This window comes from Scyliorhinus torazame, chromosome 2 (assembly GCF_047496885.1).
Source record: "Scyliorhinus torazame isolate Kashiwa2021f chromosome 2, sScyTor2.1, whole genome shotgun sequence".
Lineage (NCBI taxonomy): Eukaryota > Metazoa > Chordata > Chondrichthyes > Carcharhiniformes > Scyliorhinidae > Scyliorhinus > Scyliorhinus torazame.
The window spans coordinates 197830352-197974530 of NC_092708.1; the positions used below are offsets into that span (position 1 = coordinate 197830352).

General features: G+C 51.9%; 1 protein-coding gene and 1 non-coding gene across 2 annotated transcripts; one reads left to right on the forward strand and one right to left on the reverse strand.

Moving 5' to 3' along the window:
• The first annotated feature begins 36359 nt into the window (after positions 1 to 36359).
• LOC140394977 (carboxypeptidase O-like) lies at positions 36360 to 110823 on the forward strand. The gene is made up of 11 exons (XM_072482246.1): positions 36360 to 36489; positions 39072 to 39147; positions 54106 to 54230; positions 56340 to 56451; positions 56537 to 56638; positions 61695 to 61799; positions 63351 to 63461; positions 66511 to 66601; positions 89965 to 90167; positions 91221 to 91305; positions 110463 to 110823. The coding sequence occupies exons 1-11, from the start codon at positions 36401 to 36403 to the stop codon at positions 110732 to 110734; spliced, it is 1371 nt and encodes a 456-aa protein (XP_072338347.1). The 5' UTR covers positions 36360 to 36400; the 3' UTR covers positions 110735 to 110823.
• A 15206-nt stretch (positions 110824 to 126029) lies between these two features.
• On the reverse strand, positions 126030 to 126101 carry trnaa-cgc (transfer RNA alanine (anticodon CGC)). The gene has a single exon. It is a non-coding gene; the product is annotated as a tRNA-Ala (tRNA).
• Between the last annotated feature and the right edge of the window lie 18078 nt (positions 126102 to 144179).

Sequence of the window (144179 nt, forward strand, 5' to 3'; positions counted from 1 at the left end):
TTTCCACGAAGAAGTCTACGAACGGTTGCCACGAACCCGAACAGTGATCCTCTCAAAGCAAACTTGATTTTCTCCAAACAGAGAAAGCTATCCATGTCCAATAGCCAGGTCTCCGACTTTGGGGGCTTTGAGTCCCTCCAAGCTAATAGTATTCGTCTCCGGGCTACCAGGGAAGCAAAGGCCAGAATGTCTGCCTTTTTCATCTCCTGGATTCTTGGGTATTCCGACACCCTGAAAATCGCCACCTCTGGACTCAACGCCACCCTTGTTTTTAACACCATGGACATGACATCTGCAAACCCCTGCCAAAATCCCCTAAGCTTCGGACATGCTCAGAACATGTGGACATAATTCGCTGGTCCTCCCGCACATTTTGCGCACCTGTCTTCCACACCAAAGAATCTGCTCATTCGGGCCACTGTTAATTGAGCCCGATGAACGACCTTGAATTGTACCAGGCTGAGCCTGGCACATGTTGCGGATGGGTTAACTCTACTCAACGCGTCCGCCCATAGACCATCCTCTATCTCTCCTCCCAGCTTCTCCTCCCACTTGTGCTTCAGCTCCTCCGTCTGCATCTCCTCTGACCCCATAAGTTCCTTGTAAGTGTCATAGACGCTCCCTTCTCCTACCCACCCTCTGGAAACTACCTTTTCCTGAATCCCCCTTAGCGGTAGGAGCGGGAAGAGTGACACCTGTTTACGTAGGAAGTCCCGCACCTGTAGATACCTGAATTTGTTTCCTCTCGCCAACCCAAACTTCTCCTCCAGCACCCTCATACTCGGAAAGATCCCCTCTATAAACATATCCCCCATCCTCTCAATCCCTGCTCTCCGCTATATCCAGAACCCCCCCATCCATACTTCCCGGGGCAAACCGGAGATTATTACAGATTGGGGACCAGACCGGTGCTCCCTCTGCACCCACATGTCTCCTCCATTGCCCCCAGACACTCAGGGCCACCACCACCACTGGACTGGTGGAGTACCGTGCCGGCGGGAACGGCAGAGGCGCAGTTACCAACGCCCCCAGACTGGTGCCCTTGCATGAAGCCGCCTCCATGCGCACCCATGGCGACCCCTCCCCCACCACCCACTTCCTGATCGTGGCTATATTTGCCGCCCAGTAATAGTTACTACCATTTGGCAGCGCCAGCCCGCCCTCCCCCCGACTCCGCTCAAGCATTACCTTCCTTACCCGCGGGGTCTTGCCCGCCCAAACAAAGTCAGAGATCACTTTGTTGACGCGTTTAAAAAGGACCTATGGGGAGACACTGAAATACAAACAGGAATTTTAGGAGGACCGTCATCTTCGCCGTCTGCACCCTCCCAGCCAGTGACAACGGGAGCGCGTCCCATCTCTGAAAATCATCCTTCATTTGGTCTACTAGACGGGCCAGATTTAATTTATGCAGCCGGTCCCATTCCCGCGCCATTTGAATGCCTAGATACCTAAAGCTTCCCCCTACTAATCTAAACGGCAACTCCCCCAATCACTTCTCATGCCCCCTCGCCTGGACCACGAACATCTCACTTTTCCCCATATTTAGCCGATACCCCGAAAACCGGCCAAATTCCCCTAGAATCCTCATGATTTCTTCCAGCCCCTCAAATGGGTCCAATATATACAGAAGCAGGTCGTCTGCATAGAGCGAAACTCTGTGGTCCACCCCCCCGGACCAGCCCCTTTCAGCCCCTTGAGGCTCTCAGAGCAATTGCCAGCGGCTCTATAGCTAGCGCGAACAACAGTGGGCATCCCTGTCTCGCCCCCCGGTGCAGTCTAAAATAGTCCGATGTTGTTCTATTCGTCTGTACGCTTGCCACAGCCTGATACAGCAACCTGACCCAGTCAATAAAGCCCCGCTAAACCGGTCATAGTTAAACAGACTGAAAATGTAACTGAATATCGACCACCCATTTCCCAACCCCCCCGCCTTTCTAACTCGCCCCACTCTCTATACACAAACACACACACACACAGGCAAACAACACTAGGGGAAAGGGTTGTGGAAAGAGAAAGAATAATTATTAATAAAAACAAAGAGGTAAGGATCTCTGATGCATTTGGCTGACTTCCAGTTTTTCTGAATTTCAGGCTTTGCTTTCATAGAACATACAGTGCATAAGGAGGCCATTTGGCCCATCGAGTCTGCCCCGACCCACTTAAGCCCTCACTTCCACCCTATCCCTGTAACCCAATAACACTTCCTAACCTTTTTGGACACTAAGGGCAATTTATCATGGCCAATCCACCTAACCTGCACATCTTTGGATTGTGGGAGGGAACCGGAGCACCCGGAGGAAACCCACGCAGACACGGGGAGAACGTGCAGACTCCGTACAGATAGTGACCCAGCGGGGAATCAAACCTGTGACCCTGGCGCTGTGAAGCCACAGTGCTATCCACTTGTGCTACCTGTTATGGGCCAGGATTTAGAGAACCCCAAAGTGTATCATGGAGTTCACCTGACTCACAACTTTTAATAGATTGTGGAATTAGGAGCACACGGCCCACTCTACAGGTGTGGTACAGCAGAAATGGAAAAGTATTTTTTCAAGCAAAACAATGTTTATTCTATGAACTCAAGTTAATCTTTTCAAAACATACAGTGAACATCTTAGCAACCATTAATTCAAATACAATTCCCCAAGAATACAACACTTTTAACATCCATAAAAACCTTTAAAACACAAAGATCAGGTTTAAATTCACTATTGAGAGCAGTTATTAGTTTTAAATCATCAAAGGATTGATTTACAGTCTTTAGATTACAGAGAGAAGAACCAATACACCCTCTGGCTGTGACTGCAGCTATCCAGCTCGGAAAATGAAACTAAAACTCTCCCTGCAGCAAACAGCCTGAAACGAAAGTAAAAAGCTGACAGACAGCCGAGCTCCACCCACACTCTATCATCACTGATAAACACCCATTTCTTAAAGGTACATTTCTTAAAGACCCATTTCTTAAAGGTACTCTCACATGACATACCGTGCTGCCCTTTGGTACTTCTTCTTTCCAGGCTTGAGATGGGCTTCTCTATGAAGGTTGTCTATTTTCTCTGCAGGCTCAATATAATTGCAGGTTAGAGCAAAGGGTGTGCCAGGCACTCCTGCTTTCAGAACAACAGAGCAGTTCTTTGGCAAGCAGGACAGAGAGAGAGTTCCTTTCATTTCGAAGTCTAGACACTTCTGCCAAGTTCTCTCAGGAAGCATCACACAGGAAACAAGCATTTATATTTGTCAGGCAGAACAAGGCCACTGGCCAACCCACCTGTTGCCAGTTAACCAATCGAACCGAGTTCCTCCAAAGCTAGTTCCTAAGATCCACTTGGTGTGGAGGACACACCCACAGAGAGGGGCACACACACACACTGACACACCCACAGAGAGGGGCACACACACACACACTGACACACCCACAGAGAGGGGCACACACACACACTGACACACCCACAGAGAGGGGCACACACACACACACTGACACGCCCACAGAGAGGGGCACACGCACACACACTGACACACCCACAGAGAGGGGCACACACACACTGACACACCCACAGAGAGGGGCACACACACACACACTGACACGCCCACAGAGAGGGGCACACACACACACTGACACGCCCACAGAGAGGGGCACACACACACACACACTGACACACCCACAGAGAGCAGCACACACACACACACTGACACGCCCATAGAGAGAGGCACACACACGCTGACACACCCACAGAGAGAGGCACACACACACTGACATACCCACAGAGCGGGTCACACACACACACTGACACACCCATAGAGAGAGGCACACACACACCCACTGACACACCCACAGAGAGGGGCACACACACACACACCCACAGAGAGGGGCACACACACACTGACACACCCACAGAGAGAGGCACACACACACACACTGACACACCCACAGAGAGGGGCACACACACACACTGACACACCCACAGAGAGGGGCACACACACACACACTGACACACCCACAGAGAGAGGCACACACACACTGACACACCCACAGAGAGAGGCACACACACACACTGACACACCCACAGAGAGGGGCACACACACACACTGACACACCCACAGAGAGGCACACACACACACACACTGACACACCCACAGAGAGAGGCACACACACACTGACACACCCACAGAGAGAGGCACACACACACACACTGACACACCCACAGAGAGGGGCACACACACACACTGACACACCCACAGAGAGAGGCACACACACACACACTGACACACCCACAGAGAGGGGCACACACACACACTGACACACCCACAGAGAGGGGCACACACACACACTGACACACCCACAGAGAGAGGCACACACACACACACACACTGACACACCCACAGAGAGGGGCACACACACACACTGACACACCCACAGAGAGGGGCACACACACACACTGACACACCCACAGAGAGGGGCACACACACACACTGACACACCCACAGAGAGAGGCACACACACACACACTGACACACCCACAGAGAGGGGCACACACACACACACTGACACACCCACAGAGAGAGGCACACACACACACACACTGACACACCCACAGAGAGGGGCACACACACACACTGACACACCCACAGAGAGGGGCACACACACACACTGACACACCCACAGAGAGGGGCACACACACACACTGACACACCCACACAGAGGGGCACACACACACACTGACACACCCACAGAGAGAGGCACACCCACACACACGCTGACACACCCACAGAGAGGGGCACACACACACACACACTGACACACCCACAGAGAGGGGCACACACACATACTGACACACCCACACAGAGGGGCACACACACACACGTTGACACACCCACAGAGAGGGGCACACACACACACTGACACACCCACAGAGAGGGGCACACACACACACTAACACACCCACACAGAGGGGCACACAAACACGCTGACACACCCACAGAGAGGGGCACACACACACTGACACACCCATCGAGAGGGGCACACACACACACTGACACACCCACAGAGAGGGGCACACACACACACACTGACACACCCACACAGAGGGGCACACACACACACTGACACACCCACAGAGAGAGGCACACCCACACACACGCTGACACACCCACAGAGAGGGGCACACACACACACACTGACACACCCACAGAGAGGGGCACACACACATACTGACACACCCACACAGAGGGGCACACACACACACTGACACACCCACAGAGAGGGGCACACACACACTGACACACCCACTGAGAGGGGCACACACACACACACTGACACACCCACAGAGAGGGGCACACACACACTGACACACCCACAGAGAGGGGCACACACACACACACTGACACACCCACAGAGAGGGGCACACACACATACTGACACACCCACACAGAGGGGCACACACACACGCTGACACACCCACAGAGAGGGGCACACACACACTGACATACCCACAGAGCGGGTCACACACACACTGACACACCCATCGAGAGGGGCACACACACACACTGACACACCCACAGAGAGGGGCACACACACACACTGACACACCCACACAGAGGGGCACACACACACTGACACACCCACAGAGAGGGACACACACACACTGACACACCCATAGAGAGGAACACACACACGCTGACACACCCACAGAGAAGGGCACACACACACACTGACACACCCACAGAGAGGGGCACACACACACACACTGACACACCCACAGAGAGGGACACACACACACTGACACACCCACTGAGAGGGGATCACATACACAGAGAGGCGTACAGAGAGACACACAGAGCCAGACACAAGTAGTGACACACAAACACACAAAAAACACAGACATGCGCAGAGAGATGTGCAAAAAGAGAGGCAGATATGGATGGACAGAAAAAAGAGACAGAAAGACACATACACAAGAAGAGGTGCAGACACAGACAGCCACACACACAAGACTACAGACACACAAATAGACCGGCACACATATTGGCACATAAATGGTAAAACCCACACCGAGGGACAGGGAGAGGTGCACACAGACAGGCACACACACAGGTACACACAGAGTGGGACACACAGAGGGTGAAAGAGTGGTGAGAGTGCAGTTGTGTATCTGAACTTGAATGTGTAAGAGTGTGTGTGTATGGACATGCTTATGAGTGCGAGCTTTTTACATGTATGTTTGTGTATGTGATTATGAGAGTTTGTGCTCGAGAGTGAGGGAGTGAGAGTGAGTATGTGTGTGTGACAGTGAATGAGTGAGAATGACAAAGAATGAGAAATGTGAGTGTGTGTGGGTGAGAATGTGCATGTGGGGGTGTGAATGCCTGAGTGTGTGTGTGAGTGAAGATGAGAGTGTGCGAATATGAGCACTTGTCTGCATGCGTGAGTGAGAACATTAAGAGTGTCAGAGTGAGTGTGGGAGAATGAGACTGTACATGAGTCTGTGTGTGTGTCAGTATGTGTGTTTATGTGAGTGAGCGAATGTGAGTGCGTATAAGTCTGGATGGGATTGTTGGAATGTGAGTGTTGGAGTGCTTGCGGGAGTGTGTGTACGCGCACCTGAGAGTGCATGTGTTTGTGTGTATCTGGGAAGTGCTTGTGAGTGGTTTTTGATGGTGTATGTGTGTGTGTGAGTGTGCACGTGCCGGTGTGTATGTAACTATGAATATGTGAGTGAGTGAGAGCATAAGTGTGAGAGCTTGTATGAATGTGAGCACCAGAGTGTCCGTGTAAAACAAATGAGTTTGCGTGCGTGTGCACGAGTCAGTATTTGTGTGCATGTGTGCGTGAGTGTGTGTGAAAAAGTGTGAGAGTTCACGTGAGGTTGAGTGTGGATGGGAGAGCATGTGTGTAGAAGAATTTCTGTGTAAGAAAGTGTGTATTTGTGTCTGTGTGCGTGTATGAGTAAGAGTGAGGGTGTTGAGGGAGAGAGTTTGAAGTTGAGAGCATGCGACAGTGAGTGTGGGAGCGCATAGAATCCCTACAGTGCAGAAGAGGGCCACTCGGCCCATCAAGTCTGCACCGACCCATCCCACCTAGGCCCACCGCCCTGTCCCACCCCCGCAACCCCACCTAACCTCCACATCTTTGGACACTACGAGCAATTTTTAACATGCCCAATCCACCTAACCTGCATTAAAGTTACAACATTACCTCTTCTCAGTTGTCTCTTGAGTTGCCATCAGTGGAACAGCAGGATTTTATAAACTGTTTAAGCCTGTTCGACCTTTTAAAAGTCAATTAGTTTCACTATCCTCAGTTTTTTTGGACTGTCCAATGCACGTTGCCAAATATTGACATTTATAAATGTTTTCAGAAGTTTTTTATCTGCCTTTTATCAAAGCTCTTACAAATTCTTTCTGTGATTTCCCTTAAACACTGCTCACCTCTCTCTCTCCACATTGAACCTGTGGCTGTGTTCATGGTCCTATCATTTTGGAATAATGCTGCCATCCTCTTTGTGAATTCCTTCTGATTTCCCCTCGGCTTATGTAGTTGTATGAACCTGGCAGCAGAGGGTAGTGTTGTAACACTTTCATCACAAGACAGAGAACCAGGGGCTGGATTCTCCCAAAATGGGGCTATGGCCCCACACCGGCGTAAAAACGCTGGCATTGCACTCCCCAGTTTCCTGCAAAAAATAAAAGTCGATTCACCTTAGGTTTGAGGAGGAGAGACTGTGACCCTTTTTAAAATTCATTCACCCCCAGAGACAAGAAATCTCCCACGGCAGCAGCCTTCTGCTTCTGAAATGATTTTTCATTTGGTGCTAAATCAGTTCCTGCAATGATTTCCTCCCCCCTTCCCCCCCCTCCCCGATATTATCTTTCCCTTTAATTAAACACCCTGTCCAGTGTGGTAGTCACCACTGTTGTATTATATTGTATATACTGCACTGCATACAAGGGTATTACGGTAAGGCCCCTGTACTACAGGTATGGGGGTAGATCCCTGCCTGCTGGCTCCGCCCAGTAGGCAGAGTATAAATGTGTGTGCTCTCCGAGCTGCAGCCATTTCGGCAGCAGCTGCGGGAGGCCACACATCTCTGTGTAATAAAGCCTTGATTACTCTCTACTCTCGTCTCGTCGTAATTGATAGTGCATCAATTTATTACACAGAGATTTTCAAACGATGGATCTCCGCATCAAGCCGGATCGCCTGCAGCTGCATCCTCAAGCAGACAATGCCAGGTCGGCCTTCGCACATTGGCTAGCTTGCTTTGAAGCAACTACGGATCTGCGACAGACCCAATCCCAGAAGCACAGAAGCTCCAGATTCTGTACACGTGGCTGAGCTCCGATGTCTTTCCCCTCATCCAGGATGCGCCTACCTACGCAGCGGCCATGGCGCTACTGAAGGAGAACTACGCTCAGCAGACCAACAAAATCTACGCCAGGCACCTCCTGTCTGCGCGGCACCAACTCCCCGGTGAGTCTGTGGAAGATTTTTGGTGTGTCCTGCTCGCCCTGGTGAGAGACTGTGATTGCCAGGCCGTTTCGGCCGCTGAACATTCTAACCTGCTAATGAGAGACGCGTTCATTACGGGCATAGGGTCGGCCTACATCCGCCAGCGCCTCTTAGAAGGGACTACGCTTGACCTTGCGGCGACCAAGAAACTAGCGCTCTCGCTCACAGTCGCCTCACGCAATGTACAGTCGCATGCCCCCGACCGCACGGCCCACCCCTCCTGGGCCTCGTGAACCCTGCCAGTGGCCACCCCATCGTGGACCCCATCAGCGACTGCCCCCAGCCAACCCCACGTCTGCGCCGCGCGGCAGCCAACCAACCCCAGGGGACCCAAGTGCTACTTCTGCGGACAGACAAAACACCCCCGGCAGCGCTGCCCGGCGTGGAGTTCACTCTGCAAGGCCTGCGGCAAGAAAGGACATTTCGCTGCAGTGTGCCAGGCCCGCTCAATCGCCGCTATTGTTCCTGCGGCCAGTGGGCACCGCCAACTTCCTCGCCTCAGACCACGTGCAGTCCGTGGGCGCCACCATCTTGCTCCCCTCACAACATGTGCGGCCCGTACGTGCCGCCATCTTGCTTGCCTCGCAACCAATGGGCGGAGCCATCTTGCCTGCCCCAGGACACGTGCGGCCCGAGGGCGCCGCCATCTTGCCTGCCTCAGGACACGTGCGGCCTGTGGCCGCCGCCATCTTCCCCGCCTCAGGACCCCTGCCCGTTGGGCACCTCATCGGGCCGCTCATCGCCTGCAACCGCCGACGACCAGCCGCGTCTCGCCTCCGTCACGAACGACCAGTCCCGACCGCACAACCTCGCGACCGCGTCGACAAAGGTGAAGGTCGACAGGCATGAGACATCCTGCCTTCTGGACTCCGGGAGTACTGAGAGCTTCATCCACCCTGATACGGTAAGGCGCTGCTCCCTCGCGGTACACCCCATTAACCAAAGAATCTCCCTGGCCTCCGGATCCCACTCCGTGGCAATTCGGGGGTACTGCGTCGCCACCATCACCATCCAGGGCGTAGAGTTCAGCAGCTTCCGGCTCTACGTCCTCCCCAACCTCTGCACTGCCTTGCTACTCGGCCTGGACTTCCAGTGCAACCTCCAGAGCCTAACCCTAAAATTTGGCGGGCCCCTACCACCCCTTACTGTATGCGGCCTCACGACCCTTAAGGTCGACCCGCCTTCTCTGTTTGCAAACCTCACCCCGGATTGCAAACCCGTCGCCACCAGGAGCAGACAGTACAGTGCCCAGGACAGGACCTTCATCAGGTCTGAGGTCCAGCTGCGGGAAGGCATCATCGATGCCAGCAACAGCCCCAGGAGAGCCCAAGTGGTAGTGGTGAAAACGGGGGAGGAAAACAGGATGGCCTTTGACTACAGTCAGACCATCAATCGGTACATGCAGCTCGACACGTACACCCTCCCATGCTTATCCGATATGGTCAATCAGATTGCACAGTCCAGGTCTTCTCGACAGTGGACCTGAAATCTGCCTACCACCAGCTCCCCATTCGCAAGGTGAAACCCCCGTACACCGCGTTTGAAGCAGACGGCCGCCTTTACCATTTCCTTAGGGTTCCCTTCGGCGTCACTAACGGGGTCTCGGTCTTCCAACGGGAGATGGACCGAATGGTTCACCGGTACGGACTGCGGGCCACTTTCCCGTACCTGGATAACGTCACCATCTGCGGCCACGACCAGCAGGACCATGACGCTAACCTTTCCAAATTTCTCCACACCGCCAAACTCCTCAACCTAACCTACACCAAGGAGAAGTGTGTGTTGAGCATGAACTGATTAGCCATCCTTGGCTGTATGATTCAGAACGGAGTTCTAGGGCCCGACCCCGATCGCATGCGTCCCCTCATGGATCTCCCCCTTCCTCACTGCCCGAAGGCCCTCAAACGATGCCTGGGGTTCTTTTCTTACTACGGCCAGTGGGTCCTTAACTATGCGGACAAGGCCCGCCCACTCATCCACTCCACTGGTTTCCCACTGACGGCCGAAGCTCACCAGGCCTTCAACCATTGACGAGACGCTCCCCTTCCAAGTCGAGCGATGCATCAGACATCACTCTGGCCGCCACCCTCAACCAGGCAGGCAGACCCGTGGCATTCTTTTCCCGCACCCTACATGCCTCCGGGATTCAACAGTCCTCCGTCGAAAAGGAGGCCCAAGCTATTGTTGAAGCTGTGCGGCACTGGAGGCATTACCTGGCCGGCAGGAGATTCACTCTCCTCACAGACCAACGGTCGGTTGCCTTCATGTTTAACAACACACAGCGGGGTAAGATCAAAAATGATAAGATCTTGTGGTGGAGGATCGAGCTCTCCACCTTTAATTGCGAGATTTTGTATCGCCCCGGTAAGCTCAACGAGCCCCCCGAAGCCCTGTCCCGAGGTGCATGTGCCAGCGCACAAGTGGACCGACTCCGGACCCTGCATGACGGTCTCTGTCACCCAGGGGTCACCCGCTTTTATCACTTCATTAAGGCCCGCAATCTGCCCTAATCCAACGAGGAAGTCAGGGCTGTCACCAGAGACTGCCAGGTCTGGGTGGAGTGTAAACCGCACTTCTACCGGCCAGACTGAGCGCGCCTGGTGAAGGTCTCCCGCCCCTTTGAACGCCTCAGCATGGACTTCAAAGGGCCCCTCCCCTCCACCGACCGCAACGCGTATTTTCTCATTGTGGTCGACAAATATTCCAGATTCCCCTTCGCCATCCCATGCCCCGATATGACGTCTGCCACCATCATCAAAGCCCTCAACACCATCTTCGCTCTGTTCGGTTTCCCCGCCTATGCCCACAGCGACCGGGGATCCTCATTTATGAACGATGAGCTGCGCCAGTACTTGCACAACAAGGGTATCGCCTCGAGCAGGACGATCAGCTACAACCCCCGGGGAAACGGGCAAGTGAAGCGGGAGAATGGGACGGTCTGGAAGGCCGTCCAGCTGGCCCTACGGTCCAGAAATCTTCTGGCCTCCCGCTGGCAGGAGGTCCTCCCCAACGCACTGCACTCCATTCGGTCGCTCCTGTGCACGGCGACTAACGAAACCCCCCATGAACGTCTCTTTGCCTTCCCCAGGAAGTCCACCACTCCCAACGTGGCTGGCAGCTCCAGGACCCATTCTCCTCCGCAAGCACGAGCGGCTCCACAAGGTGGACCCGTTGGTTGAGAGGGTACAGCTACTCCATGCAAACCTGCAGTACGCCTACGTAGCATATCCCGACGGCCGCCAAGACACAGTCTCCCTCAGGGACCTGGCACCAGCTGGGTCCCCAAACCGCCCCCCCCACCTCTGCCCGGGCGCCACCCTCCCTTCCCCCAGCACACCCCACCACAGCCCCCACTCCAGGACAATCCGTCCTCCCCTTGGTCCCACCCGGGGATGAAGAGGATGTCGACACGCTCCCGGAGTCACTGACAACCGAGCCGATGCCTGATTCACCACCAGCACTGCGGCGCTCTCAACGACGGATCAAGGCGCCCGACCGTCTAAATTTGTAACCTTCTCTGAAATGTTAATGGCAACCTGCATGTAAATAATTTTCCACCACCCCTGCTGGACTCATTTTTAACAGGGGGTGAATGTGGTAGTCACCACTGTTGTATTATATTGTATATACTGCAGTGCATACGAGGGTATTACGGTAAGGCCCCTGTACTACAGGTACGGGGGTAGATCCCTGCCTGCTGGCTCCGCCCAGTAGGCGGAGTATAAATGTGTGTGCTCTCCGAACTGCAGCCATTTCGGCAGCAGCTGTAGGAGGCCACACATCACTGCGTAATAAAGCCTCGATTACTCTCTACTCTCGTCTCGTCGTAATTGATAGTGCATCATCCAGATTCAGTTTTAGATAATTCAAATTTAAATTCCCAGTGTGGGCTTTGAAACTCCAATTTACATGCTGACCCACGAGACAGCTTCACACCTTTTCGGATTGCCTGGTATCACATGTTATGTGTGTTACAATTCCTCTGCCACTTTCACCTGTCTGAAGATCTGGGTTGGCTCTTGGGCAACAGGGATTATGTGCTTCACCCGTGCCAATTTAACTGGTGTCTACCTTTCTAATCTTGTGTGTCCTAGATGGTGTCCTCGGCGGTACATTGGATGTGAGGAGGCCTGCTGCGCATCTCGCCCTGAAACCTGGGTCTCTTTGGGCTCCGTCAACTGGGCCCGGAAGGGCTTGGCAGTCTTCTGGGTGTCGCAGGTGGTGGGGTGCCATTTTCTTCTGCCCACTGCCCATCGGATGCTCCAGGAACAGGTAGGGAGGGGGTAATCAGAGACATTTCAGCATCTCCCCTGCGGGGGACCCCGGCATGGGCCCCATCATCTCCTCCTCCCTTGGGGTGCTCAATGGCCCCCAGGCTACTTCTTGGGTCAGACGTGAGCTGGATTGAGCTGTGGGGGTTCCCCCCACCACCTGGTGCTGCTAGTCCTGGAGGCCCACTCTCGTCTCGACCAGGGTCTCAATGCTCTTGGCCATGGAGCACAGGGATTGAGCCGCACCCCTCTGGTACTGAGCCTGACCCTCTGCGACTGTGCAGCATCACTCAGGGACTGGTTCAGGCTAGCCAATGCCAGGTCAATGCCCTCGATGCTCGCTGCAATGGCCCTTTCTGACTGGGCCAAGGTCCAGAGCACTCCTGCAATGTCCATGTGCCCCAGGTACATGGCTGCCTGTGACATGGCTGCCCTGTCCTGTGCCTCAGCCACTGCCCGCACAGAGTGTCCCAGGCCTTGGACACCTTGACCCATGGCCGATCCCTTCGCATCCAAGGTCTTCACTGTGGACACCACCCATGCGATATTGGCCCAGGTGGTAAACATGGTCGACAGCGCTTCCTGACCCTGCAGGTGGTTGGACTCCAACCGTACCTGCAGGTGCTGGATGGTTGCTGACATCCCCTCCTATGCTCACCGGCTCTACACCTGCATCTCCAGCATCGATGGGACCGTCCTTTACAGAAGCCCGAGACCCATCTGGATGACAGCTAGTCCCTTGGGTCGGGCCGCCCTGCCATCGTCCGTCCTCTCGGGGGTTCCTACCTCCACCTGCTGTAACACTGCATGTGTATGGTGCGCACCAGATAGTGTCGCAGGAGCCTCTTCACCAAAATGCCCAACCGAGGTGAGTGATTCTGGGATGGTGGAGGGTGTGGTTGACAGCTGTAATCAGAGGTCGGTGTCATCCCCGGACATGTGCCTCGGCGATTGCTCGCTCCTGAACCCCACCGACCAGGCCCATCACTCTCTGCTCGGCGATGGTGAGGATCCGCAGGTCTGATGGGCCCTCTCCGGTCTTCCCCCGCTCCCTGCGGTTGTGGACCGCCTTCTCCTGGGGGCCAAGCAATGCACTGTGTGTGACACTTGGATGAGGGCAGAGCAGGGGTTGTTCGACCAGTGGCCTGTGTGCGCAGGGAACCTGGCCATGGGGGTGGTATGGGTGTTGACATAAAAAATAAATAAATAACCTTTATTGTCACAAGTAGGCTTACATTACACTGCAATGAAGTTACTGTGAAAAGCCCCTAGTCGCCACATTCCGGCACCTGTTCGGGTAAACAGAGGGAGAATTCAGAATTCTCAGCTGGTCGGGGAATTGAACCTGCGCTGCTGGCCTTGTTCTGCATCACAAACCAGCTATCTAGCACACTGAGCTAAACCAGCCTTCCAGCACATGTGGTGCGGGGTGGGGCATAAATGGCCTGCCGACGGCTGGCAAATGATCGCCCTTTAGGCAGGGAGCGGGGCTGGATACTGGTTGGTGCCAGGGACATGTTGTGGTTGTGCCTCACCCTGGCAGGCCTGGGTTGCCCATCCTCACCCAGCACTGCGTACCCTCCGCCTGGTGGGGCCACATGGTTAGGGGGGTGGGGGGGTGGGGAGGGTTGATGGGTGTGGGGATTGTGGAACGGGGGTGATGCCAGGGGCACAGAGCTTGTGACTCTCGTTGGCCACCTTGAGGAGGTTGAGCAGCTTCATCCAGTGCTGATGACTGGCCCGAGTCTCTTACCCTAAGGCCTTTTGCGACCCAGCCTTGCCTGGCCTTCCGACTCAGGCCGGGCGGAATCCGAGTTGCGCAGCGCATCCCGGGGGCCCAGCGCGGAGGACAGCTCTGTCAAATTTAAGGAGGCCCTGTCCCCTTTTTGCAGCACCAGCTGCTGTGAACCAGGAGAATTAAAGTTCCAGTCAAGTTTAAAGGTCCTTGACAGGCCAGGGAGAAGGTAAGTATACAAGGTAAGGGAATAGAACTTGGTGGGGGTTGGGGAGTTGGGACAGGCCTCGGTTGTGGGTGAGGAGTGGGGTGGGGGTAGTGACAATGTGTCATGTCAGGTCTCGGATGAGGAGGGGGTTTGTCGGGTCAGGTCGGGCCTTGGAGTGGGGAAGGGGCTGTCGAGTTGGGTCGGGCCTGCGTGGTGGGATGGGAGTGAGAGTCGGTGTAGTCTCTTGGGGATGGTTGGGGAGTTGTTCTGTTGGGGCAGAAAATTTGGCAGAAGAGAAGAGACCCAAGGGGGGGGGGGGGGGTCAGAGGAGCTGGGGCAGGGTGAGTGGGGGAGGGGATTGGAGTTGGTCTGCGACTGTGCAATAGTTACCCAGAGGTTAGAAGAGGTTTTACTTCATCTAACTTTATGTGGGTAATTATTGGTGTCGCCGAGTTGGAACCGTCCAAATTATGCAAATTAAATCATATTTTCAGATGGTTCCCAGTGCAGGGGAAGTTTGCACGTCTGGGAAATTGCCGTGCAAGTCTTCCCTGTGATCCTCTGGGGGGGGGGGGGGGGCAGAATTTGGAGCGGGGGGGATTCCCAGCGCATATTGGGGTACACCCCCCCACCCCCTCCACCCCCCAAATCACCCCACACTCCTGTTTCCCTATATACTCATTGTTGCTGGCCTCAAACAGGTTCTGGAACAGGCCGACAAACTGCCCCCATGCAGTAAGGAAGCCTTCCTCAGACCCTCGGATGGCGTATTTGATATTCTCCAGGTGGAGGAATTCCAAAAGGTCAGCTAGCCAGTCTGCAGCTGTGGGTGGTGCCGATCGCCAGCCGAGCAGGATTCTCCGGCGTGTGATTAGGGAAGTGAAAGCGAGGGCGTTGGCCCCCTGCCCCATGTGTAGCTCTGGCTGCTCTGATACCCCGAAGATAGCTACTATTGGGCATGGCTTCACCCTCACCCCCACAACCTTGGACATTGCCTCGGAGAAGGCTGTCCAGAACCCAGCAAGCTTGGGGCAAGCCCAAAACATGTGGGTGTGGTTGGCCGGGCCCCTCTGGCACCGTTCACATTTGTCTTCCACCTCCGGGAAGAACTTACTCATTCGGGTTCTGGTCAGATGCGCTCTGTGCATCACTTTGAGCTGCATTAGGCTGAGCCTTGCGCAGGAGGAGGTGGAGTTGGCCCTGCTCGGTGCTTCGCTCCAGAGCCCCACCCCACTTCTGTCCCCAGTTCTTCCTCCCATTTCCATCTGGTCTCGTCCAGTGGTGTTCGGGCTCTGTCCAGTAGCTGTCCGTATATTTTCCCAGAGTCCCCCTTCTTTACTGTCTGTATTTATCAGGCCCTCTAATAGTGTGGTCTCCGGGCCCAGGTGGACCCTACTCTCTCTTTGCGGAGGAAGTGTTCTATCTGTAGGTGCATCGTTTCCTGTCCTGTCGGCAGTTCCCTTTGCTCCATCAGTTCGTTCAGCGTAGCTAGTCTGTTTCCTATGTAAAAGTCCCCGACCGTCAGTGTGCCCCCATCCCACCTCTATATTTTGAAGGTGGTATCTAGCATGGCTGGGGGGAATCTGTGGTTACCGCAGATGGGGGCCATGTGGGACATCTTAGTCAGCCTGAAGTATTGTCTTAGTTGGGGCCAAGTTTTCAGTGTAGAGGCTGCCACTGGGCTTGGTGTGTATCCTGTCGAGGGGGATGGAGTGGCTGCCTTCTGGCAGACCCACGATGCGGCCATTTTGCCGTCGGGACCTGTTCTCCTGGTCCTCGACCTTCCCCTTTAAGTTCCCCTGGGCCGCCACCAACCACCTCAGCTGCCAGAGCCACAATCCTGTCGCTCTGGGCCGTTGACACCTTTGCCAGGTCCAGGAATGTCTTTTCCTGGGCCTCCACCTTCCATCCCAGATCTTCTATCGTGCGCTGGAGGGTGGCCATCACCACCTCCTTCACTACCACCTGGAACTCCATTTTGATCGCTTCCTTCATGACGGGGAGTTCCTTTTTTAAGACGTTCTTCCATCTGTCCCCCTGTGTGGGGGACGGGGATGGAAACGTCACTGTCCCAACTGCTCCGTAGTTCGGGTCGTCGACCTTCCCCTCTCCTGGTTTGCCTGGGCCTCTGCCTCGCCTTGTGGGACCGCTGGTCCATCTGCCCCTTGCTCCTGCCCCTTTCACCCGTGAGGTACCCTCAATAATGATGCTTAGAGATTAAACAGTAAAGAAGGCTTTATTAGGCTAATAACTATGCTACAGATTTGGACGAGAGCTGACTGCTATACATGAGGCAGGCCTTTATGTATGGCTCCCAGATGGGCAGAGCCAGAGGCGGTGTCCCCAGGGTTCCAAGCCTGGTCTTAAAAGGGGACATCACCTTACATGATGATAAGGCAGTAACCGTTCATCACATTCACCCCCTGTTTAAAAAGGAGTCCGGCGGGGGTGAAGTGCCATCATAGGTCCATCCGTCTCGGCGGCCGGATTGTCCTCCTCGATCTCCTCAGTTCGGGCGGTGGTGCGGCGGACACGGACGTCCCGGTTGAGGGCACATCCGGGAGCACAGCGGTCGGAGCTTCAGTCCGGGTCGGGGCAGAGGAACTAGGCAGGGCCGGGGGTAGCGGTAGGAGCTCACCAACGGGTGGTAGGGCCGGAAGGGGGTGTGTTGTAGGGGGCGACGGGTCCTGCAGGGGAGCGGCGCGGGAAGGGGCGTCTGTGGTGGAGGATCCAGCGGGCACCAGATCCCGGAGGGAAACCGTATCTTGCCTGCCGTCGGAGTACTCCACGTAGGCGTAACTGGGGTTGGCGTGGAGCAGTCGGACATTTTCAACTAGGGGGTCCGTTTTATGGCTCCTCGCGTGCCTCCGGAGAAGAACAGGTCCCGGAGCCGTCAGCCAAGGTGGAAGCGAGACCCCGGAGGTAGACTTCCTGGGGAAGAGAAACAATCGCTCATGAGGGGTCTCATTTGTGGCCGTGCAGAGGAGTGACCTAATGGAGTGTAGGGCATTGGGTAGGACCTCCTGCCAGCGGGTGGTTGGGAGATTTCTCGACCGCAGGGCCAGAAGGACAGCCTTCCACACGGTCGCGTTCTCCCTCTCCACCTGCCCGTTTCCCCGTGGGTTATAGCTGGTCGTTCTGCTCGAGGCGATGCCTTTGCTGAGCAGATACTGACGCAGCTCATCGCTCATGAACGATGTACCCCGGTCGCTGTGGATATAAGCAGGGAAACCGAACAGGGTGAAGATGCTGTGCAGTGCCTTAATCACCGTGGCTGAGGTCATGTCGGTGCAGGGAATGGCGAATGGGAAACGGGAGAACTCATCGATCATGGTGAGGAAATAGGCATAACGGTTATTGGACGGGAGGGGCCCCTTGAAGTCCACGCTCAGTCGCTCAAAGGGGCCCGAGGCCTTCACGAGCCGAACCTTGTCTGGCCGATAGAAGTGCGGTTTGCACTCCGCACAGACCTGGCAGGCCCTGACCATGGCCTTGACCTCCTTGGTTGAGTAAGGTAGGTTGCGGGACTTGATGAAATGGACGAGCCGGGTAACCCCCGGGTGGCAGAGGTCATTGTGGATGGCTTGCAGGCGGTCCTCCTGCGCGTTGGCGCATGTGCCGCGGGACAGGGCATCTGGGGGCTCGTTGAGCTCCCCTGGACGATACTTGATATCGTACGAGTAGGTGGAGAGTTCGATCCTCCACCTCAAAATTTTATCGTTTTTTATTTTGCCCCGTTGCGTGTTATCGAACATATAGGCGACCGACCGTTGGTCGGTGACGAGGGTAAACCTCCTACCGGCGAGGTAGTGTCTCCAGCACCGCACAGCCTCCACAATGGCTTGTGCCTCCTTTTCGACTGCAGAGTGTCGAATCTCGGAGGCGGTGAGGGTTCGGGAGAAGAACGCTACTGGTCTGCCTCCTTGATTGAGGGTAGCAGCCAGGGCGATGTCTGATGCATCGCTCTCTACCTGGAAAGGGATGGTTTCGTCCACCGCGTGCATGGCGGCCTTGATGATGTCGGCCTTGATGCGGTTGAAGGCCAATTGAGCCTCAGCCGAGAGGGGAAAAGTGGTGGTCTTTAGGAGTGGGCGGGCTTTGTCCGCATACTTGGGGACACACTGGGCGTAATAGGAGAAAAGCCCCAAGCACCGTTTGAGGGCCTTGAGGCTGCGGGGAGAGGGAGTTCCTTAAGGGGGCGCATGCAGTCGGGGTCGGGACCTAGGACCCCGTCTTTCACGACATAGCCGAGGATGGCCAGCCGGGTGGTGTGGAAAACGCATTTTCCCTCGTTATAGGTCAGGTTAAGGGCTCGGGCGGTCTGGAGGAACTTCTTGAGGTTAGCGTCATGGTCCTGCTGATCATGGCCGCAGATGGTGACATTGTCCAAGTACGGGTATGTAGCCCGCAAACCGTACTGGTCCACCATTTGGTCCATCGCGCTTTGAAAGACGGAGACCCCATTTGTGACACCAAAGGGGACCCTGAGGAAGTGGAAGAGCCGGCCGGCTGCTTCGAAGGCAGTATAGAGGCGGTCTTTTGGTCGGATGGGGAGCTGGTGGTAGGCAGATTTGTGGTCGACCGTGGAAAAGACTCGGTATTGGGCGATCCGATTTACCATTTCCGCGATCCGAGGAAGGGGGTACGCATCGAGCTGCGTGAATCGGTTTATGGTCTGGCTATAATCCACGACCATCCGTTTCTTCTCCCCAGACCGGACTACCACCACTTGCGCTCTCCAAGGGCTGTTGCTAGCCTCGATGACCCCCTCTCCCAGTAACCGCTGGACCTCTGACTTGATAAAAGCCATATCTTGGGCACTGTAGCGCCGGCTCCTGGTGGCGACGGGCTTACAGTCGTGAGTGAGGTTAGCGAATAGCGAGGGGGGTGCGACTTTCAGTGTCGCAAGGCAGCACACCGTGAGGGGGGGGCAAGGGTCCGCCGAACTTCAGTGTCAGGCTTCGGTGGCTGCACTGGAAATCCAGTCCGAGCAGCAGGGGGGCACAGAGGTGAGGGAGGATATAAAATCTGAAACGGGTGTATTTGGCACCTTGGATCGAGAGATCCGCAATACAGTTCCCCGTGAGTTGTACCGAATGGGACCCAGATGCGAGGGCTATGGTTTGGGATGTGGGATGGGTGCGTAGGGAACAGCGCCTTACCGTTTCAGGGTGGATAAAGCTCTCCGTGCTCCCGGAGTCGAAGAGGCATGCAGTGTCGTGCCCGTTGACCTGGACCTGCATCATGGAGTTCTGCAGGTGTTTTGGCCGAGTTTGATCGAGGGTGATCGCACCCAGTCGCGGGTAGTCAGAGTGGTAAAATGGCCGCTGCCGTTGGTCGCACGTGTCGAGTCGAGAAGATGGCCGCCGACCAGATGGCCGCTCCCATGATTCGCACGAGGCTGATGACGCGTCAGAAGAGGACGTGTCGGGTCGGTGCGCAGCAGCATTGCGAGGCCTGCGGGCCTGAGAGCCTGATTTTCGGGCCGGCTGTTCTTTGTTTTTCTGGCCCCTGGGTCTGGCCAGGCAGACCCTCGCAAAGTGCCCTTTCTTCCCGCAGTCACTGCAGATCGTGGAGCGGGCTGGGCAGCGTGGGCGTGGGTGCTGGCCCTGCCCGCAGAAGTAGCAAGGTGTGCTCCCATGGTGAGCGGGTCGCCGCGTGGCGCAGGCCTGTACTACGGGCGAGTCTGAGGAAGTCCGGGGGGGGCTGGCAGAGTCCGCGGGGTACGTACCCAAGTTATGTCGGGCCACCTCCAGCGAGGAGGCGAGCGTTAGCGTCTCCTGGAGGTCTTTTGCCCCGTTTTCGAGCAGTCGCTGCCGGATGTAGGTCGAGCGGATGCCGGACACGAAAGAATCTCTGATGTGCAGGTTCATATGGACTTCCCTTGTCACATCCTGATGGTCACAGACCCTGGCCAGCGCGGTGAGTTTCTCAACAAACTTGTCGAGCGATTCCCCCGAGCGCTGCCAGCAGGTAGAGAGCAGATGCCGGGTGTGCACCTCATTGACGGGTTTGACAAACCGCTTGCGGAGCAACTCAATCGCTTCCTCATAAATCGTCGCCTTTTCGAGCGTGGCGGAGATTCTGTGACTCACCCGGGCGTGGAGTAGACGCAGCTTGCATGGCCCCAGGATGGGAGTCTCTGCGGAGTCCAGGTAGGCCTCGAAGCACCGCAGCCAGTCTTTAAAAATTTCCTTTGCCTCCGGCATTCGTGCTTCCAGATTGAGCTTCTCTGGTTTTAGGCCTGCGTCCATCCTGAATCTAGTTTAGCCTAATAAACTGAGGTACCCTCAATAATGATGCTTAGAGATTAAACAGTAAAGAAGGCTTTATTAGGCTAATAACTATGCTACAGATTTGGACGAGAGCTGACTGCTATACAGACCATGAGGCAGGCCTTTATGTATGGCTCCCAGATGGGCGGAGCCAGAGGCGGAGTCCCCAGGGTTCCAAGCCTGGTCTTAAAGGGGACATCACCTTACATGATGATAAGGCAGTAACCGTTCATCACAACCCGCTTCTGCCTTCTCGCCGGCTCTTTGAACTGCTGCTTTCCGGCAGCTTCCTTCCCCCTAGCTGTTGCTCGTGCCTTTTAAGGTTGGGGGAGTTTTAGGTGGCTTTTTGGGCCCAAAACATAAAACAATTCGCTGTTTTGGTGCAATTGGAAGGGGAGCCTCCTGATGTGCATCCGCTCAGCACATCACCGCGTCTCTCGAGTTATGTTGATCCTCAGCTTTGCCGGGTAGATCTCCCCAAACCTCACTTGCTTTTCTACAATGACGCTTTCGCATGACCAAAGGCTGCATGCCCTAGAATTCAGGGACACAGTCTGTGGAGTTCGCCCCCCTCCCCCCCCCCTCTGGGAGCAGTGGGTGCTGGGAAATTTGGTGCAATTTAATGGCCGCATAGTGCTTGAGCGGTTGAGCACGGTCGTTAGATCGCAGGAGATGCCAAATTTGAGAACCAAGCCATGCGCCGATCGGTTTGCGTTCTAACCGGCCCTCTCCTGTCGGTGAAATCAGGATCCCGCTGGAGTATGGCGAGTGGTCACATGGGTGCCAATTAGTACATCTTTTTAAAATGCTTGAAAAAGGACTTGGGGTTGAGAATGGGCAGGCACTGGAAGACGAACAAGAACCTAGGAGGACCGTCATCTTTATGGACTGCACCCTGCCCGCCAGGGAGAGTGGCAGCATGTCCCACCTCCTAAAGTCCCCCTCCATCTGGTCCACCAGCCATGCTAAATTGAGCTTGTGCAAGACCCCCCAGCTCTTGGCCACTTGGATGACCAAGTACGGAAAGCTCCTCTCCACCATCTTGAGCGATAGCTCTCCCAACCTCTTTTCCTGGCCCCTCGCATGCAGCACAAAAAGCTCGCTTTTTCCCACATTTAGCTTTCATCCCGAGAAGTCTCCAAAATCCCTAAATGCCTGCATGACCTCCCCCATCCTCTCCACCGGATCCGCAATGTACAGAAGCAGGTCATCCGCATACAGTGAAACACGTATGTGTTCACTGTGCTCCTCCTCCCCCCCCCCCGAACCAACCCCCTCCAGTTCCTGGACTCCCTCAACACCATGGCCAGCGGCTCAATCGCCAGGGCAAACAGCAGGGGGGACAAGGAGCACACCTGCCTCGTCCCACGATATAGTCTAAAGTACCCCGACTGCCGCCAGTTCGTCGAAACACTCGTTACCGGGGCCTGATACATCAATTTGACCCATCTAGTCAGTGAAGCGGGTGGCTATCAGCCTGTCCCGTGCCCGCTGGCCCAGCCGGCAATGGTGGACAGCCACCCGCCCGTGTCTTGCCCGTCAGCCCTGACCATTGCCCCATCTCCCTCATCTGGGAGGACTGCGCCTCTTCCTGCTGCTCCTCCACTCCGCCCTCCTCTGCCTGCGGCACATCGCCCCTCTGCTGGGCTATATTGTGCAGGACGCAGCACACCACAATGATGCGGCCGACCCTATCTGACCGATACTGGAGGGCGCCCCCAGAGAGGTCCATGCACCTGAAATGCATCTTCAGCACGCCAAAGCACCTCTCTATCACTCCCCTTGTCGCTACATGGGCATCATTGTAGCGGTTCTCCGCCTCATTGTGTGGCCTCCGTATAGGCGTCATCAGCCACGATCGCAATGGGTAGCCCCTGTCGCCCAGCAACCAGCCCCTCAGCCGGGGATGGCGTCCCCCGTACATGCCGGTGATGTATGACCGCGACAACACATATGAGTTGTGTACACTGCCCGGGTAACGGGCGCAGGCGTGCAGGATCATCATGCGGTGGTCGCAGACCACCTGTATGTTCATCGAATAGGTCCCCTTCCTATTGGTGAACACGGCCCTGTTATCTGCAGGTGGCCACACGGCGACGTGCATCCCATCAATCGCGCCCTGGGCCATGGGGAACCCGGCCACGGCAGAGAAGCCCACGGCCCGGGCATCTTGGCTGGCCCGGTCCACAGGGAAGCGAATGTAGCGGTGTGCCATGGCATATAGGGCGTCTGTCACTGCCCGGATGCACCGGTGCACCGATGTCTGCGATATGCCGGACAGGTCCCCACTCGGTGCCTGGAATGACCCCGTTGCATAAAAGTTCAGGGCCACCGTAACCTTGACGGACACGGGGAGAGGGTGTCCCCCGCCAGTGCCACGCGGTGACAGGTGCGCCAGCAGGTGGCAGATGTGTGCCATGGTTTCCCGGCTCATCCGGAGTCTCCTCCTGCATTCCCGGTCCGTGAGGTCCTGGTACGACAGCCGGGGCCGATGCACACGGGGCGCCCTCGGGTGCCTCCGTTGCCGTGGGGCCGCGACGTCCTCCTCCCCCTCCTTGTCCTGTCGGTCAGGTGTCCCTCCAGCCTAGTCGGCTGCCGCCTGCCCCTCTGCGGCAGGCTGCGCCGCCTCTTTGGCACGCTCCTCCTCTTCATCCAGGGCAAAATGGCCTTTAGCGGCTGCCGCCATGGCGGCCAACATCGCTGGCTGATCGGAAAACATGACGGCCTGGGAGGGCGGGGGGGAGGGGGGGGGTGGAACGACGGCATGTCATCATTGCCCATACTCCCTCCTCCCCCCAGCCAGGTGGCATGGACCGCATGGGTCTGACTGTTGGAGGCTGGCACCTGGCCAGGTGGACCAACTCACTTGCCCCCCCCCCCCCACGTCCCTCCCCGGCACGGACCCCCCCCCCCATCCCCCTCCCCAGAACGGACCCCATCCTCCTCCCCGGCACGGACCCCATCCCCCTCCCCGGCACGGACCCCATTCCCCTCCCCGGCACGGACCCCATCCTCCTCCCCGGCACGGACCCCATCCTCCTCCCGGCACGGACCCCATCCCCCTCCCCGGCATGGACCCCACCCCCCTCTCCAGCACGGACCCCATCCCCCTCCCCGGCACAGACCCCATCCCCCTCCCCGGCACGGACCCCATCCCCCTCCCCGGCACGGCCCCCCCCCCATCCCCCTCCCCGGCACGGACCCCATCCCCCTCCCCGGCACGGACCCCATCCTCCTCCCCGACACTCACCCCCCCCCCCCGGCATTCCCCCGGAGCCCAGCCCACTCTAACCCCCCCCCCCCCCCCGCCGCACACACAAACACACAACCCTACACACACCTCTCCCCCACACATTCAGACTGCAGCCACGCCATCGCCTCTCCAGCGGCCAACCCCCCAGGCCGTCACCCACCTCCACGCTGGTCGGCGTAAACCTTGAGCACTGGTTGACGCCAATTGAAAGGAGGTTTGATTTACGCCGACGTGACCCGTCATCACATCTGCGGGACGTCGGCCCATCCGGACGGGAGAATATCGGCAGCCCCAAAATCCATTGCCTTGCGCCCACCCGTGCCATTCTCCGAGGTGTGCGGCGCCATTGACGCCCCGCTGACTTTTCTCCCTTCGGAGACTTCGGCGGGCGGCGGGGGCGGAATTCACGGCGGCCAACGGCCATTCTCCCACCCGCTGAGGGGGTCGGAGAATCTCGCCCAAGGTATCTGGATGAGTGAGAATCTTCTTACTTATCATTGTAATAGATTAGGAGCTAACACCAGGTGCTCATAGCCAATTAAAAATCAATTACGTGCCCTGGCATTATTATTATTTTTTTTATTATTAACTGGTCAATTGGATCCAATAGTTTGTAAAAGATCGGAACCGACTAATTAACTGTTTTGGGTTGTGGTAAGGAAGTCAAAACAATTTTCTTTGCAGTAGAAAGAAAATAGATCCATTAATGGGAATAGCTTGACCCAAGATCCAAGAGGTACAAGAAAACCCAACACGGTACAGAGGTGTAAAGAGATTACGAGAGTTTTAGAAGGAGACATCTTCAAGATAATTCCAGTCCAGGTTTTTGTGTGCATCATTGCCATGGAGAATGCAGCATGGAACAGTTAGCTGCCCAGCTTTGTTCAAATTCAAACTTGGCAGGTCAACTCTGATTGGTCAAGGCATTGCCAAGGCGATTGAATTATTTGCAGACAGAAAGAGCATGTTCATGTTTTACACCTTTTCCAACTAAACCAAAGCTTGGTGGGCAATCATTCCCTGGTTCATTCCCCAGGGCAATGCCTTGACCAATCAGATTTGATCTGCCAGTATGAATTGGGATGTTTTCTGATGATTGCTCAATGAGCAGTACCATTCACGACGCTTCAGATCCAGAAGCAGTCTGCGTCGATACAAAGCAAGACCTGGACAACATTCAGGTTCTCAGCTATAAGTGACAAGGGACACTCACACCATACAAGTGGCAGCCAATGACCATCTCCAACAAAGGAGAATCTAATCAACTCCCCTTAACATTCAACAGCATTACAACAGCTGAATCCCACACCATCACCACCCTCGCTGGCACCATTTGTTGCATATTTTATATCTCGGAGCTGAGTTGACACTTGTTTCTTTGTGCTGTGGGACAAAACAATACTCAAGTCGTGAGTAAGCTGAAAGTAGACTTTATTACAAGCATGGAGGGGAATGCTCAATGAAGCAAAGCATATCATACAGTCGATATTGTGACATACATTGATACACAACATTTATTCCCCACATCTCTTTTTATGTAGCAAGTAAACAAGGCATTGTTAATGCATGAGAGCTGGTGATTGGAGTGATGGTGCTATTGATCCCTCTTGAGATGGTCAAGCACTAACCATTGACAAATGTTTTCCATATTAACCCCACCTCACAAAGCTGCTATCACACTGGCATGATCTCAAAAATGGGGCTGCTGCTCTTTGTCTGGGGGACCAGCCTCCAAGCTTCCTCAATCACCAAACAAGTCCTCCATCCTCACTGCTTCCTAATTCCCCTTCCTCCTATCACTATCTAGTCACCCCCTGTTACATTTGAACCCATCCTAATGCATGTTGCTGATCATGTCCTCCTCAGGACGCTTTGATGTTGACATCCCATGTCTTTTGTCAATCTGATCACTCTCAAGGCCTCTTCTCAAGACCACATGCACCAAAACATGCATGCCATGCAGATCCCTCTAACATGACCTGGACAACCTGCTCAATGTGCCCCTGACAGTGCTGCCTCAGTCCCAGGACAGTCTCTAACTCTTCCTTGAATAATCTTATAGCTCTTACCCCAGGACGGTCTTTCACTCTTCCCCTCTGTTCTTTGACTACACTCCTCTCCTCTCTATGTACAGTCGAGAAACAGACCGTTCTAATTATCTGCAAGCAGGCCGCTTAATTTGGAGGGCGATCGTGATTCTGGCAAGTAGGCCTTTTAATGAACATTAAAGAGATGCAAACAAAAGCAAATGAATATGTTGCTAACTTTTGGTTGGTTCAATTGGCTCTGTTTTATAACCTTTGCTCTAGAGTCGCTTGGTATCTTTCTGATACCGCCACGAGGTTCAAGTTCAATTAATGATCAATAACTCAATACACCAATTAGTAAGATTCAAATCAAAGCACATTTATTGTACACAGTAATCGCTACTCAGGCATAAACTCTACTTTCTAAGCTATTTCTATAACTAACAGGCCAACACTTAGTTTCGGGCTGGCCCACCAGGTCAGGGGAACAAATGGCCTTTCGTTCGGGTTCTGAGTCTGTGGGATTCAAAAGCTGGTATGGACTGGTAGCTAGGAGCGCCTATCTCGTAGCGAGCGTTGACTTGAGACTTACGTTCTTTGGAGGCAGCTGGACAGGTCACTGTCAAGGGTTGGTTCGCGTTGCTGAGTGACCCTGTCAAGAAGGACGATTTGAACTTGGGGGCTTTACTTTATAGTCCCCAGGGCTTCCCGCCCTTTGGGGCAGACCCCGTACCTGGTTTCAAGTGATTGGACTTCGTTCCAATCACTTGGTTCGATTTCTCCAATGCTGGAGTGGTTCCCTGATCGTTGGGCGGTCTTTAAGTGTCTGTTAACCTCTTTTGTGTTGGCTCCTGCTGGCGCCGAGGAGTCTGGCTTGGCTTTGTTTACCTTAAAATGTTTTGACTGTTCCCGGGGATCGCTCATTAATATGTAGATGGCTGCTACATTACTATGCAGATGGCTGCTGGTTTCAGTGCTGTCTGGTTCCTTACAGGTCTTAATACACATGATTTCTATATTTGCTCTGTGTTGGCTGAATTTCCCTTCAGCCTTTGTGGTTCTCCATTTTAAGTCGAGAAGTGGCCAACTCAGGCGGCTGCTTGTGATCCTAACGCGAAGCGTGAAGGATCACATAACTGCGTTGTCTTCATTCCCTGACCCGGTGAGCACTCTTCTATGGCCTCTACACTGACCATAACTATGCAAGAAAATGTTAACTAACATTCTAAGTGGCGCGATGTCAAACCAAGGACATGCATTACAAAATAAGAAAAATGGTACCCCTCACTGTCCTCATTAAACTACACTCACTAAACATTCAATCATATTAATTTCTTAAACAATACACACAAAATCATGGCAGCATTATTCACATTTTGCCTGGCTTGGCAATCAAGCACAGGATTGTACAATCGCTCATGAAACACATTTCTTTATTCACAAAAAGAACGCAAACGAATGTCTTTTATTATAGATCGTGGGGGTCGGGGGTCTGGTCATAACCGAAAATAGGGGATCTTATCCTATATACTGGGGTGCGAGCGCGGTAAGCTCTCCTTCTCCATTTCCTCATGCGAATAGTCTGCATGATGCTGCAGAGTATCGCCAATACTAGTAGGGATTCTATTAAGTAGGACAGGGAGTACCAGGTTATAAACCTGTCACACCAAGATGGTGTGGTGTCGCTTGTGACTGGGCTCTGGGTGCTATGGGGAAGTGAATCATTAACGGCTGGGGGGGGGGGGGTGTTGGGATCAGGGGGTTCGCGTTCACGCGCAACCAAATGTTCATCAGGGTGATGAGCAACACGGAGGATGTCCTCATGGTTCTTCTTCTTTCTCTTCGTTTCGTCTCTTTTCCTGGATCTTCTGGGGTTCTGTGGGATCAAGCATAGTGTCTGTTACTATCTTGGTTTAATATCTTGTCTGTTAGTATGTCTGTCCTTTTGTGCCAATTCTCCCTTTACAATTTGTCACCATATGTGACTCCCTCATTTTTTTAAAAACCGAATATTCCGGACAAGACACACTTAAAAATACTGAAACAGTGCGAGCCGTCTCGCAGGCTTTGCGATTTACCATCCAAATGTTTGAGGATGTAAATAGCATTGGGATGGTAACCTAAGGGTTGCCGGAAAACAAAACAAAACTTTTTGAACCAAAAGTGACGAAATGAGGTGCGTATGGGTCGCGACGGGTAAGAGTTGGATGGAATCCCCGGGTAGAACGGCGACCAATGCCTTTGTGCTCTACCTGAGCGTAGCTGACCAGAGGGGGGGGGGGGGTCCTCAGGCAGGGCGGAGATCAATGCTGTTTCTCCACTGCCTGAGCAACCGACAAGAACGGGCAAGAAATGTAGTCATCGTGGGGAGTTGACGTAGTGGTTCTACCTTCGAACCAGAAGGGCAGTTATGAACGGGGGTCTGTGTTTCTGTCGACAGACGAGTTTTTCTGAACTGGCGTCTGAGACATTAACAAGTCTCTGTGGACAAACTAGTTCCTCTGAACTAACTTCCGGGACAAATTAGTTTCTCTGACTGCCAGTGGGCGTCAGAAGGGTGGTGGCGTGGGGCCGTGAATTTTTTTTCGATCTCACAAACAACGTTTAACAATACCACGACAAACATCATTAAACATGCTGCAGGTTTCATCAGAAAGGACACCGTTTTCTCCCAAGCGGTTCCATTTTAAAATATCATCTGGACACCTCAGTTATCAGTTGCGAACAGGGTCGCAAAGGGGTTCTCGCTTTGGGAGTCAGACTCAAAGTCGTCATCTTCTCCCGGATGCCATACTCTGGAATGTATCAGGGCTGATAGGGCTGCGTGGTACGATTTGGGGTCCATCTCGTCGTTCCGGACGAGCCTGTATGAGCTGTCGCGGTGCCAAAAGGTGGTGTCTAGTTCTGTGGGGGCAGAGTCGGGGTCGTCATTGTAGGTCGGTGGTTGGTGGTGGGGTTTGTTTAGGAAAGTGATCATGAAGGGATCACTCGAATCGTGGTCAGATTCGCTGGGTGTGGGTTCTGTTGCATGGGGATAGTAGGGAGGCGTGCTGTGGCTATCGTCCGAGTCACAGTCGCTGTCTCTGCTGCTGCTGTCTGTGGGCGTTCCGGGGCGGAGTGTATATTTCGGGAGTGGAGTCGAGGTTGTGTCCGTGGCTGGGCTGGACGTGTTGGGGGAGGGTAGGGTTACGTTGGCTGTGTGCGGGACGCGGTCTGCTGCATCGAGCATGACGTGGTGTGAGTGGTTAGACTGTGTCCCATATGCCTTCAGCTGATTGATATGGAACCACGCAGTCTTTCCATTGGGGTACTTTATCTTGTAGACGGAAGGGCTTACTTTGTCCGCAATGGAGTACGGACCCGAATATTTAGGTGACAGGAATGTGCTGGGGTTGTATATGGAGAGCATGACTTGCTGTCCTACACTGAACTCAGTCGCATGCACTGTCTTGTCGAAACAGGCCTTGCTCTGTTTCTTTCTTGTGCCCAATTTCACTGCGGCTGCTAGCTGAGCCGTTTTTACATTTTCCACTAATTGTTTGACTGCGTTCTCGTGTGTGAGGGCGTCACTTCGGGGCTGGTCAAGTCCAAACCTAATAAAAACTCTGTGCCTTTCATGGGGCGTCCGGTCATGAGGGTGTGTGGGGTGTAACCTGTGGATGTTGAAACTGTATTGCGCAAAAACATCAGCGCAAAAGGGAGGACTGAATCCCAAGTGGTGTTGTTCTGCTGGACCATTTTTCTGAGGGTGGATTTTAGGGTCCGATTCATGCGCTCCACGATACCACTTGTCTGGGCGTGGTATGCGATGTGGAATTTTTGGGTAATGCCAAATATCGTGAGGACGTTCTTCATGACACGTCCCGTAAAATGGGAACCTTGGTCGGATTCAATGCAGCGGGGGAGTCCCCATCTCGTAAAGGTGTGGTAGGTTAAGACCTTGGCCGTGTGGTCTTTGCCGTGTTCGTTCTGGATGGGAATGCTTCCACCCATTTTGTAAACATGTCTATCACCACGAGTACATATTTATAATCATTCCTGCAAGGGGGCAATGGTCCAATATAATCAATCTGGAGGTTAGTCCAGGGGCCATTAACGGGTCGGGTGTGACTAAGCTGAGCCTTTTTGGTATATCTGTCCGGATTGTTCTGGGCACAGATAAGGCAATTCTCAACGTAGTGAGTTACATCTTCTTTCAAACTCGGCCACCAGCAGAGCTGCCTGAGGTGGGCTGTAGTGGGATCAATTCCCTGATGTCCATGATTGTCATGGAACAAACAAATGAGCTGATTCTTGTCCTGTTCAGGAACCACATAAAGGGTATATTTTAACACCACACTGTCATGTGTGGTCAGAGCATTTTAAAATCTATCATAGGGTGCTGGATAGCTTCCTTTCAAAATCTCCCTGAGATTGCTGTCCTGCTTCTGGGCCTGCACCAAATCCTCGATATTAGTCTGCGAGACCTGAACTGCATTCACTGGTGCGCTCTCAGGGGGTGTCCCAAAATATCCGTGCCTGGAACCTGCCTTAGCCAGTGCTTCGCCTTTTACATTTCCAGGGGGGGAGGAACGATGGTGACTATGAATATTAACAATACCAAATGTCCTGTTCTGTGCTCTTCCTAAAATGTGGCGGAGTAATGGGGCTGAAGAGAGTGGTTTTCTGTCTGCGGAAACAAATCCTCTTGCTTTCCACAGCGGTAGGAATTCCGTAAGACTGTTGCAGACATAGAGGCTGTCCGAATATATGTCTGCTGGGCTGGGGAAGGAATCTGGGTGTTCCACTATGTATGCGATGGCTGCAAGTTCTGCTGCCTGCGCGCCTAAGTGTCCTGGAAGTTTTATTGCTATTTCTTCTAGGGCGCGTCCCTGCGCGTCCTTGACGTAAATGCCGCATTCTGTTATGCGCTTCCCTTCCAATATTGTGGAAGATCCATCCACATATATCCTAATGGGTTCGCATGTGTCTGTGTGCTTGGGCTCTGGGTTGGACTACCTATCTTTCTGGGGGGTGTTTTTGCAATAAAGGGGCATGTGTTGTGGTGTGGAGAGATAATTTCACATTCATGGGGGGTTCCGGGGTACTGTCAGCTAAAAAAGTGTGGGTTTAGGTCTTTTTAACAGTGATGTCCCATCCCTGCAAAAGAAGGGTACATCTGGCTGCTCTAATCTGACTAACTGTACCGTCCTTGAGTCATCCGTCAAGTAAAAGTTGGGTGGGGGTGTGTTCCGTCAGGATTGTGATGGGGTTTAGTCCGGTTATGTAAGAAAAATACTGTACTGCCCAAAAAACTGCGAGCAGGTGCCTTTCACAGGCTGAAAATCCCTGCTCCACAGCATCTAAAACTCTGGAGGCGTAAGCTACGGGCCTTAACTGGTCGTGCCGTTCCTGGAGGAGCACGGCGGTCTGTGGTCGCTACCTCTATCCCATAGGGGGGAAGCGGGTCTGGAACTTGTAGTGCGGGGGCTGCTATGAGTGCTCTTTTCAAATAGTCCACAGCATCCGTATGCTGCGGAAGCCATTCCCAGGGTGCTCCTTTCTTTACGATGTCTGAGAGGGGTGCTGCCTTGCTGGCGAAACCGTCAATGTGGTTTCGGCAGTAGCCAACCAGTCCTAAAAATGACCGGAGGGCTGAAACGTTCTGGGGAAGGGGCAATTTAGCAATCGAGTCAATCCTTTTATGCTCAATCTCGCATTTACCGTGCGTGATAATTGTTCCCAAGTATAACACTTTGTTTTCCAAAACCTGGGCCTTTCTGGTGTTGACTTTACATCCAATTTTCTGTAAGAGTTCCAGGAGTTCGGACAGAAGCTCGATGTGCTCTTCCTTGGTGTCTGTCTGCAGTAATAGGTCGTGCACATACTGGACCAGACATTCGGGGCGAGAACATTTTGATAATCCATTTGCCAGCTGTCGGTGGAAAATGGAGGGGGAGTTGTGGAATCCTTGTGGAAGGCATGTCCACGTGTACTGCTGATTTTTGAACATGAAGGTAAATTTGTACTGCCACGCCTTTGCCAATGGAATGGACCAGAATTCATTACTGATATCCAAAACCGTAAAGTATCGGGAATTGAGTCCCTGCTTGAGCATGGTTTCGGGACTTGTGGCTACCGTGGGGGCTGCTGCGGGGGTGATTTTGTTGAGTTCCCGGTAATCGATGGTCAGTCGCCATGATCCGTCGGGCTTTCACACTGGCCAAATCGGGGCATTATTAGTGGAGGCTACTGGTCTAAGTATGCCCTGCTCTAATAAGCTGTCGATAACCTTTGCGATTTCTCCCTCTGCCTCTTGGGGAAATCCATATTGCTTTTGGGGTCTCAGGTCAGGTCCTGTGATTTGTACTGAACCAGTCATCCGGCCACAGTCGTGTTTGTGGGTCGCGAATGCTGTCCTGTGCTTCTGCAGAACTGCCCTAACCTGCTTGTGCTAATTGTGGTCGGGTCAAACCAAAATTCGCCGACTGCGTGAGCGTTGCGGGGGCTCTTGCGGATTTTGCCATTTTCCAGACACATTGGTTGACTGGATCAAAGGATAGGTTGTGGGAAGTCATAAAGTCAATTCCCAGAATGTGTTCTGCTGTGTGGGGTATATCGACTAAAACCACGGGGTGTTTGGTGGTGATGGTGCCGATTTGAATGGGTACAGGGACTGTGATGTGTCCCTGCTGTGAGTGGCCTGTAAAGCCACTGAGGGTGATGGTGGCTGTGGTGGGCCACGTGTCCTTTTGAAACATGGTGGAGGAATTTATTGTGGTGCGGGACCCTCCTGTGTCCCAGAGAAACTCGATGGGCTGTCCCCGTATTTTTGCTGCAACTACTGGTCGGCCGGACCTATCCCAAAGGGTGTCGCAGACCCAACTGGGGGAGCCCGAACACCGTCAGTCCGTTCCGGTCAGGTCCGTCTGATCTGAACCGGTGCTAACGCTATGTATTGGCTTTGTCCTGTTCTTATTTAGAGTGCCTGTCTGCTGGGCTCTCTGTTGCTTTTGTGGGGCATTGCATTCTTTTGCAAAGTGTCCCAACTGTCCACAGTTGTAACACTCCTGTGACTTTTGTGGGGGGCTGTTCTTGCCTTCATTTACCCATGCGGGGTTCCGGTGTACCTTAACTGCGTGTATGTCTGCTTCTGCCTGTTGTTGTTCGGGATTTTTATTTGTGGGTTTGTTTTGAACAGATTGCTCCCAGGCGCGGGACAATCTTTTTACAACCCATTTCTCATTATGAGCCTCCTCTGAGGGGTCATAATTCGCACAAGCTTTTTGTCCTGTTTCTGTGGCATGGGAGATAAGGGTGCGGGTCCATTTGGCCATGTTGTCTGGGGACAAATGGGCGCGGTCTAAGTCTCCGAAAACTGCTGTGAAATGGCTCCACAGGCGTCCAGCAAACGCTGTGGGGTGCTCGGTTTTCTTTTGCCTGCACTTATTCAGGCCATTTACGGGGTCACCCCTGATATACACGATCGCGTCTAGGATCGCGGTATGCATTTCTGCAAGGGTGCCTCCTCCTACGTTCTGTGGGTCAGGAAGGGCTGCTACGGCCAAAGGGTCTACACTCAAACCTGTGAGCTTCACATGCTCTCGCTCATCCAGGCCGTACATAGTCGCCTGCTGTTTTACTCTGGCAAAGAGGTGGTGGGGGTCTGAGGTGGGGAGGAACGGTTTGATTTTATTACACGTGTCCCGTAATTGGGTCACTGTTAAGGGGGCGGTGTACAGAAATTCCGTGCCGTCTGATGTGGCTGTGCGGTGGGTGGTTACAGGGTTCATTGGAGCCTGAGCTATCTGCTCTGTGGGGGGTTGGGGCGCTTTTCTCTTCTGGGGCTTTCCCTGCGCACATGTTCCCTGAACATATCTCTGCGCGGTCTCACTCAATTCTTCCCAATCAGGGCCATCTTCCTCATCTAGCTGTGATCCAAAGGTTTCCTGGAATCCTTTTTGAACTGAAAGCAGAGATTTCAGTTCTGCAATCTGCTTCCGGCACTTTGCGTGGTCTAATGAGCTTCGTCTTTGCTCCGTGGTGGCAGCATGGAGTGCTCTTAACGCTGCCTTCAGGTCACTACACTGCCTCTGCAATGCCTCTACCTGATTCTTGGTTTCCTCTCGTACCAGGACTGCACGTTGCATGTCCTGATAGGCCTTTCCGTACTGGAATTGGAAGCTGTTTAAGTGCACCAGACAAGACTGGTGTGCCCACTTGGCATCATCCACCTCTCCGTCTTTTGCTGCTAACTTCCTCCTTAACTCTATGTTCTCTTTCTCTACCTCGCTGACATCGACCTTGCTCATTCGATGTATGCCTTCTATCCCTTTCCGGAGCGCCCTAACGACCTCCTCTGTGCCTCGCAATTGTGCCAAACAGGACACGATTGCCATTGGCTTGCGAGCTTTTCCTAAGCTCCTCTTGTGGATCTCGCTCAGGTTCTCCAACCAAGTATGTCCTATACTCCCGGGACCTGTTTCCTCATTTTCACAGAATTCGCTCCAAAGGGGCCATCCTTTCCCTTTGAGGTACTTTCTGATTTCCTCTTCCCAAACGGGACACTGTCCTACTCTACTGCTGCTGGTCGCTGTGACCGCGAATTCTTCGGGGTTCATGAGGCGTTGCATTGCCTGCATTGCCATCTTTCCTCTCTGAATACTTCTCTTAAATTTGGAATGAGGGGCACTAAGGCGGTGCTGTAATTACGGGTACGGCTTTCGCTATTTTCCGGAATACAAACTCCCAACAGTTTTGTTGCAACAAAAAAAATCTATCAGTATTATCTTATCGCCCAGTTAGTTGCGCATGCATTTAACACACTTCCGAATTATGAGGATTGATCAGAACTTCTTGAACACTTGTGGTTTTTCTGTTCCCAATTGGATTTCTAATTCAAATTTTGGGTTCTCCCAGAGTGGTTTAGCCACTTCTAGATCATGTCCCGTCAGGATGTCGCCAGTAATATGTTGCTAACTTTTGGTTGGTTCAATTGGCTCTGTTTTATAACCTTTGCTCTAGAGTCGCCTGGTATCTTTATGCAACCGCCACGAGGTTCAAGTTCAAGTAATGATCAATAACTCAATACACCAATTAGTAAGATTCAAATCAAAGCACATTTATTATACACAGTAAATCGCTATTCATGCATAAACTCTACTTTCTGAGCTATTTGAGACTTACGTTCTTTGGAGGCAGCTGGACAGGTCACTGTCAAGGGTTGGTTCGCGTTGCTGAGTGACCCTGTTAAGAAGGACGATTTGAACTTGGGGGCTTTGCTTTATAGTCCCCAGGGGCTTCCCGCCCTTCGGGGCGGACCCCGTACCTGGTTTCAAGTGTTTGGACTTTGTTCCAATCACTTGGTTCGATTTCTCCAATGCTGGGTTGTTGAGTGGTCTTTAAGTGTCCGTTAACCTCTTTTGTGTTGGCTCCTGCTGGCGCCGAGGAGTCTGGCTTGGCTTTGTTTACCTTAAAATGTTTCAATGGTTCCCGAGGATCGCTCATTAATATGTAGATGGCTGCTGTATTACTATGCAGATGGCTGCTGATTTCAGTGCTGTCTGGTTCCCTACAGGTCTTAATACACATGATTTCTGTATTTGCTAGTCTTTGCCTGTGTTGGCTGAATTTCCCTTCAGCCTTTGCGGTTTTCCATTTTAAGTCGGGAAGTGGCCAACTCTGTTGGCTACAGGTTCCTGACACAAATTAGCAGGAAAGCCGACCTGCCTTTAACCCGCCAACAAAGTCGGGAGAACAAAATACTAAACTTGTTTCCTGCCGATGGAAATTGACTTTTCCCATTACGCCAAAGTTAGTGCCCCACCCGCCACAATTGCTGCCACTGGTGGGAGTGGAAAATTCCGCCCGCAATCTAGAAAACATCTATTAAATCTCCCTTTACCCTTCTCCACTTTAAGCAAAAGTGGGAAAGCTTCTCCAGTTTCTGCACATGGATGAAGTTAATCTAGTCTTTCATTAATTTCATTTCCAATGTGAAGAGGCTGAAACCAGGTTATTCATGGGTTAAGATTGTGGGCGTGGAGCTGTGATAATTGGATACAGTGTTGTTTGAGCCTGTACTCTGACCAGCTCTCAGCTCCCAAGTCCTTTTGTGGCAGTTTGAGAAGGTGGAAGTGGAATATGTTCACCATGCAGTGGTGGATAATGTGTGTCTCTACACTGCGGATATTCCCTCTGATCGCATACAGCTTCCAGGCACAATACAATGGGTAAGTCATCAAATATTACTGCTGTCTTATAAGTGAGGATGACTATTAGTAACTGACTAATACTAACAAAATGTGATAATAATTCTGTAGCCTCTATGGAGATTACCACCAATGACAATGATCCATCACATCTGAGTTTGTTTGAGTTCGTAATCTGCGCTGATACCACAGTGCAGAGCTGAGGGAACTCCAGTAGAAAAATTAAACCAAAGTGTTCTCCATTCATTGGGGCAGATACAAACGATCTTGGGTGGGATTCTCCATAGTTCGATGCCGAAATTGGGAATGACGATCGGGCGGGGAATTGCTCCTGACGTCGAAATTGCTGCAGGCAGCGGTTTGACACCAGGTAGCAATGTTCCACCCCTCCAAATCATGCGATGCTCCACCTCCGATGGGCCAAGATCCCGAGGGGTGGGATATGTGTGGTCTCAGTGGTCGTGAGCCTGGAGTGGCGCTTGTGGAGAGAGAGAGAGGGCGTGCCGACAGTGTCCAGCGCTGCCACATTCGGCCGAGATCTGTGCAGCTGTCTGGGGGCTTCTGCCAGGGCTGGGGAGAGTGGTGGGTGGTGGCCAGGAGGTGGGCTATGGGGTCGGGGCGTGCGGGTAAGCGGTCCAGCCATCGTTTCCGGCACGACCGGTGCGTGTGTGGCGGATGTAGGCGTACGTACGTCTGCAGCCTGTCAGCTCTGCGCATGTGCAGCACGGACTAGGCGATTCCACAACCATTTTCCGCGTGTTCCACGGGTGTTTCATGTGGCACCAGTGCTAGCCTCTCACCGGTACCAGAATCGGTGAAGGTTCTGCGCCGATTTTCCCGTCGTGGAACACCACGGATCCTCCGTTGGCGGCGGCACTTAGCCTCAGGAACGGAGAATCCAACCCCTTATGGGACTATCCTTGTGTTCTGGTCAATATTCTTCCTGTGTCTCGTTCATCTCCGATCTTCAATCACTTCCCCTTGGCAGACTTGCCATCTGGGCTTTGGAATTCTCTCCTTCCCCTCTCTACCTCTCCCTCCAGTTTAGATGGATCTAGATATTTTAATCATCTCTTTTTACCAAGAGTTTGGTCACTTGTCTGAATAGCTGCTTATGTGGCTTAGTATAATTATCCTGTTAAATGCCTCGGGACCATTCTAGAATCATAGAACTGCACAGAAGGAGTCATTCACCCTGTCAAGGTCATTTAAAAAAAATTTTTCATGGGCCAGCATTTGTTGCCCATCTCTAATCACCCTTGCTCTGGCATTTAAAAATTAACCACATTGTTGTGGGTCTGGAGTCACATTTGGCCAGATCAGATAAGGATGGCCGATTTCCTTCCCTAAAGGACATTAGTGAACCAGATGGGTTTTTATGACAATCGACAATGGTTTCATGGCCATCTCTAGACTTCCAGATTTTCATTGAATTCAAATTTTAGCATCTGCCGTGGTGGGATTGGAACCGATAAAATGTGAACGGGACTGGACAGGATAAATGCAGGATGGATGTTCCCAATGGTGGGGAGTCCAGAACCAGGTTTGGAGTATGAGGATACGGGAAAAACCATTTAGGACTAAAATATGAAGACATTTCTTCACTCAGAGAGGCGAGCCTGTGGAATTCACAACCACAGAAAGCAGTTGAGGCCAAAACATTGTATGTTTTCAAGTAGGAGTTAGATGTAGCTCTTGGGGCAAAGGGGGCAGCACAGTAGTTACCACGACTGTCCCACAGCACCAGGGACTGGATATGTTTCCGGTCTTGGGTGAGTTGTGGAGTTTGCACGTTCTCTCCGAGTCTGCGTGGGTTTCCTCTGGTTGCTCTGGTTTCCTCCCAGTCCAAAAATATGCAGGTTAGGTGGGGTTACGGGGGTAGGAAGGGGGAGTGGGCCAAGGTAGGATTTTCTTTCAGAGGGTCATTGCGGACTTGATGGGCTGAATGGCCCCCTTATGCAGTGGGGGGATTCTATGGATCAAAGGATATTGGGAAAAGTGGGAACAGGTTACTGAGTTGGGTGATCAGCCATGATCATAATGTATGATGGAACAGATTTGGCCACTTTCTGCTCCTATTTTCTTTGTTCCTGTGAACCTGGTTCTCTGGAGTTTTAGTTGATGCCAATCCCACTGCGCCACCAGCTCCCTCCAAGCTAACTCTGCATGAGCAACTCAGCTAGTCCCACTCCCCTGCCTTTTCCCCATGACCCTGCAAATACGTTTTGTTCACACGCTTATACATCGCCTTTTACAAGGCCCCATTTGAATCCACACTCTCAGGGAGTGCATTCCAGACCCTAACCACTGGCTGTGTAATGATATATATTTGCTTGTTGCCGTTGATTCTTTAGCCATCCACTTAAACCAGTCTCCTCTGGTTTGCAACTCTCCTGCCAAGAGGAACAGCTTCTCTCTCTATCTATGCCACCTGCACCTGTAATGATCTTTGAAAACCTCTATCAAATCTCCTCTAAATCGTCTCCCCTCTAAAGAGAGGAACCCCAGCTTCCTCAATCTATCTGAAGTTCCGCCAAAGGTGCCATATCTAGGCCAGTTTTTGTTCAGTAGGTAATAAAAAGGAATTTCTTCTCTCGTTTCAGGGACCAGGTGCTCCAACTCATCCCGGCAGATTCCGAGCAGGTGGAGTTTCTGCGGCAGCTGGTGGAGAATGAGTGGGTAGGTTCTGGAATGAGTATGTGCATCTTGGTTAGCTGTAATCAAGTGGCATCGGCATTCTGGTGTTGGTTTCATTTCTTGAACAAAGTTACTAAAGGTAGGCAACTGGAACTTCCTGTTGAGTCAGGTCTCATCTGGATGTTGTGTTCTGTGGTCTTGCCGTTGAAAGGACATACACAGGACATCTAGTTGTTTAACTAGAAGGATGATTTATTGATGAACACATGGAAAAAAACCAAAGATACAGACAAAGCTATAAATGAGTTCAGTGAACTTTCCTGGAGTTACTCTATGTGCGACGGTCCTTTTGTACGTCTCACTACCAACTGGCGGGTATCTCACGTCACGTGACTAATGTCTGACGCCACCAACTGGTTGGGGGTTTCATAACTTTTTTTTTAGACAATATTTTATTGAGGCATTTATAATTTTAACATTTTAACACTCTAAACAACAGAGCGGTCCAACACACGCAAAAACCCCACAATAACATACCCAACTTCCCCCCGCCCTAACTCCTAGCTACCCATATATTAGATTCCCTGCCTTATTCTTCACTTCCATGCCTCCCCTTTCCCCCCCGCCCCCCCATTCCCCCTCCCTCCTGCTGACGATCAGTTTTCCTTAAAGAAGTTGATGAACGGCTGCCACCTCCGAGCGAACCCCTTTAATGAACCCCTTAAGGCGAACTTAATCTTCCCTAGCCTAAGAAACCCTGCCATGTCACTGACCCACACACCCGACTTGGGAGGCTCCGATTCCATCCAACCCACCAAAATCCGTCTCCGGGCCACCAGGGAGGCAAAGACCAAAATGTTGGCCTCTCTCCCCACCCTGGGCTCCAGGATCTTCCGACACTCCAAGTATTGCCACCTCTGGACTCGGACTCACCCTCCCTTCCAGGACCTCTGACATGACTTCTGAGAATCCGTGCCAAAATCCCCTCAGCTTCGGACAAGCCCAAAACATATGTACATGATTCGCCGGGCTTCTCCCGCATCGCCCACATCTGTCCTCAACCGCCTCAAAAAACCTATTCATGTGGGCAGCACGGTGGCACAGTTGGTTAGTACAGCTACCTCACGGCGCCGAGGTCCCAGGTTCGATCCCGGCTCTGGGTCACTGTCCGTGTGGAGTTGGCACATTCTCCCTGTGTTTGCGTGGGTTTTGCCCCCACAACCCAAAGATGTGCAGGGTAGGTGGATTGGCCACGCTAAATTGCCCCTTAATTGGAAAAACAAATGAATTGGGTACTCTTTAAAAAAAAACTATTCATCCGGGCCACAGTCATATGAGCCCTGTGAGCCTGGCACACGATGATGATGCATTGACTCTCCTCAGGGCCTTCTCTCATAGCCCGGCTTCCAACTCCCCTCCCAGCTCTTCCTCCCACTTCCTCTTCACCTGCCCGATTGGGACCCCTGCCCACTCCATCAGTTCCTTATATATTTCCGAGACGCTCTCCTCCCCAACCCCTGTTTTAGACATCACCTTATCCTGTAGTCCCCTGAGAGGGAGGCGAGGGAAGTTTGGAACTTGTCTCCGGACAAAACCCCGTACCTGCAGGTACCGAAATCCGTTCTCACCCGATAACTCAAACTCCTCCTCTAGCTTCTCCAGCTCAAGAAACTCTCCTCAATGAAGAGATCCCCAAATCTCTCATTCCCTGCCCTTTGCCATCTCCTAAAGTCCCCGTCCAGCACCCCCCGGAGCGAACCAGTTGTTATCACAGACTGGTGACCACACCGACGCCCCCATGTGCTGCCTCCATTGCCCCCACACTCTCAGGGCTGCCACCACCACTGGGCTTGTGGAGTAACGGGCTGGCGAGAACGGCAGAGGTGCCGTTAACAAAGCCTTCAGACTCGTGCCCTTGCAAGATGCCGCCTCCACTCGCTCCCACACCGACCCCTCCCCCACTACCCATTTCCTAACCATCAAAATATTGGCCGCCCAGTAGTAATTAATAAAGATTGGAAGGGTCAAGCCCCCCTCTCCGCGCCCCCACTCAAGAAGGACCTTCTTCACCCTCGGGGCTTTCCCGGCCCATATAAAACCCGAGATCGCCATGTTCATCTTCCTAAAAAATGCCTTGGGGATAAAGATTGGGAGGCACTGAAACACATACAGCAATCTCAGGAGGACTGTCATCTTCACAGTCTGTACCCTCCCCGCCAATGACAGCGGAAGCATGTCCCAACTACGGAAGTCCCCTTTCATTTGCTCAATCAACCTGCCCAAATTTAGTTTATGAAGCTGACCCCAGTCCCTTGCCACCTGAATCCCCAGATACCTAAAACTCCCTCCCACCACTTTGAACATCATCCCCCTCAGTCTCCCCTCCTGCCCCCTTGCCTGGATCGCAACGACCTCACTCTTGCCCATATTCAGTTTGTAACCTGAGAGTCGACCAAATTCCTCCAGTATTCCCATAATTCCTGCAATTCCCCGCAATGGGTCTGTTATAAAAAGAGCAGATCATCCGCATCAAACGAGACCCTATGCTCCACCCCCCTCTCACTCTCCTCGCCAAATATTCAATGCCTTCAGCGCCATTGCCAAAGGCTCTATGGCCAGGGCAAACAGTAGTGGGAGAGTGGACACCCCTGCCTTGTCACCCTGCACAGACTGAAGCAGGCATTTTCAAAGTCGGGAGTGCGACCCGTGGGTGGGTCGCGGGCGAGTGTTGGGAGGGTCGCGGAGCCGTCCGTCACAGCGCTGCCGATTGCATAAATTTGCGCGCAACAGCCGGCTTTCAACAGTGCCGGCTGCGAGCGGCCTTCAGAAAGATTGCAACCAAGGGGCGGCACGAGACACAATGGTTAGCATAGCTGCCTACGACGCTGAGGACCCGGGTCCGAATCCCGGCCTTGGGTTACTGTCCATGTGGAGTTTGCACATTCTCCCCATGCCTGCGTGGGTTTCACCCCCCACAACACAAAGATTTGCAGGTTAAGTGGATTGGCCACGCTAGATTGTCCCTCAATTGGAAAAAAAATAATTGGGTACTCTAAATTAAAAAAAAAATTTTTGCACCGATGAGCCGGCACGCATGCGGCCGCATTTTTAAAATATGGTCGCAGCTGTTTTGAAGGCCGCTCGCAGCCGACATTGTTAAAAGCCGCTGCAAAATTTTTAGGGAGAATGATGTGATTTGTTGCTATCTGAACTTTGATGCTGATGAAGTGGAAATCTCTTACGCCAAGAATGGTCAGGATCTGGGTGTGGCATTTAAGATTGGGAAAGAGAGTCTCGCTGACAGAGCCTTATTTCCGCATGTTCAATGCCACAATTGTGCTGTGGAGCTTAACCTTGGACAGATGGAGACTCCATACTTTACGACACCGGAAGGCTTCACCTTCATTCAACAGGTTCCATTGAAGGAGCGTGTACGAGGGCCAAAGGTACCCAAAAACCATTTCCTCCATTTTGTCAGCAGCAAACAGGTTAAGAGAAAATGTTGGGTCGCGAAGGTCAGCCGGCATGGACAGCGAAGGTCGGCCGGCGTGGGTCGCAAAGGTCGGCCGGCATGGGCTGCGAAGGTCAGCCCACGAGGGTCACATTTCTAACTATGTACAACCTATCCACACGAATATCACCACACTGGAGACTGCGTCCAGTTCTGGGCACCATACTTGAGGAAGGATGTGATGGCATTGGAGAGAGTACAGAGAAAATTCACAAGACAAAGAATTGTAGTTATGAGGATAGATAGATTAGTGGGTTGGGTCTGTTTTCCTTGGAGAAAAGATGGCGGAGAGGAGAATAGGATAGAGATATTCAAGATCCTGAGGGTTGTGGACAGAGCAAATAGTGAGAAACTGTTTCCACACAAGAGTGCAACAGGAGCTAGGGGACACAGATTCAAAATAATGGGCAAAAAAAGTAGCAGTGATTTGCGTTGGGGGGGAAATTCACCGAGAGGATGGTTGGAGTCAAGAATGACCTTCCTGAGGGGGTGGTGGAGGCAGGTTCAATCGAGGGATTCAAAAGGGAATTACATTGCTAACTGAAAAGAAAGAATTTGCAAGGTTACAGGGATTCGACAGGAGTGTGGGATTAGGTGGAATACTCTGTCAGCGAGACAGTGAAACCCAATGGGCCAAATACGCTTCTTCTGAACTGGAAAGATTCAGTGATTCTGAAGGATTCACTCAGGTATCATCAGGCTCATTGTCCATTCCCAGTAGACTTCGGGCAATGTCAGAATACTCTGCCCATGATCATGTCCTGACCTTTATTCTTGTTAAAACTTGGTGCAGTGAATCTTACCATCCCCTCACTCTGAGCCCTGTCTTTGTTTGTGACACACATACACTTACCACTCTCAGAACATCTGCGTTAATGGTATTGGTCGATGGATAAATGTTGTCCGGAACACCCGAAGAACTTCTTAAACTGTTACTATAGGACCTTATCATGTCCACCTCATAGGCAAATAAGATCTTAAGACATAGGAGCAGAAGTGGGCAATTTGGCCCATCAAGTCTGTTCCGCTATTCAATGAGATCATGACTGCTGCGATGTGATAATTCTCAACTCCATTTTCCCGCCTTTTATCCATAACCCTTGATTCAATGACCGACTAAAAATCTATCTCAGTCTTGAACATACTTTTTTTTTAATACGCATTTTATTCAAACTTGTATCAAAGTAGGTTACAGCAAATAAACACCTCGGGAAACAATCTACCCAACAATCAACTATACAGTTTGTACAGATTTTTCTCCTTTTTCACCCCCCCCACCCCTGTGACGAAAAGCTCCTCAAACACGGTTACAAACATCCCCCACCTTTTTTCAAACTTCCCTGCTGAGCCCCTTAACTCATACTTTATCTTCTCTAACCGCAGAAAGTCGTACAGGTCACCCAACCGAGCCGCTACCCCCGGTGACGATGCCAACCGCCACTCCAGCAAAATTCATCGCCGTGCAATCAGAGAGTCGAAGTCCAAGACATCGGCCTTCCTCCTTTCCATGAGCTCCGGCTTCTCTGAAACCCCAAATATCGCCACCAAAGGGTCCGGGTCCACTCCCTCCTCCACTATCCTGGCTAAGACCGCAAGCGCTCCCGCCCAGAATCTTTCCAAAATTTTCACAACCCCAAAACATGTGCGCATGATTCACTGGCCCCCGCCCACACCTCTCTAACTCATCTGCTACCCCCTGAAAGAACCCACTCATTCTCGCCCGAGTCATATGCACCCTGTGCACCACATTAAACTGTATCAGGCTCACCCTTGCACAAGAGGAGGTCCCGTTTACCCTCCACAGTGCCTCACTCCATACTCCCCAATTGATCTCCATTCCTAACTCCGCTTCCCATTTCTCCTTGATCTTCGCCACCCGCTCGCCTCCCTGCTCCCCCAGCCACTTATATATATCCCCAATTCTTCCCTCCCCTTCCACATCCGGAAGCAGTAGTCGCTCCAGCAGGGTGTATCCCAGCAATCCAGGGAACCCCTTTGAGACCTATCGTGCAAAGTCCCTAACCTGTAAATACCTGAACTCACTACCCCTCGGCAGCTCTACCCTCTCCATTAGCTCCTCCAGACTGGCGAACCCTTCCTCCAAATACAAATCCCTCACCTTGACCAGCCCCACTTCCCTCCACCTCCTGTATACACTGTCCATCCCCCCCGGCTCAAACCCATGATTCTCACATAGCGGCGTTAGCACCGCTATCCCGTCCACCCTAAAATGCCTCCTCAGCTGATTCCATATCTTCACCGTGGACTGCACCACTGGATTCCCTGAATACCTACTTGGAGCCATTGGCAATGCTGCTGTCACCATAGCCCTCAAACTAGACCACTTACAAGATTCCTCCTCCATCCTAACCACTCTACCCCTTCTCCTTCCCACCACCGCCGCACCTTGTCCACATTCGCCGCTCAATAATAATGAAGCAAGTTTGGCAACGTCAACCCCCCCTGCTGCCTCTGCCTCTGTAACAGGATCCTCCCCCCCCCTTCGGCACCTTCCCCGCCCATACAAAGTCGAGATGATTGTGTCCACTTTCCAAAAAAAAAAAGCCTTTGGTATAAAGATCGGGAGAGCCTGAAAGATGAACAAGAACCTCGGCAGAATATTCATTTTCACCACTTGGACCCTCCCCGCCAATCTTGAACATACTTAACGCAGCCTCTACGGCTCTCTGTGGTAAAGAATTCCACAGCTTCACTACTCTCTGAGAGAAGAAATTCCTCCTTACCTCTGTCTTAAATGGATGACTCTGAGATTATGTTCTCGAGTCCTCGACTCTCCCACTAGGGGAAACATCCTCTCAGCATCTACCCTGTCGAGTCCCCTGAAAATCCTACATGACTCAATGAGGTTGCCTCTTATTCCTCAAACTCCAATGACAACCGGCCCAATCTACTCAAACTCTCCTCATAAAAAAATCCCTCAATACGCAATCAACCTCGTGAACCTTCTGTGGACTGCCTCCAATGCAAGTACATCTTTCCTGAAATAAGGGGACAATGCAGACAGGGCCTCAGCTAAGGTCTCTCCGGCAATGAAACACTCCCTTGGAGTGCATTAAAGTGTCAGTCGAGACTTTTCACTCAAGTCTCATGTGTAGGCCTTGAGCCCATTATCTTTCAGCTTGGGAAAGGGACCTAAACCGGGCCATAGCTGACAGCACTAACTTCAGAGACTTTGGACTTTGCCCTTTCACATTTGAATGGTGTTCAAGGTTTGAAGATAGAGTAACTACGGGTTCAGCAGCAGCACAGCCAGAAAATTGGAGGCATAATAAAAGAGATAGAATTGCACTGTACTAATCAGATCCTCCAACAGTTCACTGTGGCCAGTAACATGTTTGCCGTTGCAACGGATATTGAAGCACAACTGGGGATGGGCCAGTTTGTTAAATCAGTGACACTTGTGAGAATAATGTCGTTTTCACTTCTTTCATTTTTCAAACTTAATTTTCACTTTTCATTCAGTTACTTTGCAAAGAAAATTAATGCAAAGTGAAAATAAATCCGGCCATTGCATCTAGAAAACAGAAGATGGCCGTTCAGCACATTGTGTTTGCATTGGCTTTTCCAATGGGCTCTCCAATTAGTCATATTGCACAGTGGTTAGCACTGTTACTTCACAGTGTCAGGGTCCCAGGTTTGATTCCTGGCTTGGGTTACTGTCTGTGTGGAGTCTGCACGTTCTCCCCGTGCCTGCGTGGGTTTCCTCTGGGTGCTCCGATTTCTTCCCACAAGTCCCGAAAGATGTGGGGCGTCATTCTCCGACCCCCCAGCGGGTCGGAGAATGGCCGTTGGCCGCCGTGAATCCCGCCCCCGCCCACGCCGAAGTCTCCGAAGGGAGAAAAGTCGGCGGGGCGTTAATGTCGCCGCTGCCGTCGGAGAATGGCACGGGTCTGCGCAAGGCAGCCGATTTTCGACCTGCCGATATTCTCCCTTCCGGATGGGCCGAAGTCCCGTCGACGTGATGACCGTTCACGTCGACGTAAATTAAACCTCCTTTTCATCGGCGTGACCCTGTGCTCCAGGCTCACGCCGGCCAGCGTGGAGGTGAGTGACGGCCTGGGGGGTTGGATCTGGGCAGGCGATGGCGTGGCCGCAGTCTGAATGCGTGAGGAGAGGTGTGTCTCGGGTTGTGTGTGTGTGTGTGCGGCGGGGGGGGGGGGGGGGGGGGGAGGGGGGGGGGTGGTTAGAGTAGGCTGGGCTCCGGGGAAGTGCCGGGAGGAGTCCGTGCCGGGGTGGAGGTTGGGGGGGGGGTCCGTGCCGGGGTGGAGGTTGGGGGGGGGGGGGTCCGTGCCGGGGAGGGGGATGGGGGGGTCCGTGCCGGGGTGGAGGTTGGGGGGGGGGGGTCCATGCCAGGGAGGGGGATGGGGGTCCATGCCGGGGTGGAGGTTGGGGGGGGTCCGTGCCGGGGAGGGGGATGGGGAGTCCGTGCCGGGGTGGAGGTTGGGGGGGTGGCCCGTCCCGGGGTGGAGGTTGGGGGGGGGGTCCGTGCCGGGGAGGGGGATGGGGCTGGGGTCTGTGCCGGTGTGGAGGTTGGGGGGGGGGGTCTGTGCCGGGGAGGGGAATGGGGGGGGGTCCGTGCCGGGGAGGGGGATGTGGGGTCCGTGCCGGGGTGGAGGTTGGGGGGGGGTCCGTGCCGGGGAGGGGGATGGGGGGTCCGTGCCGGGGTGGAGGTTGGGGGATGGGGAGTCCGTGCCGCGGAGGGAGGATGCGAGGGGAAGTGAGTTGGTCCCCCTGGCCAGGTGCCAGCCTCCAACAGTTGGACCCATGCGGTCCATGCCACCTGGCTGGGGGGAGGAGGGGATATGGGCAATGATGACATGTCGTCGTTCCCCTCCCCCCACCAGGCCGTCATGTTTTCAGATCATCCAGCGATGTTGGCCGCCGTGGCGGCAGCCGCTCATGTCTATGTTGCAATGGATGAGGAGGAGGAGGAGCGTGCCAGAGAGGCGGCGCAGGCTGCCGCAGAGGGGCAGGCGGCAGCCGCCCAGGCTGGAGGGACACCTGACCGACAGGACGAGGAGGGGGAGGAGGACGTCGCGGCCCCACGGCAACGGAGGCACCCGAGGGCGCCCCGTGTGTACCGGCCCCGGCAGTCATACCAGGACCTCACGGACCGGGAATGCAGGAGGAGACTCCGGATGAGCTGGGAAACCGTGGCACACATCTGCCACCTGCTGGCACACCTGTCACCGCGTGGCACTGGCGGGGGACACCCTCTCCCCGTGTCCGTCAAGGTTACGGTGGCCCTGAACTTTTATGCAACGGGGTCATTCCAGGCACCGAGTGGGGACCTGTCCGGCATATCGGTGCACCAGTGCATCCGGGCAGTGACAGATGCCCTATATGCCATGGCGCACCGCTACATCCGCTTCCCCGTGGACCGGGCCAGCCAAGATGCCCGGGCCGTGGGCTTCTCTGCCGTGGCCGGGTTCCCCATGGTCCAGGGCGCGATCGATGGGATGCACGTCGCCGTGCGGCCACCTGCAGATAACAGGGCCGTGTTCACCAATAGGAAGGGGACCTATTCGATGAACGTACAGGTGGTCTGCGACCACCGCATGATGATCCTGCACGTCTGCGCCCGTCACCCAGGCAGTGTACACGACTCATTCGTGTTGTCGCGGTCATCCATCCCCGGCATGTACGAGGGACGTCATCCCCGGCTGAGGGGCTGGTTGCTGGGCGACAGGGGCTACCCATTGCGATCGTGGCTGATGACGCCTATACGGAGGCCACGCAATGAGGCGGAGAACCGCTACAATGATGCCCATGTAGCGACAAGGGGAGTGATAGAGAGGTGCTTTGGCGTGCTGAAGATGCGTTTCAGGTGCCTGGACCTCTCTGGGGGCGCCCTCCAGTATCGGTCAGATAGGGTCGGCCGCATCATTGTGGTGTGCTGCGTCCTGCACAACATAGCCCAGCAGGGGGGCGATGTGCCGCAGGCAGAGGAGGGCGGAGTGGAGGAGCAGCAGGAAGAGGCGCAGTCCTCCCCAGATGAGGGGGATGGGGGTAATGGTCAGGGCAGACGGGGTAGACACAGGTGGGTGGCTGTCCACCGTTACCGGCTGGCCCAGCGGGCACGGGACAGACTGATAGACGCCCGCTTCACTGACTAGATGGGCGTGGGAATCGGGTAGTATGGCCACAGACCGCACACCATGGCAACAGCCGACCACCCACACCCCCCACCCATCCACCCACCCAGCACCCTCACCCCCCTCCCCAACCCCACCCACCCCACCCGCATGCACACCACCCACCCCCCATTGCCGATCCACCTGCGGCACAACGGGCCGGGCTCACACAGTTGCGGGTGGACGCGTGTCTATCGCAGGCCATGGAGGATGATGACAACCTGCCCTGCGGTGAGCTCCTGGCTCTACATCGTTGGACTATGTCTGGCCCATGGCCACAGTACCACCATCCACCCGGACCATCCCTGCATGCGGCTGTGACACTGCAGCGCACGGTCCCGTCCTCTGCCCGGGGGATGTTGATGGCGGTCCAGGGGGAAGGGGGCAGACTCACCTGGGGCTGAGGTAAGACCACCCCTCACACACACACTTGCGTTCAACGTACATGACACCCACGCACACTTTGGACAGAGCACAAAGGCAGCTTCTGTAGGTGTAACATTGACTTTAATAACCAAAGGAGTTCATGCACGTGCCCTAGCCCCTAAAACTCATCTGTGCCCTGCAACTGTGCCAACCTACTCAGTGTCTAATTGTTTGGCCTTACGGGCCCTTTGACTACGTCTACGTGGTTCCCCAGACGGTACAGCAGAACTGGAGGTGGACTCCTGTGATTCCTGCCCTCTGACACTGGATCTCTTTGGCGGCTGTTTCCTGGGGCGTCCTGGCCTAGATGTGCCAGGCTGCGGCCCGGGCGACTGGGATGGCGAGATGCCAGCCTGTCCTGCCCGTTGCCCACCCGATGCACCTGGGACGGAAGGGGGGGAGTCCGAGGTGTCGCGGTGTACCGGGACCTCCCCTACAGGGGGACCCGGGACGGACCACACCACCTCCTCCTCCCTCGGGGCGCCCGATGGCCCCCAGGCCTCTACATGGGTGGGGGATGCGAACGGACTGGCCATCCGACGCCCCCCCGACATGTGGTGCTGCCAGTCCTGGAGGCCCGTGCTGGTATCGACAGGGGTCTGCAGGTTTGCAGCCATGGAGCCCAGGGGGTTGGCAAACCCTGTCTGTGACAGTGCGACGCCGGCTCGCACATGGCCACTGGCGCCGATGCCCTCAGCGATGGCCTGCAGAGACTGGGCCATGGCCTGCTGAGACTGGGCCATGGCCTGCTGAGACTGGGCCATGGCCTGCAGAGACTGGGCCATGGCCTGCTGAGACTGGGCTATGGCGTTGAGTGCCTCTGCCATCTGGCGCTGGCACTGGCTCATGGCCTCCTGTGAGAGGGCAGCCATTTCCTGGGCCACAGACGGCGCCTGCACGGAAAGCCCCAGGCCTCGCAAACCGTTCCCCATATCTGACACCGTCGCACCCATTGCCTCCACCGCGGACGCCACCCGTGCGGTGTCGGCCTGGGTGGCACGCATGACCGGCACCACTCCCAGCTCCTGGACGCGGGTGGACTCCTCCACCTGCGACTGCAGCCGCCGCAAGCCGCCCGTCACCCTCTTCCCTCGTCTCCGGGTCGGTGGTTGCATCGGATCTATGTGTGGGTGTGGTAACTGCAGGAACCCGGGATCCATCTGGGCGGCAGATGTTCGCTTGGGCTGGGCTGCCCTCCGACTGCCCGGCCCCTCTGCTGCTCCTACCTCCACCTGCTGTACCGGGACGGCTGTGTTGTGCGCACCAGTGAGTGTACCAGACGCCTCATCACTAAAGTGCCCAACCGTGGTGAGTGTTTCTGCGATGGTGGAGGGTGTTGGTGACAGCAGTGGCGTTGTGTCGTGCTCTTCGTCCCACTCTGAGTCCATGGCACTTTGGGGTGGGGGTTCGTCTCCACCCATCCACTCTGAGTCACTGTCCGGTATTTCGTCTTCCTGGGTAGTGGTATCCCGGGTAGGGGTGTCCTGGGCAGTGCTGTCCCGGGCAGTGCTGTCCCGGGCTGTGGTGTCCCGGGTAGTGGTGTCCCGGGTAGTGGTGTCCCGGGTAGTGGTGTCCCGGGTAGTGGTGTCCTGGGTAGTGGTGTTCCGGGTAGTGGTGTCCTGGGTAGTGGTGTCCTGGGTAGTGGTGTCCTGGATAGTGGTGTCCTGGGTAGTGGTGTCCTGGGTAGTGGTGTCCTGGGTAGTGGTGTCCTGGGTAGTGGTGTCCCGTGTAGTGGTGTCCCGGGTAGTCGTGTCCCGGGGAGTGGTGTCCTGGGTAGTGGTGTCCTGGGTAGTGGTGTCCTGGATAGTGGTGTCCTGGGTAGTGGTGTCCTGGATAGTGGTGTCCTGGGTAGTGGTGTCCTGGCTCGAATGTGACGGGGGCCTGTGGCTGCCCCCCTCGTCGCTGGGTGGTCGCTCCTGCACGTGACGGGGGTGTCGTCTCCCTGTTGCTCCAGGTCTCTCCGTCTCCCGTGGTGTGCGAGGGGCATCCTGCGGGCGTCGCATGCTGGAGGGTGCGGGTCTCTCCGTCTCCCGTGGTGTGCGAGGGGCATCCTGCGGGCGTCGCATGCTGGAGGGTGCGGGTCACTCCGTCTCCCGTGGCCTCCGAGGGGCATCCTGCGGGCGTCGCATGCTGGAGGGTGCGGGTCTCTCCGTCTCCCGTGGCCTCCGAGGGGCATCCTGCGGGCGTCGCATGCTGGAGGGTGTGGGTCTCTCCGTCTCCCGTGGCCTCCGAGTGGCATCCGGCGGGCGTCGCATGCTGGAGGGTCCGGGTCTCTCTGTCTCCCGTGGCCTCCGAGGGGCATCCTGCGGGCGGTCTGCATCTGCGGGGATGGGTGCCTGGACGTTTGGTCCTGCGATACACAATGAAGCATGCATGGTTAGACATCAGGCAGTGATCAGGTGATATGGGGGGAGGGGGATATAGGGGAGGGGGGATATGGGGACGGGCTGTCGGTGGCTCACTTGCTAGTACGCCTCCGACCTCTGCATCAGCAACCTCCCGGTCCTCAGGTCCGCCAGTCAGTTCCAGGGCCCTTTCCTCGTGTTCGGTCAGTGGCCTCTCATCAGCGGGGCCTCCTCCAGTCCTCACATGCTCCCTATTGTTGTGTGCGCGCTTATCCTGTGGGGGTGGGGGGGTGGCAGGGGTAAAAGGCAACACTGTTAGGCAGGTATATGAATGCACGCCATCGGTTGCGCGTGCATTGCAGAGGTTAAGGTTAGGGCTGGATTCACTTGGGGATATGCACCCTGTCCATTTTGGAAGGACAAATATGAATGCGGAATACAGGGTTAACGGTAGAGTTCTTGGCAATGTGGAGGAGCAGAGAGATCTTGGGGTCTATGTTCATACATCTTTGAAAGTTGCCACTCAAGTGGATAGAGCTGTGAAGAAGGCCTATGGTGTGCTCGCGTTCATTAACAGAGGGATTGAATTTAAGAGCCGTGAGGTGATGATGCAGCTGTACAAAACTTTGGTAAGGCCACATTTGGAGTACTGTGTACAGTTCTGGTCGCCTCATTTTAGGAAGGATGTGGAAGCTTTGGAAAAGATGCAAAGAAGATTTACCAGGATGTTGCCTGGAATGGAGAGTAGGTCTTACGAGGAAAGGTTGAGGGTGCTAGGCCTTTTCTCATTAGAACGGAGAAGGATGAGGGGCGACTTGATAGAGGTTTATAAGATGATCAGGGGAATAGAGAGAGTAGACAGTCAGAGACTTTTTCCCCGGGTGGAACAAACCATTACAAGGGGACATAAATTTAAGGTGAAAGGTGGAAGATATAGGAGGGATATCAGAGGTAGGTTCTTTACCCAGAGAGTAGTGGGGGCATGGAATGCACTGCCTGTGGAAGTAGTTGAGTCGGAAACATTAGGGACCTTCAAGCAGCTATTGGATAGGTACATGGATTACGGTTAAATGATATAGTGTAGATTTATTTGTTCTCAAGGGCAGCACGGTAGCATTGTGGATAGCACAATTGCTTCACAGCTCCAGGGTCCCAGGTTCGATTCCGGCTTGGGTCACTGACTGTGCGGAGTCTGCACGTCCTCCCCGTGTCTGCGTGGGTTTCCTCCGGGTGCTCCGGTTTCCTCCCACAATCCAAAGATGTGCAGGTTAGGTGAATTGGCCAATGATAAATTGCCCTTAATGTCCAAATTGCCCTTGGTGTTGGGTGAAGGTGTTGAGTTTGGGTAGGGTGCTCTTTCCAAGAGCTGGTGCAGACTCAAAGGGCCGAATGGCCTCCTTCTGCACTGTAAATTCAATGATAATCTATGATTAATCTAGGACAAAGGTTCGGCACAACATCGTGGGCCGAAGGGCCTGTTCTGTGCTGTATTTTCTATGTTCTATGTTCTATGATATGGGGGAGGGGGGATATGGGGGAGGGGGGATATGGGGGATATGGGGGAGGGGGGATATGGGGGAGGGGGGATATGGGGGATATGGGGAGGGGGATATGGGGGAGGGGGGATATGGGGGAGCGGGGATATGGGGGAGCTCACCCTGCCTGCTCTGACGAGGCCGTTCACCTTCTTGTGGCACTGGGTGCCTGTCCGTGGTGTCAGGGCCACAGCGGTGACGGCCTCTGCCACTTCCCTCCACAGACGCCGGCTGTGGCGTGGGGCAACTCTGCGGCCGTGCCCGGGATACAGGGCGTCCCTCCTCTGCTCCACCGCGTCCAGGAGCGCCTCCACATCCCGTGACTCGAACCTCGGGGCTGAGCGGCGGCCAGCCATCCAGTCGGGTGTTGCGGTCGGGTGTTCCGGTCGGGTGGGGGGAGCAGCGCGGCCTTGTGAGCCGTCACGCCGTGCGGCGCGTATGACGCTGCACGGCGTGGACCACTGCGCAAGCGCGGATCCCGTTACGTCGCTGCTAGCCCATTTCGGGCCGGAGACTATCGACCCATTTTTCCGACGTGATGCAAGTCGGATTTGTGCCGTTTTTTTTGCGCCGATCGGCGGACTTTCCGCCGATAACGGAGAATTTCGCCCGTGCTGTTCGGTAATTTGGACATTCTGAATTCTCCCCCCCCCCCCCCCCCCCCGCCCCCTGTGAACCCCAACAGGTGCCGGAGTGTGGCGACTAGGGATTTTCACAGTAACTTCATTGTAGTGTTAATGTAAGCCTACTTGTGACAAAATAAAGATTATTGTTATTATGGCCCTGTGTTATTCTGAAAAAAAGGACAAGTTTCATTTTTCTTAGTATCAATGGAGCTTCCTTGCATTTTTAAATTTGTTTCATAAATCACGTTTCCCAGGGAAGATTTTAAACAGGACAATGTCTTGGCCTCAAGATGTTGATGTCGAAATTGGTTGTTAAGTATTTACAGATAAGGGTTTTATGGAGTGATCCCATTATCACTGTGTTTACGATTCCTGAGGGTTTATGTTTTATATTTTGTGCAGATTGATTTATGGAAGCCTCAGTTCCCAGAGGGTATTCAACCTCAGGGTGAGATCCATGCCCGGATCCCAGCCTCAGCACTCGGCACAGTTAAAGGTGAACTGAAGGAAAGGGCCCTTCAATACAGGTAGGTGTGGCTGCGAATGATTAAACAATTGTAAGTTTTCCCTTGCCTCCGTTGTGCTCGGGCAGCCATTTTACACATTGTCAGGCTGTCAGCAGAGTTTTGCTGCATCTCCCTCTCTAGGTCCAATATCCAACCATTCATTGAGAGTGAGAGGGGATCTCATAGAAACTTATAAAATTCTCACAGGATTAGACAGAGTAGATTCAGAAAGAATGTTCCTGATGATGGGGGAGCCCAGAATCAGGGGTCATAGTTCGAGGATAAGGGGTAAACTGTTTAGGAATGAGGTGAGGGGAAATGTATTCACCCAGAGAGTAGTGAATCTGTGGAATTCACTACCGCAGAAAGTAATTGAGGTCAACTTGTGTGATTTCAAGAAGGAATTGGACATAGCTCTTGCCGTTAAAGGGATCAAGGGATATGGGGGGAAAGCAGGATCAGGATATTGAATTTGATAATCAGCCATGATCATAATGAATGGCGGAGCAGGCGCGATGGGCCGAGTGCCCTCCTCCTGCTTCTATTTTCTATGTATGTTTCTATGTATCACTCTGGTGATGTGTACAGCTTCTCTTTAAAAAGAAGAGGGGGGTGGCGGGGGGGGGGGGGGGGGGGGGGGGGAGGGGAGGTGGGGGGGATATGCCTGGGCATGACCCTGACATTGCCCAGATCTCTGTGGAGCCGGCATTGCCGGCTCTATCAGTTTCACCCTGCTATCATGACGGCGAGGGTAATTTCTCCAGATGTTTAGTGCATGGAGTGAAAGATTATCCAGAGAGAAAGCCCGTGCAGCTGGAGAGCAGCACACCGGTTTTCCCACCTCAGTCAGCACTGCGTGGAAAATCCGGCCCATAGACCCATCCATGTGTCAAATGCCAGCTCTGTCTGTCATTCGCCATAGTTCCCAAGAGAGAGAGAGACAACTGTATACAGCTTGAGGGGCATCACTTTGCAACAAGCATGGCTGAACCAAGGTCTCTCCCACTGTTATCTGCATTGAAGTGTGGGAAGGATTCATTACCAGGTTCATTGACAAACTGTTTGGGCGGGTCATTAATGCTCCTTCTGTGACCAACAGTATTGAACCCAGTGTTTCTGACTCAGAGGCAGGGACAGTACCCACTGCTCTGCAAGACCAGCCTTTATCTGCCAGATCAGTTCTATCTGAACCATCAACACCTTTCAGATGCAGCCGTCAGTCTCTTCACACGCGGTTCTGACCTGTTTTATAAAACCATCTCTGCCCATTATATGTTTTGTAAGAAGTCTTGCAGCACCAGGTTAAAGTCCAACAGGTTTGTTTCGAATCACTAGCTTTCGGAGCACAGCTCCTTCCTCAGGTGAATGAAGAGGTAGGTTCCAGAAATATATATATAGACAAAGTCAAAGATACAAGACGATACTTTGAATGCGAGTCTTTGCAGGTAATAAAGTCTTTACAGATCCAGATCCAACTGGAGAGAGGCATAATCACAGGTTAAAGAGGTGTGAATTGTCTCAAGCCAGGACAGTTGGTCGGATTTCGCATACCCAGGCCAGATGGTGGGGGTGAATGTAATGCGACATGAATCCAAGGTCCTGGATGAGGGCGTACTCATGTGTGCGGAACTTGGCTATAAGTTTTACAGATCCAGATGGAGCAACTGGAGAGAGGCATAATCACAGGTTAAAGAGGTGTGAATGGTCTAAAGCCAGGACAGTTGGTAGGAATTTGCAAGCCCAGGCCAGATTGTGGGGGGTAAATGTAATGAGATATGAATCCAAGGTCCCGGTTGAGACTGTATTCATGCGTGGGGAACTTGCCGATCAGTTTCTGCCCACCGGTACGTGGTACATACTCGTGTGACTCAGCCAATGTTGTCTACCTCATACGCTACAGGAAAGGATGTCCCGAAGCGTGGTACATTGGCGGTTACATTTATGTGGTTGTGGAACCCACCTCTTCATTCACCTGAGGAAGGAGCAGCGCTCCGAAAGCTAGTGATTCGAAACAAACCTGTTAGACTTTAACCTGGTGTTGTAAGACTTCTTACTGTGCTCACCCCAGTCCAACGCCGGCATCGCCACATCATTAAATGCTGCATCAACCTGTCTTCTCTGAATCAACAGTGTTTTAACACAAAATATTCAAGATCTCCTGGATAGGCAGATACAGAGTGAGGATAAACAACGTTTCAATTCCAGAGCTCACAACTATACCAAGTATCACCCAATGGAGGAGGTAAGATTTATACAAGAGGGAAGAATTGTCTCCTTTCCCATTTCGTAACTGAAAACAAATCACTGTTTCTCTCTCAAACACTCAGATCTATCACTGGATGGAACAAATGAAGGAAAGCTATAAGGAGTTGGTGACACAGCATCTGCTGGGAATGACCTATGAGAAACGGCCGATGTATTATCTGAAGGTATCCCGAGAGTGTTACACACAAGTGTACTCCCTCCTTTTTATCTCATTACAGCTTCAGCCATAACCCCCCCTCTACCAACATTGGCCCAGCAATGAACTTCATCACTCCACAGCCCCCTGACCCTGTTACATCCATGTGACAATTCCACTCCTTACTTTCTATCCTTGGACAGCTTCTGTCAGCTTCCCCATTACCAGGCTACTTGGGCCCTGAGAGCAGTGTCGAGTAGTTGAGATTATCAGTTGGAATTGCGTGAGAGAAATCCTTCATCATTGTCTATCTGGGCTCAGCTAATGGCCGGAGCTGAAAGGCTGGGACTTCTGGACAATTTATGTTGCAGGATCCTCCACAGAAAATAGCCAAGAGTTTTACTGTGCGAAAAGAGGCCCATTGGTCCATCGTGTCTGTGTTGGCCATCAAACTCCTGTCCATTCTAATCCCATTTTCCAGCACTTTGTCCATAGCCTCGTATGCTCTGGCATTTAAAACATTCATCTTACACCTTCATTCCTCTCGATCATAACTGGATTTGAACTCAAATCACAAGAGGTTAAAAAGCAAAGTTGTGGGGCGGCACGTTGGCGCAGTGGGTAGCACTGCTGTCTCACACCGCTGAGGACCCAGGTTCAATCCCGCCCCGGGTCACTGTCCGTCTGGAGTTTGCACATTCTCCCCATGTCAGATGCGCAGGGTATGTGAATTGACCCACATTTGGAAAAAAAAATTGGGTACTCTAAATTTCTAAACAAAACGTTTCACTGTCTCCCACACTCACATCAGTAGGGAAGGGAAATCTTCATGTCTTGAATCTGGGATTAACTTTACCCTAAGTCACTGGTAGGTCAAAATCTGATCTCTAAATGGGGAATGATTGGTCTGTGGAAGGGATGTGCTTTGAAGTTAGTGCTGTGGAGTGAGGACTACCCTTCAGGACATCATTGATCTTCCTAAATTTTGGGATACAAATGCCTTTGATCCTCTTTGTTACAGGAAGGGCCAGATAGAACATAGAACATAGAACAATACAGCGCAGTACAGGCCCTTCGGCCCATGATGTTGCACCGAAACAAAAGCCATCTAACCTACACTATGCCATTATCATCCATATGTTTAGCCAATAAACTTTTAAATGCCCTCAATGTTGGCGAGTTCACTACTGTAGCAGGTAGGGCATTCCACGGCCTCACTACTCTTTGCGTAAAGAACCTACCTCTGACCTCTGTCCTATATCTATTACCCCTCAGTTTAAAGTTATGTCCCCTCGTGCCAGCCATTTCCATCCGCGGGAGAAGGCTCTCACTGTCCACCCTATCCAACCCCCTGATCATTTTGTATGCCTCTATTAAGTCTCCTCTTAACCTTCTTCTCTCCAACGAAAACAACCTCAAGTCCATCAGCCTTTCCTCATAAGATTTTCCCTCCATACCAGGCAACATCCTGGTAAATCTCCTCTGCACCCGCTCCAAAGCCTCCACGTCCTTCCTATAATGCGGTGACCAGAACTGTACGCAATACTCCAAATGCGGCCGTACCAGAGTTCTGTACAGCTGCAACATGACCTCCCGACTCCGGAACTCAATCCCTCTACCAATAAAGGCCAACACTCCATAGGCCTTCTTCACAACCCTATCAACCTGGGTGGCAACTTTCAGGGATCTATGTACATGGACACCTAGATCCCTCTGCTCATCCACACTTTCAAGAACTTTACCATTAGCCAAATATTCCGCATTCCTGTTATTCCTTCCAAAGTGAATCACCTCACACTTCTCTACATTAAACTCCATTTGCCACCTCTCAGCCCAGCTCTGCAGCTTATCTATATCCCTCTGTAACCTGCTACATCCTTCCACACTGTCGACAACACCACCGACTTTAGTATCGTCTGCAAATTTACTCACCCACCCTTCTGCGCCTTCCTCTAGGTCATTGATAAAAATGACAAACAGCAACGGCCCCAGAACAGATCCTTGTGGTACTCCACTTGTGACTGTACTCCATTCTGAACATTTCCCATCAACCACCACCCTCTGTCTTCTTTCAGCTAGCCAATTTCTGATCCACATCTCTAAATCACCCTCAATCCCCAGCCTCCGTATTTTCTGCAATAGCCTACCGTGGGGAACCTTATCAAACGCTTTGCTGAAATCCATATACACCACATCAACTGCTCTACCCTCGTCTACCTGTTCAGTCACCTTCTCAAAGAACTCGATAAGGTTTGTGAGGCATGACCTACCCTTCACAAAGCCATGCTGACTATCCCTGATCATATTATTCCTATCTAGATGATTATAAATCTTGTCTCTTATAATCCCCTCCAAGACTTTACCCACGACAGACGTGAGGCTCACCGGTCTATAGTTGCCGGGGTTGTCTCTGCTCCCCTTTTTGAACAAAGGGACCACATTTGCTGTCCTCCAGTCCTCTGGCACTATTCCTGTAGCCAATGATGACATAAAAATCAAAGCCAAAGGTCCAGCAATCTCTTCCCTGGCCTCCCAGAGAATCCTAGGATAAATCCCATCAGGTCCCGGGGACTTATCTATTTTCAGCCTGTCCAGAATTGCCAACTCCTCTTCCCTACGTACCTCAATGCCATCTATTCTATTAGCCTGGGGCTCAGCATTCTCCTCCACAACATTATCTTTTTCCTGAGTGAATACTGACGAAAAATATTCATTTAGTATCTCGCCTATCTCGCCTATCTCTTCAGACTCCACACACAACTTCCCATCCCTGTCCTTGACTGGTCCTACTCTTTCCCTAGTCATTCGCTTATTCCTGTCAACATATTGTTTCAGGAAACCCTCCTGCACACGCTGTACAAAAAACGACCCATCTATTGTACTCGAACTATATCTTTTCCAGTCAATATTTGGAAAGTTAAAGTCTCCCATAATAACTACCCTGTTACTTTCGCTCTTATCCAGAATCATCTTCGCCATCCTTTCCTCTACATCCCTAGAACTATTAGGAGGCCTATAAAAAACTCCCAACAGGGTGACCTCTCCTTTCCTGTTTCTAACTTCAGCCCATACTACCTCGGAAGAAGAGTCCCCATCTAGCATCCTCTCCGCCACCGTAATACTGCTCTTGACTAGCAGCGCCACATCTCCCCCTCTTTTGCCTCCTTCTCTGAGCTTACTAAAACACCTAAACCCCGGAACCTGCAACATCCATTCCTGTCCCTGCTCTATCCATGTCTCCGAAATGGCCACAACATCGAAGTCCCAGGTACCAACCCATGCTGCCAGTTCCCCTACCTTGTTTCGTATACTCCTGGCATTGAAGTAGACACACTTCAAACCACCTACCTGAACACTGGCCCCGTCCTGCGATGTCAAATCTGTGCTCCTGACCTCTATACTCTCATTCTCCCTTACCCTAAAACTACAATCCAGGTTCCCATGCCCCTGCTGCATTAGTTTAAACCCCCCCAAAGAGCACTAACAAATCTCCCCCCCCAGGATATTTGTGCCCCTCAGGTTCAGATGTAGACCATCCTGTCTGTAGAGGTCCCACCTTCCCCAGAAAGAGCCCCAGTTATCCAGAAATCTGAATCCCTCCCGCCTGCACCATCCCTGTAGCCACGTGTTTAAATGCTCTCTCTCCCTATTCCTCATCTCACTATCACGTGGCACGGGCAGCAACCCAGAGATAACAACTCTGTTTGTTCTAGTTCTGAGCTTCCATCCTAGCTCCCTGAAAGCCTGCCTGACATCCTTGTTCCCTTTCCTACCTATGTCGTTAGTGCCAATGTGGACCACGACTTGGGGCTGCTCCCCCTCCCCCTTAAGGACCCGGAAAACACGATCCGAGACATCACATACCCTTGCACCTGGGAGGCAACATACCAAACGTGAGTCTCTCACGCTCCCACAAAATCTCCTATCTGTGCCCCTGACTATAGAGTCCCCAATTACTAATGCTCTGCTCCTCTCCCCCCTTCCCTTCTGAGCAACAGGGACAGATTCCGTGCCAGAGGCCCGTACCCCATAGCTTACCCCTGGTAAGTCGTCCCCCCCACAAGTATCCAAAGCGGTATACTTGTTTCTCAGGGGAACGACCGCCGGGGATCCCTGCACTGACTGTTTTTTCCCAGTCCCTCTTACAGTTACCCACTTATCTCCAATCTTTGGTGTAACTAATTCCCTGAAGCTGCTATCTATGACCCCTTCTGCCTCCCGAATGATCCGAAGTTCTTCCAACTCCAGCTCCAGTTCCCTAACTCGGTCTTGGAGGAGCTGGAGATGGCAGCACTTCCTGCAGGTAAAATCAGCAGAGACATTAACTGCATCCCTCACCTCAAACATCCTGCAGGAGGAACATTGCACTCCCTTCCCTGCCATTCCTCTAACTTTCTACCAAGATTTGGCGAACACTAAATTAAATTTTTTATAAAAAATAATAATAATATAATAAAATATGGTACTTACCTCAGACCAATGGGTTTTATTATTAGGTTAGAGGAGGAAGGCGGGTGGGAGACACTACACGTGTAGTGTCTCGGGTTTCCTCTCCACCAGAATTTATTGGTGAGGGTCTTCCCAGACGTCCGCGGGTCGACTTCCTGTTCCCGCCTGAAACACTAATTTAAAAAAAAAAAATTCTCAGCTCCTGCTGAAATTGACTAACCAGCCAGTTCCACTCCCACCAAAATCGACTGGCCTGCCCCTGCAAAGACAAGTGGACAGGACAAGGACAGACTTACCTCCCAGCAGCCACTTCCGCACTGCTCCCGCTGAAACTGTCCTTCATATCCATTTTAAAATATGAAGAAGGGAATAGAAATCCAGCAGATGGCAACAAACCTGAACCCATAACCTTATCATTCATGCCCTGTGCAATGGTCCCTCCACCTCAGATAGTTGTCTCTGTAGGTGTCAGAAATGTTAATTTGCCACATTTCTGCATTTCTCTGGAACTGGCACCAGAGCCATTGCCACACATCACACTATCGTCTGCACGAGTCGCCGTGATCCCAGTCACGCCCACACAAACCAACAAGAGAACCAGTGTCTCCTTCATTTCCCATTTGTTCTGCCTGCAGATCAGCAGAAAGTCCGACAGGCCCAAGAAGATTATCTGGATGGATTGTGGAATTCATGCCAGGGAGTGGATTGCCCCTGCTTTCTGCCAGTGGTTTGTGAGGGAGGTGAGTGTGGATCCACAACGGGGCCATCTGAGTCATAATCCTTTCACCAGCTTCAATATTGGAGGGCCCCGAGTGGCCTTGAGCAACGTGGCATAATCGAACCGCAAATAATGACTTTCAGATAGTGCAGATTGATGGTGTCAATTCTTTTTATGGCAGCTGTTAGCCTGGTGTTTTGTAAACAGAATGTTCGAGACAGGTAACATCAGATCATGCAGAGGAAGCCGTTTCCTCGCTATGGAAAGGCAGTGAGCAGATGCCTCACGGTAGATAGCATGTGAGATAAACACTGCGATGTGCAAGATAATCCATGCTGGTCTTGGCAACAACAAGTACAATCCGGTCAATAACTAACTTATCATAATGAGGAAAGTTAGTACTGAGGGCAGTTGAGAGGAAGTCAGAAAACAGGGAACTGAATGTAGAAGCAAAATACTGCGGATGCTGGAATTCTGAAACAAAAACAGAAGACGCTGGATCAACTCAGCAGGTCTGGCAGCATCTGTGGAGAGAGAAAAACAGAGGGTGGGATTCTCTGCTACTGAGGAATTCTCCCTCAGTGTTCCCGAACAGACGCCGGAGTGTGGCAACTAGGGGATTTTCACAGTAATTTCGGTGCAGTGTAAATGTAAACCTACTTGTGACAATAAAGATTATTATTAAAAAATGGTTTCCACCTGTGTGGGGGGAAGGAAAAGGGTGTCTGTACCTCTGTTCCCAGAACTTTGTGAATAGACCTGTGTGAAGGTAAGACTGGCTCCAGGTGCGGGATACTCCGACTCCCCGCCGGGTCGGAGAATCGCCGGGGGACGGCGTGAATCCCGCCCACGCCGGCCACCGAATTCTCCGGCACCGAAAATTCGGTGGAGGCAGGAATTGCGCTGCGCCGTTTGGCGCACCCCCCCCCCCCCAAGCGATTCTCTGGCTCGCGATGGGCCGAAGTCCCGCTGCTGTCATGCCAGTCCCGCCGACGTGAATCAAACCACCTACCTTATCGGCGGGACTGGAGGCGCGGGCGGGCTCCTGGGTCCTGGGGGGACGCGGGGCGATCTGGCCCCGGGGGGTGCCCCCACGGTGGCCTGGCCCGCGATCGGGGCCCACCAATCCGCGGGCGGGCCTGTGCCGTGGGGGCACTCTTTTCCTTCCACCACGGCCACAGCCTCCGCGATAGCTGACGCGTAAGAGACACCCCCCCCCTGCGCATGCGTGGGGATGACTGGCGTGGCGCCAAAGGCCTTTCCCGCCGGCTGGCAGCACGCCAACCACTCCGGTGCGGGGCTAGCCCCTCAAGGTGAGGGCTTGGCCCCTAAAGGTGTGGAGAAATCCGCATCTTTGGGGTGGCCCGACGCTGGAATGGTTCACGCCACTCCATCCCGCCGGGACCCCCCGCCCCGCCGGGTAGGGGAGAATCCCGCCCAGATTCCTCAGTGAATGGGCAATGAATTATAACAGTCCCAGGTCATCTGGTTACAATCATGATGAGGCTCACTAAATAAAACTCGAATTGTCTCTATTTAATCTCACTTTCTGTGTGCATTTGTATGTGTATAGGTATTAGAGACCTACACTGCAGACCCTAACACTGATCGCTTCCTCGAACACATTGACTTTTACATTCTGCCGGTTCTGAACATCGATGGTTACATTTACTCTTGGATGAAAGTAAGTACAATCCCAGACAACGTATTATGTTTTCTTTTGAAAATCTTTTTATTGGCTTTTCTCATATTTATAAACAGTTGTTGTGTATATACATTGCATTTTTCTTGCCCGCGCTAATTTACTTTATTTTACTGAGAGGTTTATTTTGTCCTTCATTTAACTAACTGTGTACATTTTGTTGACCCCTGGGGTTGCGCAGTCCTTTGGTTCCTCATCTATCTTTTTCTTCCCTGGCTTACTCCTTGTTGCTGGCCTCGAACAGGTTTTGGAACAGGCCGACGAACTGCCCCCAAGTATCCAGGAAGCCTTCCTCTGAATGTTGGATGGCGTACTTAATCTTCTCCAGGTGGAGAAATTCCGAGAGGTCAGCGAGCCAGTCTGTAGCTTTGGGTGGTGCTGCCTGTCATAATATACACCAGTATATCATGGTGCAGACACACACTGATGGACACACAGTGGGACCAATCAACATACACAACACCGCAGCCAATCACCAGTGAGAGCACATGCACTATAAAGACAGGGGGCATCAGAGTTCCCGCTCATTCGAGTAGCAGCTAGCTAGGAGCACAGAGCTCACAGCCTGCAACACAGACATTCACCATGTGCTGAGTGCATCAACTGGTTAGGACAAGGCAAAGGTCTTTAGTTAAAGCTAGTATCGTATTGACCCACAGTTCAAGTATGTTTAAATAGTTAACCTTTCAATAAAATAGTGTTGCACTACTTCAAGTGTTGGTGACCTGTATGTGATCCAGAACACCCAACACATCACTGCCGATTGCCAGCCAAGCAGGATTCTCTGGCGTGGGATTAGGGAAGCGAAAACAAGAGTGTTGGCCCCCTTCCCCATGTGTAGCTCTGGCTGCTCCGATACCCCGAAGATTGCCACTATTGGGCATGACTTCACCCTCACCCCCACAACCTTGGGCATTGCCTCTGAGAAGACTGTCCAAAACCCAGCAAGCTTGGGGCAAGCCCAAAACATGTGGGTGTGGTTGGCTGGGCCCCTCTGGCACCGCCAGCATTTGTCCTCCACCTCCGGGAAGAACCTGCTCATTCAGGTTCTGGTCAGGTGCGCTCTGTGCACCACTTTGAACTTCATTAGACTTAGCCTTGTGCAGGAGGAGGTGGAGTTCACGCTCCAGAGTCCCCATCCTACCTCTGTCCCCAGTTCATCCTCCCATATTTGTCTGGTCTCGTCCAGTGGTGTTCGAGGTCTGTCCAGTAGCTGCCTGTATATTTTCCCACATAGCCCCCCCTTCTCGCTGCTTGTGCCTATCAGGTCCTCCAGTAGTGTAGTTTCTGGAGCCCCGGGGTACCCTACTGTCTCTTTGCGGAGGAAGTTTTTTATTTGGAGGTGTCTCAATTCCTGTCCCTTTGCTACTTTCCACTTCCTCGTCAGTTCGTCCAGTGTCGCCAGTCTGCGCCCTACGTAGAGGTCCCCGACCGTCAATGTGTCCCCATCCCACCTCCATCTTTTGGAGGTGGTATCTAGCATGGCTGGGGGGAATCTGTGATTGCCGCAGATGGGGGCCATGGGGGACATTTTGGCTATCCCAAAGTGTTGTCTGAGCTGGGTCCACGTTCTCAGCGTGGCCGCTACCACTGGGCTTGTTGTGTATCTTGTTGAGGAGGATGGGAATGCTGCTGTAGCCAGGGCCCGAAGGGTCGTTCCTTTACAGGATGCCTCCTCCATTTGTACCCAATCTGTGTCGGGTTCTTGTACCCATCCCTCACATTTTCTGCCTTGCTGCCCAGTGGTAGTATTGTGGGTTATTGTGGCCAGCCCCCCTTCGACTTTTCCTCTTTGCAGTGTTGGTTTGGGAATTCTCGGGTTCTTACCCCCCCCCCCCCCCCCCCCCACTACCACACACACACACACACAAACGCCATGATTAGCCTGTCTATGTTTTTGGAAAAAGGCCTTGGGGATGAAGATCGGAATGGATCTAAACAGGAAAAGGAACATTGGCAGTACCGTTGAAGGTCTTTTCTTACTTCCTCCATCAGGCTGGTCAGGTTCCACTTGTGGATCCGTGCCAAGTCTCTGGCTATTTGGATCCCCAGGTAATGGAATCTGTTCTGGGCCATTTTAAACGGGAGCCCCTTCAGCTCTGTCCCTCACCCTTTTTGGTTCACTGGGAATGCCTCGCTTTTGCCCAGGTTACGTTTGTAGCCCGAGAAGGTTCCAAACCCTTTCAGTATTTGCAGTATTGCCTTCAGTCCTTCCTGTGGCTTCGAGACATAGAGGAGCAGATCATCCGCATAGAGTGAGATTCTGTGCTCTCTGTCTCCTCTCCGGATTCCCTTCCAGCTTTTCGCGTCCCGCAGGGCTATCGCCAGGGGTTCGATGGCTAGCGCGAACAAGAGTGGGGACAAGGGGCAGCCCTGTCTTGTTCCTCTCTGCAGCTGGAAGTATTTAGAGCTGGTGGTGTTAGTTCGTTCACTCGCTTTGGGAGCGTTGTACAGGAGCCTCACCCAGGCGGTGAATCCTGCTCCTAGCCCAAACCGTTCCAGTACCTCGAGGAGGTAGCTCCATTCGACTCTGTCAAAGGCCTTTTCTGTGTCCTGGGAGACCATTACCTCATTATCACATTCAGCAGCTGCCTGATGTTCACTTTGAGCTGCTTACCCTTGATAAAGCCTGTTTGGTCCTCTGCGACCACCTCTGGTACGCAGCCATCCAGTCTTTTGGCCAGGACCTTTGCGAGTATCTTCGCATCCACGTTCAGCAGTGAAATGGGTCTGTATGATCCACATTCAGTCAGATCTTTATCTTTTTTGAGTATCAGTGAAATTTTAGGCTGCGCTAGCGTTGGGGCAGGGTGCCCTCTGCCAGTGAATCCGCGAACATGTCCCTTAGGTGTGGGGCCAGGACTGGTGCAAATTTTTTGTAGAAGTCCGCCGGGAACCCGTTGGGTCAGACAACGTATCATATAGTGTCGCTGAGCCAAAATGCTCCAACAGCTAATCTGTGAAACTTGTCTCCTTGTACCTGACCATATCTGTATCCATTTTGGGATTGAACACCTTTCTCTATCTCTAGGACAGACTCTGGAGAAAATCCATGTCTCCATGTGCCAACAGCACCTGTTTCGGAACTGACCTCAACAGGAATTATGATGCAAAATGGTGCAGTAAGTGGAATTCTCACAGCTTCCCTATCTCTTCCTCAGCTCGATCCACATGTCTTACATATGTCTCGATTTCTGAATCAACCTTTTGTTTCTCTGGCTCTTGCAATTACTCCATCTCTGTCTGTCTATCTGCTGTACCCACTGTTGATCGTAGCATTTAAAGTTGACCTTTGAGGCCTTGACAAGTCCTTCCCAAAATGGGAGTTGACTAATATGCTGTGTATAAAATGTGGGGTGTTGGTTTAGGTGGTCATCATTCAGGGATGTGGAAAAAGGAGAATTCAAACTAAATCAATGACAAGTTTTATTAATAAATTAAATGCACGGGGATAACTTAAACCACAAACAAAGCATTTTAAAAACCGCCAAATTAATTGGGAGGAATTCTCCACTTCAGAGACTAAGGGTGTGATCTTCTGGCCTTGTTACATTCGCGCTTAAGCGTAATGAGGCCGGTGAATGGCGGGAGAGGCCAGAAACGGGAACCCCCGTGTCAGGCGGCAAACAGTTTGCGATGCAACCGGCCAGCTCCCGTAGGCGAATTCGGGATCTCGCTGTAGCATGGCGAGAAACCAATTAATTAATGAGAGCCACCGCTTATTCAATGGTCTCTGGTGATTCAGCGACCTCCCCAGCAAGTGGTCACGCTGCTGCCGATTAGTACTCCTTTTGAAAAACGTGATTCTGACGGAAGGGCTTTTAGCCAAGGAGATGAATAGCCATCTTTGTTCACAGGCAAAGAACCCGTGGGTGCTGGGCTTGCTGCCCCTGTTCTCGATGGGGGTTGGGATACACTCGGCCGGGGGTGGGGGGCTGCTCCGCAGGGGTGGGCTGCCATGGGAGGGTGGTGGGCATGCTGGGGGAGTAATTGGGGATGCAACCGCTTGCTGCATGACCATGCCAACCCTGGGATCCCTGTACCCGCTCTGGGGGCAACCCTTGTTCCTCCCGTCTTACCTACCGACCACCCATAACCCCCACCGACTGCCGAGGCCTCTGGCTGAGTGGATGAAGGCTATAGTCTCTCGGGAATTGTCAATCATGGTAAGTGAGCAGTTCACATAACCCAAGTGGATTCCTGTAGATGGATGGGCCATGTAGCATGTGGGAGTCATTGCCTAGCATCCCAATCACACTCCCAGTACCAGCCTCCCCGAACAGGCGCCGGAATGTGGTGACTAGAGGCTTTTCACAGTAACTTCATTGAAGCCTACTTGTGACAATAAACGATTTTCATTTCATTTCATGCCTGAACACTGCGGAGGCAACACCACACATTCAGCAGCCACATCCAAACACCCAGGGAATGTGACACAGCTCCGGGGGACATGTCCGCGGCCAGAGGGTGGGTGAGTGCCATGGGGAGGGGATCAGTGGAGGAATGGAGGGTCCGGTGTGGGAGCCACAGCTGCGTGTCAGTCTAACACCCTCCCCCAATTCTTTAGAGATATTGAACGCCATGGCAGGGATGTTGGGCGCAGACATTGCCCTAGTGGTGCTGGTGCTACGCGATGCGGGCAGATGCCGGAGAAGGTGGCAGCAGCAGCGTCTGCAGATGCTCGAGGCAGTGGCCCATGTGCCGGACCCCTCCCCACACCCGAAGAACTGCTCACCCATCAGGCCAAGCAGGACCCAGAGAGGGAGTCCCGCGACGGCCCAGGGTGTACAGGCATCGCTGGTTGCTTGAACAAATGACGGACACCCAGTGCCGCAGGAGGCTCCGTCTCAACAAGGAGACATTGCAGCACCTGTGCTGTATCCTCACAGACTTGACACCTTATGGAGGAGAAGGACACCCGCTCCCGGTGGCCATCAAGGTCACTGCAGCCCTGAACTTTTATGCCACGGAATCATTCCAGGGCTTGAGTGGGGACCTGTGTGACATCTCACAGGCCAAAGGCCACAGGTGGATCCGTCTGTTCACGAATGCCCTGTAGGCCTGGGCAGAAGACCACATCCATTTTGACATGGACCAGGCCCAACAGGATGCCCAGGCAGCAGGTTTCTCCGCCATCAGCGGGATACCCCAGGTCCAGGGAGTCATAGATGCCTAATTCTCTCAACATATCACTTGTCTACGGCCACCAAATGACAATAATGCACGTGTGTGCATGCCTCCCGGGCACTGTGCACGACAGCTACATCCTGGGGCAGTTGGTCATCCCTGGTCCCTTCTTTTTAAAAAAAAAATATTTTATTGAAAATTTTTGGTCAACCATCACAGTACATTGTGTATCCTTTACACAATAATATAACAGTATAAGTAACAATGACCTGTTTTATAAACAAAGAATAAATAATATATAACAAAAACTAAAACTAAAACTAAATGGCAACTGCCTTGTCTCAGATAAACACTCTCCAAAAATATGATTTAACAGTCCAATATACAATTATTTATAGCAACGACCTATACATATTATACATATATATTAACAACCCTGAGAGTCCTTCTGGTTCCTCTCCACCGCCCCCCCCCCCCCCCCCCCCCCAACCGGGCTGCTGCTGCTGCCTTCTTCTTTTCCATTCCCTCTATCTTTCTGTGAGGTATTCGACGAACGGTTGCCACCGCCTGGTGAACCCTTGAGCCGATCCCCTTAGGACGAACTTAATCCGTTCCAGCTTTATAAACCCTGCCATGTCATTTATCCAGGTCTCCACCCCCGGGGGCTTGGCTTCCTTCCACATCAACATGGAAGCCAAGGCCGGGCTACTAGGGACGCAAAGGCCAAAACATCGGCCTCTCTCGCCTCCTGAACTCCCGGCTCTTGTGCAACCCCAAATATAGCCAACCCCCAGCTTGGTTCGACCTGGACCCCCACTACTTTCAAAAGCACCTTTGTCACCCCCACCCAGAACCCCTGTAGTGCCGGGCATGACCAGAACATGTGGGTGTGATTCGCTGGGCTTCTCGAGCATTTCGCACACCTATCCTTTACCCCAAAAAATTTACTGAGCCGTGCTCCAGTCATATGCGCCCTGTGTAACACCTTAAATTGAATCAGGCTTAGCCTGGCACACGAGGACGATGAGTTTACCCTACTTAGGGCATCCGCCCACAGCCCCTCCTCAATCTCCTCCCCCAGCTCTTCTTCCCATTTCCCTTTCAGCTCACCTACCATAATCTTCCCCTCGTCCCTCATTTCCCTATATATATCTGACACCTTACCGTCCCCCACCCATGTCTTTGAGATCACTCTGTCCTGCACCTCATGCGTCGGGAGCTGCGGGAATTCCCTCACCTGTTGCCTCGCAAAAGCCCTCAGTTGCATATACCGGAATGCATTCCCTTGGGGCAACCCATATTTCTCGGTCAGTGCTCCCAGACTTGCGAACTTCCCATCCACAAACAGATCTTTCAGTTGCGTTACTCCTGCTCTTTGCCATATTCCAAATCCCCCATCCATTCTCCCCGGGGCAAACCTATGGTTATTTCTTATCGGGGACCCCACCAAGGCTCCCGTCTTTCCCCTATGCCGTCTCCACTGTCCCCAAATTTTCAAAGTCGCCACCACCACCGGGCTTGTGGTGTAGTTCCTCGGTGAGAACGGCAATGGGGCCGTCACCATAGCTTGTAGGCTAGTCCCCCTACAGGACGCCTTCTCCAATCTCTTCCATGCCGCTCCCTCCTCTTCTCCCATCCACTTACTCACCATTGAGATATTGGCGGCCCAGTAGTACTCACTTAGGCTCGGTAGTGCCAGCCCCCCCCTATCCCTACTACGCTGTAAGAATCCCTCCCTCACTCTCGGGGTCTTCCCGGCCCACACAAAACTCATGATACTCTTTTCGATCCTTTTGAAAAAAGCCTTCGTGATCACCACCGGGAGGCACTGAAACACAAAGAGGAATCTCGGGAGGACTACCATTTTAACCGCCTGCACCCTCCCTGCCAGTGACAGGGATACCATGTCCCATCTCTTGAAGTCCTCCTCCATTTGTTCCACCATTCGCGTTAAATTTAACCTATGCAATGTACCCCAATTCTTGGCTATCTGGATCCCCAAGTAACGAAAGTCCCTCGTTACCTTCCTCAGCGGAAAGTCCTCTATTTCTCTGCTCTGCTCCCCTGGATGCACCACAAACAACTCACTTTTCCCCATGTTCAGTTTATATCCTGAGAATTCTCCAAACTCCTGAAGTGTCCGCATTATCTCTGGCATCCCCTCCGCCGGGTCCGCTACATATAACAAGTCATCCGCATACAGAGATACCCGGTGTTCTTCTCCTCCTCTAAGTACTCCCCTCCACTTCTTGGAACCCCTCAGTGCTATTGCCAGGGGCTCAATCGCCAGTGCAAACAATAATGGGGACAGAGGGCATCCCTGCCTTGTCCCTCTATGGAGCCGAAAGTATGCAGATCCCCGTCCATTCGTGACCACACTCGCCACTGGGGCCCTATACAACAGCTGCACCAATCCAACATACTCATCTCCAAAACCAAATCTCCTCAGCACCTCCCACAAATAATCCCACTCCACTCTATCAAATGCTTTCTCGGCATCCATCGCCACCACTATCTCCGCTTCCCCCTCTGGTGGGGGCATCATCATTACCCCTAGCAGCCTCAGTATATTCGTATTCAGCTGTCTCCCCTTCACAAACCCAGTTTGGTCCTCATGGACTACCCTCGGGACACAATCCTCTATCCTCATTGCCATTACCTTGGCCAGAATCTTAGCGTCTACATTTAGGAGGGAAATAGGCCTATAGGACCCGCATTGCAGCGGGTGCTTTTCCTTCTTTAGGAGAAGCGATATCGTTGCCTCAGACATAGTCGGGGGCAGCTGTCCCCTTTCCTTTGCCTCATTAAAGGTCCTCATCAGTAGCGGGGCGAGCAAGTCCACATATTTTCTGTAAAATTCAACTGGGAATCCATCTGGTCCCGGAGCCTTCCCCGCCTGCATGCTCCTAATTCCTTTCACTACTTCCTCTATTTCAATCTGTGCTCCCAGTCCCACCCTTTCCTGCTCCTCCACCTTGGGAAATTCCAGCCGGTCCAGAAAGCCCATCATTCTCTCCCTCCCATCCGGGGGTTGAGCTTCGTATAATTTTTTATAAAATGCCTTGAACACTCCATTCACTCTCTCCGCTCCCCGCTCCATCGCTCCTTCCTCATCCCTCACTCCCCCTATTTCCCGCGCTGCTCCCCTTTTCCTCAATTGGTGGGCCAGCAACCTGCTCGCCTTCTCCCAATATTCGTACTGTACACCCTGTGCCTTCCTCCACTGTGCCTCTGCAGTACCCGTTGTCAGCAAGTCAAATTCTACGTGTAGCCTTTGCCTTTCCCTGTACAGTCCCTCCTCCGGTGCCTCCGCATATTGCCTGTCCGCCCTCAGGAGTTCTTGCAGCAACCGCTCCCGTTCCCATCTCTCCTGCTTTCCTTTATGTGCCCTTATTGATATCAGCTCACCTCTAACCACTGCCTTCAGTGCCTCCCAGACCACTCCCACCTGGACCTCCCCATTATCATTGAGTTCCAAGTACTTTTCAATGCACCCCCTCACCCTTAGACACACCCCCTCATCTGCCATTAGTCCCATGTCCATTCTCCAGGGTGGGTGCCCTTCTGTTTCCTCCCCTATCTCCAAGTCCACCCAATGTGGAGCGTGATCCGAAATGGCTATAGCCGTATACTCCGTTCCCCTCACCTTCGGGATCAACGCCCTTCCCAAAACAAAAAAGTCTATTCGCGAATAGACTTTGTGGACATGGGAGAAAAACGAAAACTCCTTACTCCTAGGTCTGCTAAATCTCCACGGGTCTACTCCTCCCATCTGCTCCATAAAATCTTTAAGCACCTTGGCTGCTGCCGGCCTCCTTCCAGTCCTGGACCTCGACCTGTCCAGCCCTGGTTCCAACACCGTAATGAAATCTCCCCCCATTACCAACTTTCCCACCTCTAGGTCCGGGATGCGTCCTAGCATACGCCTCATAAAATTGGCATCATCCCAGTTCGGGGCATATACGTTTACCAAAACCACCGTCTCCCCCTGTAGTTTGCCACTCACCATCACGTATCTGCCCCCGCTATCCGCCACTATAGTCTTTGCCTCAAACATTACCCGCTTCCCCACTAATATAGCCACCCCCCTGTTTTTCGCATCTAGCCCCGAATGGAACACCTGCCCCACCCAACCTTTGCGTAGTCTCACCTGGTCTATCAGTTTCAAGTGCGTTTCCTGTAACATAACCACGTCTGCCTTAAGTTTCTTAAGGTGTGCGAGTACCCGTGCCCTCTTTATCAGCCCGTTCAGCCCTCTCACGTTCCACGTGATCAGCCGGGTTGGGGGGCTTTTTACCCCCCCCCTTGTCGATTAGCCATCCCCTTTTTCCAGCTCCTCACCCGTTTCCCACGCAGCTGTGTCCCCCCCAGGCGGTGCCCCCCCGCCCATCCCACCCCATACCAGCTCCCCCCTCTCCCCAGCAGCAGCAGCCCAATAATTCCCCCCTCCCACCCTCCCTGCTAGATCCCCAACTAGCATAGTTACACCCCCCATGTTGCTCCCAGAAGTCAGCAAACTCTGGCCGACCTCGGCTTCCCCCCGTGACCTCGGCTCGCACCGTGCGACGCCCCCTCCTTCCTGCTTCCCTATTCCCGCCATGATTATCATAGCGCGGGAACCGAGCCTGCGCTTCCCCCTTGGCCCCGCCCCCAATGGCCAACGCCCCATCTCCTCCACCTCCTTTCCTCCCCCCACCACCTCCTGTGGAAGAGAGAAAAGTTACCACATCGCAGGATTAATAACATAAAACTCCTCTTTCCCCCCTTTTTACCCCCCTCTTCGCCCCCCATACTCGCCCCACCACTTTGTTTCAAACGTTCTTTTTAAAAAAATTATTATTAAATAACCCGCTCATTCCAATTTTTCTTCCACGATAAAAGTCCACGCCTCATCCGCCGTCTCAAAGTAGTGGTGCCTCCCTTGATATGTGACCCACAGTCTTGCCGGTTGCAGCATTCCGAATTTTATCTTCTTTTTGTGAAGCACCGCCTTGGCCCGATTAAAGCTCGCCCTCCTTCTCGCCACCTCCGCACTCCAGTCTTGATATACGCGGATCACCGCGTTCTCCCACTTACTGCTCCGAGTTTTCTTTGCCCATCTAAGGACCATCTCTCTATCCTTAAAACGGAGGAATCTCACCACTATGGCTCTAGGAATTTCTCCTGGTCTCGGTCCTCGCGCCATCACTCGGTATGCTCCCTCCACCTCCAGCGGACCCACCGGGGCCTCTGCTCCCATTAACGAGTGCAGCATCGTGCTCACATATGCCCCGACGTCCGCTCCCTCCGCACCTTCAGGAAGACAAAGAATCCTTAGGTTGTTCCTCCTCGCGTTGTTCTCCAGCGCCTCCAGCCTTTCCACACATCGTTTATGGTGTGCCTCGTGCATCTCCGTCTTCACCACCAGGCCCTGTATGTCGTCCTCATTCTCGGCAGCCTTTGCCTTCACGGCCCGAAGCTCCCGCTCCTGGGTCTTTTGCTCCTCCTTTAGCCCTTCGATCGCCTGTAATATCGGGGCCAACAGCTCCTTCTTCATTTCCTTTTTGAGTTCTTCCACGCAGCGTTTCAAGAACTCGTGTTGTTCAGGGCCCCATATTAAACTGCCACCTTCCGACGCCATCTTGGTTTTTGCTTGCCTTCCTTGCCGCTGCTCTAAAGGATCCACCGCAATCCGGCCACCTTACTCTCCTTTTTTCATCCGTATCCAGGGGGGATTCCCTTCTGGTTCGCCGCATAGTACTTTTAGCCGTTAAAATTGCCGTTGGGGCTCTTATTAAGAGCCCAAAAGTCCGATCCACCGGGAGCTGCCGAAACGTGCGACTCAGCTGGTCATCGCCGCACCCAGAAGTCCATCCCTGGCCTCTTCGAGGAGCACCCCGGGATGGCGCTTGTGTTTTTGCTGCTGTCTAATTATGAATCATTGGTCTTCGTCAAGTGGGGAGCATGTCCTTTCTAAAAGTCGTCTGTTTATGTCCCCACAGATCCTCTTTCCCAGACTGTCCGTGTCCAGTAACTCCTCCAACATCGGGTCTCTCAGGGCCCTTGGGTACCTTGTCGGAGAAAGTTTTTGATTTTCAGATATCGGAGTTCCTGGCCGTTCGGTAGTTCCAGTCTCTTCGTCAGCTCTTCTAGACTCGCCAATCTGTCCCTGTGTAAAAGTCCCTAACTGTCAGACAAGTTAGACAAAGGGGAACCAGGGGACGTGATCTATTTAGATTTCCAGAAGGCCTTTGACAAGGTGCTGCCTAGGAGACTGTTAAATAAGTTAAGAGCCCATGGTGTTAAGGGTAAGATCCTGGCATGGATAGAGGATTGGCTGACTGGCAGAAGGCAGAGAGTGGGGATAAAGGGGCTTTTTTCAGCATGGCAGCCGGTGACTAGTGGCTCAGGGGTCTGTCCTGGGTCCACACCTTTTCACAATATACATTAATCATCTGGAAGAAGGAACTGAAGGCACTGTTTGCAGATGATACAAAGAGCGGTAGAGGGATAGGTAGTATTGAGGAAGCAGGGGGGCTGCAGAAGGATTTGGACAGGCTGGGAGAGTGGGCAAAGAAGTGACAGATGGAATACAATGTGAAAAAGTGTGAGGTTATGATCTTTGGAAGAAGGACTGGAGGCACAGACTATGTTTTAAATGGGGAAATGCTTAGGAAATCAGAACTGCAAAGGGACTTGGGAGTCCTTGTTCACAATTCTCTTAAGGTTAACGTGCAGTTAGGAAGGCAAATCCAATGTTCGCATTCATGTCGAGAGGGCTAGAATACAAGACCAGGGATGTACTTCCGAGTCTGTATAAGGATCTGGTCAGACCCCATTTAATTCTGCTCCTATGTGTTCTGGTCTTCCCGTCCTGTCTCCACCTCTTAAAGGTGGCGTCTAGCATGGCTGGTGGGAACCTGTGGTTGCCACAGATGGGGGCCATGGTGGACACCTTGGTTAGACTGAAGTGCTGCCTCATCTCGTTCCAGGTTCTCAGTGTTGCTACTACCACTGGGCTGGTTGAGTGCTTTGCTGGTGGGGATGGGAGTGCTGTCATGGCGAGGGTCCGGAGGATCGTTCCTGTGTTGGAGGACTCCTCCATTCTCACTCATTCCATGTTTGGTTCCTTCACCCATCCCCCCAGTCTCTGGGCCGCGGCCGCCCAGAGGCAGTATTGCAGGTTCGAGATGGCCCGGCCTCCCATGTTTCTTCTTCTTTGCAGTGTTGTTTTAGGGATTCTTGGGCTATAGCCCCCCCCTCCTTCCTTCCCCCCCACTTCCCCTCTACACATACGCCATAATCTTTTTGCCTATTGCTTGGAAAAAGGCCTTGGGGATGTTGATCGATGTGGATCTGAAGAGGAAGAGGAACCTTTCATCTTGATTGTCTGCACCCTCACTGTCAGGGAGAGCGGGAGTGTATCCCATCTCGCAGGGTGATTGCCAGTGGCTCAATTGCCAGGGTGAACAGCAGCGGGGACAACGGGCATCCCTGCTTGTGCCTCTGCACAACTGGAAGTATTCAAAGCTGGTGGTCTTGGTTCGAAAACTCACCTCAGGGGCATTGTACAGGAGTATCGCCCATGAGGTGAACCGCGTCCCTAGCCCAAACCGTTCTAGTACCTCAATAAGTTACTTGCATTCGACTCTGTCGAAGGCCTTGTCTGCGTCCAGGGGGACGATCGCCTCCAGTGTTCTCTCCCTGGATGGGATCAGTATCACATTCAGCAACCGCCTGATGTTCGCAGTTAGCTGTCTACCCCTGACAAAGCCCGTCTGGTCCTCTGCGACCACCTCTGGAACGCAGTTCTCCAGTCTCTTGGCCAGGAACATTTGCAGTATTTTCATGTCTACATTCAGCAGTGAAATGGGTCTGTATGATCTACATTCCGTTGGTTCTTTGTCTTTTTTGGGTATAAGTGATATTGTGGCCTGTGTTATCCTTGGAGGCAGGGTGCCTCTCGCTAGTAAATCTGCGAACATCTGGGCGGCACAGTGGTGCAGTGGTTAGCACTGCCGCCTCACGGCGCTGAGGACCCGGGTTCGATCCCGGCCCCAGGTCACTGTCCGTGTGGAGTTTGTACATTCTCCCTGTGTCTGTGTGGATCTCATCCCCACAACCCAAAGGTGTGCAGGGTAGGTGAATTGGCCACTCTAATTGGAAAAAAGGAATTGGGTACTCTAAATTTAAAAAAAAGAACCTGCAAACATATCCCGCAAGTGCGGGGCGGGAATGAGTGCAAATCTTTTGCAGAAGTCTGCCGGGAACCCATCAGGCCCCGGCGCCTTCCCCGCCTGCATAGAGTTGATGTTGTCCATGACCTCTCCCAGTCCTATTGGTACTTCCAGCTCCCCCACCTATTGTCCCCCACGACTGGCATGTCACGTTCGTCGAGGCCCTATTTCATCCCCGCGTCCCTGTTGGGGGGCTCGGAGTGTACAGTCCCTGGTAGAAGGTCTCAAACGCTTCATTGACGTTTTGGTTTGCCTACCAGTCTGCCTCTGCTATCCTTCACCCGTGCTATTTCCGTCATGGCTACCTGCTTTCTCAGCTGGTGAGCCAGCAGGCGGCTAGCTTTCTCTCCATGCTCATTAAAGGTCCCCCGTGTCTGGCGGAGCTGGTGCATGGTCTTCCTGGTGGATAGCAGGTTAAAGTCCATTTGTAGCTTTTTCTTCTCCGCCAGACGCTCTATGGTCGGGACCTCGGAGTATCTTGTCGACCTCCAGGATGGAGTCGATCAGTTGTTGCTTAGCCCACCTCTCTTCCCTGCCTCTATGAGCCTAGTAGCTATACTTTCTCACCTAATCACAGCCTTCAGTGCCTCCCAGACTGTGAAAGTTGAGACTTACCCATTGATGCGACCATCAATTCACCCAAGGACTCGTGTCAGAGTAAAACAGTGGTTTTAATTAACTATCAACTTTGCCTGCCTGCGACTGGTCCATACTGAGGACAGTCCCACAGGCCAGCTACTCTTATACTCCTTCAAAGGGGCGGAGCCATGGGCTGAGCCCATACATGCTCCAACATCCTCCAATATCTCCCCCTGTGGGTGAAGCCATACAGTGGCCCACAGATAAAACCCACAGAGTTAATAACATAGAACATAACTGGTGAATTAACTGTATTTACATTCACCACATTCACCCCCTGTAAAAAAATAAAGTCCGGCGGGGGTGATGGGTCACAAGTTCAGCCGGTCCGGTGCCAGGATCGTACGCTGCGACCGCCGAAGCGCTGGTGTTGCAGCTGCTTCAGGTGGCTGGGAAAGGTCCGGTGCAGCCCCAGGGGTGGACTCCGGGAATGGCTCTTCCTAAACTTCATTCCTGCGGACTGGTGTGCCGGGTGGAAGGGAGCGTGGGAGCCAAATGGGTGCGGGGGCACTGGGCATGGGAGAAAGAGTGGGGTACAGCGCGGGGGGTACTCTGGACGTAGTGGTGGCGGAGCCTGCGGGCGCAAGGTCTCGGAGGGAGACGGTATCCTGTCGACCATCGGGTTGCTCAACATATGCGTAGTGCGGGTTTGAGTGCAGGAGCTGGACCCTCTCTACCAGGGGATCGGTCTTATCGGTCCGAACGTGTTTCCGGAGGAGAACCGGACCTGGTGTCATCAGCCAGGGTGGGAGCCCTGAGGTAGTCCCCCTAGTGAAAATAAACAAGCGGTCATGAGGAGCCTGGTTTGTGGCCGTGCAAAGGAGGGACCTAATAGAGTGGAGCGCATCGGGGAGGACTTCCTGCCAGTGGGAAACCGGGAGATTCCTGGACCGTAGGGTCAGTAGGACGGTCTTCCAGACCGTCACGTTCTCCCTCTCCACCTGTCCGTTTCCCCGGGGGTTGTAACTGGTAGTCCTGCTCGAGGCGATGCCCTTACTGAGCAGGTACTGACGCAGTTCGTCGCTCATGAACGACGAGCCCCTGTCGCTGTGGATGTAGTTGGGGAAACCAAACAGGGTGAAGACACTGTGCAGGGCTCTGATCACAGTGGGGGTGGTCATATCGGGGCATGGGATGGCAAACGGGAAACCGGAGAGCTCATCAATAATATTGAGAAAGTAGGTATTGCGATTATTCGAGGGAAGGGGCCCTTTGAAATCGATACTGAGGCGTTCAAAGGGCCGGGATGCCTTTACCAGGTGGGCCTTATCTGGTCGATAGAAGTGCGGTTTACACTCCGCACAGATTTGGCAGTCCATGGTTACAGATTTGACCTCCTCGGTGGAGTAGGGCAGGTTGCGGGCCTTGATATAATGGGCGAGCCGGGTGACCCCGGGTGGCAGAGGTCGTCGTGGATAGCCCGTAGTCGGTCCTCTTGCACACTGGCGCATGTGCCGCGGGACAGGGCACCTGGGGACTAGGTGGAGAGTTCGATTCTCCACCTCAAGATCTTATTGTTCTTGATTTTGCCCCGCAGCGTATTGTCGAACATGAAGGCTACCGATCGTTGGTCGGTGACGAGGGTAAACCTCCTACCAGCGAGGTAGTGCCTCCAGTACCGCACGGCTTCCACGATAGCTTGAGCCTCTTTTTCGACCGAGGAGTGTCGAAGTTCAGAGGCGGTGAGGGTGCGTGAAGAAAACGCAACCGGTCTGCCTGCTTGATTGAGAGGGGGGCGAGAGCGACCTCTGGGGCAGCGAGAGCGACCTCTGATGCGTCGCGCTCCACCTGAAAGGGGACGGACTCGTCCACAGCGCGCATCACGGTTTTGGTGATGTCCGCCTTGATGCAGTTGAAGGCCTGGCGGGCCTCAGCTGCCAGAGGGAAAAGGGTGGCCTTAAATAGTGGGCGGGCTTTGTCCGCTTCCTGGGGGACCCACTGGGCATAGTAGAAACAAAATCCAAGGCACCACTTGAGGTCCTTGGGACAGTGAGGGAGAGGGAGTTGCAGGAGGCGCAGACGGTCAGGGTCGGGCCCTAGGACTCCATTTTCCACGACGTAGCCGAGGATGGTGTCATAATATACACCAGTATATCACGGTGCAGACACACACTGATGGACACACAGTGGGACCAATCAACATACACAACACCGCAGCCAATCACCAGTGAGAGCACACGCACTATAAAGACAGGGGGCATCAGAGTTCCCGCTCATTCGAGTAGCAGCTAGCTAGGAGCACAGAGCTCACAGCCTGAAACACAGACATTCACCATGTGCTGAGTGCATCAACTGGTTAGGACTAGGCAAAGGTCTTTAGTTAAAACTGGTATTGTATTTACCCACAGTTCAAGTATGTTTAAATAGTTAACCTTTTAATAAAATAGTGTTGCACTACTTCAAGTGTTGGTGACCTGTATGTGATCCAGAACACCCAACACATCATGATACCAGGAGTTTTGCATACTAGCACGTCTTAGACCTACCTGCAAGTGATCTGCCTCTTCCGCCAGCATTCCGTCGTCCTGCAACATGGACAACATCAGCCCACTGCCGCCGCTCCGCATCGCCGGCAACCTCAAACAGCGCATCCAGCTCTTCCTCTAAGCCACGGACAGGGAGGGCGCCTCGGACACCAGAAAGATTGCTCTTCTCCTCTCCACGGCCGGGGACCATGCCATCCACATTTTCAACTCTCTCACCTTTGCAGATGACGAAGACAAGACGAAGTTCAAGATGGTTCTCCTCAAATGTGACACTCACTGCAGCGTAGATGTAAATGAAAGTTTCGAACGCTACGTGTTCCAGCAGCGTTTGCAGGGTAAGGACGGACCTTTCCAATCCTTTCTAACGCACCTCCGCATCCTTGCGCAATCTTGCAGCTACGGGCCTACCTCCGACTCCATGATACGCGACCAGATCGTTTTCGGTGTTCAGTCGGACCCCCTATGTCAGCAGCTCCTCAAAGTAAAGCAACTCACCCTCTACCGCCATCGAGACCTGTGTCCTACATGAAAATGCCACCAGTCGGTACTCCCATATACAAGTGCTGAAACGGCGCAGCAAGGTCCCCACGAGGCGGAACAGGTCCAAGTGATTGAGCACCTCCAGGGCCTCAGCCTGGATGAGGGCAGCCATTTTGCATGCTTTTCGTGGACTCCCGCGCTTATACGCACCAAACGAGGGGACGGCGACGTGGAGGAACGTAATGCGCAGGCGCGCACCACGCATGACCGCACCGTGCATGCGCGGTGGCGCAGCGAACGTGCTGACATCACGACGTGCGGCAACTGTGGCTCCGCCCATTTAAAGCGGCAATGCCCCGCAAAACCTCGACAATGCCTTTGATGTGGCAGGCTTGGCCACTATGCTGCCTGCTGTCGAGCAGCTCAGCCTGCCAATTCATATCGCTTCAGCCAGCCTCGCAGGAATGTTCGGGCAATTCAATCCACGGTCACCGAGTCCGATTCCGACCTCCGGCACAGCAGTGACACCGAGGACCCGAAGGCGCCTTTTCGAGTCGGTGTCGTAATGAAAAACAGGCTGTCCCCGAAGCAAATACACCAACCGCTGTCGGTATACAGCATCGATCCAGACGATGAGTGGTGTGCCACCCTGACGGTCAACTGGTCCCAAATACGATTCCGCCTGGACACTGGTGCCTCCGCCAATCTCATGGCGTGGTCTGCTTTCCAAAGCCTTCGTGTCAAACCAACCATTCTTCCATCGGCCTGCCAGCTATTGGACTACATTGGCAGCATCATTCCTGCTACCGGCTCATGCCAACTCGAAGTGGCGCACAAGTCACGAAAAGCCATCCTTCCTTTCGAGATCGTGGGCTCCTTGAAGGACTCTGGTGACCTCCTGAAGCTGGACCGCATTGTTATCCCGCACAGCATGCGCCAGCTTGTCTTGGAACAGCTATGCGAGGGCCATCTTGGCGTGGAGAAGTGCCGCCGACGGGCCCGAGAGGCTGTGTTCTGGCCCGGCATCAATGACGACATCGCCAACACAGTGCTCAACTGTCCCACCTGTCAGCGGTTCCAGCCGGCCCAACCATGTGAGACCCTACAGCCCCATGAGTTGGTCACGGTCCCCTTGGTCCAAAGTCGGCATCGACCTGTTCCACGCGCTGGGCAGGGACTATGTTCTGATTGTAGACTATTTTTCAAACTACCCTTATGTAAGGCTGAGGAAACAAGGTTCAGACAGGGCATTGGAGGGATACATGATAGCCAGGAGGGAACTGAAGAAAGGGATTAGGAGAGCTAAGAGAGGGCATGAACAATCTTTGGCGGGTAGGATCAAGGAAAACCCCAAGGCCTTTTACACATATGTGAGAAATATGAGAATGACTAGAGCGAGGGTAGGTCCGATCAAGGACAGTAGCGGGAGATTGTGTATTGAGTCTGAAGAGATAGGAGAGGTCTTGAACGAGTACTTTTCTTCTGTATTTACAAATGAGAGGGGCGATATTGTTGGAGAGGACAGTGTGAAACAGATTGGTAAGCTCGAGGAAATACTTGTTAGGAAGGAAGATGTGTTGGGCATTTTGAAAAACTTGAGGATAGACAAGTCCCCCGGGCCTGACGGGATATATCCAAGGATTCTATGGGAAGCAAGAGATGAAATTGCAGAGCCGTTGGCAATGATCTTTTCGTCCTCACTGTCAACAGGGGTGGTACCAGGGGATTGGAGAGTGGCGAATGTCGTGCCCCTGTTCAAAAAAGGGACTAGGGATAACCCTGGGAATTACAGGCCAGTTAGTCTTACTTCGGTGGTGGCAAAGTAATGGAAAGGGTACTGAAGGATAGGATTTCTGAGCATCTGGAAAGACACTGCTTGATTAGGGATAGTCAGCACGGATTTGTGAGGGGTAGGTCTTGCCTTACAAATCTTATTGAATTCTTTGAGGAGGTGACCAAGCATGTGGATGAAGGTAAAGCAGTGGATGTAGTGTACATGGATTTTAGTAAGGCATTTGATAAAGTTCCCCATGGTAGGCTTATGCAGAAAGTAAGGAGGCATGGGATAGTGGGAAATTTGGCCAGTTGGATAATGAACTGGCTAACCGATAGAAGTCAGAGAGTGGTGGTGGATGGCAAATATTCAGCCTGGATCCCAGTTACCAGTGGCGTACCGCAGGGATCAGTTCTGGGTCCTCTGCTGTTTGTGATTTTCATTAATGACTTGGATGAGGGAGTTGAAGGGTGGGTCAGTAAATTTGCAGATGATACGAAGATTGGTGGAGTTGTGGATAGTAAGGAGGGCTGTTGTCGGCTGCAAAGAGACATAGATAGAATGCAGAGCTGGGCTGAGAAGTGGCAGATGGAGTTTAACCCTGAAAAGTGTGAGGTTGTCCATTTTGGAAGGACAAATATGAATGCGGAATACAGGGTTAACGGTAGAGTTCTTGGCAATGTGGAGGAGCAGAGAGATCTTGGAATCTATGTTCATACATCTTTGAAAGTTGCCACTCAAGTGGATAGAGCTGTGAAGAAGGCCTATGGTGTGTTCGCGTTCATTAACAGAGGGAATAAATTTAAGAGCCGTGAGGTGATGATGCAGCTGTACAAAACTTTGGTAAGGCCACATTTGGAGTACTGTGTACAGTTCTGGTCGCCTCATTTTAGGAAGGATGTGGAAGCTTTGGAAAAGGTGCAAAGAAGATTTACCAGGATGTTGCCTGGAATGGAGAGTAGGTCTTACGAGGAAAGGTTGAGGGTGCTAGGCCTTTTCTCATTAGAACGGAGAAGGATGAGGGGCGACTTGATAGAGGTTTATAAGATGATCAGGGGAATAGAGAGAATAGACAGTCAGAGACTTTTTCCCCGGGTGGAACAAACCATTACAAGGGGACATAAATTTAAGGTGAAAGGTGGAAGATATAGGAGGGATATCAGAGGTAGGTTCTTTACCCAGAGAGTAGTGGGGGCATGGAATGCACTGCCTGTGGAAGTAGTTGAGTCGGAAACATTAGGGACCTTCAAGCAGCTATTGGATAGGTACATGGATTACGGTTAAATGATATAGTGTAGATTTATTTGTTCTCAAGGGCAGCACGGTAGCATTGTGGATAGCACAATTGCTTCACAGCTCCAGGGTCCCAGGTTCGATTCCGGCTTGGGTCACTGACTGTGCGGAGTCTGCACGTCCTCCCCGTGTCTGCGTGGGTTTCCTCCGGGTGCTCCGGTTTCCTCCCACAATCCAAAGATGTGCAGGTTAGGTGAATTGGCCAATGATAAATTGCCCTTAATGTCCAAATTGCCCTTGGTGTTGGGTGAAGGTGTTGAGTTTGGGTAGGGTGCTCTTTCCAAGAGCCGGTGCAGACTCAAAGGGCCGAATGGCCTCCTTCTGCACTGTAAATTCAATGATAATCTATGATTAATCTAGGACAAAGGTTCGGCACAACATTGTGGGCCGAAGGGCCTGTTCTGTGCTGTATTTTCTATGTTCTATGTTCTATGTACCCGGAGGTGGTACGTTTGCACGACATCACATCATCTGCAGTCATCCGTGCCTGTAAGGACACCGTTGCTCGTCACGGCATCCCACTCACTGTGATGTCGGACAATGGCCCCTGCTTCGCAAGCCAGGCATGGTCCAACTTTGCCAGGAGGTACAACTTTGTGCATGTGACATCCAGCCCCCTGTACCCCCAATCCAATGGCAAAGCGGAGAAGGGCGTCCACATCGTCAAACGGCTCCTCTGCAAGGCTGCCGATGCGGGATCCGACTTCTACCTCGCCTTGCTGGCCTATCGTTCAGCCCCACTGTCCACTGGCCTGTAGCCAGCCCAGCTGCTCATGGGTCGTACCCTGAGGACGACGATGCCGTCAATTCATGTCCCAGACCTCGACCAAGTTCCGGTCCTTCAACGAATGCAACTGTCTCATGCACAGCACAAGGCGGCTCATGACGCTCGGGCAGCTGATCTCCCTGCTCTGGCTCCAGATGACAATGTCCGCATCCATCTTCCGGATGGTGGCTGGTCTGCAACTGCTGTGGTTCTTCGGCAGGTGGCTTCCCGCTCGTTCCAGGTTCATCTACCGGATGGTTCCATTCTGCGCCATAATCGACGTGCCCTTCGTCTTGTTCCGCGCTCACTACGTGATCCTCCACCAGTGCCACGCCCACCTGTTGTCCCTGACCTGGACTATGCAGAGATTCCAGATACTCTGCATCCTCCTCATTCTGATGCAGTCCAGCCCGCTCCTCAGCCGGTGGCTCCTGACCCACCCTTGAGGCGGTCGTCAGATGGCTAGCCTGGTGGTGCGGAAAACGCATTTCTCCTTATTATTAGGTTTTTGGACGGTTTGGAGAAATCGGTGGAGGTTGGCGTCATTGTCCTGCTGATCATGGCCGCAGATGGTGACGTTGTCCAAGTACGGAAACGTGGCCCGCAGCCCGTACTGGTCCACCATTCGGTCCATTGCTTGCTGGAACCCCGAAACCCCGTTCGTAACGCTAAAAGGGACCCGGAGGAAATGAAAAAGGCGGCTGTCTGCCTCAACACCGTGTAGTGGCGGTCCTCCGGACGGATTGGGAGCTGGTGGTATGCAGACTTCAGATCCACCGTGGAGAACACGCGGTAGTGAGCGATCTGATTGACCATGTCTGCAATCCGGGGAAGGGGGTGCGCATCAAGTTGCGTAAACCGGTTAATGGTCTGGCTGTAATCAACCACCATCCGGAGCTTCTCCCCGGCCTTGACAACCACCACCTGAGCTCTCCAGGGGCTATTGCTGGCCTCTATGACTCCTTCCCGCAAGAGACGCAGGACCTCAGACCTAATAAATAGTCTGTCCTGCATGCTATACCGCCTGCTGCGAGTGGCTACTGGCTTGCAATCAGCGGGAGATTAGTGAAGAGGGAAGGAGGGTTGACTTTCAGAGTGGCTAGGCTGCACACAGTGAGTGGGGGCAGGGGTCTGCCAAAGCTAAGCGTCAGGCTCTTGAGATTACATTGAAAATCGAGCCCTAAAAGGAGGGGGGCGCAGTGGTCTGCGAGCACGAACAGCTGGAAATCAGTGTACTCAGCGCCCTGTACTGCTAAGGTTACCGTAGTGCACCCTCGGATTTGTACCGAGTGCGACCCGGAGGCGAGGGAAATTGTTTGTTGCGCCGGGAATATCGGGTGCGAGCAGCGGCTTACCAGATCCGGGTGGATGAAACTCTCGGTGCTCCCGGAGTCGAACAAGGTGTCTCGTACCCGTTAACCCGGACGGCCACCATTGAGCTCTTGAGGTGCTTGGGTCGCGACTGGTCCAAGGTGACTGCGCTGAGTTGAGGGTAACCGGCGGCATGGCCGGCTGTGCTGGGGCGGCCCCCCGGTGACTGTCCGAGCAGGTCGTATGCATCGAGCGGCGTAGCAGATGGCGTCCATGATGGCGGCCCCCATGGATCGCATGTGGCCGGCCGCGTGGGGGAGGATGGTCAATATGGCGGCCCCCGTGAGTCGCACGTGCTGTGTGGAGTCGGAGTCGGCAGGCACGCTGCCACATTGCGAGGTCTGCGGGCCTGAGAGTCGGTAGTCCGGGTCTGAGAGTTCGCGTGCTTAGGCTTGGTGAGGCAGACCTTGGCGAAGTGCCCTTTTTGGCCGCAACTGTTGCAGTGCACGTTGCGGGCCGGGCAGTGCTGTCGAGGGTGTTGAGGCTGGCCGCAAAAATAACAAGGCAACCCCCCATGATGAGCGGGTGGGCGCGCAGCACAGGCCTGGGGTAGTCTCTGGACGGGAGCCCACAAGGGGGTCAAGTGTTCGGCCGGAAATGCAGTGAGGCTCTGGAAGGGCGACCTCCAGTGAAGTCGCCAGTTTCACCGTCTCGCCTAGGTCCTGGGCCCCTTTCTCGAGCAGTCGCTGCCGCACGTAATTTGATCTGACCCCCGCAACGTAGACGTCTCGGACGGCGAGCTCCATGTGCTGAGTGGCCGTAACGGTCTGATAGTTGCAGTTGTGCGCGAGGGCTTTGAGGTCGTGCAGATAGTCGTCGAGTGACTCCCTGGGGCGCTGGCATCGAGTAGTGAGAATATGCCGCGCATAGACCTCGTTCACAGCCCGCACGTAGATACGCTCGAGGATTGCGAGAGCGGCGGTATATGAGGTGGCCACTTCGAGTTGCACAGAAATGTGGTGACTCACCTGTGCATGGAAGAGACTCAATTTTTGTTCGTCCGTGACGGATGGCGTCAACGACGCGGCAAGGTAGGCCTTGAAACACCGCAGCCAGTGTGAAAAAATTTCCTTCGCCTCCGTGGCCTGTGGATCGAGCTTCAGTCTGTCAGGTTTGAGGGCTGACTCCATAATCGTTTTTGTTCAGATAGTTAATTAAATTGATGCGACCATCAATTCACTCAAGGACTCGTGTCGGAGTAAAACAGTGGTTTTAATTAACTATCAACTTTGCCTGCCTGTGACTGGTACATACTGAGGACAGTCCCACAGGCCAGCTACTCTTAAACTCCTTCAAAGGGGCAGAGCCATGGGCTGAGGCCGTACATGCTCCAACATCCTCCAACATCTCCCCCTGTGGGTGAAGCCATACAATGGCCCACAGATAAAACCCACAGGGTTAATAACATAGAACATAACTGGTGAATTAACTGTATTTACATTCACCACACCCAATCTGTTGTTAGTAATGTACTCGCCTGTGAAGTTTTCTGCAGAAGACTTTGTCGACCAAGAGGGACGTGTCCAATATCCTTGCGGGGTGTTGGGAATGGCCCGTGTCTTCAACCTTTCAGCCATATAATATGGAATGTGGTCTGAGATTACGATTGCAGAGTTTTCCGCTCTGACTATTTCTGGAAGCATCAATTTCGCCACCACAAAGAAGTCAATGCGAGTGTAGACCTTGTGTACAGGTGAGAAGAATGAAAATTCCTTCTCACCTGGGTGCAGGAACCGCCATGGATCCACTGTCCCTATCTGTTCCATAAACATTCCCAGTTTCCTAGACATGCAGGAATGGTAGGTCTGTCCCATCCAGCCGTTCCTTACCCGCAGTCCTTCTCCCGCAGGTGCGTCTGTTGGAGGAACACTATGTTGGTTTTCATACTTTTCATGTGGTTGAAGACTCTGGATCTCTTCACTGGCCATTAAGTCCCCTTACCTTCCAGGTGATAATCGTGGTGGGGGTATCTGTCCCCCCTTCCTGGTGGATACGCCCCTGCACTCCGGGGTTTCCTTTGTTAGGGGGCATCCAAAATGGCCACGGTCACTGTTCTCACCATGAGGTCGGGGCCCTGTGCTCTGGTGTTTTCCTTTATCCAGGGACCACTCAACATGGCCGCCAACTGTGTGTGCGCCATTTGGGTGAGACCATGCACTCCGGTGTTTCCCTTCATTTAGGGACCCTCCAAAGTGGCTGCTTATGGTGCCATCTTGTCCCATCATCCGGAACCTGGTCTCCTGAAGCCAGTCCAGAGCCTTTCCCTTCCTTATTATTATGTTGCCCCAGTGACTCTGATTCTATCCCCCTTTTTGCCCTCCCCTGTCCCCCCTATGCCCCTCTTTATATTTGCCATCCTACCTCTCCCCATCCCTGTATTCCTTCCCCCACCTGCCAGGTGCGCCCCATCCCCCCTCACTCCCATGCTTCCTAGCGCTAGCTTTCCTCGCTAGTGTGGTGGCCCCTCCAGAGCTAGTTCTAACTCCCTCCCAGGGCCATTCTGTTGGTGTCCTCTCTGTCTCCCCCTCACCCTCTCCTGCACTCTTCTGCCCTCGACCCTTCCTTCCTGTGAGCTAATTCTCCTGCGAGGCAGTGCAGTCCCGTGTAAAATCGTCCTCATTACTTTTCCTCCCTGTGTCTTCTTCACTGTTCCCTTGGCTGCCTTTTGTCCAGGCCGTTCACAAGCACAAACTTGTCCAAGTTGCCCAGCATCTGGGCTACGTAGTCAGTCGGGTCTCTGCCCTCAATCCCCCTGGTAGGCCCACTATTTGTATATTCTGTCGCCTGGATCGGTTCTCTTGGTCCTTGACCTTCCCCTTCAGGCTCCCTTGGGTCACCAACAGCCTTTTTATCTTGGCCTCCAGGGTGACGGGCCTTTTGAACTCCTGATCATTCTTGCCTGTGCCTTCAGCTTCTTTCACATCCCATCGAGCGCTGTCTGCATGGTGGCCAGCGCCTCCGCCACCATCACCTTGACTGACACCTGCATCTCCACCTTCATCTCATCTTTCACCGCGGTCAGTTCCTTAGTTAGGAACGTGTTCCATCCATCTCCAGGTTGAGTTGGGGGGTGGGGGTGGGGGGAAGCCCGCCGTCTGTGTCACCAACCTCCGTCACTCAGGAGTAGCCAGTGACCCCTCGCCTCATGGGTCTGCCGACTCTTTCACTGTTACATATTAATAGAACTGTCATAAACTTCAAATAGCGAAACAAAAGATATATTTGCACTTCAGATGCAGAGGGAATGCATGGCTCTCACAGTCAGTGTTGTGAACAATCAGCACGCACCTCACTTCACTCGCCCTGGCTTTATGTGCATCTCACTTCAGTCACACTGGTAGGAACAAAAATGACACAAATGGAAACCAGCGGAATGTGGCGACCCTGCGAGTGGGCAACAGTCAACAAAATGTCTCGTGGTCGCACTCAGAGCTCAGATGGGCCACATGTGGCTCCGGGGTCGCAGGTCGCCTATCACTGCTGGAAGGGCAGGATTTTCAAAGGCCGATTGATGTCAGATTGGAATCGACGGACCTCCCAGCATAGCCCTGTGCAGTTGTTGAAATATAAGCAACAACCCTTTATATCTGCGGCGAAGAATCATACAACAACAACCTGCATTCTTAAAGCATCTTTAGTCCTGTAAAATATCCCTAAATGCTTCACAGAAATGATTGCCAAACGGTATTTGATACATAAGGAAATATCAGAGCAGATAACTAAAAATTTGCTCAGAGAAGCAATTTTTAATGGGGTGTAGTCAAGATGGAAAGGGAGATGGAGATGTTTATGGAGAAAACTCCAGAGTTTAGTGTTGAATTCTCTATTCTGCTTTACCTGGATGGCTCGGATGTGTCGTGTTGAATAAAGAACACAAAGCTACGTTAATGAACAAAACTATAAATTTATTACACAACTAACTAAGATTTGATTATATTCCTAAAGTAGAAGGTTATTGTATAAAACTCTGCTATCTCTAACTTACAGAACTCTCAAGTATACAACTGCTCTCTATGCCTGACACTCTTCCAGCTCTCTCCTAACTCTGAACCGAATCACCTAATCTAATCCCAGAATCCCCAAGTCACATGATATTAATATAACTGTTCTGTGGTTCCCACTAGTGGTAAGAAGCATTATCATTAACTTGTTAACTCTTTACATCCCAGTCAATATACAAATAATTACATTGAGGACCCAGGCAGCTGAAGGAAAATGGATCGCGATGAAGATGATGTATACACAAGCGAGCACAATTGGAGGAACGGAGGGCGTGATGCATCTATTTGTTGTTGCTTTGCTTTGAAACCGTGTGTTTCATTTTTTGTTACAGGTATTGGGGCTTCGAGAAACTGCTGTTCAAACATCCACTGCGGTTCAGCACCAGAGTCTGAGCCGGAGACCATTGCCGTTGCTGGTTTTATCCGTAAGAGTCTGCCTGATATTTTATGCTACCTGACCATTCACTCCTACGGGCAGCTGATTCTCACTCCTTACGGGTACACAGTCACAACTGCCAGCAACCACAAAGAAATGGTGAGATGCCATCGTCTGCTTTCTGGAATTGAAAACAGGTCTCATTCACAGTGACCATGAAACTATCATCGATTGTTGTAAAAACACATCTGGGTTCACTAATGTCCCTTTAGGGAAGGAAATCTGCCACCCTTACCCGGCCTGGCCTACATGTGGCTCTGAAATGGCTGAACAAGCCACTCAGTTCGAGGACAATTATGGATCAGGCAATAGACAAGCGGTTGGGTAGTGGGTGGGGGTGGAGGGGTAGCAGTCAAAATGAAATGAGGGGCAACACATCCATCTCATAATTTCAGCCCTAATGTGTGATTTCAAATTGCAGGTACAGTGAGGCCACTCACCTGAGCTGGTGGGCACATCCCTTTAAATATACAAACCAGGCTCCGGTCACGGCTTAAGGGCCAAATCCGTTGGGTCATGGGGTAAAGAGGACCCAGGCAAGTGGGTTTTCACTGACAGTTTGAATGGGTTTTTTTGTGAGCCAGGGACCTGTGCAGCTAAAAGCGGCCGATGTGGTTAAAAGGAGAGAACACTGGTTTCATCATTTCATTATTGTTATAAATAGCTCTCCCCTCGGGGCGAAGCTGATGGCATAGTGGTGATGTCACTGGACTAGCAATCCGGGTACTCAGACTAATACTTTGGACATGGGTTAAAACCCCACCATTTATTTAAATTCAATTAATTAAAAAAATCTGGAATCGAAAGCTAGTCTCAGTAACGGTGACCGTGATAACTGTCATTGATTGTTATACAAACCCATCTGGTTCATTAATGTCCCCTTCGGGAAGGAAATCTGCCGCCCTTACCCGGTCTGGCCGACATGTGACTCCAGACCCACAGCAAAGTGGTTGACTCTTAACCGCCCTCTGAAATGGTCGAGCTAAACACTCAGTTCAAGGGCAATTAGGGATGAACAACTAATGCAGGCATTGACACATGCCATGAAAGAATAAATGTATGCACAGTCAGCTCAGTGCTACGCTCAGCTTGTTCTTGCATTCCAGAGTTCTTTTCTGCTTGTTTGAGCAATACTGTCCGGTTATTTTGCAGATGAGAGTCGGAAAGAAAGCGGCCGATGCCTTGGAGCGGAAGCATGGGACCAAGTTCAAAGTGGGGCCTTCTTCGTGGATCCTCTGTAGGTTTCACTGTTTGTGCTATTGACCTGTCTCTTCATTCCTGTGCAGTCTCAATTTGATCAGCTCAGATTAGAGACCCTCCCAACATTAACTTCTCCGAAGTCAGTGCTTCTTTTTAATATTACAAAGGAAGGAGCTGTGTTACATTACAATGGTGAATGCCACTGAGGAGAACAATAGTGGTCCCTTCTTGAAGGAAAACCACAGATTGAAATGAGTCCAAACCATCAAATTCCACAATGAGGAAATTGAATACACCAACAAAGATTAGGAGGCCAATGCAGACCAAATATTAAAGTGCGGGTTCAAAATGTGATAACATCAGGGTATCACTAAACCAGCCATTCACTGATTGGCTGCACGTGAGGGCGTCAAGCCCATCTCCGGCCTGATCTACGAGGAGGTTCATGGGGTCCTGCAAGATTTCCTGGAAAATGTCATCAGGGATTTGGGATGGTAAAGTGGAGTTGAGATCCCAACAGATGACCCGTGATCTTATTTGATGACGAAGCAGGCCTGAAGGGCTTCTGCTCCTATTCTCCGAAGGCAGGTTTCTTTTTGTCTCAGTTTTCTACCTTTCTCAACCCTTCTGCTCTGAGGATCTCCTTCAAACCCACCCCCAGGACTCATCTATTGGCTTCCTCTCCTTCCTCTGATTTGGTCGCTTTTTTTTCTTTTTAAACTTCTGAGCGACAACTCGCGATTATCCAGTTCCTTTAACATGGTAAAACATTCCAAAATTATCATTTTGCACTGAGCCACAAAAGGGGATATCAGGACAGGTGACAAAGTACCTGGTCAGGTATCTTAAAGGAGAACTTCTGGTGGTGGCGATTGTGCTGAGTGGTCGCACTGAAGCTGGTTCCCCTTTGGGATCTTCAACTTAGGCCCTTTTAGCCCATATGTTGGACACCAAAATAACAAAAAAACACTCCCAACTCATCCTAACCTAACAGCCATCTGAGCAAATGCCTGCAAACCAGCCATGGACCTGGGAAAGCAGCAATAGTAAGAAGTGGGAAAGGAAGACCCAGACCTCCTGCAGTGTTAATGTAAGCCTACTTGTCCCTCCCATCTATAGGAACGCGTGCTTCTCGCCCAGTTCAGGATCCACTCTTTATTCTGGAATTTATGGAACGCAGAATGAGGCAGGGTAGAGCATGGAGGAACGTTCGGAATCACCAATGCGAATGCCGATCCACACACCGAAAAGTGGATGGAGTTTCTATCAACAGAACTTCAAAAGCACAGAGACTCCATTAAAGAGGACGCCATGGTGGCCATGATGTTGATCATAGAGATCACCGTGGCCCCCTTCAAAGTGGCGCTGGAAAGGACGGAATGGAGACTGGGGACCCGGGAGGCGATGGTGTGGGACCTGGAGAGTGTGTCCACCAACCAGAACGAATGAATCACCTCATTCGAGGCAAAAGTGGCAAGGTTGGTAACAACGCAGATGTTCGCAAGGAGAAGGTGGAGAATCAGGAGAACAGGTCCCGCTGTCAGAATTTAAGGATTGTCAGGCTACCTGAGCACACAGAGGACAGAAACCCGATGGAGCACGTCACACGGGTGCTTGGAAATCTGGTTGGGTGGGGAAAGCTTCCCCAAACTCCTTGAGGTAGACAGGGCCCACAGGTCGCTCCGGCAAAGGCCCAAACCAAGAGAACCACTGGGGGAGATCATAGCAAAGTTCCATAAATTCCAGGATAAGGAGCGGATCCTGAACTGGGTGAGAAGCATGCGTTCTTATAGATGGGAGGGACAAGTGGGCTTACATTAACACTGCAATGAAGTTACTGTGAAAATCCCTTAGTCGCCACATTCCGGCAGCTGTTTGGGTACACAGAGGGAGAATTCAGAATGCCTAATTCACCTAAAAGTCCGTCTTTCGGGACTTGTGGGAGGAAACCGGAGCACCCGGAGGAAACCCACGCAGACACAGGGAGAACGTGCAGACTCCGCACAGACAGTGACCCAAGCAGGAATCGAACCCGGGACCCTGGCACTGTGAAGCAACAATGCTAGCCACTGTTGCCCGGGGGGGGGACCTCAAATTTGACATGGATCAAGCCCAACAAGATGCCCAGGCAGCAGGTTTCTCTGCCATTGCTGGGATGCCCCAGGTCCATGGGGGCAATAGATGACATGCATGTTGCCCTGTGCTTACCGGGCTATCTGGGGGTGCCCTAGGTTAACTGAAAGGGGTTCCACTCCCTCAACATATAGCTTGTGGGCGACCACCTGATGAAGATCTCACACGTGGCCCTCGATGCGTTCTTTGGGAGTTCTGGGGCCAGAGGGCCATGGCGTACTTGGTGGCACATGCACAGCTGCGCCGCACTGTCCCTTGTGCTGCCTTTGAGACGAGGCCTCATCAGAGGAGTGGAACTCAGGGGGGCTGGTGGCCACCGTCGGCACTCCATGGGATAGCTCCATGTCGGCACTCAGCACCCCCTCCACACGGTCGGTGCCCATAGGGCCCTGAGGTTCACCTTGGGACATGGGGGCAGCTGGTTTGAGCCCTGGTTGCCCCTGTATCGTCTGGCTCTGCCAGCGCTGGCGGCTCCCCAATGTCTGCACCGTGGTGTTGATGCCCTCGGTGATGCCCCTCAGTGACTGGCACAAGCTCTGCAGCGCCTCAGCCATGCCCACAGTCGACTGGACAAGCCCCACAGCGTCTCGGCCATTCCTATCTGAGAGCTGGACATCATCAAGGTCAGCCTGGTACTGGGTGATAGCCCCCAGCGAGTCGGACAGACTGTTGAGACCCTCATCCATGGCCGTCTCCGACATGCGTGCCGCTTTGGACATCTTCACTAATGATGCCGACGTCGTGCCCAGGCTCTCCACTGCAGTCACCACCCTAGCAGTGTTGGCCTCGGTGCCACACATTGCCAGCAACATCTCCTGCGCCCTTAGCCTCTCGGATTCCTCCAATCGGCCATGGATCTGCTGGAGTGTCGCTGACATCTTTGTCTGAATGTGCTGACTGCTCTCTATTGTCACCATCAGCTCTGGGGGGTGGGGATGACATCTGTGACATGTCGTTCATGGCATCTTCGGGGCTCCCTTCTGAGGTGGTCCCGTGGGAGGTTGGAGAGAGGGTAACCCAGGATGAAGTGGTCCATCGGCTGGAGGACCTGCGGGAGAATGGACATGTGGTCAGTGGGAGGGATGGGTCAGTCAGTAAGGCAATAATAACTCATGTTTGACAGGTCCTCCGGGTGGAGCCCAGTGGCTCCTCGAGTCTCCGCATTGGTGACCGCTCTGTCCTCAGTCACCCCAGTCACTTCCAGGGCCCGCTCCTCAAAGGAGGTGAGGATTCTTAAGTCCAGCATCCCACCAACAGTCTGAGCCCTCTCAAGGCGATCGTGGGAGTCCTCTTCCTGAGGAGACACAGAGAGAGCATCATTAGACACACAAGTGGTTCACAGTGGTGGGAGGGGTGGTGTGAAGGGAGAGGGGGTGGTGGAAGGAGGGTTGTGGATCGCATGGAGAGTTGGGAGATGGGTGGATGCTCACGAGGGGGTGGAAAGGTCTTGGGGTGAGGGGGGGGTGGGTGCGTTGGTATCTACTCACTCCTGCTGTCCAGTGTAGGTCGTTGACCTTTTTCCGGCACTGGAGGACAGTCCTGCTGGTCGCACTCCCAGTGCTCACAGTCGCCTCCACCCCATCCCAGGTAACATTGGCTGCCCTGTGGCTGACCCTCCGGGACCCTCAGGGGAACAGTACATCTCTCCTGGCCTCCACTACATCTAGCAGCCTCCCCAGTGAATCCCCGAATCTTGGGGTCGGTCTCCTGGGTGCCATTGTTGTGAGCTGGTTGGGTTTGGCTGAGCAAGTGCTGTGCGACTTCGTTAACAGGGGTCTGGCGAGCGCGGTGCCGGCAATTAGCCGGCAAGAAACTGGTGGTGGCTCATTAAGTGGACCAATTAATGGTGAATAACAACAAGGAGGAAAACAAGTTCATCCAGATGAACGGGCTGAGAAAACAGCAACGGAGGTCACATAGGAACCAATATCTGTCATTTCTCGTTCTCTGGACTTGCTCAACCTGGTGGCGGGGGGGAGGCAGGGGGGTGAGGGGGGGGGAAGAACAAGATGGACAGAGGGAGAGGGAGCTGCTCCTAGCGGGGGAGGGAGCCACCAGGGGACAATGTGGCGCAGGTCTTGAATGGGATGGAGTGCCTGGCAGAATAGGACGGACAAAACAATGAACCGGGAGGGCAAAGTGTAAGGCGGAGGTGGGGGGGCGGAGCTAAGGGGGGGAGGCAACGGTGGCACGGGGAAAGAGAAAATGGAACGGCAAGGGTGTAGGGGCTCGGGAGAGGGTTGGGGTTTGAGTGGGGGAGGGGAGGGGGAGGGTAGAACACTGATTGCAACAGGTCACATTTGGGGATGGCTGGAACAAAGAAGGCAACAGCGGCCATCTTGGATGGCGCTCAAACAAAGAGAAACCCCGGCGTGCAGGGACATGTATGGCTGACACCACCGGAGAGGGAGGGGGGAACAGAAACCCCCATCAGAAAAGTCACCTGGAATGTCAGGGGACTCGTGAAAAGATCCAGAGACTTCGCCCATCTTAAAAACCTGAGGGCCAATATAGTCTTCCTCCGAGATACACACCTGAGGGAGAAGCACTGACAGGATAAGAAAGAGCTGGACGGGTAGACCTACCAAGCATGCTACAGTATGAGGGCGAGGGGGGTGCACATACTATTTGATAAGTGGACGGCATTACAGTGATGAACACGGTGATGGACGGGGCGGGGAATGGTATGTGTTGGTCAGCAGTGTGGTGTTGGGTGCTCTGGTGCACAGATGAGCCAACACAGTTGTATGTGGTACAACTCTATTTTATTATAACTCTTATAATACAGTTCGTTCTGGATACTCTGCACGTGCTGTCTCCCTGAGTGTGTTTGGCAATAGATGTGTCCTGGTTCTCCTCTGCAGCTCTTACTGACCACCAGGGGTCGTGTCCGTGCTTTTATATCTTTCTGTCATTGGTTGTGGTGTTGTGTGTTCTGATTTGTCTGTTGGTGTGTCTATCATGATGTGTGTGTTTGAATATCATGACATCCCCCCTTTTTACAAAGACAAGTGCCTACGTGGTTATAAATATAATTGTGTCGTGAGTGCATCTAAGAGTGTGCGTTTGTGTTGTGTACAGCGTGTGTTCATGACGTAACTATTTACATGGGGCGATGTCGGGTGCGTCACACTAACAAGGTTGTACCATAACAAAACTTGGATGCGAGAGAAAAAAAAAACTTGAACATTGGTCCGGTCAGACGATATCTGGAACAATAAACAACAACAGGTTATAATACAGAAGTGTTTGACTTTTTGAACGTATTAACAGCGTTATAAGTCCAGTCTAATGGGTGACCGCCTCAAGAATGGGCTGGTCCTCAAGCCGGTTCAGCTGTGGAGATTTGGGGTCACACTGGTTCACCTTGGACTGTTGGAGGTGATGCTGTTGCCGAAGTCTCTACTTTACCATTTGTTGTACTTCATGCAGTGCTTGGTTTTTTTCATTCTTGCAAATATAACATTCAACATCTTTGTTAGTGGTGCCCTGGCTGTGGTTTGGTTCTGGTGGCGATGGAAGGGGCATGCTCCGTGGCATCTCCACGAAGTCATCCTTGGGAACCAGTGGAGGATCCGGCGTGTGCGTACGGTGCAGTTGCGAGCGTGGAAGGCGGCACAAAACCCGCTGATTGCGCCTACGCACCAATCCATCCGCCCTGCATGCCAGGAACAAGGTGGAGTCTGTTTTCTTTTTATGTTTGTGGTGGACGGCATCTTGTAGCCGATGGGTCGTTGCCATCGAAGTAGCACCATCACTAATATCATGCAAGGCGATGACTGTGCCAGATGTGGAAGTTGGCCAAGACCGTGTACGCTGGTTCCGGCCTTCTGCTGTGCCGGAAGGGCGACTCCGCAGAGAAACGTCGAAGCATGTCGCCTTGGAGAGAGAATTGTTGCTCGCATCAACGTCTGGCGATGGCGCGAATTGGTGTGTCCATCTTGGACCGCCGGTGCTGGTTGCCACTGCCGACCCAGTGGGACTGCCACGCGATCCATTCCCTGTCGCCGTGGCATCTGCCGTCACCCTGAGCGTGCCATCACCGAGGCCGCGACACCGCCCGTCCGGAGCAAGGTCTGGCGTGCGCAAATCAGAGTCGGCGCTTGGCTGCTCCCCATCTGGAGTCCGGTCTGCCTTCCGCCGATGCCCCCCGTCCGGAGTCCCAACAGGTTCACTGGAGGCAGCCGAGATTCCCTGAAGCTGCACTTCTGGAGTCGGAACATGCAGGAATGCACCAACCAGTGGAGAGGCTCGAGCCATCGAGGGTGGAAGCGGTGCGCCGCCACCGCAGTCGTCAGTGGTCCCACCGTGATCGTTGAGTGCCTCGGTACGCACTAGGCGAGGTCTGTCACCTTGCACCTTTTGCATGGGAAGTGGGATGCTGTCGTCACTCGTCTCACATCCCGTGGATAGATCGTCATTAGCAGCTTGCTGTTCACTAGGGTTGGGTAAATTGTCAGAGTTTTCATCTGGTGGTGCACACCATGTCGGTGGACTGTCATTGTCTTGCCATTGTCCTTCATTTGGGCTTTTCTTCTTTGGAACTTTAAATCTTCCCCCAGACATTGCAGAACCTTGTTTATTACCCCCAAATTCTCCCATATGTATGGTCTCGAATATAGGATCCACTGTTTCTATCGACATTGTACCATTTTCCAAAGAACATTCCGTTTCACTTTTCTTCTCAGGTACCTCATATGTAACTTTGTTTAATGTACATGCCTTCATGGTCTCTGGGTCTGATTTTGCTGGGACTGGCATGGTCACAGTCTCTCTTTTACTGTTCTCAATTGCCCACATTATACTCCCCATACATAACTGCTTAATCACTGGGGTTAGTGTGGTACAATGGATAATCGGGTCGACCTTATCTGCATCTTCACCATTAGTGGAAAGCACACTTGGTTCACTTGAAACTGCTGTGGGTTTTAAATTCGTAATCTGGCTACTCGATGTCGGTGTCCTCAGGATTCTTGCTCCAATGTTCTGCTCAATAATCAGTGGAGTGTGTATAGGTTCAATGCAATTAATGTTCCCCTCCAGGTTTGAAGAGTCATTACTGACTAACTGCTGGTCTCCGAAGTTGGGATTTTGCGGCATTGTGTTGAAGGGAGACATTTGTCCCTGCTGTAGATATGATTCAGGTTGTGTTATTTCCATTACCTGAGGATCAATGTCTTGTCCATTTTTTCGATCCGTACTAAAACACTGGCAATTCTCAGTCTGCTCCTTGCAAGTTAAACATTCAATTAATTTCGTTAGCAAATCCTCAGCATCCTTCTGTGGCCGTGCAGCATTATTAATCTCTGTTCGGCTACAATGATCCTGAAGGTCAGCGCATAAACCTTTTTTTTTCGGGCTTGGACGAGGCGATTCCTTTGGCTTGTCTTCAGTTGGGCTTGAACAGTCTTCAGCGCTGTGCCCTTTATTGTAGCATGAGAGACCGTCATGGTCATGCTGCTGTGTAGTGGAGCATGGTAGGCTGTTATAGCCTTCTTGCTGTTCACGGGAGCATGGCAGACTTGCATCGTCTGCCGCTGGTTGGTCAGGAGAGGTTGCTAGACCCTCATGGTCTTGTTCCTGCAAGGACTGCGCTCTGGAGTCTTGCGTTCCTTCCATCGTGGAGTCCGTCCACGAGCTCTCTGTGGAGGCTTGTGACACTGGAGTCACTTCTTGTTCGTGCAAGGACTGCGCTCTGGAGTCTTGCGTTGCTTCTATCGTGGAGGCTGTCCACGAGCTCTCTGTGGAGGCTTGTGACACTGGAGTCACTTCTTGTTCGTGCAAGGACTGCGCTCTGGAGTCTTGCATTTCTGCAATTGTGGAGTCTGTCCACGAGCTTGCTGTGGAAGCTTGTGACACTGGAGTCACTTCTGGTTCATGCGAGGACTGCACTCTGGAGTCTTGCATGTCTTCTTTCATAGAGTCGGGAACGTTGAGCGGGACGTGGACCACGCTCTGTGTGGCAGCAGGGCACTCTCCGTGTGCTTGCACCGCTCCCTGTCTGTTAATGTCAGGCTGCAGCATCATCCGGTACTGATAAGTTGGAACGTCATATCTGCTGGGTTGAAGATCCTCAAATCCGAAAAATGAATCCGCATCTGCGTCGGATTCAATGTGGGGGCCGCCAATGTGCAACACGAAAGGTTCGTCCGAGTCATAGTCATATAGGACCACGGAGCTATCATTGGGCTCGCGAGGTCCGGAAACACTGTAAAAATCGTCATCGAAGTATTCAAGGTCGGAATCATCGGCTTGTGCGTAGGTAACTGCTTGTCGGAGGGTTCTTCGGAGGTTAAATTCATCTCCTGGGTCAATTTACGGCACTGTGCTGTCATTCCAGGTGAAGGAAGGTTGTTTTACAGCTTTAACAGATTTTTGTTTTTTTGATTTGGGACGTTTCCCTTTTAAATTGGATTTGGGACATTTCCCTTTTAAATTGGTGCAGTCTGGGGCCTCTGACATCCTGACGCTCGGTATGTAGCACGTAGGAAGCGACTGCGCATGCTCAGATCGCTGTTCCTTTACCGATGGCCGTTTTCTTGACTGCGCATGCGCAGCATCTCGCGCATGCGCAAACGAAACTTCCGGTTCTGCGCACTTCTCGCGCAACTGTGCTAGCGTTATACCTTTAGCAAGATGGCCGCCGACCTCGACCCAGCCTTTTCTCAGGCCCGGGATTTCGGGCTCCGGGATCCCAGCCACGAGGTGAGTACTGCAGCTTTTCTTACCTTTAAGTCCCCATTGGATTGCGTATTCTTCACAGTACTTGGCGAATTTGCCCATGACTGCCTGGTAATCGTGCCTTTGCTGCCTCCTGAAGAACCTGAACCTTCTCAACATTGCTCTTGCCCTTGCACCGGCGACGATGAGGAGAAATTCAATTTTTTCCTTATCATCCAGGTCCTTGAGTTCAGCTGCCGCCAGGAACAACTCGAACATTTGCCGGAAACGCCGCCAGTTTTCGTGGAGGTCGCCGTCGCACTGGAGCGCCTGCGGAACCGTGAGCTCGTACATCATGTCTGGGCACTGCTGGTTGTCTCTGTACACTGAGGTATGCCGGCAGGTATCGATCCACTCCTGTACCATGTGGTGTTGGGTGCTCTGGTGCACAGATGAGCCAACACAGTTGTATGTGGTACAACTCTATTTTATTATAACTCTTATAATACAGTTCGTTCTGGATACTCTGCACGTGCTGTCTCCCTGAGTGTGTTTGGCAATAGATGTGTCCTGGTTCTCCTCTGCAGCTCTTACTGACCACCAGGGGTCGTGTCCGTGCTTTTATATCTTTCTGTCATTGGTTGTGGTGTTGTGTGTTCTGATTTGTCTGTTGGTGTGTCTATCATGATGTGTGTGTTTGAATATCATGACAAGCAGTTTCCTGGAAGGGGCACTGGTGGTGCTTGTGAATGTTTATGTCCCAATGGGGACGATGCAGACTTCATCAAAAAGGTTATAGCAGAAATCCCAGACCTAGACTCCCACTGATTCATCATGGGGGGAGACTTTAACTATGTACAGGACCCAACGGCGGACACGTCCAGCTGCAAATCAGGGAAACAATCAGCTACGACAAAGGAACTGAACACCTTTATGGAGCAGATGGGGGGACTGGACCCATGTGAGTTCACACACCCGAGGGAGAAGGAATCCTCTTTCTTCTCCAAAGTTCACAAAGTATATTCCCACATTGACTTCTTTGTAGTGGGCAAATCAGTGCTTCCAGGGGTAGTGTGAGCGGGATACTCTGCAAGAGTAATCTCGGACCACACTCCACATTACATAGATGTGAGGTTGGAGACGGGCTGGGCACTGCGCTCCGGTGGAGGCTGGAGACAGCCCTCCTTGTCAACAAGGCATTCTACAAGTGAATGTCACAAGCCATCGACTAGCTGGGTATCTGACCCTCCACATTCTAGGAGACGTTGAAGGTGGTGACAAGGTGGGTAACAATCGTGTACACGGCACTCAGGGACAGAAAGAATAGAGTGTCTAGGCAGGATGTGGACCAGCGGTACTCGACAGCACCGACCGTGGAACTGCTGCCGGAGAGGAAAATGCTTCAGTTGTACTTTGATCTGCTCTCCACCAAGAAAGCCATGCACCAATTCCCAGACACGGGGTCCTTTAATGAATATGGGGACAAGGCCAGCCACCTACTGGCTCACCAGCTGAGAAAGCAGCAGCCACAAGGGAGATAGCGCAGGTGAAGGACAGGAACTGTAAACTAGTCACTGCATCAGGTAAGATCAATGAGGCCTTTGTGACTTTCTACTGGGAGCTGAACACCAACGAGCCCCGGAAGGGGACTCAAGGATGAAAGGGTTTCTCAACCAGCTGGACATTCCAGCTGTGGGAGAGGAAAAGAGACAGGGGTTCCGGGTGCGGCGATGACCAGCTAAGTCGCACGTTTCGGCAGCTCCCGGTGGAACGGACTTTTGGGCTCTTAATAGGAGCCCCAACGGCAATTTTAACGGCAAAAAACACTGTGCTGTAATCCAGAAGGGAATCCTCCCTGGACATGGATGGAAAAAAGAGAGGAAGGTGGCCGGATTGCGGTGGATCCTCGAGAGCAGCGGCCAGGAAGGCAGGCACAAAGCAAGATGGCGTCGGAAGGAGGCAATTTAATATGGGGCCCTGACCAACAAGAGTTCCTGCGGCGTTGCGTGGAAGAACTCAAAAAGGAGATGAAGAAGGAGCTGTTGGCCCCGATATTACAAGCGATTGAGGAGCTTCGGGTCGTGAAGGCAAAGGCTGTTGAGAATGAGGACGACATACAGGGCCTGGTGGTGAAAACGGAGATGCACGAGGCACAACACAAAAGGTGTGTGGAAAGGCTGGAGGTGCTGGAGAATAATGCGAGGAGGAAGAATTTAAGGATTCTTGGTCTTCCCGAAGGTGTAGAAGGGGCGGACGTCGGGACATATGTGAGCACGATGCTGCACTCGTTAATGGGATCGGAGGCCCCGACGGGTCCGCTGGAGGTGGAGGGAGCCTATCGAGTTATGGCGCGAAGACCGAGGGCTGGAGAAAATCCTCGAGCCATAGTGGTGAGATTTCTCCGATATAAGGACAGAGAGATGGTCCTCAGGTGGGCAAAGAAAACTCGGAGCAGTGGGTGGGAGAACGCGGTGATCCGCGTATATCAAGATTGGAGTGCGGAGGTGGCGAGAAGGAGGGCAAGCTTTAATCGGGCCAAGGCGGTGCTGCACAAACGGAAGATTAAATTTGGAATGCTGCAACCGGCAAGGCTGTGAGTCACACATCAAGGGAAACACCACTACTTCGAAACGGCAGATGAGGCGTGGACATTTATTGTCGATGAGAAACTGGAGTGAGCGGGCCATAAAAAGAACGTTTGGGACAAAGTGGGGGGGTGAATATGTGGGATGAAGGGGGGGAAAAGAGGGAAGAGATGACTTCCCAAGTTGTTAATCCTGCGACCCTGTAACTTTTCTCTCTTCCCCATGTTGTGGGGGAGGGAGGATGAGGAGCTGAGGGTGCCGGCCATTGGGGGCGGGGCCAAAAGGGAAGCGCGGGCTTTGTTCCCGCGCTATGGTAATCACGGCGGGAACAGGGAAGCAGGAAGGAGGGGGCCTTGCACAGTGTGAGCCGAGGTCATGGGGGGAAGCCGAGGTCGGCCAGAGTTTGCTGACTTCTGGGAGCAACATGGGGGGTGCAATTACGCTAGTTTGGGATCTAGCGGGGTGGGGGGGGTTAACTGGGTTGCTGCTGCTGGGGAGAAGGGGGAGCTGGTATGGGGGGGGGTGGTCGGGGCGCCGCTTGGGGGAGATACGGCTACGTGGGAACCGGGTGAGGAACTGGATTGGAAAAGGAGATGGCTAGTCGTCAAGGGGGGGAGGGGGGGGGTAAAGAGCCCCCCAACCCGGTTGATCACGTGGAATGTGAGAGGGCTGAATGAGCCGATTAAGAGGGCACGGGTACTCGCACACCTAAAGAAACTTAAGGCAGATGTGATTATGCTTCAGGAGACGCATCTGAAGCTGATAGACCAGGTCAGACTACGTAAAGGATGGGTGGAGCAGGTGTTTCATTCGGGGCTAGACGCAAAAAACAGGGGGGTGGCCATACTAGTGGGGAAGCGGGTGATGTTTGAGGCAAAGACTATAGTGGCGGATAGTGGGGGCAGATACGTGATGGTGAGTGGCAAATTGCAAGGGGAGGCGGTGGTATTAGTGAACGTGTATGCCCCGAACTGGGATGATGCCAACTTTATGAGGCGTATGTTAGGACGAAGCCCGGACCTAGAAGTGGGGAAGCTGATAATGTGTGGAGATTTTAATACGGTGCTGGACCCAGGGCTGGACAGATCGAGGTCCAGAACCGGAAGGAGGCCGGCTGTAGCTAGGGAGCAGATGGGAGGAGTAGACCCCTGGAGATTTAGTAGACCTAGGAGTAAGGGGTTTTCGTTTTTCTCCTATGTCCACAAAGTTTATTCACGGATAGACTTTTTTGTTCTGGGAAGGGCACTGATCCCAAAGGTGACGGGGACGGAGTACACGGCTATAGCCATTTCAGATCATGCTCCACATTGGGTGGACCTGGAGATAGAGGAAGAAAAACAACAGCGTCCACCCTGGAGAATGGACATGGGATTATTGGCAGATGAGGGGGTGTGCTTAAGGGTGAGGGGGTGTATTGAAAGGTACTTGGAACTCAATGATAATGGGGAGGTACAGGTGGGAGTGGTCTGGGAGGCGCTGAAGGCAGTGGTTAGAGGGGAGCTGATATCTATTAGGGCACATAGAGGAAAGCAGGAGGGTAGGGAAAGGGAGCGGTTGTTGAAAGAACTTCTGAGGGTGGACAGACAATATGCGGAGGCACCGGAGGAGGGACTGTACAGGGAAAGGCAAAGGCTACATGTAGAATTTGACTTGTTGACTACGGGTAAGGCAGAGGCAATATGGAGGAAGGCACAGGGTGTACAGTACGAATAGGGGGAGAAGGCGAGCAGGTTGCTGGTCCACCAACTGAGGAAAAGGGGAGCAACGAGGGAGATGGGGGGGTGAGAGATGAGGAGGGAGAGATGGAGCGGGGAGCGGAGAGAGTGAATGGAGTGTTCAAGGCATTTTACGAAAGATTATATGAAGCCCCCGGATGGGAAGGAGAGAATGATGTGCTTTCTGGATCAGCTGGAATTTCCCAAGGTGGAGGAGCAGGAGAGGGTGGGACTGGGAGCACAGATTGAGACGGAGGAAGTGGTGAAAGGGATTGGGAGTATGCAGGCGGGGAAGGCCCCGGGACCAGACGGATTCCCAGTTGAATTCTATAGGAAATATATGGACTTGCTGGCCCCGCTACTGATGAGAACCTTGAATGAGGCGAGGGAAAGGGGGCAGCTGCCCCCGACTATGTCAGAGGCAATGATATCGCTCCTCCTAAAGAAGGAAAAAGACACGCTGCAATGCGGGTCTTACAGGCCCATTTCCCTCCTGAATGTGGATGCTAAGATTCTGGCCAAGGTAATGGCAATGAGGATAGAGGATTGTGTCCCGGGGTGGTTCATGAGGACCAAACTGGGTTTGTGAAGGGGAGACAGCTGAATACAAATATACGGAGGCTGCTAGGGGTAATGATGATGCCCCCACCAGAGGGGGAAGCGGAGATAGTGGTGGCGATGGATTGCCGAGAAAGCATTTGATAGAGTGGAGTGAGATTATTTGTGGGAGGTGATGAGGAGATTTGGTTTTGGGGATGGGTATATCAGGTGGGTACAGTTGCTGTATAGGGCCCCGATGGCGAGCGTGGTCACGAATGGACGGGGGTCTGACTATTTCCGGCTCCATAGAGGGACGAGGCAGGGATGTCCTCTGTCCCCGTTATTGTTTGCACTGGCGATTGAACCCCTGGCCATAGCATTGAGGGGTTCCAGGAAGTGGAGGGGAGTACTCAGGGGGGGAGAAGAACACAGGGTATCTCTGTATGCGGATGATTTGTTGCTATATGTGGCGGACCCGGCGGAGGGGATGCCAGAGATAATGCGGATACTTGGGGAGTTTGGGAATTTTTCAGGGTACAAACTGAACATGGGGAAAAGTGAGGTGTTTGTGGTGCATCCAGGGGAGCAAAGCAGAGAGATAGAGGATTTACCGTTGAGGAAGGTAACAAGGGACTTCCGGTACTTGGGGATCCAGATAGCCAAGAATTGGGGTACATTACATAGGCTTAATCTAACACGGTTGGTGGAACAGATGGAGGAGGATTTCAAGAGATGGGACATGGTGTCCCTGTCATTGGCAGGTAGGGTGCAGGCGGTTAAAATGGTGGTCCTCCCGAGATTCCTTTTTGTGTTTCAGTGCCTCCCAGTGGTGATCACGAAGGCTTTTTTCAAAAGAATCGAGAAGAGTATTATGAGTTTTGTGTGGGCTGGGAAGACCCCGAGAGTGAGGAGGGGATTCTTGCAGCGTAGTAGGGACAGGTGGGGGGGGGGGCTGGCACTACCGAGCCTAAGTGAGTACTACTGGGCCGCCAATGTTTCAATGGTGTGTAAGTGGATGGGAGAAGGGGAGGGAGCGGCGTGGAAGAGATTGGAGAGGGCGTCCTGCAGGCGGACTAGCCTACAAGCAATGGTGACAGCACCGTTGCCGTTCTCACCAAAGAAATACACCACAAGCCCGGTGGTGGTGGCTACATTGAGAATTTGGGGGCAGTGGAGACGGCATAGGGGAAGGACGGGAGCTTCGGTGCGGTCCCCGATAAGAAACAATCATAGGTTCGTCCCGGGGAGAATGGATGGGGGATTTGGAGCATGGCAAAGAGCTGGGGTAGTACAACTGAGAGATCTGTTTGTAGATGGGACATTTGCGAGTCTGGGAGCGCTGACGGAAAAATATGGGTTGCCCCAAGGGAATGCATTTCGGTACATGCAATTGAGGGCTTTCGCGAGGCAACAGGTGAGGGAATTCCCGCAGCTCCCGATGCAGGAGGTGCAGGATAGAGTGATCTCAGAGACATGGGTGGGGGATGGTAGGGTGTCGGATATATACAGGGAAATGAGGGACGAGGGGGAGATCATGGTGGATGAGCTGAAAGGGAAGTGGGAAGGGGAGCTGGGGGAGGAGATTGAGGAGGGGCTGTGGGCTGATGCCCTACGTAGGGTAAACTCATCGTCCTCGTGTGCCAGGTTAAGCCTGATACAATTTAAGGTGTTACACAGGGCGCATATGACAGGAGCACGGCTCAGTATATTTTTTGGGGTAGAGGATAGGTGTGCGAGATGCGCGAGAGGCTCAGCGAATCACACCCACATGTTCTGGTCATGTCCGGCACTACAGGGGTTCTGGGTGGGGGTGGCAAAGGTGCTTTCGAAGGTGGTGGGGGTCCGGGTCGAACCAAGCTGGGGGTTGGCTATATTTGGGGTTGCAGAAGAGCCGGGAGTGCAGGAGGTGAGAGAGGCTGACGTGTTGGCCTTTGCGTCCCTTGTAGCCCGGCGCAGGATATTGTTAATGTGGAAGGAAGCCCAACCCCCGGGTGTGGAGACCTGGATAAACGACATGGCAGGGTTTATAAAGTTAGAACGGATTAAGTTTGTGCTAAGGGGTTCGGCTCAGGGGTTCACCAGGCGGTGGCAACCGTTCGTCGATTACCTCACAGAAAGATAGAGGGAATGGAAAAGAAGTAGACAACAGCAGCAACCCAGGGGGGAGGGGACGGGGGGGGGACGGGGGGGGGGGGGGGGGGGGGGGGCGGGGAGGAATCGAACGGACTTTCAGAGATGTTATTGTATATGTATAATATGTATAGGTAGTTGTTATAGGTAATTGTATATTGGATTGCTGGATTGTATTTTTGGAGAGTATTTATTTTGGACAAGGCAGTTGCCATTCAGTTTTGTTTTTGTTTATATATTATTTATCTATTTGTTTAAAACTGGCCACTGTTATTTATATTGCTTTATTGTTGTTTAAAAGAAACACTACGTACTGTTATGTTTGGCCAAAAATCTCGAATAAAATATATATTAAAAAAAGAAAAGAGACAGGGACTGGACGCACTGCTCGAACTGGGGAAAGCCATGGAGAGCATTACCTCCATACAGTCGGCGAGGCACTGGGTCCAGGCCAGTTCCCGGTGGAATTCTATAAAGAATGTGCGGCAGCTCTGGCCCTGTACCTCCGGGAGATGTTCAATGACTCACTGTCGAGAGGGACCCTGCTGCCCACACTGGCACAGACCTCGATATCGTTGATTCCCGAAAAGGACAAAGACCCGATGGAGTGCGGGTCATGCAGACCCATCTCACTCCTAAACACTGACTTCAAAATCCCAGCAAAGGCCCTGGCAAGGCGACTGGAGAGTTGTGTGCCAGAGATAGTCAGGGTGGATCAGATGAGCTTCGTCAAGGGCAGGCAACTAATGGTGAACATCAGGCGTCTGCTGAACGTTATCATGACCTGACCCGGGGAGGAGGCACCAGAAGTGATCATCTCCCTGGACGCAGAGAAGGCCTTCAACAGAGTCGAATGGAGATACTGGAATAATTTGGGTTGGGGCCAGGATTCACCTCATGGATGAAACAACAGCAAAGCGCTGCCATGCCAAACACCACCAGCTCTGAATACTTCCGGCTGCACAGAGGCATGAGCAGGGATGCTCATTATCCCCCCTGCCATTAACCCTGGCAATTGAGCCTTTGGCCATCGTGTTCAGATCAGTGAAGGGGTGGAGAGGCATATAGAGGGATGACAGGGACATGGAGTCTCACTCGATGTGGATGACCTGCTCCTCTACATCTTGAATCCCCTAGCCAGCATGGGAGGAATAATGGAACTCCTCAGGGAGTTCGCAGTCTTCTCAGGTTACAAACGTAGCCTGAGTAAGAGCAAAACCCTCCCTGTTAGCCCGAGAGAGGGGAAATCAGAGCTGGGGAAATGACCGTTCAAGCTGGCCTAAACCAAATTCCAATACCTGGGGATCCAAATAGCCCACGACTGGGCACGGATCCACAAATGGAATGTGTCGAGCCTGGTGGAGGAGGTAAAGAGGGACTGCTGAGTACAAAAGCGTATTACAGAGAAGGAGGAATACAGGGGCCTGCCCTTCCGAAGCTCCTATTCTACCACTGGATAATAATTATAACCTTTATCGTCACAAGTAGGTTTATATGAACACTGTAATGGAGTTACCGTGAAAATCCCCTAGTCGCCACATTCCGGCGCCCATTCGGGTACACGAAGGGAAAATTCAGAATGTCCAAATTACCTAACAGCACATTTTTTGGATCTTGTGGGAGGAAACCGGAGCACCCGGAGGAAACCCACACAGACACGGGGAGAACGTGCAAATTCCGTACAGACAGTGACCCAAGCCGGGAATCGAACCTGGGACCCTCGCGCTGTGAAGCCATAGCGCTAACCACTGTGCTATCATGTTGGGTAAGAACAGAGGACAGCTCCTATACGGGGGCATCCCTCTCAGCACTGGCCACGGCCCCACTCCCATTACCCCCAGTCAGGTCCTCCAGAAGCCCAGTGGTAGTGGCCACGCTGAGGACGTGGAATCAACTCAGGCACCACTTCAGTCTGGTTGCAATGTCCACCATGGCCCAAATCTGCAAGAACCATAAATTCACCCCGGCGACAATAGAGTAGCGACCATGGGGGAACTCATGGACAAGCTCCAGCACCGGAAAGGGAATGAGCTTTGGTATATGCAAATAGGGAACTTCCTCTGCAAGGAGACAGCGACATTCCCCCAGCTATCAGGAGACTCCCGACTGGACAGAAGTCTAACCGCAGGCGAACCATGGGAAGCTGACATGTACGGATGACTACTGGAGGAGGCATGGTCACTGCTGGATGAGACATGGGAGAAGTGGGAGGAAGGGCTAGACATAGAGATCGAAGCATTGCATTTGGCTAACTCCACCTCCTCAGGCGCAGGGCTGAGCCTAACGCAGCTATAGGTAGTGCGCAGCACGCACTTGACCAGAACACAACGGTTCTTCCTAGAGGTGGACAAATGTGAACGGTGCTCGGGAGGCCATGTTCTGTTCCTGTCCCAGACCTGTTGGGTACTGGACCACCTTTTACATTGCCATGTCCAAGATTTCGGGGGTGACGGTGGAGCCATGCCCAGTAGTGGCGGTCTTCGGGGTATCAGAACAGCTAGAACTCTTTACAGGGAAAGGGGCAGACGCCCTAGCCTTTGCCTCCCTATCACCTGGCGGAGACTCCTGCTTGGCTGGAAATCAGCAGTGCCACCCAAGGCCGCAGAATTAGAAAAGATAAAATACATCATTCGAGGATCAGAGGAAGGCTTCCACAACACGTAGAAGCTATTCACTAGCCTGTTCCAAGACCTGTTTGTGACCAGCAGGGAGTGGGGGGGGGGGGGGGATCGAAATGGATAACGGAAGAAAAAAAGAAAGGGGGGGGGGGAGAACGGAGGGGTGGAGGATAGGAGGGAGATAGGAGGAGGGGAGGGGGAAGACACCAATCAGAACACGGGGTAAGCAGGGCAGAGGAACCAGCGGGGATAAGGGGCAAGGAAATCCATGGGTGCGACCACAACTACAATACCAAGGTACGCCCGGTTGGCACCAAACACGCCCCTGGTATGTTTTAATGCCAGGAGGCAACATGTATATAACTAATACAATACAGTTGTGCTAACCGATCACTGGGGATCCAAAGTTAGGGCCCCGCATCTGAATGGATGTTACTTTTGCATGCCTACCTGTTTCTTTTTTCTTTTGCGTAACCTTTTGTAGATTTCCCTTCATTGTTGTGTGATATCCCGTGCAATGCTGTGATCAATAAATGCAAATCCAATGAAAATATTTTTCTCTAAAACAACTACTGGAATTTCGAGGAAAAAGAGTTGTAGGGAGATGTAGAGTGTTGGAGGGAGGAATTCTAGAGCTTAAGGCCCAGGCAGCTGAAGGTACAGCTGCCAATGAAGGCAGGGGTTGCTCAAAAGGAGGATGTACCTTTGTAAAGTTGTTTTACCTCAGAGGAGCTATATAAACATAAATTGGTGTTTAACAGCAAGAGAATAGTGCATCGAGTCAACTAACCATGGAAATGTTCCCCCTTTCAGATTTTTCGTCTGGCTCCTCCCGGGACTGGGCAGGTGATCTACAGATTGACTTTTCCTATACGTTTGAGCTCCGAGACAACGGGACCTATCATTTCATCCTCCCGGAGAATCAGATCCAGGCCACTTGTGAGGAGACCATGGCTGCTGTGACCACCATTATCGAGCACATATATGATAAACATTTCCTGAACGCCGCTCCGGCTGTCGTAGCTCTGTGGTCGGGTGTGCTGGCGTCCTGCTTCTTGAGCACGTACTTCGTGAATTTACTGTAGGGAAGAGGGGGCTGATACATAACCTGATAGAGGTCTTGAAATGAGGAAGCGATGTAATGATGCAGAAAAGATGATCCTAACCCTTGGTGGAGGGGTGGTGTGGGGGGGGGGGGGGGGGGGGGGTGGGTGGACACGACCAAAATTAATGGCCATAAAAATGTAAGACAGTCACTATTAAATCCAACAATGTGCTCAGGAGAAAATTCTTCACACAGCGAATGTTCAACATGGGCCAGGAATTTACTGCCCTGCCGCCCAATGGGATAATACGGTCTCCTCATAGTAAACGGTAATTTCAATGGCACAGCACATGCACCACGGGAAGGCACGCGGTTGAGGGCCTTAAAATCCTGGCCATTGAGTGATTGAGGTAAACATGAGGGAGAAAGTATAAGAAGGAGAAAGGGTATAGTGATCCAATTAGGAACATAGGAACAGGAGTAGGCCACTCAGCCCCTCGATCCTGTCCCGCCATTCAATGAGATCATGGCTGCTCTGTGGCCTAACTCCATATACCTGCCTTTGGCCCATATCCCTTAATATCTTTGCTTAACAAATTCCTATCGCTCTCAGATTTAAAATGAACAACTGATCCAGCTTCAACTGCTCTTTGTGGGAGGGAGTTCCAAACCTCTACCACCCTTTGAGTGAAGACATTCTTCCAAACATCTCTCCTGAACAGTCTAGCCCGAATTTTTAAACTATGCCACCTAGTTTTAGAATCTCCAACAGTGGAAATTGTTTATCTTTATCTATTCTGTCTTTCCCTGTTAATATCATGAATACTTCTGAATTCTAGTGAAAACAGGTGTAATTTGGATAATCTCTCCTCGTAACTCAACCCTGGTAATCAGGTACCATTTTTGGAAACCTATGTCGCATCCCTCCAATTCGATGATGTAAGGTGGCAGGAGGTTTCTATAGTGCAGAAACCCTTTATTCATGCATCTCAAATCCGAACATATCCAAAAACCAAACGTTTTTAGCATGAGAAATCAGTGACCTGAACTGACCAGACCGAATCTTTCGCGTGAGAAATCAGTGACCTGAGCTCACCGGACCCAATCTTTAGTGCAGGAAATCAGTAACTTGAACTGACCAGACCCTATCTTTAGCAGAGGAAATCGGTGACCGAGCTGACTGGGCCAATCTTTATCGTGGGAAATCAGTGACCTGAACTAACTGTACCAATCTTTACCGCGGGAAATCAGTGCCCAGAGCTGAATGGACCCAATCTTTAACGTGGGAAATCAGTGACCTGAACTGACTGAACCCAATCTTTAGTGTGGAAAATCAGTGACCGAGCTGACTGGACCCAATCTTTAGTACAAGAAATCAGTGACCTGAACTGATGAACCCAATCTTTAGCGTAGGAAATAAAATGAAAATCACTTGTTGTCACAAGTTGGCTACAAATGAAATTACTGTGAAAAGCCCCTCGTCGCCATATTCCGGCGCCTGTTCGGGGAAATCAGTGACCGAACTGATTAGTCTCAATCTTTAGCGTGAGAAATCAGTAACCTGAGCTGACTGAACCCAATCTTTAGTGCGGGTAACCAGTGATCTGACTGACTGGACCCAATCCTTTTTTGAATGAATTTAGAGTACCCAATTGTTTTTTTTCCAATTAAGCATGACCAATCCACCTACCTTGCACATCTTTTTGGGTTGTGGGGGTGAGACCCACGCAAACACGGGGATAATGACTGGACCCAATCTTTTGCGTGGAAAATCAGTGACCGCGCTGACTGGACCCAATCTTTACCGCGAGAAATAGTGACCCTAGCCGATATGAATCTCGTCAACTGGACCTGACCTTTACTGCGGGAAATGTAGTACGGTAGGCATATCACATCCGAAAACTGAGAATATCCGATTACTGAAGCTCAATTGGCCCCAAGGGTATTGGGTAAAGGATACTCAGTGTTTTGATTAAATAGTCAGAAATATCTGCTACTGCCATGAAGGACAGGTATCGCAGACAAAACACATCAGCAGACATCTTGTGGCATTAAAAGCAAAATCTTGCAGACGCTTGCAACCTGAAATAAAAACAGAGAATGCTGTAAAAATTCAGGTCAGGCAGCATCTGTGGAGAGAGAAACAGAGTTAACATTTCGAGTCCAATATGACCAATATGAGTCCAGTGCTTCTTCTCCTTTAGTCACATTGGTCTCAAAGCGTTAACTCTGGAGTGAGTTCTCCGCTGGCGGGATTCTCCATTCCACCAGCTTGTACACTCGCCCGCAGGTTTCCCGGTGGCGTGGCTACAATGGGAAATCCCATTGGCCAGCGGCGGGAAGGGAGAACCCCGCTGCCAGCGATGGTGCGCCGCTGAGAAACACGGGCTGGGGAGGTGGAAAATTCACCCCGATGTCTCTCTCTCCACCAATGATGCCAGCCTTGCTGAGCTTTTCCAGCATTTCTGTGTTTATTATCCAGAGGCTGTTGTGGGTGGGAGGGATTTGGGGCTGATGACGACATGTAGCTCAGGCACTGAAAACTGACCCCCAAAACATAGACAAAGGAGGAGATGGAACAGCTCCCAAATTCTAGAACATAGAACATACAGTGCAGAAGGAGGTCATTCGGCCCATCAAGTCTGCACCAACCCACTTGAGCCCTCACTTCCACCCTATCCCCGTAACCCAATAACACCTCCTAACCTTTATGGTCACTAAGTGCAATTTAGCATGGCCAATCCACCTAACCTGCACGTCTTTGGATTGTGGGAGGAAACCGGAGCATCCAGAAGAAACCCACCCACACATGGGGAGAACGTGCAGACTCCACCTGACAGTGACCCAAGCCGGGAATCGAACCTGGGACCCTGGAGCTGTGAAGCAACTGTGCTAACCACTATGCAACCGTGCTGCCCGCAGGGCGATATCACACGCAGGGCTCTATCCTTTGCAAACAGAAGGAGCATGTCCATGGATAGCGCCTTTTTCCAGCTGAACAGAAGACGGTGGCAGCTATTTCCTTGTTCATTCCCCATGGTAATCAGAGTCAACCTGCCGGTTTGAATTTAAATAAAAGCTTGGCAGTCAACTGCTGCTTGGTGCATTTGCATGGCAATGCCTCCACCAATCAGAGTTGGATGGCAGCCAATCAGCACTCTCTTCTCCTGCAGTATAAATTTATGTTGTGAATCTGTCCTGATGAATGCAAGCATAAAAGCTTCAACAGAATGTTTCTTTTTTTCAGCAATACCAGTGAACACCCAGAATTCATAGTTCCCACCATGACGGTTGCTTTCTCTGTTGAATTTTACAAATGTAGACTTTTTCTCAATCTCAGTTCTGATTTGCTTCATGTTCTGTGAGCATATTAAAATTATTCATTCCACCAAATCGCTGGAATCTGTCAATGACTGCGTGGGTCTCAGCCCCACAACCCAAAAATGTGTCTGTTAGGATTGGCCATGCTAAATTGCCCCTTAATTGGAAAAAAAGAATAGGGCATTCTAGATTTTATGAAAATATTTGCTTGAATCTTTGAAGGAAATTCTCAGTACATCTGTGGTAAGTGGGTTTTCTACATAAGAACATAAGAACCAGGAGCAGGAGTAGGTCATCTGGCCCTTCGAGCCTGCTCCACCATTCAATGAGATCATGGCTGATCTTTTGTGGACTCAGCTCCACTTTCCGGCCCGAACACCATAACCCTTAATCCCTTTATTCTTCAAAAAACTATCTATCTTTATCTTGAAAACATTTAATGAAGGAGCCTCTACTGCTTCACTGGGCAAGGAATTCCATAGATTCACAACCCTTTGGGTGAAGAAGTTCCTCCTAAACTCAGTCCTAAATCTACTTCCCCTTATTTTGAGGCTATGCCCCCTAGTTCTGCTTTCACCCGCCAGTGGAAACAACCTGCTCGCATCTATCCTATCTAGTCTCTTCATAATTTTATATGTTTTGAGAAATCCCACCCCCCCGCATCCTTCGAAATTCCAACGAGTATAGTCCCAGTCTACTCAACCTCTACTCGTAATCCAACCCCCTGGACATAAGAACATAAGAACTAGGAACAGGAGTAGGCCATCTGGCCCCTCGAGCCTGCTCCACCATTCAATGAGATCATGGCTGATCTTTTGTGGACTCAGCTCCACATCCGGCCCAAACACCATAACCCTTAATCCCTTTATTCTTCAAAAAATTATCTATCTTTAGTTTTGTACCAGAACTCTGGTATTAACCTAGTGAATCTCCTCTGCTTACCCTCCAGTGTCAGTATATCCTTTCCCAGGTAAGGAGACCAAAACTGAGCACAATACTCCAGGTATGGCCTCACTAACACCTTATACAGTTGCAGCATAACCTCCCTAGTCTTAAACTCCATTTGCCTCCTTAATCACATGTTGCACCTGTAAACCAACATTTTGCGACTCATGCACTAGCACACCTCGGTCCCTATGCACAGCAGCATGCTTTAATATTTTATCATTTAAATAATAATCCCTTTTGCTGTTATTCCTACCAACATGGATAACATCACATTTGTCAACCTTATATTCCATCTGCCAGACCCTAGCCCATTCACTCAAACTATCCAAATCCCTCTACAGACTTCCAGTATCCTCTACACTTTGCTTTACCACTCATCTTGGTGTCGTCTGCAAACTTGGACACATTGCATTTGGTCCCCAACTCCAAATCATCTATGTAAATTGTGAACAATTTTGGCCCAACACTGATCTCTGAGGGACACCATTCGCTACTAATTGCCAACCAGAGCAACACCATTAATCCCCACTCTTTGCTTCCTATTAATCAACCAATCCTCTATCCATGCTACTACTTTACCCTTAAGCCATGCATCCTTATCTTATGCAGTAACCTTTTGTGTGGCACCTTGTCAAAAGCTTTCTGGAAATCCAGATATACCACATCCATTGGCTCCGTGTTGTCTACTCACTGGTAATGTCCTCAAACAATTCCACTAAATTAGTTAGGCATGACCTGCCCTTTATGAACCCATGATGCGTCTGCCCAATGGGACAATTTCTATCCAGATGCCTTACTATTTCTTCCTTGATGATAGATTCCAGCACCTTCCCTACTACTGAAGTTAAGCTAATTGGCCTATAATTACCCGCTTTCTGCCTACCTCCTTTTTTAAACAGTGGTGTCATGTTTGCTAATTTCCAATCTGCCAGGACCACCCCAGAGTCTAATAAATTTTGGTATACCTCCCCTACTTTCCTGAATGTTCCATACCCTTGGCGTCAGGGAAAGATGTCTGGCATGGTGACCAAGCATTTCAACCCTTGATCTTAGCATTGTGTGGTAGTATGTATTGGGGGTCATGTGGGACTGGAAGCCCTAATGTCATTGGCTGACAGACCCCGGGTCCTGGTTGGCCGTTGATCTCGAGCTCCACCCTGAAGGCGGAGTATAAGAAGCCGGAGTCTTCCCCCGCAGGCCAGTTTACTATCGAGCTGCGGGGGAACAGACACGCTTAATAAAGCCTCATCGACTTCACTCTATTCGTCTCACGGAGTCTTTGTGCGCTACACATTGTATCCACACAATCAACTATAAAGGTTGGGTACAGAACTAGGTATGGCACCAACATTACAATCAACATGCATTGCCCATCCCTAATTGCCTTTGAACTGAGTGGCTTATGAGTCAACCACATTGCCATTAATTTCTGGGATGCAGTGTTCACTGTGCATAGCGGGAAAATCGAGCTGACACCAGCATGATGACTACACGTGTTGGGGAATATACCTATCTTATGCCAATTCCTCACAATCAGGTCATCATGGCATAAGACATAGAATTTACAGGACAGAAACATGGTATAAATGTCAATCCTTATGCTCCCTTCTCAACCAGATAGTGGCTTTACTGGTCATGACAGTTAACTTGTATGAGACATCTGTATTTGCATGTTGAGTAGCTAACGATTATCTGGTCGTTATCACAGTGCTGTTTGTCAGACTTTGCAAATGGGTTCCCGCATTTTCTACATTATAAAAGTGACTGTTTCAAAAGTACTTTATTTTGCTGTAAAACACATTGGGACATCCTGAAAGGTGCTATATCTCTTTTATTTAGCTGACTGGCTTTTACACACCTACGTTTGTTACTGTTTGTCTATCAACAGTTCTTTTCTAAAAAAAATAATTTTTATTAAAGGTTTTCATAAAATATCAATAACAAAATGAAAAAGAAACCCAACAGGGTTAAGTACAAAACACAGTCCAGAAAAACAACCCTCCATATCAACAGTTCTTTTTAACTAAAAAAAAGTAAATTGTACATCTAATCCACACTCTTCTTACAAAGGAATAAAAGGGACAATAGCAGCACAGATTCAGAATTGGCAGAGTGACAGATTCTCTACCGAGAGCAGTTATCACTATTAAATTAGCAAGTGATTTGAAGACATTCCTTTCATACAGAGAGACCAGGATTATACCTTGTTTCTCTGGATGCAGCTCCCAATCTGCAAAAAGAACCAAACACACCCTGAAGCTGACAGTCCAAAGCGAAAGTAAAAAAAGCCAGACAGCCCAGCTCCACCCACACTCTGACATCACTGCAGCTATTTGACAAATATCCATTTCTTAAAGATACACCCACTACAGCTGTTTGATAAACACCCATTTCTTAAAGGTACTCTCACATGACACAGATAACAAAGACTTGTGGTAGATGGTCAGCTTTCAGACTGTAGCAGTTTCCCAGGGGTCAGTATTAGGACCCTTCTCTTCCAGATATATGTTAACGACCCAGATCTTGGTGTACAGAACGCAACTTCAAAACATGCAGATACGACCATAAGACATAGGAGCGGAAGTAATGCCATTCGGCCCATCGAGTCCATTCCACCATTCAATCATGGCTGATTTCAACTCCATTTACCCGCTCTCTCTCCATAGCCCTTAATTCCTCAAGAAATCAAGAATTTATCAACTTCTGTCTTAAAGACACTCAACGTCCCGGCCTCCACCGCCCTCTGTGGCAATGAATTCCACAGACCCACCACTCTCTGGCTGAAGAAATTTCTCCTCATCTCTGTTCTAAAGTAACTCCCTTTTATTCTAAGGCCGTGCCCCCGGGTCCTAGTCTCCCCTGCTAATGGAAACAACTTCCCTACGTCCACCCTATCTAAGCCATTCATTATCTTGTAAGTTTCTATTAGATCTCCCCTCAACCTCCTAAACTCCAATGAATATAATCCCAGGATCCTCAGACGTTCATCGTATGTTAGGCCTACCATTCCTGGGATCATCCGTGTGAATCTCCGCTGGACCCGCTCCAGTGCCAGTATGTCCTTCCTGAGGTGTGGGGCCCAAAATTGCTCACAGTATTCTAAATGGGACCTAACTAGTGCTTTATAAAGCTTCAGAAGTACATTCCTGCTTTTATATTCCAAGCCTCTTGAGATAAATGACAGCATTGCATTTGCTTTCTTAATTACGGACTCAACCTGCAAGTTTAACTTTAGAGAATCCTGGACTAGGACTCCCAAGTCCCTTTGCACTTCAGCATTATGAATTTTGTCACCGTTTAGAAAATAGTCCATGCCTCTATTCTTTTTTCCAAAGTGCAAGACCTCGCACTTGCCCAAGTTGAATTTCATCAGCCATTTCTTGGACCACTCTCCTAAACTGTCTAAATCTTTCTGCAGCCTCCCCACCTCCTCAATACTACCTGCCCCTCCACCTATCTTTGTATCATCGGCAAACTTAGCCAGAATGCCCCCAGTCCCGTCATCTAGATCATTAATATATAAAGAGAACAGCTGTGGCCCCAACACTGAACCCTGTGGGACACCACTCCTGAATATTTGGATATATTGTGAATTAAACAGCATGTTCCTTTGTTTTTTTTGTAACAAGCAGAGTATTAGCCATACTCAGCCAGCTCACACTTGCAAAACTTGGCAATTTCAAAATTTGCAGCAGATATGAAACTTGGAGGAATTGTGAACGGTGAGGAGGACAACGTAGAACTTCAGAAGGACAGGTTGGTGGTATGGGCGGACAAACAGCAGATGACATTTAATGTAGAGAAGTGTGAACTGATTAATTTTGGTTTGAAGAGTGTAGAGACAATATAAAATAAAAGGCACAATTCTAAATGGGGTGCAAGAGTAGAGGGACGTGGGGGTAAATGTGCATCGATTGGTGACGGTGGAAGGGCAGGTTGAAAGCACAGTTAATATAGCATAAGGTATTCTGGGCTCCATCAATAGGGATGCAGGGAACACCCGGTGACGACATGAAGGAAGAGGTCACACGCAAGGTAGCTCCCGCTAGAGTCCTCGGTCTCTGCCCATTTTTACATGGTTTCTGAGATAATTTGTGGACAGACTCGCCTCAGTTGAGAGGTGTTTGCTGAAGGACGGCAAAAAACTTAAGAGGAATATTGGGAAGAAAGATGAAATGAAATGAAATTGCTTACTGTCACAAGTAGGCTTCAAATGAAGTTACTGTGAAAAGCCCCTAGTCGCCACATTCCGGCGCCTGTTCGGGGAGGCTAGTACGGGAGGAATTTACGGAAAACTTAAGAGGAATCTTGGGAAGAAAGATGTGAACGTTAGTCCTTCTGCAGAGTCGAGCAAGGTGCTGTTGCTGATTTTCTCCTTGGTTCAATTGCTCTGTTTTATTACCTTTGCTCTCGAGTCGCCAGGTATCTTTATGATACCGCCACGAGGTTCAAGTCCGAGTAATGATCAATAATCCAATACACCGATTAGTAAGATTTAAATCAAAGCACATTTATTATACATAGTAATCGCTACTCATGCACAAATTCTACGTCTAAGCTACTTCTACAACTAACAGGCCTATACTTAACTTTGGACTGGCCCACCAGGTCAGGGAAACAAATGGCCTTTTGTTCAGCTATCGGATGAAGGGTGGGTCCTGATATGGGCCAAGAGAATCGGGACGTGAGGTGGAAAGGCAGTGGCATTTGTATATACCAAGATGTCATGGCAGAGCTGGCAAAGAGGCGAGTGGTCTTCAACAGGGCCCAGTCAGCGCTATACAAGAGTGGAGTGCATTTTGTTGTGGTGCACGCAACATGGTTGAGGGTTACGCATATCTCCAAAGATCACTTTCTCGAAACCGTGGAGGTGTTCGTGAAAGCTCAAGGATTTGGGCTGAACTTAGAGTAGTGGATCAGGGGGTTGGATTCTCCGCAGGCGGGATGCTCCGGTATGCTGGCAGCCTGGGGGTTTCCTGACGGCGTGGGGCTGCCCCACAATGGGAGATCCAATGTGGCACAGCGGGGCGGAGAATCCAGTCCAGGGACTTTGTTGTTGGGATGTGTTTGTTCGGGGACATTGCTGTAACGAATTCTCGGCTGGATTCTCCGTTCCAGAGAATAAGTGTTGACGCCGGGGCAGGATTCATGACCTTTCACGACAGTAAAACAGGCGCCGCACCTGGACTGATTCAGCAAGGGGCTAGCACTGGCACCACTTGGAACACAATTGATTCCAATAAGAAATGGTGCCCTATTCGCTGATTTCGCAACTGACACTCAGGAGGCTGACAAACTGCAGCCGTATATACACACTTCACTCCCCACACGCACCATCCCAGCCAACAAGATGGTAGCAAGACACGCGGCGGCAAGGTTCACAGATACCAAGCTCGTGATCCTCCTGAATGTGGCGGAGCAGAGGCAGGCCACCCTGTACCCCAGTCCGGGAAGGAGGCTGCCAGCCGCCGCCGTGCCTCGGCGCAGGTAGCAGAAGCTGTCAACACCACCAGAAACACCGTCCGGACTGGCCTGGAGTTCAGGAAGCAACTATAACCTCCTCAGGGTGGCCAGGGTGGTTGGCAGCAATGTGCCCCTGGCACCAGCTCTCATCCCACACACCCGTAACCCACCAAATGGAGGGCAGCAGAACCCTCACCCTGCCCCACATGGTGGTACCCATACCGGCCACCGTGGCCACTGAGGCCACCAAGTACCCACCCCCTGGGCTGCATGCGTCGGGCATTCTAACACCGTTGATTTCTGTGCCCCCCCCCCACTCCCCTCACCAAGTAGAAGACTGCCCATAACTGCCGGAACAGGAGAATACTGGGGAGGGGGGGGGACGGGACCGCTGCACCTTTGCCCCCTCACCTTGGTTGAGCAGAGGGCCCTGGAGGTGGGAGGTGGCCCAGAGGAAACTGAAGTCGCCGGGATGGAGGTCTGCCACGGGGAAGGAAGTGAGGCCCCACTGAGTTACGGTTCCCCATACCACATGTCTCAACCCCCCCAACCTCACCCCCCCCCCCACATCATCCTCACCCTCACACCATCCTCACCCCACACCATCCTCACTGCTCCACCCCACCCCCCACCCCCATCCCACAGTCTAATTATGTGTCTTGTCTTGTGCCTAGATGGACCTGCTGGTGATGGGGATTGTCCATCTGGTGTCCCCCGCCCCCAACCAGTGCCATAGCCTGAGCCCCCTGTGACGAGGACACCAGCACAGACAGGAGCCATCGATCCGAGACCCAGGACACCCCAGAGCTCGAGATCCTGCTACCATGCCCACATGTCTGTCCTTGGCCTGCTGCAATGTTCCAGTGAAGCTCAACACAAACTGGAGGATTAGCATCTCATCTTCCGGTTGGGCACCCTACAACCTTCCGGTCTCAACATCGAATTCAACAGCTTCAGATGATTAGCTCTACCCCACCTTTTTTTTCCTCTTCTTTTTTAAAAAATTTAGAATACCCAATTACTTTCTTTCCAATTAAGGGGCAATTTAGCGTGGCCAATCCACCTAACCTGCACATCTTTGGGTTATGGGGGTGAAACCCAAGCAAACACGGGGAGAATGTGCAAACTCCACACGGAAAGTGACCCGGTTCCGGGATTCGAACCCGGGTCCTCAGCGTCGTAGTCCCAGTGCTAACCATTGCGCCACCGTGCTGCCCAGTTCTACCCCACCTTGACCCCTTTATTTTCATTCCATTTCATTTTAATTGTCTTTTACCTTTTATTTCTTTCTTTATATGTATTTGCCCCCCCCCCCATCTTATCCCCCTTCTCCTTACCCTTTCTCGCCTTTGCTTCCCCTTTCCCCCCACCATCTGTCACAGTTTACCCTCTGATTTTGGTTTCTCTGCTGTTTGGCCTTTCACACCTTTTATTCTCTCTTGGGACTGCCATTGGCACTCTTTCCCTTGGTTTCTGTGGCTGTGATTTATTTTCATTCCCTCACCCCACAGTATAAATATATTCCACTTTCTATGCCTTTTAGCTTTGACAAAGGGTCATCTCCACTCGAAGTGTTAGTTCTTTTCTCTCCCTACAGATGCTGCCAGACCTGCTGAGATTTGCCAGCATTTTCTCTTTTGGTTTCAGATTCCAGCATCCGCAGTAATTTACTTTTATCTAACGGGGATGTTTTTGAACCAGCCAATCAGAACATGGAGTTTCTCATGTCCAAAGGCTACAATTTAAACACAAATCCCAAAGGCTGCAATAACTTTGTTGCAGTAATGTGAAGAATGTAAATCAGAACCGGCAGCAGGACCAGCATTAAAAGGTAACACAGGACTAACAGACAATATCCTTTTAAAAATATTTTTAGACTACCCAATTATTTTTTCCCTAATTAAGGGGCAATTTAGCATGGCCAATCCACCTAACCTGTACATCTTTGCGATGTCGGGGTGAAATCCATGCAGGCACAGGTCCCAGGTTCTATCCCGGCCCTGGGTCACTGTCCGTGTGGAACAAAGAACAAGAACAAAGAAATGTACAGCACAGGAACAGGCCCTTCGGCCCTCCAAGCCCGTGCCGACCATGCTGCCCGACTAAACTACAATCTTCTACACTTCCTGGGTCCGTATCCCTCTATTCCCATCCTATTCATGTATTTGTCAAGATGCCCCTTAAATGTCACTATCGTCCCTGCTTCCACTACCTCCTCCGGTAGCGAGTTCCAGGCACCCACTACCCTCTGCGTAAAAAACTTGCCTCGTACATCTACTCTAAACCTTGCCCCTCTCACCTTAAACCTATGCCCCCTAGTAATTGACCCCTCTACCCTGGGGAAAAGCCTCTGACTATCCACTCTGTCTATGCCCCTCATAATTTTGTATACCTCTATCAGGTCTCCCCTCAACCTCCTTCGTTCCAGTGAGAACAAACCAAGTTTATTCAACCGTTCCTCATAGCTAATGCCCTCCATACCAGGCAACATTCTGGTAAATCTCTTCTGCACCCTCTCTAAAGCCTCCACATCCTTCTGGTAGTGTGGCGACCAGAATTGAACACTATACTCCAAGTGTGGCCTAACTAAGGTTCTATACAGCTGCAACATGACTTGCCAATTCTTATACTCAATGCCCCGGCCAATTAAGACAAGCATGCCGTATGCCTTTTTGACTACCTTCTCCACCTGTGTTGCCCCTTTCAATGACCTGTGGACCTGTACTCCTAGATCTCTTTGACTTTCAATACTCTTGAGGGTTCTACCATTCACTGTATATTCCCTACCTGCATTAGACCTTCCAAAATGCATTACCTCACATTTGTCCGGATTAAACTCCATCTGCCATCTCTCCACCCAAGTCTCCAAACAATCTAAATCCTGCTGTATCCTCCGACAGTCCTCATCGCTATCCGCAATTCCACCAACCTTTGTGTCGTCTGCAAACGTACTAATCAGACCAGTTACATTTTCCTCCAAATCATTTATATATACTACAAAGAGCAAAGGTCCCAGCACTGATCCCTGTGGAACACCACTGGTCACAGCCCTCCAATTAGAAAAGCATCCTTCCATTGCTACTCTCTGCCTTCTATGACCTAGCCAGTTCTGTATCCACCTTGCCAGCTCACCCCTGATCCCGTGTGACTTCACCTTTTGTACTAGTCTACCATGAGGGACCTTGCCAAAGGCCTTACTGAAGTCCATATAGACAACATCCGCTGCCCTACCTGCATCAATCATCTTAGTGACCTCCTCGAAAAACTCTATCAAGTTAGTGAGACACGACCTTCCCTTCACAAAACCGTGCTGCCTCTCACTAATACGTCCATTTGCTTCCAAATGGGAGTCGATCCTGTCTCGAAGAACTCTCTCCAGTAATTTCCCTACCATTGAAGTAAGGCTCACCGGCCTGTAGTTCCCGGGATTACCCTTGCTACCCTTCTTAAACAGAGGAACAACATTGGCTATTCTCCAGTCCTCCGGGACATCTCCTGAAGACAGCGAGGATCCAAAGATTTCTGTCAAGGCCTCAGCAATTTCCTCTCCAGCCTCCTTCAGTATTCTGGGGTAGATCCCATCAGGCCCTGGGGACTTATCTACCTTAATATTTTTTAAGACACCCAACACCTCGTCTTTTTGGATCTCAATGTGACCCAGGCTATCTACACACCCTTCTCCAGACTCAACATCTACTAATTTCTTCTCTTTGGTGAATACTGAATCAAAGTATTCATTTAGTACCTCGCCCATTTCCTCTGGCTCCACACATAGATTCCCTTGCCTATCCTTCAGTGGGCCAACCCTTTCCCTGGCTACCCTCTTGCTTTTTATGTACGTGTAAAAAGCCTTGGGATTTTCCTTAACCCTATTTGCCAATGACTTTTCGTGACCCCTTCTCGCCCTCCTGACTCCTTGCTTAAGTTCCTTCCTACTTTCCTTATATTCCACGCAGGCTTCGTCTGTTCCCAGCCTTTTAGCCCTGACAAATGCCTCCTTTTTCTTTTTGACGAGGCCTACAATATCTCTCGTCATCCAAGATTCCCGAAAATTGCAGTATTTATCCTTCTTCCTCACAGGAACATGCCGGTCCTGAATTCCTTTCAACTGCCACTTGAAAGCCTCCCACATGTCAGATGTTGATTTGCCCTCAAACATCCGCCCCCAATCTATGTTCTTCAGTTCCCGCCTAATATTGTTATAATTCGCCTTCCCCCAATTTAGCACATTCATCCTAGGACCACTCTTATCCTTGTCCACCTGTGCTTTAAAACTTACTGAATTGTGGTCACTGTTACCGAAATGCTCCCCTACTGAAACATCTACCACCTGGCCGGGCTCATTCCCCAATACCAGGTCCAGTACCGCCCCTTCCCTAGTTGGACTGTCTACATATTGTTTTAAGAAGCCCTCCTGGATGCTCCTTACAAACTCCACCCCGTCTAAGCCCCTGGCACTAAGTGAGTCCCAGTCAATATTGGGGAAGTTGAAGTCTCCCATCACCACAACCCTGTTGTTTTTACTCTTTTCCAAAATCTGTCTACCTATCTGCTCCTCTATCTCCCGCTGGCTGTTGGGAAGCCTGTAGTAAACCCCCAACATTGTGACTGCACCCTTCCTATTCCTGATCTCTAACCATTTCGCCCCACTGCCCTCTGAGGTGTCCTCCCGCAGTACAGCTGTGATATTCTCCCGAACCAGTAGCGCAACTCCGCCTCCCCTTTTACATCTCCCTCTATCCCGCCTGAAGCATCTAAATCCTGGAATGTTTAGCTGCCAATCCTGCCCTTCCCTCATTCTCCCCATGCTTGCGTGGATTTCGCCTCCACAACCCAAAGATGTGCAGGGTAGGTGGATTGGCCACACTAAATTGCCCCTTAATTGGAAAAAATGAGTTGGGTACTGTTATGTTAGTTGCCTACCCTTGACAAAGCCTGGTTGGTCCTCTGCCACCACATCTGGACCGCAGTTTTCCAGGTGCTTGGCTAGGATCATGGCCAGTATTTTCACGTCTATGTTTAGCAGCAAAAGGATCCGCATTCTGTTGGGTCTTTGTCTTTCCTGGGTATCAGCGAGATTGAGGCTAGTGCTATCGTAAGTGGCAGGATGGCCCCCGCCAGCGTGTCTGTGAACATCTCCCGCAGGTGCTGGGCCAGTGCTGCCGTGAATTTTTCATTGACATCCGCCAGGAATCCATCTGGTCCCAGCACCTTCCCCGCCTGCATGAAGTTGATGCTCTTCATGACTTCTCCCTGTTCTAATCGTGCTTCCAGCCCCTGTCTCTTATCCATCTCTATAACTTATATAATCATAATCATTATTGTCACAAGTCGGCTTACATTAACACTGCAATGAAATTACTGTGAAAAGCCCCTGGTCGCTTTGGGTACACAGAGGGAGAACTCAGAATGTCCAAATTCCCTAACAGCATGTCTTTCGGGACTTGTGGGAGGAAACCGGAGCACCCGCAGGAATCCCATGCAGACACGGAGAGAAGGTGCATACTCCGCACAGACGGTGACCCAAAGCCAGGAATCGAACCTGGGAATCTGGTGCTGTAATGCCATAGTGCTAACCATGCTGCCCCGAAAATGCAGCTTTCTGGAGATGCCAGGGATTGAACCTGGGACCTCACACATGCGAAGCACATGCTCTACCACTGAGCTACATCCCCAAGCAGATGTCCAGTCCATTGAGGAACTGCTTCAACCTCAGGTCCCCTGCTGGTGGCTTGGAGGTGTACAGCCCCTGGTAGAATGCCTTGAATGCCTGGTTGACCTTTTCCAGCTCCACTACTAGTTTGCTCTTGCTGTCTCTCATCTGTATTACTTCCCTCGTAGTTGCCTGCTTTCTCAGCTGGTGACTGGCCTTGTCTCCTTATTCGTAAAGGGACCCCCATACCTGGTGGAGTTGGTGTACTGCTTTCCTCGTGGAGAGCAAGTCAAAGTCCATTTGTAGTTTCTTCTTCCCCGCCAGGAGCTCTACGGTCGGGGTCTCAGAGTATTGCCGGTTGACCTCGAGTATGGAGACGACTAGCTGTTGCCTAACCACCCTCTCCTCTTTTCCCTATCTCTTCGTGCTCTGTAAGCAATGATTTCACCTCTGATCACAGCTTTCAGCACCTCCCAGAATGTGGAGGGAGAGACCTCCCCATTCTGGTTATTAGTAGCATACTCATCTATGGCCTGTGATATTTTCTCGCATAAAACCTGATCAGCCAGGAGGGCCGCTCTCCAACCTCATGTCCAAGCAATGTGGAGCATAGTTGGAGATCACGATTGAGGAGTATTCACTCTTACTAGCCCTGGAAGCAGCAATTTCCTCACTACAAAGAAGTCAATTTGTGTGTATACATTATGTACCTGGGAGAAGAAGGAGAACTCCTCCCCTGGGTGAATGAACTGTCATGGGTCCACTGCTCCCATCTGCTCCACGAATGTGCCGAGTTCTTTTGCCACATTAGTGGCCTTCCGTGTTTTGGGGTTCGCCTGTCTGTCCGGGGGTTTTCTGGCCTGGTCTTTTTTTATAAACTCCAGGTCGAACCAGTTGGGAGTGCACACGTTTGCCAGGACTGCTGGTGCCCCTTCTGTAGTGATGTCATGGTTGCGTTGTAATTCACCGACTGACCACTAGGAATCTCATTAGTATATAAGTGAATGATAGAGTCAGGTGACCTCAGACTGACGAGGGAGCAGGGAGAGAGGTTGCTTGTGCATGGACATACTGTTATTCATCTGTTATTTGTATATATTTGACCCACAGTTAATAATAGTTTGTAGATTTAGCTACAAGTGTTTGTCTCGTCTAATGTAAATCAGGCCATCCGACAAGAACATTACACCGTCCAGGACACTGCTGACCATGACGTACCATCCCCCTGGGTCCACAACCGTCCTCTTCGCAGTAAACATTGTCGTCTTCTTTTTTATTTAAAACATTTTTAAAATTCTCCTTTTTCACATTTTCTCCCACATTTACACCCATCAGCAATGAGACATATCAGCAAGATATGTCAATCCCCATAATAACAACGATCCCATCCGCCCACCAACCCCCAAACCTCAACCCGCATGTTTACATAAACAAATGGCAAAAAGGAATCGGGGATTAACCGTAGTCACACTTAATCTACACAGCTGCCCCCCCCCCCCCCCCCCCCCCACCCCCACCAACGCCATCAAGCCTCTGAAAGAGTACCGGACATGATACCCCAGAGTTGTACCCCCCATCCCCAAAGTCTCCAGCTCCTCCCGTCCACTGCCTCTTGTAAAACACCTCCTCCCAACCTCGGTTCCTTCCCCCCAACTTTCCACCCCTGCTAGACCACTCGGACCCTGTTCTGCCAGGCTCCGATGGCCGCAGCCCCTCCCCCCACCTCACTCCCGTTCACTGGATGGCTTAAACCGGCCAGCGTGGAGGCCCCCGCCCGGGTCCCTTTCCCCCTTGCCCGGCCCCAGGAAAGCCCAAAGATCCCCTTTTAGCACACAAACCCCGCATATCCACCTACACCCCAAAGAGCCCTCATTTCGAGTGAAAGTCCTGTCCCTTCCCTTGTCCAAATATATACCACATTGGCTCCTTTAGCCTCTACACCCGCACGCAGTGATACAAAAAAGAAGAAAATACAGTCATGCGGTTACATCGGCACATGACCATTCCTCAATTTGTCAGTTCTGCCACAGTCCTTCTGCTTTCGCAAACTCCTCCGCTGCTTCCGCCGTTCCAAAATAAAAGTCCCTGAGCTTGTAAATCACCCTCAGCTTCGCTGGATATACAATGCCGCACCGCACCTTGCTAATGTACAGTGCCCTCTTCACCCGGTTGAAGGCAGCCCGCCTCCTCGCCAGCTCCACCGTAAAGTCCTCGTATACACATATACCAGCTCCAGCCCACTGCACCACCCGCTTCTGCTTGGCCCAGCTCAGGACCTTCTCCATCACCATGTACCTACGGAAGCACAGAGTCACTGCCCTTGGCGGCTCACTTGCCTTTGGTACAGGCCTCCACGACTGATGAGCCCGATCCAATTCATATCGGGAGGGATCCTCCCCCTCCCCAATAGTTTTGCCAGCATCACGGCAAAATACTCAGTCGGCTCCGGTCCTTCAACTCCTTCGGGCAGCCCCACAATCCTCAAATTCTGTCGCCTGGATCTGTTTTCCAGGTCTTCCATTTTTCCTCGCAGATCCTTGTTAGTGTCCATCACCTTCCTCATCTCGTTCCCCATCGAGGCAAGTTGATCACCGTGCTGCAACAACGTCTCCTCTACTTCCTTCAGCGCCTCCCCTTGCTCTCGCACCTCCGCCACTGCGCTCGCCACCGCCGTCTTCACCGGGGAAACCGCCTCCTCCACCAGCGCACTCAAAACCTCCCTCATCTCCTTCCTCACCATCTCCATGCATTTCGCAATCAGCGCCAACTGCTTTTCGAATTCCGCAGCCATCACCTTAGTTATTTCTTCAGCCGTAAGCAATGCGGCCTCCCCTGGTGCTCCAGCCTCCATTTTCCTTGGTGATCCCGTGGTGACCTTTCCACTCCCCCGACGGACCTTCAGCTGTTTTTTTTAAGGCCGTTTTTTTGCTCACCCTCGACATCTTTCTTTTTTTACTGTGCCTTCACTGTGCCTCCTGTGTGCCTTCTCCCTGCTTTTGCCGCCTCCGTGGACCCTGGGACCAGGCTTAAAGCCCCGAAAATGCCGTTGCCGAACGGGAGCCCTCCATTGTGCGGCCGCCCCCCCGCCCGCCGTCACCGGAAGATTGTCGTCTTCTTTAACAATATGGCTAGCCCCCTGGCCCTTGTCCCATAGCAGGAATGGTAGGTCTGTCCCACCCAGCCCTTCCTTGCTCACAGTTGGTCCTACTCCCTCAGGTGTGTCTCTTGGAGGAAGACTATGTTGGCTTTCATACATTGCAGGTGGGCAAAGACTTTGGGTCTTTTCACTGGACCATTGAGAACCCTGACATTCCAGGTGACTATCCTTTTTTTTAGAAATTATTTTATTGAGGCATTTATAATTTTTACATTTTAACATTTTAGACAACAGAGATCCAACACACGCAGAAACCCCACAGTAACACACCCAATTCCCCCCAGCCCGAAACCCTAACTACCCACACATTAGATTCCCTGACCTCAACCCTCACTTCCATGCCTCCCCTTCCTCCCCCTCTGCTGACGGCCACTTTTCCGTGAAGTTGATGAACGGTTGCCACTTCCGAGCGAACTTAATTTTCTCTAGACTAAGAAACCCTGCCATATCACTGAACCAAACCCCCGACTTTGGAGGCTCCTAGTCCCTCCACCCCAGCAAAATCCGTCTCCGGGCCACCAGGGAGGCAAAGGCTAAAATGTCGGCCTCTCTCCCCCCCTGGGCTCCCTGATCTTCCGACACTCCAAATATTGCCAACTCTGGGCTCGGAGTCACCCTTCCTTCCAGGACCACTGACATGACATCTGAAAACCCCTGCCAAAATCCCCTCAGCCTCGCACACGGTCAAAACATATGTACATGATTGGCAGGACCTCCCCCACACCGTCCACACCTATCCTCCACCTCTTCAAACAACCTACTCACCCGGGCCAGTTATATGAGCCCTGTGGACCACCTTGAACTGGATTAGGCTTAACCTGGCACACAATGGGGATGCATTGATTCTCCTCAGGGCCTTCTCCCATAATCTGACTTCCAACTCCCCTCCCAATTCTTCCTCCCACTTCCTCTTCACCTCCCCAACTGGTACCCCTTTCCACTCCATCAGTTCCTTTTATTTCCGAGACCCTCCCCCCCCAACCCCTGTTTTAGTCAACAACTTATCCTGTAGTCCCCTTAGTGGGAGGCGAAGAAAGCTCGGGACCAGTCTCCGGACAAAATCCCGTACCTGAAGGTACCGGAACCCATTCCCACCCGGTAATTCAAACTCTTCCTTAACTCCTCCAGGCTCGGGAAACCCTCCTCAATGAAGAGGTCCCCAAATCTCTCAATCCCTGCCCGCTGCCATCTCCTAAAGACCCCGTCCAGCACCCCCCGGAGCGGACCGGTGGTTATCACAGATCGGTGACCACACCGACGCCTCCTCCAGTCCCATGTGCTGCCTCCATTGCCCCCACACTCTCAGGGCTGCCACCACCACTGGGCTTGTGGAGTATCGAGCCGGCGAGAACGGCAGAGGTGCCGTTAACAAAGCCTTCAGGCTCGTGCCCTTGCAAGATGCCGCCTCCACTCGCTCCCACACCGACCCCTCCCCCACTATCCACTTCTTAACCATCGATATATTAGTCGCCCAGTAGTAATTAATAAAGTTCAGAAGGGTCAAGCCCCCCTCTCCGCGCCCCCACTCAAGAAGGACCTTCTTCACCCTCGGGGCTTTCCCGGCCCATATAAAACCCGAGATCGCCATGTTCACCTTCCTAAAAAAATGCCTTGGTGATGAAGATTGGAAGACACTGAAACACAAACAGCAAACTCAGGAGGACGGTCATTTTCACAGTCTGTACCCTCCCCGCCAATGACAGCGGGAGCACGGTCCACCTACGGAAGTCCCCTTTCATTTGCTCAATCAACCTGCCCAAATTGGGTTTATGAAGCTGACCCCAGTCCCTTGCCACTTGAATTCCCAGATACCTAAAACACCCTCCCACCACTTTGAATAGCATCTCCCTGAGTCTCCTCTCCTGCCCCCTTGCCTGGATCACAAAAACCTCACTCTTACCCATATTCAGTTTGTAACCAAATTGCTCCAGTACTCCCATAATTCCTGCAATTCCCCCCAACAGGTCTGTTATATAAAGGAGCAAATCATCCGCATAGAGTGAGACCCTGTTTTCCAACCCCCTTCTCACTACCCCCCGCCAAATGCTCGACTCTCTCAGCACCATTGCCAAAGGCTCTATGGCCAGGGCAAACAGTAGCGGGGAGAGTGGACACCCCTGTCTTGTCCCCCTACACAGACTAAAATATCCTGATCGAACCCGGTTTGTCTTTGCATTTGCCACCGGTGCCTGATATAGCAACTGGATCCAATCCACAAATCCCTGCCCAAACCCTGTCAGAACATTCCACAAGTACTTCATTCCACTCAATCAAAGACTTTTTCTGCATCCATGGCCACCACAACCTCGACCTCGCGCCCCTCCGCAGGCATCATTATTACATTTAGAAGCCGTCTAATGTTGGACGTCAGGTGTCGTCACTTCACAAATCCCGTCTGGTCCTCCCTTATAACTCCCGGCACACAATCCTCTATACATGTGACCAAGATCTTTGCCAGCAATTTTGCATCTACATTCAGCAGGGAGATTGACCTATCCGACCCACAACTTTTCAGATCCATGTCCCGCTTCAAAATAAGGGAGATCGATGCCTGCGATAACGTTGCGGGGAGCACTCCCAGCTCCTTGGACTCATTGAAAGCCTTTACCAGGAGCGGCCCCATCAACCCGGAAAACATTTAATAAAACTCAACCGGGTATCGAACTGCTCCCGGGGCTTTACCCGATTGCATTGCCCCAACCCGTCTATAACCTTCCCAAGCCCAATTAGGGCTCACAAATCCTCAACCAACACCTCGTCTATCCTCGGAACTCCAGCCCTCCCAGAAATCGCTTCATAACCTCCGCCCTGGCTGGAGGTTCCGATTTATACAAACTACTGTGAAACTCGCGAAACACATCATTCACCCCCGCCGGATCCAGAACCACCTCACCCGCTGTATCCCTCACTTTCCCAATTTCTCTCGCCGCCTCCTGTTTCCTCAGCTGGTGCGCCAGCATCCTCTGGCATTTTCCCCATACTCATACATCGCCCCTTTACCCTCTTCAGCTGTTCCTCCATCTTACCTGTGGACAGCAGTCTCTGAAGCTCCTTCAAAAGCCCATCATCCAGAGACTCCGTGTACCTCCTGTCCACCTGTAAAATTTCGCCTCCCAATCTGTCCAACTCCGCCCGCTCAGCCTTCTCCTTATGGGCCCGAATTGAGATGAATGCTCCCCTAATGACCACCTTCAGTGCCTCCCAAACGACCCCCACCGAAACCTCACCCGTGTCATCGATCCCTATATATCCCCGAATGACCTCCCTCACTCGCTCACATATCTCCTCCTCCGCTAACAGCCCCACATCCAACCTCCATTGCGGGCGCTGGGCCTTTCCCTTGCTAACTTGCAAGTCCACCCAGTGCGGGGTGTGGCCGGACACCACCATTGCTGAATATTCAGCATCCACCACCTCAGACAGCAGCGTTTTGTCCATCACAAAGAAGTCTATCCGGGAATACACCTTTGCACATGGGAGTAGAACGAATCCTCCTTACTCGTCGGCCTCCCAAATCTCCATGGATCGACCCCCCTATGCTGATAGTTGATAGATATTTATTGTCACATGTACCGAAGTACAATGAAAAGTAATTTTCTGTGGCCAAGGGAACGTACACAGTATGTACATAGTAGACAAAGGAATAATCAACAGAGAACATTGACAGTGGTGCATCAACAAATAATGATTGGTTTCAGTGCGGAACAAGGCCAAACAAGAGCAGCATAGGCGTTGTGAATAGTGTTCTTACAGGGATCAGATCAGTCCAAGGGGGAGTCGTTGAGGAGTCTATTAACCGTGGGGAAGAAGCTGTCCCTACGTCTGGATGTGCGGGTCTTCAGACTTCTGTATCTTCTGCCTGATGGAAGGGTCTGGAAGAGGGCAAAGTCTGGGTGTGAGGGGTCTCTGACAATGCTGTCTGCCTTCCTGAGCGGGAGGTGTAGACAGAATCAATGGGAGGATGGCAAGCTTGTGTGATGCGTTGGGCGGAGTTCACCACACTCTGTAGTTTCTTGCGATCTTGGGCCGAGCAGTTGCCATATAAAGATGTAATGCAGCAGGATAGGATGCTCTCTATGGCACATCTGTAGGAGTTTGTGAGAGTCGATGCAGACATTTCCTTAGCTTCCGTAGGAAGTAGAGACGTTGTTGGGCTTCCTTAACTGTCGTATCAGCGAGAGTGGACCAGGATAGACTGTTGGTGATGGTGACCCCCAGGAACTTAAAGCTATCGACCATCTCTACTTCGGAGCCATTGATGTAGACGGGGCTGTGTGTCACGCTAAGCTTCCTGAAGTCGATGATCAGTTCCTTGGTCTTTCCGACATTTAGCGGGAGGTTGTTTTCGGTACACCATGCAACCAAGTGATCTATCTCTCTTCTGTGGTCTGATTCGTCGTTGTTTGAGATACGACCCACCACAGTTGTATCATCTGCAAACTTATAGATTGAATTGGATCATGCGCTCCATGAACCCCCGGGGCTCCTTTGCCACAGCTGGTATCTTCCCAGACCTAGAACTCGACCGGTCCAACCTCGGATCCAGGACCGTATTGAAATCTCCCCCCATGATCAGTCAATGTGAATCTAGGTCTGGGATCTTCCCCAGTACCCGTCTGACAAATTCAACGTCATCCCAGTTTGGGTCATCGATACTTACCAATATCATGGCTATTCCTCCAGCTTCCCACTAATCATAACATATCTACTCCCCGGGTCTTCTTCTATATTCCCCATCTCGAATGCCACCCGTTTTTAACCAAGATTGCCACCCCCCCCTTGTTTTAAAGTCTAATCCAGAACGGAACACCTGTCCAATCCCTTCCTCAACCTAATCTGATCCCCATCAGATGTGTCTCCTGCAACGTCCGTCTTCAGCTGCCTCAAGTGCTCAAACACACGGGCCCTTTTGACTGGTCAATTCAGTCCCCGAACGTTCCACGTGACCAGCCTGGTCAGGCGGCACCCCACCTCCCCTCCCGATCAACCATAACCTCTCTTAGGCCAGTCTGCGGCCCATGTCCCGCACCTCTCCTGGCCCGCCCTCGGGCAACTACCGTCATCAACCCTCCTCCTCCTCCACTTTGAATGTCCCCTCCCGTCAGCAGTGTAACCCCACCCCCGGCCCCACTCTTCCACAGCATAGTTCAGGTCTCCTCAATCAAACTTCAAGGTCCTCCTTCCCCTGCCAGTCCATTCTCCTTCATAATGTCCGCTGCCTCCTCCGCCGAGCCAAAGTACAACTCCCGGCCCCCATAGGTCACCCACAGGCGAGCCGGGTACATAGAATATAGAACATAGAAAAATACAGCACAGAACAGGCCCTGCGGCCCACGATGTTGTGCCAAACCTTGTCCTAGATTAATCATAGATTATCATAGAATTTACAGTGCAGAAGGAGGCACCCAGCCCACTGAGTCTGCACCGGCGCCCGGAAAGAGCACCCCACCCAAACTCAACACCTCCACCCAACACTAAGGGAAATTTTGGACACTAAGGGCAATTTATTATGGCCAATCCACCTAACCTGCACATCTTTGGACAAGAAGGGTGTAAAGTAGTCCAAACGTTACACCCTTCTTGTACAGGTCTGACTTGACCCTATTAAAACTCGCCCTCCGCTTCGCGAGCTCTGCTCCCAGGTGTTGGTACACCCGAATCGCGACACCTTCCCAAGTGCATCGCCTGGACTGCCTGGCCCACCTCATGATGCGTTCCTTGTCCAGGAACCGACGCAATCATACCACCATCGCCCTCGGCGGCTCACCCCCTGCGGCTTGCGCATCAGTGCCCTTTGGGCCCGATCCACCTCCAACGGCCGGTCAAATGCACCTTCCCCGAGCAGCTTCTCCAGCATCTTCCCAACATATGCACCCTCATCCGATCCTTCGATTCCCTCCGGCAGACCCACGCTTCGGATGTTCTGCCTCCGAAAATGGTTCTCCAGGTCCTTCATTTTCTCCAGCGGTAGCTTCTGCTGGTCATGCATCAGCCCAATCGCTGCTGCCATCGAGGTGGACTGTTCCTCATGCTCCCCTGCCAGCTCCTCCAACCTCTGGATCGCCTGTCCCTGGGCTGCCAGTCTCGTCTCTACGCGGTCAACCACTGCCTTGAATGAGTCCACCGCCCGAGCTAGGTCCTCCAAACCTTCCTTACGCTGTTGGCGAACTTCTCATTTGAAAAGCTCACCAACTGGTCCATCGGCCACTGAGCCTACGGGGCCAGACCCTGCCTGTCCGCCATCTCCGAGTGCGTTGTCCGCACCACACGCGCCTCAACCAACTGGTTTGCTTTCTCCCGGGCACTCCTGTACCGCTGTTCTTTAAGCTAGGGGTCTCTCACTTCTGTACCTTTTTCCTACAAAATTCCTGTGACAAATCGGTGTAAAGGCCACAAAAAGGAGCTGCCAAATATGCGACCACTCACTCCATGGCTGCCACCGGAAGTTCTCCAGGTGACTATCCTGATGGGGGGTTTCTGTCCTCCCCTCTCCTGCAGGATCAACCATACTTACCTGGTGGATGCACTCCTGCATTCCGGGGTTTCCTGTTGTTAAGGAGCCATCCAGTTTGGCCACAGTCACAGTTCTCACTGTGAAGTCAGGTCCCTGTGCTCCACTTTTCCCTTTGTTTAGGGACTCTCCAAAGTGGCTGCTTGTGGTGCCTTTGTGTACCTCCCTATGTTCTCTCCATTCGCTGGAGAGGAATATCCTCCACCTGCCCCCTGGTGAGGGGGGGACTCCGTGTGAGGTTTTGCCGGTCCTTCTCGTTTTGATGTGGCTGGCACTCGTCACCTCATGCACCTGCCTACTCGGCCACTTACTTCTCCTGGTTTTTCCCGTTTCTCATCTCATTGCGGCCTCTGGAGTTGCTGTTGTTCAGAATCCATTTTTGTATTATTATTAGTTCGGGTGAGGGGATGTCTTTTTATCAGTTAGGGTGAGGGGATACGTATTGTTCCTGTTTTAGCTGGTTATTTGGGGTATAAAAGCCTATTTTTGGGTTCGTAGGAGGAGAGCCACCTGATGTGTGACGACTCAGCATATCCCCGTCACCAGCAGTCCGTATTCACCACTTTTCGCAGCTTTCTGGAGAGGTTTATATTCAGCTCTTGTCTCTGTGATGTCAGAATCCAAACTGAAAACAAAACCAGCCTTGTGACTCTGGCAAACCTCTCAGTGGGAACGGATCCAATCACCACCTGTTACCAGGCAGAGCACCACCTCTTAGGTCAATTCATTGGCTCCAGCCAAATCAGTCAGACCGAGTCATCACGGATCTCTCCTGCTACTGAAATTCTCTGCTTGCATTAAAGGCACAAGCCACTTACAAATCACATGTCCATTAATCATCCATGAATCAAAAATGTAGCAGCAACATTAAAAGTAAGGGGAAATAAGGGAATAGGCAGGGAACAAACAGGAAGAATCTTTATGCAATGTCACTTGGGGATACATCTGTATAATTTTGTACGACCAAGAGCGAGACCCATTTACTTCTGAAACTATTCTGTTCTCGTAATAACCACAGGGTTAATTTTGTGAAACTGCACATCAATTTATTCAACATCATCGAACAATGAACCCGCATGAGCAGATACAAGAACCTGCTTTCACAATTTTACAAAAATGTAAACTTTAGCATCTCCCTTTCTCTTGAAAACTAGGACCTCTCTTAGATACCATTATTACCCCATAGTAGTTCTGCATAAAATAACCTCTTTCAGAATTGGGAAGGGACTATCATAGAATACCTACAGTGCAGAAGGAGGCCCACTACCCCGTCCACCCCACTCTATCCCCATAACCCCGCAAGCTAACCTGCATAGCCCTGAACACTAAGGGGCAAGTTAACATGTCCAACCCACCTAACCTGCACATCTTTGGACTACGGGAGGAAACTGGAGCACCCAAAGGAAACGGGTGCAGACAGGGGGAGAGCATGCAAACTCCACAAGACAGACACCCAAGGCTGGAATTGAACCTGGGTTCCTGGCGTTGTGGGACAGCAGTGCTAGCTACCGTGCCGTCCTAGAAGTCGTGTTAGTTGTGAACTCAACTACAAGTTGTGCATTGAAAACAGACCTGTTGCCCAAAGCTCCCCCGTACAGCATGCAAAGGATTATAGCAAGGGTGGAATGTACAGAGTGTGTTTGTCCTGAGGTCCTTACTTCTGCCCGCAGGATGTACCATCCCCAAGAACTGCCAGCCAATCAACACCACTGGGAGCATTGTTGGAGGACCAGTAGGGAGGTGAGAAGGGTGGGCTTGCCAGGCCTGTCAGATGGGATCAGGCAAGGGGATTAGGTGGGTTCTACTAAAGGGGCCTGTCCCGGGTGGAACTCTCCAGAAGGCTTGATCAGGAAGGACATCACGATCCCCTGTCTGAGCCCACAAATACCAGTGGCAGCAAGAGGTGATTATTAAGTAGCCATTAATGAACCAAGAGGACCTCAACACTACCGGAGGCAAGTAGGTGACCCACCATCATCTCACTTAATTTTAAATGACTCCCTCCTGCCCCCTCCCAGATGGGCACATAATAGTCTGACTCAGTGTAAATTGAGGCACCTCCCAGGGACACCGGCTCCATTGAGCGCAGTGAACTGGAAGGTTTGCAAAGTGCTGAGTTTGACAGTTCTTCCTGGCAGTCAGTGTTGTCTCTCGTACACAGTCAGCTGTTCCTGGTCCATATCGGGGAGATAACAGTGAACAATCTGAGGTAATTGTAGAAGGATGGAGTCTCACCAAGTGAACCTTGTGTTTGTTGGGTTGGCTAAAATACTTGGAGAAAAGATTACATCGGGTACAGATTTCCCATTTAATAGTTGCCCTGGAAACCCTGGTTTAGCAAGTGAGAGTTACCCCTGTGTTGGTTTCCTGTCAGTGGGATGACACTGATGGGGAGTTCTGGAGACATTGGGAGATGTGTGTGCGTACAGAGTTATCCGAATGTGAGACTCATCATTTGATTCTTCATATGTTGCAGTATTCTTATCCTATATTTGAATCGCCCAAGACAAGTCCAAACTTGCCCTCGACCTTGTGGGAAGGTGACACGTTTCTCCAAAGCACTGAGGTTGAGGAAGTGACCACCAGCTTTCTAACTATTAGATGATAAATCTTTACCCGATGTAACCTTTTCTCCAGGTCTTTTCATGATCCCAACAAACACAAGGTTGACTTGGTTAGACTCCATCCTTCTACAATTACCTCAGATTGTTCATTGTTATCTCACCGATATGGACCAGGAACAGCTGACCGTGTACCAGAGACAACACTGACTGCCAGGAAGAACTGTCAAACTCAGCACTTTGTAAACAGTTCCTGTAAGTCTGTATTCTACTGTTAAACTAAAGGAAAAATAGTTATGGTTAAAAAATTCACGAGAGAAAGGAGGTGTCAGAATCCTGACAAATTTCTACATCTGGTTTTCTTGCTCATTAATGAAAACAAACATCAGTACAATAATTGACTATTTTTCTGTGCAATAGTTACCCAAGGTTAGAAGAGGTTTTACTCTATCTAACTTTATGTGGGTAATTATTGGTGTCGCCCAGTTGGAACCATCCAAATTATGCAAATTAAATCATATTTTCAGATGGTTCCCAGTGCAGGGGAAGTTTGCACTTCTGGGAAATTGCCGTGCAAGACTTCCCTGTGATCCTCTGAGGGGGTTGGGGGCAGATTTTGGAGGGGGAGGCGGACTCCCAGCGCATCTTTGGGGAACATCAACCCCGCCCCCCCCCCCCCCGCCCCCACAACAGAACTAGGGGCTGGTTTAGCACAATGGGCTAAATAGCTGGCTTGTAAAGCAGACAAAGGCCAGCAGCGCAGGTTCAATTCCCGTAACAGCCTCCCCGAACAGGCGCCGGAATGTGGCAACTGGGGACTTTTCACAGTAACTTCATTTGAAGCCTACTTGTGACAAGAAGCGATTTTCATTTCATTTCATTTTCATTTCATTCATGACACTCTGGAGCTCAGAAGTCAAGATCCATTCAGACAAGTGATTAACATCCTGGTCAAAGAGATAGAGTTAAAGGGCCTAAATGGACGAAAGCAAGGTAAAGAGATAAAATCAAGAATGCACAAGAAGTCAGAATTGGAGCTGGTCAGAGATCTTAGAGGGCTACAGCCCAGAAGGAATGACAGGGCTAAGGAGCGACCGAGGTGGTGGAGTGAGTTGAGGTGTTGCCGGATCAGGAGCAAGTGCAGGTCAGTGGACACAGGGACAGTGAGCGAATAGGGACTCCGCACGTTACATTAAGCCCTGCCATTCTCACTGGTGGCAGACAGGCACTTACCTGTAGATAACACTGTTTAAAAAAAACTTGGAGCCATCAAAAGAGTTTGCCACAACCAGGAAGCTGTCATCGCCCACAGTGAAAAACTCCCAGTCAACCGCACTGTAACAGAAAGGAGACCGGGGCCTATGAGACCATTATACAATCCCTATTCATGACTGCAAGTATCCCATTCATTCCTGATTCCTACCTCACACAAACGCTTGTATTCCCTCCAGCATAGGAGAATGAGAGGGATCTAATAGAGGAGTTTAAGATGATTAAAGGGTTCGATAGGGTGAATAGACAGAAGCCATTTCCTCTGGTGGAGGGAATCCAGAACAAATGAGGCAGAATCTCAAAATGAGAGCCAGGCCGTTCAGTTGTGACGTCCGGAAGCATTTCTTCACATAGTGGGAATGTGGACCTCCCAGCGGACTCCCCCCCCCGCCCCCCCCCCCCCCCCCCCCCCCCCCCCCCCCCCCCCCCACCACCACCACCACCACCCACCCAACAAAGCTATTGAGGCTGGTTCAATTAGGAATTCAAAAACTGAGATTGTTTGATTATTTGATGGGCCGGGGGTATTTTGAGGGGTCCATAAACAGGAGGCATAGGTTCAGGATGATAGGTAGCAGGATTCCCTCCACCACTGATGCACAGTGGCAGCCGTGTGTACCATCTACAAGATGCAGAAACTCACCAAGGCTCCTTAGACAGTGGGCTTAATTCTCCGCCGCTGGGAGTCTCCGTTTTGCCAGCAGCCGGGGGGGTTTCCCGACGGCGTGGGGCTGCCCCACAATGGGAAACCCCATTGACCAGCCGGTGAAACGGAGAATCCCGATGGTGTGCTGAACCAGAAATCTGGTGCGACGGGACGGAGAAACCCGCCCAATATCTTACAAATCCATGGCCACTGCCATCTCGAGAAGGACAAGAGCAGCAGATACCTGAGAACCACCACTTAGAGATTCCCCTCCAAGTCACTCATTATCCTGACTTGGAAATACATTGCCGTTCCTTCACTGTTGCTGGGTCAAAATCCTGGAATTCCCTCCCTAACAGCACAGTGGGTATACCTACACCACATAGACTGCAGCGGTTCAAATTGGCGGCTCACCACCGCCTTCACAAGGGCAATTAAGGATGGGCAACAAATGCTGGCCTAGCCAGCGAAGCCCACATCCCCTGAAAATTATTTTTTTAAAGAAGGATTAGAGGGTATTTGCTTGGGAATCCTTTCACCCAGAGGGTGGTGGGGATCTGGAAGTCACTGTCAAAGAAGGTGAAAAAGTTACATACACAGTCACTTGAAGTGTTGCAACGTATAAGGCTATAAGGCTGGAAAGCAGGATTAACCTAGATAGCCCTTTGTCAACTGATAATGGACTGAATGGTCTCCTTCATGCTGGGATTTGCTTTAAGTCTATCATGATTTTTTGATTCTGATGTACATAAGGTGGTGAGGGGAGGGGTGGAAAGAACAGAGAAGGCATGTCCATCAGATGGTGCTGTTGATGGTAAAGCCAAGACGGGGACATGAGCTTCTGCAGTATATCTACTGTTGCCCACACCCCTGTCATTACAGTGATAGTTTATGCAGGATGTCAAACATTGGAAAATTATGCAGTACAATTATCTTCAGGAAAGCAGCGAGTTGTGATCTAGAATGGGCTACGGCAAGTGTGATGGAAACAGATTCTGTTCTAACTTTATACAGGAAAAAGCAAGGGGCTAACTGGACAGATCTTTCAAAGGGGCAACATTGACAACAATCGATGGTCCCATGTCCCCAGAACTTTAGGCAGTGTTGACTGGATTAATACACCACCATCTCCACTAATAATGGGACCAGTTTACAAGGAGTAAGCAACTTGGCTGAAAACAAAATGCTGCGACAGCTGGGGGTCTAAAGTAAAAGCTGAAACAGTTTTGGCTCAAATTGATCTCCAAGCCTTTCCTTAACTGATTGATTTATAGTTTAAAGGGCATTGTAACTTTGCCTTAATCCATGCGTGACTCAAGACCATTAAAATCCCTTGTAAAAAAAGCCAAACCAGGTTTTATTTAACGCAGGGCGGCACGGTGGTGCAGTGGTTAGCACTGCTGCCTCATGATGTCGATCCCGGACCCGGGTCACTGTCCGTGTGGAGTTTGCACATCCTCCCCGTGTCTGCGTGGGTCTCATCCCCACAACCCAAAGATGCGCAGGTTAGGTGGATTGGCCATGCAAAATTGCCCCTTAATTGGAAAAAAATAATTGGGTACTCTAAATTTATAAAAAAAGAAGAAAAAAAAAGTTGTATTTAATTTCAAAGAATTCCCCCACGAGGGGAAATAGTTAATTTTTTGTAAAAGTCTGGCGGGAACCCGCCTAGTCCCAATGATTTCCCTGACAGCATGGGGTTGAAGTACTCCACCATTTCACCCAGGTGTAGCGCTGCTTCCAGCACTTGTCGAGGAACTGTTTAATCCCCGAGGCCCCCTCGGGGGCTCAGAGGTTATAGCCCTCGGTAAAAATTCGTAAAGGTCTTGATTGACCTTGTTTGGGTCCGCTACTATCCTACCATTACTGTCTCTGATTTGCGCTATCTCTCTTTCACGGCAGCCTGTTTTCTTGCTGGTGTGCCAGCATTGGGCTGGCTTTGTCTCCATGTTTGCAAAAAGACCCCGTGCCTGGTGGAGCTGATGACTGACTTCCGTGTGGAGAGCAGGTCAGATTCCATCTGCAGCTTCTTCCTTTCCACCAGCAGTTCCACGGTTGGGGCCGTGGAGTATCGCTGATACACCTCCAATATGGAGTCGATCAGTCGCTGATTGGATTCCCTTTCCTCCAGCCTCCACAATGGCTTGTGCCTCCTTTTCGACTGCAGAGTGTCGAATCTCGGAGGCGGTGAGGGTTTGGGAGAAGAACGCTACTGGTCTGCCTCCTTGATTGAGGGTAGCAGCCAGGGCGATGTCTGATACATCGCTCTCTACCTGGAAAGGGATGGTTTCGTCCACCGCGTGCATGGCGGCCTTGATGATGTCGGCCTTGATGCGGTTGAAGGCCAATTGAGCCTCAGCCGAGAGGGGAAAAGTGGTGGTCTTTAGGAGTGGGCGGGTTTTGTCCGCAGACTTGGGGACCCACTGGGTGTAATAGGAGAAAAGCCCCAAGCACCGTTTGAGGGCCTTGAGGCTTCGGGGGAGAGGGAGTTCCTTAAGGGGGCGCATGTGGTCGGGGTCGGGACCTAGAACCCCGTCTTCCACGACATAGCCGAGGATGGCCAGCCGGGTGGTGTGGAAAACGCATTTGCCCTCGTTATAGGTCAGGTTAAGGGCTCGGGCGGTCTGGAGGAACTTTTTGAGGTTAGCGTCATGGTCCTGCTGATCATGGCCGCAGATGGTGACATTGTCCAAGTACGGGTATGTAGCCCGCAAACCGTACTAGTCCACCATTTGGTCCATCGCCCTTTGAAAGACGGAGACCCCATTTGTGACACCAAAGGGGACCCTGAGGAAGTGGAAGAGCCGGCCGGCTGCTTCGAAGGCAATATAGGGGCGGTCTTTTGGTCGGATGGGGAGCTGGTGGTAGGCAGATTTGAGGTCGACTGTGGAAAAGACTCGGTATTGGGCGATCCGATTTACCATTTCCGCGATGCGAGGAAGGGGGTACGCATCAAGCTGCGTGAATCGGTTTATGGTCTGGCTATAATCCACGACCATCCGTTTCTTCTCCCCGGACCGGACTACCACCACTTGCGCTCTCCAAGGGCTGTTGCTAGCCTCGATGACCCCCTCTCCCAGTAAACGCTGGACCTCTGACTTGATAAAAGCCATATCTTGGGCACTGTAGCGCCGGCTCCTGGTGGCGACGGGCTTACAGACGGGAGTGAGGTTAGCGAATAGCGAGGGGGGTGCGACTTTCAGTGTCGCAAGGCAGCACACCGTGAGGGGGGGCAAGGGTCCGCCGAACTTCAGTGTCAGGCTTCGGTGGCTGCACTGGAAATCCAGTCCGAGCAGCAGGGGGGCACAGAGGTGAGGGAGGATATAAAATTTGAAACGGGTGTATTTGGCACCCTGGATCGAGAGATCCGCAATACAGTATCCCGTGATTTGTACCGAGTGGGACCCAGATGCGAGGGCTATGGTTTGGGATGTGGGATGGGTGCGTAGGGAGCAGCGCCTAACCGTTTCAGGGTGGATAAAGCTCTCCGTGCTCCCGGAGTCGAAGAGGCATGCAGTGTTCTCCAGGTGTTTTGGCCGAGTTTGATCGAGAGTGATCGCACCCAGTCGCGGGTAGTCGGAGTCGTAAAATGGCCGCTGCCGTTGGTCGCACGTGTCGGGTCGAGAAGATGGCCGCCGACCAGATGGCCGCTCCCATGATTCGCACGAGGCTGATGACGCGTCAGAAGAGGACGTGTCGGATCGGTGCGCAGCAGCATTGCGAGGCCTGCGGGCCTGAGAGCGTGATTTTTGGGCCGGCTGTTCTTTGTTTTTCTGGCCCCTGGGTCTGGCCAGGCAGACCCTCGCAAAGTGCCCTTTCTTCCCGCAGTCGCTGCAGATCGCGGAGCGAGCTGGGCAGCGTGGGCGTGGGTGCTGGCCCTGCCCACAGAAGTAGCAAGGTGTGCCCCCATGGTGAGCGGGTCGCCGCGTGGCGCAGGCCTGTAATACGGGCGA

Excerpts from the sequence above, each read along its gene's own strand:
- LOC140394977 (XM_072482246.1), top strand. The coding sequence starts at position 36,401 with ATGTTCACCATGCAGTGGTGGATAATGTGTGTCTCTACACTGCGGATA. Across the intron at positions 56,452-56,536 it reads AGTATCACCCAATGGAGGAG|ATCTATCACTGGATGGAACA; the intron begins GTAAGATTTATA and ends TCAAACACTCAG. Across the intron at positions 56,639-61,694 it reads GGCCGATGTATTATCTGAAG|ATCAGCAGAAAGTCCGACAG; the intron begins GTATCCCGAGAG and ends TTCTGCCTGCAG.